The following is a 144,179-nucleotide window of genomic DNA, read 5'->3' on the forward strand; positions in this document are numbered from 1 at the left end:
CCATAATTTGAAAATCCATAAAATCTCAAATCCATGCAAGAATCAAGATCCTTAAAATTTGTGATTAGCATATATCCAAAAAATGATTACCATTAATCTAATTGCTAACCCACTCAAAACAAAATAAAAAAATATGAGAACTGTGTAAAAATACTAATCCGAAAATGAATACTAATCACTCTCTAATCTAAAACATCAAGATCTAAGTCAAGAGCTTTGATACCAAACGTAATGGAGTGAGACTAAAGTTGAGATATAAGAAATCAACATGAATTTATACAAGATTACAGAGATAATCTCATACAAAAGCCATGATGCCTAAGTGAGTTAACCTCTCACCAAGAGGATAGAAATAGCTTTATAATAGCAAAAGACTCAAAGAATAATCAAATGTCCAAAAGAGATAATGTCAAAAGATCATAAAAGGTACAAATGGCAGTCCATGAGCTCCTTATATACTTGAGTCCATGACCATGGTCCTACACCTAATTCAAAATCATCACAAAAACCCTTCACATGATCAAGGATACTCTTTGCTATTAAACCATTTCTTGGCGTCATTATAAAAATAAAGGAACTCAATTACAATCAAACAAAATAATAATCTAGCTAGTATTTACTTACAACTTAATACATCCATCATTCGAGTCAAGGTTCATGTCATGTGACATTTATACATGTCAAATGCTTCCATATTTGATTTGGTGCAAAAGAGGAAACATGAACACACTCCCATTTACAAGAGCAAGCTCGCTAGATATGATAAATGCAAACTTAGTAAACCAAGCCCTAGAAGAGACATTCAAGCTAAACGAAGATTAAATGACGAACGGATTCAAACTTTTTGAATCTTTCTCCCATGATAACAAAGAGCTGAATATTCAAGTATTCAAGATCAAATGAAGCGTATCTTAACACCCACGCAAGGCTAGACATCTTCCGATGTGTTGTTGAATGGTCAGGGGATCGCAATCCCAATGTAGAGCTTGTGGGTGTTCAATCTTGCTTATTGAAGTGGAGTGCGGCATGATGAATACGGACCTATGGGATCGACATACCCAGAATCTCTCTTTTAGTAAAAAGGCGGTTGACATCTAGAATTATCTCTCTGAGAAGAGTGCTAGGTTTTTCACAAAGTAGATAGTGGAGTGTGCTCAGCAGGCTTTAGAGGGCATCAAAGCCCTTCAAACCTTTTATAGAAGGCCTCTTTAAAAAAAGGGTTGCAAGAGAAGGCCACTATTTTGAAAATTTCTCTAAATTTAGGCACACACCTAGTTTATGGCCTTCAAATTGAAGGTTAAGATAGGGCAATTTTTCAAATTTCAGCCCTGGTTCTCTACTAAGAGTAGTTTCACAAAGTAGATAGTGGAGTGTTCTCACATGCTCAACGGAGTAAATTGGCCATTCCTACCTTAATTCAAGCCAAGTAATAATCAACATGGATTACTAGCCGCAACCGGTCTGAGCCCTGAAAATTTGTGATCGCTTGCTGACATAAAAACTAGGTTCCTAGGAAAGCCATTCTGGGTCTTGGCCCTCGACGCTCTTTCAAGAGCCATTTCTCTTATTCGTAGCTAGTAGCCCCGCCCCCACCCCCCCCCCCCCCCCCCCCCCCCCCCTACTTCGCTTCAGATCCGTGTTACACTTTGCATGCATAATAGAGAAAACAAGAAAGAAAGAAAAAATACAAAAAAATATAACACGCAGTTAGAGATTGGTTCTTCTCGCAAAGAAAGAACATTCCAAACTGTAAGCAAGTTTTGCAAGGACCCAGACGGACGGATTACATTGGAGTATGCGTATTTCATCTCATAATGCGTATTGGACAACGTAGCAGCTCTCCCCCCGTGCTGGGTGCTAGTAACACGTGTCATCTTTCTGTTGTTGTGCATCTGAAAAGAAACATGGACAAAGCCTACCTCTTTCACTAAGAGGCTTGATTTCTCTCTCATACATGGGCCTTTCAAAATTGCTGGGTTTGGTGAAATACAAATGAGTTCAAATGGTGGAATACAAATGAGTTCAAATGGTGGGTAAGGAATATCTCAGCCGAATCAGTATCAGACACACAGTCCCCTGATTCTGAAGGTTGAGGTGAGATCTTACACGAAGCACCATAAGTACCTCTTAATCGAATGTGTCTCAGTGGGCTATATGCTGCTTTCTTCCTTCAGGTTTTTTCACCCTCAATCTCCTGCAGATGGTGGTAAATTTAGGTCACACGCCACATATCCATCCATCTTCCTCAGCTGCTCCAACTGTTTCAGTAGATCAAGCCTTTCTGGAGCATATGCAGATGGAATCTGTAAACAAACAATATCTGTTTCGTAACTGCTCTTAAAAGGCTCTTAACATTTTCCAGCCCATTTACTCTAAAGCATTTTGAAAACTTTAGAATACCAACACTTGCTATCTTTATATTTATTTTAAAAAGGGGAAAAAAACAGCCAAATGCAGCCTAGCAATCCTGAGTTCTAGATAACTATCCCATCAGAGGCTAAACATTTGCCTCAAGAGAATCTTGTAAACCTCCACATGTGATAGGTCCTAGTGTCCAATACCACCATAATATAAACCATATATGTCTTACAAATCCATCACTCCTCAGTTTGCAATCTTCCGAAAGATTACCAAAGATTGCTAGCAATCTCTTCCGACATACAAACTGAATCTTGTTAGGAGCATAAATCCATTCGAGAAACCTAGTGATCTCAATATCAATAAAATCTGCTCTGAATCTGGATCTCAAAATATATGTGCACACGTGAAGATCCTCAGAACTCTCTCTGTGAAGCAAAGAAGCTTCACCTAGCATCTGGCAAAGCATAACCGCTTTACCCAAAATATAGACCCAATCATAGTTGCTAGTACCAAGCAACTACACAATACTCTCTCCGATCATCTGCAATCCACAATCTCATTCTTTCTTTTTTCCGTCAGTCCATACATCCAAATCAACTGTCGCTACCCGTCAATCCAGACATCCACCAAATAGGAATATAGATGTATCGAGAAACCTTGCATGTAGTAGATCCTCGTGTCCCATACCACCGGATGCACTCCATACAAGACCTCCTTTAGACATAAGATTAAGTTTGAGTGATCAATTCCTTCCCAATCCCACCTTGACACAACTAGCTTCCCACCACAAGAACATTGACTTTTAGGTTAGCACACCACATCAATCTGTCCTGTATAACATTCCTTGTTATTTCCTCCCATAATCTTGGGGCTAGAACATAGTGTATGGCAATCCTTCCTCAAGAAAATGTACGTCTGGTGCAACTCATTGGCACAAATGACACTTGTATAAAGCTGGCCAGATCCTGAGTATAGCTACCACAGCTGAATCCTATGAAGCTCAATCCAAATCAGGAGGATAGTCTTAGGAAATGCTACCTTAGAATCTCTCATCTCGAAATTTGAGATGAAACAAAGGTGCACCTAAAATGCGCCCTAAGAAAACCTGCTATAATCACAGCATGGAAAAAAAATTCTATAATAAATGCTATCTGTGATAAGCTGGGAAGACCCGGAATGATAATACAGACAAACACTTCAAATACCAAACAAAGCATGATAAGACAGCGGAAGAACCATATACAATAACACCACACTAAGCTGGACCGGCTGGCCCCCTTAGGAACTTCTTTATTAAGAGAGAAGCTTTTACAATAAACCAACGTGCGGGTGCATACAGCACCGGATTTTCCACAAAGCATCAGCACAAATCCCTTGCCCAGATCTCAATCTAGAGCCAACATAGCTCCATAAAGCCATCCGATAAACTGTCTCAAAACAGTCTCGTAATCAGATCGATCCATGCGTTTTTTTTTTGGGTTTCGCCTGCGATAAATGTTTCGCCGTTTTGTCCGTCTGTGCGGCGTGCCTGCGTCTTGTGTCTGCGTCTTGAGTCTGGACTTTGGAGGCCGTACGACCTCAACCTTCCGGTAAGAACCAGCCGCCATGCTCTCTCTCCTCTACAGTCGCACTCTCTCTCTTCGCTACTGTCGCCGCCGCCTTCTCCCTAGGTCGCCCCCTGCTCACCGCCGCCTCAGTTCGCCTCTGCCCTCACTGCCCCTGTTCGCTTCGTGCCTCTGTGCGTAGCCGCCCTCTCTGTTCGCCACTGGCGCCCAGTACGGCTGGCAATATGCTGGGCCGCCCCTCTTTCACCAGCCAACCTTGCTCAGGCCCCCAAGGCAGCAACATAAAACTCTCTCTCTCTCTCTCTCTCTCTCTCTCTCAGAGCCTTAGCCCACCATCTGTGGACCGTGCACTGAGCTCTCAGCCTCTCTCTCCTGCAAGTCTCTCTCTCAACATGACCCTTGAAGAGGAGCAAAGGAGGAAGACCCGGGCCTTACATGTACGAGTGTCCGGTCTAAAAGACCGTGATGATGCGGAAGGGGAAACCAAGGAGCTCTTCTCTATGATGGGCATTGAAGCCACGCACACAAAGGCATGGAGAGTGGGAAAGAAGAGAGAAGGTAGTGGCGAATCTTCTAAGGAGAGAGCACTTATCATTCGTTTCCCCTCCATGGAAGCGAAGAAGGACTTCTTGAAGAGACGTCCTACACTCAAGAAGACGGGAATATTTCTTGGAGATGACCTCACACTCTCGCAACTTGCCCACATGAAAGAAGTTATGCCCGAGATAAGGGCAGCCCGAGAGAAAGGGAAAGTGGCCTTCTATAGAGATGGTAGAGTGGTGATTATGGAGAGGCGCTCTTCATGACGGTGCGAGACCTATGGGACTACACTCAAAGTTGCTACTTGGAACTCTACGCCTTGATGTAGAGGCTTTTGAGGATAGTTTCACTGGGAGGGACATCATCTTCTACTGTGAGACGCATCAGGCTCCTGGACAGTCCATGCCACATGTTAGTGGATACCGATGGGAGACAGCTTGTAGACAGGAGACTCGTTCAGAGCATAGAGGACGGGGCTCAGGAGGAGTGGTAGTATTGTTTAGAGAGGAGCTACAGCCACTGATACATATAGTCAGCGGAGATGAGCAGGCTAGGTACATGTGGGTTAGACTGAGGGCAGAGACGGGCAGATATCTCTACATTGCTATATGCTATTTTGCTCCTAGTACATCAGTGTATGCATCACCTAGCGGGCAGTATCTCTTTTCTATTTTGGATGATGACATTTGGGAGTTCTCCAAGGATGGTGACATCATTCTCCTCGGGGACTTCAATGCCAGGACCGCCCATAACCAGACAGTATTTTATGATACCTCAGAGGAGATGTTGAGGGAGCTTGATGTTAGGGATATTGGCCTATCTAGACTCTCACAGGATGAGGAACATACAGTGTATGGGCGGTATTTGATAGACATGGGGGCTGCACATGGATTGGCCATCCTAAATGGCCTACAGAGATTCCCGACATCGGGCGGTTTCACTAGCTTTCCACATCGGCATGGTGCTAGTACAGTGGACTATGTTATGGCTCAGCCCAGTCTCATTCCCTCTTTTCAGGATTTTATGGTAGGCACTAGGCCGGTTGGAATAGCAGTGGATCATGCTATCTTGTCCTTCACTCTCACATTTCAGTTCAGCACCGCTCCATTGGGACAAGTCTCCACACACACTCGTTATACCTTTACGAGGGAGACTGACACCGTGTACACGGATGAGATATACAGACGCTTATGTGCCGAGGAGCCGGGACGGCCATTAGATGAGCTCACTCAGATATTGATAGAGACCCTTCATGCTGCAGCATCAGAGGCATATCCCCATAGTCAGCCTACACGGAGACGATCTGGGAACATGCCCCAGAACAGCTGGTATGATGAGGAGTGCAGAGAGATGAGGATTAGATTAGAGAGAGAGGTGTTCATGGGTGTTACCACTCACAGACAGTCACGGATTACCTTCCGGCACCTAGTGCGACGGAAGAAGAGGGCTTATCTTGCTCAGTTAGAGAGGGATTTGTATCAGTTATTTGTGAGTCAGGACTCAGGCGAGGCATGGAGACTATTCCATGAGCATTCACCATCACCAGCCATTACCTCCACAGAGATTTGGGGTGAGTATGCAGCATCCCTGTACACAGCAGCAGGACAGCCGCCCCTGCCAGACCCATCGGAGCCATGCCCAAAGACATGTGCTTTCTTTACTGCTGAGATGGTAAGGAAAGCTATTGACAGGATGAGGACTGGGAGAGCATATGATCATGATGGTTTGGTAGCAGAACACTTTATTCATGCCAGAGATATGCTTGCAGAGCTTATTGCTATGATGTTTAACCGAGCCATGTGTGAGGCATAGTCACAGGGGACGGCGGGGACGGTGCCTAGGAACGCGGGGACGCCGACACGGGACGGCGGGGACGGTGCCTAGGAACGCGGGGACGCCGACACGGGACGGCGCAGGGACGGGGACGGACGGGGACGGACGGACGTCCCCTGACTGGCGTTTCAAACCGGGGACGGAGCAGGGACGGGGGACGGCTGTCGGGGACGGCCTGTGCGGGGACGGCAGATAGCCGTTGCGCCTGCGTCGCCTGCGCCCGTTTCTGGCCGTTGCGCCCGTAATTGGCCATTGCGCCTGCCTGCCGCGTGCCTGCCACTGTAGCCGTTTATGGCTGTTGGGCTTGGGCTCTACTAGCCGTTTATGGCTGTTGGGCCTTGGCCCTTGGCCCTCTCTCTCTCTTGCCTATCTATATAAGAGCCCACCTCTACAAGGCTACAAGCAGCCACACACAAGTTCATTGCTCATTGCTCATTGCTCAAGCTTCTTGAATCTTCTCTCGAGTCTCTTCCAACTTCCAAGTTCCAAGCTCTAGGGCCTAGGCTCTCACCTCTCCCTCAAGCCTCTTGAGTCTTGACTCTTCCAACTTCCAAGCCTCTAGGCTCTCTCTCTCTCTCTCATTCCTCAAGGCTCTCATTCCTCTAGCCTCTCTCTCTCTCTCTATCTCTCTCTCTCTCTCTCACTCCTCAAGGCTCAAGAGTCAAGCGGCAAGCCATCTTCAACCATGGCATCCTCCTCACGTGCCGGGGCTTCTCGTAGAAGGACAACGGGATGGACATGGTGGGAGGAGGTAAACTACACCACATCCGTTCATGGAGGCGGTTCTCGGCCATGGGTATGCAAGCTTTGCCCGTACCGGCGAACGGGTGGCGCCGACAAAGTGCGAGCCCACCTCTTGCATGAGAGTGGGCATGAGGTGAGGTTTTGCACGAATGTCACGCCCGAGAAGAGACGGGAACTTCTTGACAAGCTTAGCATCTACGAAGCGGTCGAAGCGACAAGAAGGACACCACGAGTGGCCGTGGATCCCGCGACGATGGGGAGAGGAACTCAAGCCTCTACCATGGAGTCATGTGGTGGATCAGGATCATGCACACCATCACCTTCGCCATCAAGTCGGAATGTTACTCCATCCACGACACCGGCACCCTCCATCTCCACGGCCTCTCAATCATTACGTGGCCCACGGCGACAATCTACACTTGGGGAGAATTGGAACCCCAAGTTGAAGGAGGAGGTGGATATGGCGGTGGCCCGCTTCTTCTTCCACGACCACATTGCCTTTCAAGCGGCTAGGTAAGTGCAATCGATCATTGCCAATTCATCATTCATGTTTTCATCATCCTAGTCTCCTTCTCATTAGTAAATTACTTTCTTGAATAGGTCGGAATACTTCAAGGTAATGGTTAAGAAGATTGGGGAGTATGGCTCAACCTATACGCCCCCCTCATCCGAGAGCTTGCGCACTACATTGCTCGACAAGGAGAAGCGCATTGTAGAGCAAGCAGCCGACAACACAAAGCGGCAATGGGAGAGGAACGGAGTCTCCCTCATTGTGGATGGATGGAGTGACACCCGCAAGAGGAGTATTCACGGCATGGTTGCATATTCCCGTGGAGAGATGTACTTCATCTCATCTCATGATGCATCCGGCACTGGGAAGAGCGCGGATGTGCTTGCGGCGGAGTGGGCTACCACCATGGAGATCGTTGGCCCCGAGCATGTAGTGGGCTTTGTTGCGGATGGGGAGCCTTCCAATAGGGCGGCGGGAGCTATTCTCCAAGGTATGTATGGACATGTCACGGTGTCCTTTTGTATGGCTCATTGCCTAAACAACCTCCTCAAGGACATCGGGGCATTACCATGGATCAGCCCGCTCATTGAGGAGGCCAACACCATGGTCTCCTTTGTCCTCAACCACCAAAGACTTCGGCATGAATTCAACAAGAGGTCCTGTCTCTCTCTTCTCAAATATTCCGACACCCGGTTCGCCTACAACTTTCTCATGTTGGGCCGGTTGAAGGATTGTAGTGGTGCTTTGAGGGGGCTTTTCCTTAGCGACGAGTTTGTCGCCATGCAAGAGTCCCATACAAACACTGGCCAAGAGTGTAGGCTACGGGCGGATGACGCCTCTTGGTGGGAGCGTGTGAAGACCACAGATGCTATGGTGAGGCCCATAGTCCACCTGTTGAGGATTGTAGACGCTATGCAGCCATGCATAGGCAAGGTCTACGAGGCCATGGATCGCATGATAGAGAAGTTGAAAGACTTCGTGCCTGACGAAGACAGATACGAGGAGATCCATGCCTTGTGTCTAGGAAGGTGGAATTCCTACTACTCTCCATTGCATGCAGCAGCTTATGTGGTGGACCCAGAATTCCAAGGCAACAAGCAGGAGAGCGACCGGGAGGTGAGCGCTGGATGGAGAATCATCTTGGATCGTCTTGTGCCTGATGCATCGGTTAGGCGCAAGATCAGGGACCAGCTTTCGATGTACAGGTCGTTTCATGGCTCCTATGGCTGTCATGATGCACAGGTTGACCGCTCCAAAGTTGGTGCTGCTCTATGGTGGGAGGACTTTGGTTCAGATGGACCGGAGTTGCAGCAGCTTGCCATCCGCATACTTAGCCAGGCCGTCAGCTCCTCTTGCTTGGAGCAACTTTGGAGTACCTACAGCCACATTGCCTCTAGGAAGAGGAACCGACTCGGGGTAGAGCGTGCCAATGACCTTGTCTTCGTCAGCGCGAACTTGCGAATGCTTTGCAAGAGCATGACCAAGAAGGCAGATTCCTTCACTGAGTGGGAGATGAGTCAACAAGAAGAGCAACGGGAAGATGAGGTGCAGGAGCAGCATGCCAGTGAGGATGAGACTGAGGATGAGCTTGATGCTTCTTTGGCAGCCACACAAGCTACCCATGACCGTGAGGCGAGCACTTCACGTGGATGATCATTCATGGATCATGATTCATGGGCCTTACTACTTAGCTCTAGCCTCTAGCCTCTAGTCTTCAGCACTTTTTTGTCATTGACTCATTTGAGTCCGTCCTTGTATTTTGCCTCCTTAAGGCTCCTGAGTCCTGACTCTTGAGTCATGACTCATTTTGTATCTACTTAATTATTAATATGACTCAAAATCTTAGCATTTTAGTGTAAATTTGTGCTCATTTTGATGTGCTTCCAAAGTAGAATAAGTGCAGAGTAGAAAATTTTAAAAAAAAGTATTTTTTGAGTGCCGTTCCCTCCCCCGTCCCCGTCCCCTACTTATGGCCGTCCCCCGTCCCGTCCCCGTTCCCGTCCCCCGTCACCGTCCCCCGTCCCTTGTGACTATGGTGTGAGGGTTTCCTGAAAGCACATATAGACTATGGGGAGTAACTCCTAGCCCTTGGAGGAGCTCATGGATTAGCCATTTATAATGGCCTCGCTCAGTGGCCTGGCTCCAGCACCTTCACTTGCTACCCCTTCGGACACGGAGCTAGTACAGTGGACTAATTGGTGGGCTCTCTCTCCTTGATACCCCTCATCTCAGATTTTACCATTTCGCCCCACCCCATTGATGTTGGGGTTGATCATGCATACTTATCTATCTCCCTCACATGCCAATACACCATCCAGCCACTGGCCTTACCACACCACCACCACCCAAGATACCATTTCACCAGGGATACCTCTTCCGTCTACTCTGATCACATTTTCCGCACCCTCTCCGACCTTGACCCACACATCCCACTTGATAAGCCTACCACACAGCTTGCAAGCACCCTTTAGACATCCGTCGTAGCCGCTTTCCCTCACACCAGAGCCACACTCGGACCACCTAGAGGGACTGTTCCACAGAACACTTGGTATGATGAGGAGTGCCACGAGACCCGTGGCCGCCTACAGAGCAAGAGGTCGCTCTGGGCTCCACCACTCACCAGCAGCAGGCACAACAGATCATCCGTTGTCTCGTACAGAGGAAAAAGTGAGCCTACCTAGCTCACCTCGAGCAGCAGCTGTACCAGTTGTTTCTGGGACGTGACTGTAAAAAGGAGGCCTGGAGGCTCTTCCAGGATCGTCGCCCACCAACCCCAATCACCTCCACGGTCCACCTGACATATGGCATGCATACGCCACCTCCCTTTACCACGTCTCTGGACAAACCCCCCCCTCCCCCCAACTCCTCGTTCCACTTGTGCATGGTGAGAGATGCTATTGACGGGATGCAGAATGGGAGAGCATAGGATCATGATGGGCTGATTGCCGAGCACTTCACATGTGAGGGATGTATTGGCTCCACTTCTGGTTCATATGTTTAACAGGCCCTTATGCAAGGGTTTCCCCACCAATTCGTCTTCTAATATCATTGTGCCCATTCTGAAAGAAAGTGACTCATAGTCACAAGGGACGGGGGACAGGGACAGGGACGGCCATAAGTAGGAAACGGGGACGGGGGAGGGAACGGCGCTTTAGAAATACTTTTTTTAAAAGTTTTTCTACTCTACACTTATTCTACTTTGGAAATACATCAAAATGAGCACAAATTTACATTAAAATGGTAAGCTTTTGAGTCATATTAACAAAATACGCGGATCAAAGAGTGAAGGCATTGATTGTATTAAATAGATACAAAATGACTCAAGAGTCAAGACTAAGCCTTAAGGAGGCACAATACATGGAAAAACAAAAAAGGCTAAAGCATGGAAAGACTCAAAAGTGCTAAAGCCTAGAGCTAAGTAGTAAGGCCCATGAATCATGATCCATGAATGATCACCCATGTGAAGTGCTCGCCTCATGGTCATGGGTAGCTTGTGCCAAAGGAACATCAAGCTCATCCTCACTCTCATCCTCACTGGCATGCTACTGCTGCACCTCATCCTCTTGTTGCTCTTCTTGTTGACTCATCTCCACTTGGTGAAGGGGTTTGCCTTCTTGGTCACACTCTTGCAAATCATTCACAAGTTCGCGCTGACGAAGACAAGGTCATTGGCACGCTCTACTCCAAGTCGAAAAGAACAACACCAGTTATCCTCAGTGGGGGCACCAGAAAGCTGTCCGAAATTCCAGACACGGAATCACCTGCCTCTATAGCTGTCCACTCCAACAGCCTTGGAAAACACAAACACGAACGGGGGCACCACCAGCCACCGGCTGGAACACTTCTCTCACAATTCACCACACCACCCACACCATAAAGACAGCACAAAAAACAGGGGCACCATAGACAAGATAAACACCCAGCAATTATATTTCCAATCAACACTTCATACACAGAAGCCATACTCACACAACCATACAAACACCCAGGCCTGGATTTACTGCCAAGGGAATTGGACCACGGCCACACCACCTCGGAAATTACAACCTTGCGCCTGACGACCAAGCCATCCAGCCACAAACACACACGATCCACTGCATCTGCCCACAGTCAGCTTCTTCAATTGCCGCGAACCTCTCGCCTGCGTGCTATGCCAACCACATCAGAAAGAACCCGGCCACTTCTCTCTTCAGAGGGCGCCCCACCAGCAACCCTGGCTGTAGGTGCTCCAAAGTTGCTCCAAGCAAGAGGAGCTAACACCCTGGCTAAGTATGCGAATGGCCAGCTACTATAGCTCCCTACCATCCGAACCAAAGTCCTCCCACCATAGAGCGGCACCAACTTTAGAGCGATCGATCTGTGCATCATGACAACCATAGGAGCCATGAAATAACCTCTACATGGAAAGCTGGTCCCTAATCTTGCGCCTAACCGATGCATCAGGCATAAGACAGTCCAAGATGATCCTCCACCCAACGCTCACCTCCCTGTCTCTCTCCTGCTTGTTGCCTTGGAATTTTGGGTCCACCACATAAGCTGCTGCATCCAATAGAGTAGAAAGAATTCCACCTTCCTAGACACAAGGCATCAATCTCCTCGTATTTGTCTTCGCCAGGCATGAAGTCTTTCAACTTCTCTATCATGCGATCCATGGCCTCGTAAACCTTGCCTATGCATGGTTGCATAACGTCTACAATCCTCAATAGGTAGACTATGGGCCTCACCATAGCATCCGTGGTCTTCACACTCTCCCACCAAGAGGCGTCATCCGCCCATAACCTACACTCTCGGCCGGTGTTTGTACGAGACTCTTGCATGTCGACAAACTCATTGCTAAGGAAAAGGCCCCTCAAAGCACCACTACAATCCTTGAACCAGTCCAACATGAGAAAGTTGTAGGCAAACCGAGTGTCGGAATATTTGAGGAGAGAGAGAGGACCTCTTGTTGAACTCATGCCAAAGTCGTTGCTCGTTGAGGACAAAGGAGACCATGGTGTTGGCCTCCTCAATGAGTGGGCTGATCCATAGGATGCATCATGGGATGAGATGAAGTGCATCTCTCCGTGGGAATATGCAACCACACCATGAATACTGCTCTTTTGCAGGTGTCGCTCCATCCATCCACAATGAGGGAGACTCCATTCCTCTCCATTTGTTGCTTTGTGTTGTCGGCCGCTTGCTCTACAATGCACTTGTCCTTCTCAAGCAATGTAGTGTGCAAGCTCTCGGATGAGGGGGGCGTATAGGTTGAGCCATACTCCCCAATCTTCCTAACCATGGCCTTGACTTATTCTGACCTATTCAAGAAAGCAATTTACTAATGAGAAGGGGACTATTATGATGAAGACATGAATGATGAATTAGCGATCGCACTTACCTAGCTGCTTGAAAGGCAATGTGGTCATAGAAGAAGAAGCGGGCCACCGCCATATCCACCTCCTCCTTCAACTTGGGGTTCCAATTCTCCCCAAGTGTAGATTGTCGCCATGGGCCGCGCGAGGGTTGAGAGGCCATGGAGATCGAGGGTGTCGGTGTGATGGATGGAGCAACATTCTGACTCAATGGTGAAGGTGATGGCGTGCATGATGCTGATCGATCCAATCCACCACATGAGTCCATCGTAGAGGCTTGAGTTCCTTTGCCCATCGTCGCGGGATCCATGGCCACTCGTGGTGTTCTTCTTGACGCTTCAACCATCTCGTAGACGGCAAGCTTGTCAAGAAGTTCCCGTCTCTTTTCAGGCGTGACATTCGTGCAAAACGGCACCTCATGCCCACTCATGCAAGAGGTGGGCTCACACTTTGTCAGCGCCACCCGTTCGCCAGTACGGGCAAAGCTTGTATGCCCATGGCCAAGAACCGCCTCCATGAGCGGATGGGGTGTAGTTAACCTCCTCCCACCATGTCCATCCCGTCGTCCTTCTACTGGAAGTCCTGGCACGTGAGGAGGATGCCATGGTTGACGATGGCTTATCACTTGCAAGTTGATAGCTTGAGAGAGGGAGAGAGAGTGCGATGCTTGAAAGTTGAGGCTTGGAAGTTGGAAGAGGCTCGAGGGAGAGAGTGCTTGTGTGTGTGTGGCTTGAAGCTTGAGCAATCAGCAATGAGACTTGAACTTCCTTGACTCTAGAGGCTTGAAGGCTTGAAGGTGTGTGTGTGATGGAGAGTGTGGGTGTGTGCTTGTTCTTATATACATAGGCAAGAGGGAGAGGCAAGAGTCTTGAAGACTCGAAGAGGCAAGGCAAGAGGGAGAGGCCAGAGGCCCAAAAGGAGGGCCAAGAGGGCCACTTTGGCCGTTGTGGCTATGGGCCAAAGGCCTTGAACTATGGCCCAAAAAGGCCCCCAAGAGGACACCCCCCAACAGTCATAAAAGTGATCATTAAACTGCCCAACGGTCACTTGACCGCCCCCCTACGATCCATCCCCCACAGTCCCTGCCTAGATCTATCTCCGTCCCCATGTCCCTTGTGAGAGGCCTCTAGGGGGGACGTCTAACCGTCCTCGTTCCTACCACATCCCGACACGGCGTCCCCACATCCCATCCTCCCGTCCCCTACGTCCCATGTGACTATGAAGTGACCCCATGGATCCCAATACCTACAGGACTATTATGATTGGTCACACATTGGCCAAGATTTATGGATCGATCTTGGAGGATGAACTCAACATAGACTCCGAGCACCAGGGCAGGCAGGTTTCCAAAGAGGGCACTCCACACTGGACCACATCTTCACATTACAGGGTATCATTGACGAGGGGAGAGCACATGGGTACCGGATATACTGCTGCTTTGTGGATTTACGCAAGGCTTTTGACACAGTCCCACGGACCAGATTGATGAGGAGACTGCAGGACATGGGAGTAGCGACACAGATGCTTCGGGGGATCCTCACACTCTATGAGTCTGTCATTGGCAGAGTGCAGGCCCCAGGGGAGGAATCAGAGGACATACATAGCACTATCGGGGTGAAACAGGGCTGTCCCTTATCTCCCACTCTATTTGGGCTCTACATTGATGAGGTGTCTGACTACATAGACAGACACGGAGGTCCAGGAGAACTTCCGGCAGGAGTTTTGGTACCCATTCTATTGTATGCAGATGACATTGTCCTCATTTCTGACTCACCAAAGGGGCTGCAGAGACACTTGGATGCATCACAGGCCTTTTGCGAGGACCGGGATCTCACCATAAACCTTGGGAAGACCAAGGTTATGATCTTTAACACCTCCTTGCAGTGGATACGCAGATTTGCACAACAGTTTAAATATAGTGGGGAGCCAATGGAGCATGTGATCTCTTACGTATATACACCTTGGCATCACTCTTACCGGACCGTGTTTCTCTACATGGATGGCAGCCGAAACCCAATTGATGCGTGGCTATGCAGTCTTGGGCTCACTTGAGAGGCAGTGCTCGCTTATATAGTTTCAGGAGCCGAGGACGAAGCTCTGGCTATTTGACACTTTAGTCACACCCGCACTACTATATGGAACTCCCATCTGAGGTCTTAAGTTATACCACAAGAGAGATAGAGGGAGAAGCCAATTGAGACAGACATGGAGGATGTATATGATGGGTGGAAAATGATTGGAGAGGCCGCTAGTGATGACGATCTCACGCATGATTAGAAGCCAGCCATCAGTGCCACACGAGATTGTGCGGGTGGAGATAGGGGCTACAGCGATTTTGACAGAGGCTATTTTCCAGACATTGACATACTCGCACAAATTATGGGAGCTCCCACTAGACAAATACCCCAGGGTTGCCCTAGAGTCCTTGAGACAGCTGGCACTAGACGAAGACACGCAGTGCTGGTATGCCCAGGTGAGCACTTGGTTTGGTATGCATGGCATGCAGATGGAGGCACTCCCTCCGTTCCAGTATAGCATAGTGGCGCCCTCGTTTGCTCTCAGCCACACACAGTTGAATAGGATCATCAGGAAGGACATCATGAGACTAGATACTGAGAGGACTTGACAACCACTTGTCCAGCCCCTTGGAACGAAGATGGGCTTTTACAGGGACCATTTTCCTCACCTAAGAGAGGACGGTTTCATCACATGCCCGCACTACATGGACACACATCTGCCATTTGGGGTGCGATGTGCGATTGGATAGATCCGCACCTCATCCCATTGGAGACAGCCAGATATGGGCCGAAGGCTGCTGCACCAGAGGACAGGATATGTCAGCTTTGTCACACAGATGTTGAGATAGAGGCCCACTATGTATGCAGATGCCCAATATACTATGAGATTAGGGGGAGGTTCCACTGCCTCTTCCGAGATGGATTTGGACCACTTTCCATGTTCATGGATTTCCTAGACCAGAGATGCTAGGGACTTTTCCTCCTGGAGCTTCGCAGACATAGGGAGTCCCTGTTGCAGCCTAGACCGGTGGTACCCGTCAGAAGACCAATACAGAGAGCTCTCACCGACTTCTTCCAGACCAGAGTGACAAGGGAAGATTCACCCACTACACCCGTCCTTCGGGCTGATGCAGCTCGGCCGAGAGGAGTGACACTAGACAGAGCCATTGAGCTATGGAGATCCCGGCACCCTTGACCTCGTGGTCCCCGCCCACGCCCGCGTCACTACAGGAGGATCAGAGCCATCATCTCCCACCACCACAGGACTTTCTCGCGCCTTCTCAGCTTTACTACATTGGGTGCCATGTTGCAACGTCCTATGCAGGATATTTTATGGTAATTTGAGAGCTGGACACTTTTTTTTTTGGGATTAGATCTGACATTTCAGCTCTTATTACTTTCTTTGATTTTTATTTTTTGTAGCCATGATGATGTATTTCATGGACATGATGTAACCTTTTGGTCTCATAGGTCATTTTGGCCTTTTGTAGATGTTAATACTACTTTCTTTCTTTCTCTCTCTTTCACTCTCACCCTGTGATCCTGGCACCATGCTTTCCAACAGCAATGAGTAAGCTCAACTGTGTGGCCTCTCTTGACTATTGTTGGATCTTGGGGTTAGTATTGCACAAGTTCGGAAGTTCTCTTGAGAACTCACATTCTTAAAGAAGTGTGGATAACCCAAAGGGAATGATTCCATGGATTTGTCCCTGTACGATGAGCTTTTAAGGAGAGAACCATGTTGTATTCTTGATTGGCTGATCTAACATGGATTAGTACTTGGCAATTCAGGATTTACTCAATAATCCCATAAAAGCACCATCATTAATAGTGCCTAGGGACTATGTACGTGAGTGCTGTGCACATAACAAAGTGTTCAGGCAATGGTGTGGGCATGCAGCCTTTGGGGTGGATGGTGGGCTGCCGAACCCCTGACAATAATGGAGTTTCGTTCATGGAGAAGGTGGTCTATGGTGTCAAGGATGCATAACCAATCTCTCTCTCCTGTGCTCAGTGGTGGTCCAGAGCTCATATGTGTGTGTGTGTGTGTGTGTGTGTGTGGGCGTGCGCACATTTGCTTTGAATGCATGTTGATATATGTGATTGTAAAATATGCAAACATTGGTGTGAGATTTCCCAGCAGTTTGCGCGATTTTGACACCCGCTATAAGGTTTAGCCATGGACACACACCCTATTGAGGACAATGAGGCTTGCATTTTGGATTGAGAACCATCAAATATGACCAATAGAGATCCAAAACAAGTTGGTATGGAGTCGAGACCACAATCCCGAACATTCTCAGTTGGAGATAATTAGGTTTGATGTGTCAAATTTACACCATTCAGGATGCTCATAACTAACAAGCAGATATGATGAGGGTGATTTCCACCAATCTCCATACAGCCTCAGAAGATGTGCCAGCAGAACCAAGAAGACTCCATAGCAGCTCATAAGCACCAAAAAGAAATTCATATGACAATCGACCAGTTAATTATTCTTTCCCATATGCCATGCTGATGATGTATCCTACCTCCAGGACCACCAAACCAGCTTTGTGACTAAAACGTGTTAACCTTCCAATTAAAGCACCATGTGACAGACATTCATCTGCCATTTACAGAACCCTCTCCCTCTTACCATCGAATGGTGCGTCAAAAATATTATTATTTCCAACTCGTTATACATGAGCACCCTAAGACTCGAGCATCATCTTTTGACAATCTAGATGAGTATGGCACAATCATCCATCACTTAAAAGTTTCGTACTAGAATAATGGTGTTACCAGAGCAGGAACATATTTTTGTATTGCCGCAAGCATAGCTGCATGCCCTACAGCAGTAACCTACAAAAGAAATTACGCTCAGCTTCAGTTTGAGATTTAAATGCATTATAGATAATCAAAATTAGATTGAGTTTGCAAGATGCAAAATTGAAACTCTTTCTTCTTGAACACATTCAGAAATGCACATAACCCACCGGAAGAAGCATGAGAAAGCCAATCGGTATGACTGAGACTAAATCTGTGCAAGTCCTCCTCAAGATTTTCTTCTCCCTTTCTGTTAAATTGTGACCTGAGATGCTGCTTTTAAGTAGAGTGATTGCAACAGTAACATCTGTAACAAGAAGTTGTGTTCCCTTCAACGCATCCTGAAGAAAAAAAACTTCTCAAAATGCTTCTGGATGATCAGAATAATGATAATTTATAAAAATAACCATGGAGTTGAAAGAATCACTGCTCATATTACCAGACTGGCATTTTTGAACTTTTTTGTTGACTTGCTCAAAAAGTCCCACACTGCACCTTTCTCCACAACAGTTATATCAATATGAGATAAGGCTCTAACACCATCCTATTCATCAAAAAGCCCAATGTTAATTTGAGCTCACAATAGCCATAAACAACAACTCGTAAGTTGTATATGAACACTGGTGGACACCTTCTCCGTACAACCTCTTACATGTTCGCTAAATACTACCTCATGCACTCTTCTCCAAATATGCAGTGACATTATACATGATTGAAGACGAGAAAAACTAGCTGCACTTTTTCTGTGCTCTGCTCTCATAGCTTCCTTTTATTAGCAAAAAGAAATACTTTGATTGGTGTGCTTTCAAAGGATTCTGCAAAGTGTTTTCAGTTGAAGGCAAGATAACACTAGAAAGACTGTTTGCCACTGCTAAAATTGGTACTGTTTTGTACATAGGTACATCAGGCCTAAGGCAATAAACCCCTCAAAAAGGGCAAGGAAAAATTAGAGGAAGTCTTCCATGCATGGTCAACCTCTCTTAGACAGGAATTACATCTGCAAGGGGAGGACTTTATTTCAGAAAGAGAAGAAAAGGGGGACCACACTAGGGCCTAGTAATTCCATCCGAAGCTATATTGGTCTTCCTAGAATTATTCATGGGCTTTCCTCCAAAGACTGAGGAATGTTGTCCACTGCTTACAGGCTTGGCAAACATGCCATCTGGTGAGGAGGCCCCGGGGCTTGAGGCCCACGGGAACAAACCGCAAAGGGCAAAGTGGGCCTTTGAGGTGGTGAACCTGATATTCACTAGCCGAACAATACCCCTCATAGCCAATGGCAAGGCCCCGTCTCCATGGTCCATGATACCAAACCCCATGTGATAAAACTTGTACCTTCCTGGCCCTACGAAATCTGCGGAACTTGTTGCACTTCAGGACAATCCCACAAGTAGTGGCAGCTTTAATCCACACCCCTTACAAAAAGCTCTCCAACCCATGCTATTAAACTGACGTGCTCTCAGCCAAAGGAAAAAGGTCACTTTGCATGAGCTGCGACTAACCCATAAACAACCCAAGAACCTAACCTATCATATCGTGATCCATCTAGTGTGCCTGCTAGGAAGGCATGCAACCTCTGCCTTAGAGCTAAATTTCCCACCTCGAGTGCACCATGTAATGCACCTATATGATCTGGATGGCCAAAATCTCCCATTTTACACCCATTAAGAGGGGCCATGGTTGGCAAATGTAGGGCGCACCAGATGTCAGATAGTGTCCATGTGTTAGCTCCGCCAATGGCATCCAGCTACTCAAACAATTAGTGCCAACAAGAGTAAGGCCTCCTATCTGGTCTCCTAAAGGCTAAAACAGTGCATGTAGCTGCCCTTTCCCATGTGAAAACCAGCAGTAGAGGCAGCCCCACTCATACTCAAGAACCCGAAGGGCAGTTCTCACAAGACAAGATGACCACCCTAGTCTTCTCTTGTTTCATGATGGGTGAAACATTCTTTCTTCGACGTTTCATTTGTGCACGCTGTCCCCAAAGCATCAAAATATAAGTTGCTGATATGCAAAAACATAATGCAATGTGACGCCCAAAAAAAAGGACCTGGCGATGCTGATGTGGCACTGCCACGTGGCATAATAGTAGCGCAGTGCCACCTTACAAGCTTGGAATGATGCCACTAGCTTTTAAAAAGCAAAAGATTAAAAGCTTTCTAAATACTAAAAAGAGGAGAGCTTTTATTATTAAAAAGATGCTTTTTGGGAATTAAGTGAGTTTTAAAGTGCTTTTGGGCAAGATCTATAAATTCAGCTATTCTCTCATTGTTGAAACATGTAGAAAGATAAGAGAGCTAAATAGCTCTAAGAACTTGTATTCAAGACTCCTCCAAGCGGTTTTATCTAATATATCTTGGAGGAGGGGTAGGCCCAAGGCTATTCCGACCCCTAGTGTGGTGTCTACTCTCTCTACTCTCTATATTTTGTTTATTTTTAGATTTTCTAAAGGTTTTACGTGTGAAGTTGTTGTTTTCTTAAAGTTGAGTTACGTACTCGTGCTGCAACCCTTATGAAGGCCTTTTACAATGGTATCAGAACGAAGGTTATCTCTCTCTTCTACGAGGAATAATGATCCTTAGGCGGAGTGCTTATTGCTTTTTCTTCAAGCAATGGGAAGCACTCACCAAAGAAGAGGACCAAGTCACCAAAAGTGGAAAGTAAATCCAAAAAGACCCAAGAACCCACATGGTCAAAGAGACTATGACCATTTTGGACACTATTCTCCAAGATCTTGACTCGATGAGAACTTTTGGGCAGCTATCTAAGAAGATCAAGCAAATGAAGAATGGGGATGAGCAACCAACAAAGGTGGATGCAGCTGAAAATCAAAAGTGGAAGGAAGAGGAGCCATTCCAAATGAGCCCACTCTCATCGTGGGAAAAGCCGACATAGTCGAAAAAGGTCCAGAAGCCCCCCTTCTTCATCAAGCCTTTCATCATCTTCTTCTTCTTCTTCTTCTTCCCCTTCTAGGTCACCCTCTCCACGGCATGGAAAGAAGGGGAAGAAATGTAAGCGCAAAGCTAAGGAGTTCAAAGGAGGAGGAATGGTGCAGTTTACACCATATGATGGAGCTTATGGTTACACAGACAAAGCCCTTACTTTTATCTGCCAATTTGATATTGCTTTTGGTTCTGAAAACTATTTGGAGTCATCCAAGATTTGCGTGGCTAGTTCACATCTTACGGAGATAGCCAATGCATGGGGGAGTGCATTCATGGTTGAGGGAACATCTCCCAAGAAATGGAAAGACTTCAAGAAGCAATTTCATGATCAGTTTTTACCAAAGTTTGAAGATGATGTGCACCTTGCATGGTAAAGATTGCAGATGGAAACATGTGAGACAGTTGATCACTACAATAAGAAATTTTGGGATGTGTATCTCAAGATTACTGCTTTTAAAGAGATTTATGAGAAGTCTAAGTTAATAGAGTATTGGGCCGGTTTGCATGACAACATTCAAGATTTTGTGAATGTATGCCCGAATGATACCATTCAAGATTTGATGCATTCAACTTCAGTTGCTACCAAGGTCCAGTTCTACATGGTAGATGAACCAAAGAAACGGATGAGTATTGGAGATCAAAAGTCTTCAGTACTTGAGAAAAAACTCACTCTCAAGTATCTCTTCTAAGAAACTTGAGAATTAGCTAGAATGGAAATCCATAGCCAGAATGGAAATCCATGTACTTGAGAATTAGCCAGAATGGAAATCCATGTACATATCTCATGTACGGATTTTCCATTCTGGCTAATTCTCATGAGATACGCAGCTTTGCTGGGTCCATCCACACTCCCTTGGATGAATCTGACAAGTGGCCAATGTCGTCTACATAAAGTAGTATGGGGATCAATATGTCTGCCAATGTGGGACCAGCCCCGCATAATCCATCAATGAAGCTCGAGATCTCATCAATGTAAAGGCCAAAAAGAGTGAGTTCACATGTCTTGGTACTTTGTACCTGGATAAGGCTTGTTCTCCAACAGCAGAACCGACGAGAGCCCATCACCGTGGATACATGAGCCTAAACCACACTGCCCCCTCACAGCAGGCCCATGGGAGTCGCATCAAATCAAGCGCACACACTCTAGAGAGCTAGATGCCCTTGTCCCGTCGGACCCTGCCCAGCTTCACTTCATCAACCCCGGATTCAAGAGATCCTGGCCTGCCATCAAGCAGACTTTTCCTCACAGCACTAGCCTTCTTGTATCACGCATGATGGACATCCTGGATGGCCCTTGCCCAGCATACAAGGTTGATTGACTGTTTTTATTCAGCTCTCCTATATCCCATCACTTATTGTACCCTATACCTAGCAGAGTAGGATCTAGATTTTTCAACTTGTATAATCTCAAATTAAAAGATCTTAGCTTTCAGTTTTCAATTTTCAGTTTTAGTTTACTGTTGCTTTTTCTTATTTCATCCATGAGACGAGATTTCATGGACATCATTTAGTATACGCAACATTTTGGTCTCATAGACCCTTTGGGTTAATATAACTTTCTTTCTGTCCTCTCTCTCTCTCTCTCTCTCTCTCTCTCTCTCTCTCTCTCTCTCTCTCTCTGCATATCATGATTGTATACTCCATGCATATAGCTTTGCATTCTCCTAGTAGTAGAGCTCCATCCCCTCCCCCACTCATTGTACTTATTGCACACCCAGATTTAGCTTTTTAGTTCAGTACTTTTTCATTTTGTTGGGATGACAGAGGATACCCCACACAGGTACACTGATTTGTCTCATAGGCCGAGTTCGGTCTTTTGGAAGCGTTAATAAAATCTTTCTTTCTTTCTTTCTTTCTCTCTCTCCATGATGAGGATGACAATGATGATCCATACATATCTAAATTTACCTAGGGATTAGTGTTAGTTTTTTTGTTATGTTCTCTTTTTTTCCATGATGAGATTCCATGGACACATCGTAGACCTTTTTGTTTCATAGACCCATTGGGTCTTTTGCAAGACCTTAATATATATCTTCTTCTTCTTCTTCTTCTCTCTAGCTAGTACGACAAGGAATGTCGTGATACCCGAGCCCATCTACATCGGGAGATGGCACTAGGATCCACCACTCACCCGCAGGCGCGAGTGATCTTTCGACGTCTCACACGGAGAAAGAAGAGAGCCTACCTAGCCAAGCTTGAGCGGGAGCTATACCAGCTATTTCTTGGAAGGGCCTATAAGGAGGCCTAGAGAATCTTCCAGGATCATCGGCTTCCGAGTCCAGTTACTTCACCCAGCACCTAGCACACCTATGCCACCTCTCTCTACCATGCCCCCGAGCAGCCACCTCTCCCCCATCCACCCGAACCTTATCCCCTACACTTTTCCTTCTTTCACCTCAGCATGGTGAGAGATGCTATTGATAGGATAAAGATTGGGAGAGCACAAGATCATGATGGACTTCTCACCGAGCATTTCTCCCATGCTAGGCACACGCTAGCCCCTTTACTAGTTCACATGTTTAACAGGGCTTTATGTGAGGGCTTTCCCGTCAGCTGGTCATCGAATACTATTGTACCTATCTTGAAAGCAGGTGACCACATGGACCCCAACAACTACAGGACTATCATGATTGGGTCACACCTTGGCCAAGATTTATGGTTCGATTTTGGAGCATGAGCTTAGTAGATGGTCCGAGGATCAGAGACTTAGAGCATCGGGGCAGGCAAGCTTCGCGAGAGGGCACTCCACACTAAATCATATCTTTACACTACGGGGGATCATTGAGGAGGGGAGTGCTCATGGGCATCGAATATACTGCTATTTTGTGGATTTCCACAAAGCTTTTGCAACATTCCCACGGGCCAGACTAATGAGGAGACTGCAGGATATGGGAGTGCCAACAAAGATGCTTTGGGGGATTATTACACTCTATGAGTCAATCACAGGCAGAGTACGGGCTCCAGGAGGTGACTCAGAGATCATACACAGCACTATTGGGGTGAAGCAGGGCTGCCCCTTCTCTGCTACTCTATTTGGTCTATACATTGACGAGATCTCGGATTACATAGACAGACAAGGAGGACCAGGAGCACATTTGGCATGAGTCCTAATACCGATCCTCTTGTATGCAGATGATATTGTTCTTATTTTTGATTCACCAAAAGGGCTGCAGAGGCGTTTGGATGCATTACAGGCCTTTTGCAAGGACCGGGACCTCACTGTAAACCTTGGAGAGCCACGGTCATGATCTTTAACACCTCCTCACAGTGGATAAGTAGATATATAGTACAGTTTACATACAATGGAGAGCCTGTGGAGTATATTACCTCATATGTATACCTTGGGATCACATTTGCTAGACCTCATTTCTCGATGCGAAAGGAGGCCGAAGCTAGATTGATGAGGGGATATGCAGCCCTTGGCTCGCTAGAGAGGCAATGCTCACAGATATAGTTTCAAGAGCCGAGGACGAAGCTTTGGCTATTTGATACTCTAGTTACACCTGCACTACTATACGGTGCCCCCATCTGGGGTCCTAGCTTATACCACAGGAAGAGACAGAGGAGAGAGCCGACCGAAACAGATACAGAGGAGGTATATGATGGGTGGAAGCCGATGGAGAGGCCCCTAGTGGCGATGATCTCACGCATGATTAGGGTTCACTATATTCACACCCTATAAGGGTTTCTGTTTACCTTCCAGTTCCAGTTTCATTTTCTAGGTGCCAGTAGTATCATCTTTATTTTTCATTTTCTAGTTTTTTATCGACATTGTATCAGATCCACCATGACGTAACTTTTTGGTCTCATAGGTCATTATGGCCTTTTGAAGACGTTAATATAACATTTCATTTCATTTCTCTCTCTCTCTCTCTCTCTCTCTCTCTCTCTCTCTCTCTCTCTCCCCTGAGGGTATGCAGCGTCATCTGGATGCTTTACATGAGTTTGCACATGATAGTGGATTGTCTGTCAACCTTGGCAAAACCAAGGTTATGGTGTTTAACACCACGCCACAGTGATCAGCTCCCACATTTACATATGGGCAGGAGATTGTGGAGTATACAGATGCATATACATATCTTGGGGTAGTATTCAGTGGGCCACTGTTTTCGATGAGGAGAGTAGCAAAGACTAGATTGACTAGAGCACATGCAGCCCTGGGAGGTTTGGAGAGGATGTGTTCGTAGGTTCAGTTTCAGGAACCTCGAACGAAACTTCGGCTTTTTGACACTCTAGTGACATCAGCTATGCTTTATGGAGTGCAGATATGGGGACCTTAAGTGGGCCATCACAGCGCAGGCGGGTGGAGAGGTATGGAGAGGCCTTTGGTGTCTATGATTGCTAGGATTATTAGAGCCAAGGCCGTGGTACCTCATGAGATTATTCGAGCAGAGCTGGCGGCTGCCCCTCTGCTGATTGAGGCTCTTACGAGATCAGTCTCCTACATACATGGCTTGTGGGATCTCCCCTGAGATAGATATGCACGCCTCGCCCTTGAGTCCTCCCGACAGTTAGCTTTACAGGGAGACACGGCTTGTTGGTATGGACAGATGACATCTTGGTTCCAGGCACATGGTTTTAGCATGGACAGATTGCCTCCCTTCCAGTATTCTCTGGAGGCACCCTCTCTCACTCTCACACGGACAGAGATTACCAGACTCATCCGTCAAGATTTAGTTCAGCTGGACATTAGGAGGACATGGATACAGCCGACTGAGGAGCTGGGCACGAAGATGGCTTTCTACAGAGAGCATTTTCTTCAGCTCACAACAGATGGTTTTGTGATCAGACCCAGTTACATGGATGTACACTTGTCTCATGCAGTACGATGTGCTATTGGTCAGATTCGCACATCCTCACACCAGCTTGAGATTGAGATTGGCCGATATAGAGGTATACCAGCTGAGACCAGGATATGTCGAGTATGCCATGGGGAGCCAGAGACAGAGCTGCATTATATATGCCATTGTACTGCATGCTATGAGATACGTGGTCGTTTCCACTGTTTATTCAGAGAGGGTTTGTTTTGGACCACTTTCCAGAGTCATGGGGTACCAGGACCAGAGGTGTTTGGGATTGTTCTTGCTTGAGCTGCGGAGATATAGAGATAGCCTGCTTAGGCGCACAGAGAGCCAGACGCAGAGGCACATTACAGACTTCTTTAGTCCAGCCATCACTGCACCAGATGGACCACAGCAGCAGCAGGACATGGATACCGCCCACACCAGCGGTACACTGATTGATCGTGCGATTGAGCTTGGGTGGTCCAAACGCCCACGACTACGGAGGAGGGCATCCCAGCATAGACGGAGGTTGTAGCGGCGGATTCGGATTATTCTTGCGAGACATGCGGGACACCCAGTCAGGGTGCTGACCACAGAGGATATTGAGGAGATCCGCCAGCGTCCGATGCGGCACATATTGGAGGCACCTCCATAGTGTACCCCCCCGTCCCACATGATATTGTATCCCCTCACTGTACTCCACTCACCTACATAGCGTGCCCCCCCCTCACTATATTCACACCCTATAAGGGTTTATGTTTACCTTCCAGTTCCAGTTTCATTTTCTAGGTGCCAGTAGTATCATCTTTATTTTTCATTTTCTGGTTTTTTATCCAGACATTGTATCAGATCCATCATGATGTAACTTTTTGGTCTCATAGGTCATTATGGCCTTTTGAAGTCGTTAATATAACATTTCATTTCATTTCATTTCTCTCTCTCACACACACACACACATAGCTTTAGTCTTTGTTTCCCTATGTACCATCATCCATGATGAGATAACATGGACACTATTGAGGCACTTTTGGTCTCATAGACCCATTGGGTCTTTTGATGACGTTTAATATAACTTTCTCTCTTTCGGTCTCATAGACCCATTGGGTCTTTTGATGACATTTAATATAACTTTCTCTCTCTTTTGGTCTCATAGACCCAATGGGTTCTTTTAATATGACTTTCCATAGGTTATATGATGATGATGGTCCCACTTTGTATTGTATCATATGGCTCGGATTTGATATTCCCAACTCATAGCTCTAGTTTTTGTTTTCTTTTGTACCATGATGAGATTACATGGACACTATTGTATCACTTTTGGTCTCTTAGGCCCACTAGGTCTTTTGAAGACGTTTAATATAACACTCTCTCTCTCTCTCTCTCTCTCTCTCTCTCTCTCACTCTCACACGGACAGAGATTACCAGACTCATCCGTCAGGATTTAGTTCAGCTGGACATTAGGAGGACATGGATACAGCCGACTGAGGAGCTGGGCACGAAGATGGCTTTCTACAGAGAGCATTTTCTTCAGCTCACAGCAGATGGTTTTGTGATCAGACCCAGTTACATGGATGTACACTTGTCTCATGCAGTACGATGCGCTATTGGTCAGATTCGCACATCCTCACACCAGCTTGAGATTGAGATTGGCCGATATAGAGGTATACCAGCTGAGGCCAGGATATGCCGAGTATGCCATGGGGAGCCAGAGACAGAGCTGCATTATATATGCCATTGTACTGCATACTATGAGATACGTGGTCGTTTCCACTGTTTATTCAGAGAGGGTTTTGGACCACTTTCCAGAGTCATGGGGTACCAGGACCAGAGGTGTTTGGGATTGTTCTTGCTGGAGCTGCGGAGACATAGAGATAGCCTGCTTAGGCGCACAGAGAGCCAGACTCAGAGGCACATTACAGATTTCTTTAGTCCAGCCATCACTGCGCCAGATGGACCACAGCAGCAGCAGGACATGGATACCGCCCACACCAGGGGTACACTGATTGATCGTGCGACTGAGCTTGGGTGGTTCAGACGCCCACGACTACGGAGGAGGGCATCCCAGCATAGACGGAGGTTGCAGCGGCAGATTCGGATTATTCTTGCGAGGCATGCCGGACACCCAGTCAGGGTGTTGACCACAGAGGATATTGAGGAGATCCGCCAGTGTCCGATGCGGCACATATTATGAGATGGAGGCACCTCCATAGTGTACCCCTCCGTCCCACATGATATTGTATCCCCTCACTATATTCCACTCACCTCCATACCGTACCCTCCCCTCACTATATTCCAGTTCCAGTTTCATTTTCTAGGTGCCAGTAGTATCATCTTTATTTTTCATTTTCTGGGTTTTTTTTTTATCCAGACATTGTATCAGATCCACCATGATGTAACTTTTGGTCTCATAGGTCATTATGGCCTTTTGAAGACGTTAATATAACATTTCATTTCATTTCTCTAACATAGCTGAGGGAGACCTCTCGGCCATACTCATTAGGCCCATGCTTGATATTTTGGAGAGTGGTGTACTATCTATTGGGGACTGATGCTCCTCTCATGTTTCATGTTCAACGCCTGACTTCATGAATGGATAGTCAGGAACCTCAGAGTAACCAACCAATTTCCCCATCATGGACAGTGTATTCCACCTGCTGCAGTACCTATTTGAAATATCATTACTGTACTTAAAACCCTCAAATCATCTAGATTTGCTGCAGTGTAGGCCTAAAACATGTTTTCTTCTATAAATCGACTTGTCAAAACACATTGCAGAAGCTCTGAGAAATACATTTTTATTGGTTGTCTCCCCAACACACTCACGAATTCGGAAATCGAGCTGAAATAATTCACACTGTAGAGCCTCAAATTGAACGATTTCTTTTGGAACAGCAGCCTCATCTAATGATGCAGCAGCAACAGCAGCCACAACCTTACAAACAGTGCATAAATGCCAATATCACAAATTCAAAAAAGGTGATTATCTTGATAAAAAGAGAATCCAAGTGCATCCTTTATACGAAACTGAAGCAACAAAAGCTGGAATGACGAGCAAATTCTGTTAGAGAATGATTTCTTTAAGAAAATAAGACTTGTATGCCTTTATTGATTTTGTCAGCACATTAACTGCAAGCAAAAGAAGCACAAGCTTACATCTGCTGATTGAGATTCACTCCTCACCACCTCTTCAGCAGCAGAAAGGGTAAGAGTGAACTTTTTTGCCGAGTCCTGGGCAATGGTCTTTGCATCTTCAAAGGCAATCTGTATCCTGTGAAAAAGACAACTTTAAGGTGGAATGAATAGTAGCTAAAAACTGTATAATAGAGAGAGACAGAAAGAAAGAAAGTTATATTTAAGGTCTCCTAAAGACCCAATGGGTTTATGAGACCAAAGTGATACAATGCTATCCATGGTATGTCTCATCATGGAAAAGAAAAACAAAACAAGTACAAATAGCATAGCTCTCTGAAAGTAGAGGCTGATACAATGATCATCATGGGGAAGTACATGGGTTATAAGCACTAGTACAAGAGACTCATCACATGGAGTACATGAGAATATGAAGCATGTGGGGCACATCATCCTCTAGTAGAGGGTACACCTCTCTCAAGTATGTCGAGCATGGAGTTACTAAGTATCGACGAGAGGTCCCGTTCTATCACGGTACGTGGGAAGGTGGTGTGATGGCAGTGGAGCATGTCCTGGATCTGGAGCTGATGGGAGGATCGTTGTTGGTGTCCCATAAGCTGGGGACGTTGGGTACGTTGAAGCGTGCACGCCCATTCTGAAGTGGGTGGACCACCCAACTGGGTCCACTATGCCAGTATCCTCTCCCTAGGCCCGGAATAAACAGGTGATGGGTTAGCTGGGGTCCAGTATGCCGGTATCCTCTCCCTGGGCCCGGAAGAAACTGGTGATGGCCAGCTCCCAAGGAAGGAGGGGTGGTGGCTGTGGACAACACTCTCTTAGGAGTGTATCTCTGTGTCTGCGAAGATCTAGTAGGAAGAGTCCCATGCAGCGGTGTCCCGGGAAATCCATGATCATGGATAATGGGCCAAAACCCTCATGGAAGAGACAGTGCTACCTCCCTCCGATCTCATAGTGCATTGGGCAGTGACAGGTATAGTGCTCCTCTGTCTCGACCCCTGTGTGGCATAATCTGGAGATCCTCTCATCCCGAGATCTTCGAATGATCTCTCCATCTCTGAATATTCGCTCTGCGTGCCCCGTCTCTACCCCTAGGCAGTGGGAGGATACCCGTAGCTGTACAATCACGATCCGCATGGCATGTGGCATGTGAATACCCAGGTAAGCCTTGCTGCCAGATGAAGCCATCCTCTGTGAGCCTGAGGAAATGATCTCTGTAGAAGTGCATCTTGGGTGGGAGCTCCGAGGGTGCAATCCATGTGCTGTGTATGTTGAGGCTAAGGAGGTTGAACCGGATAGTCCAGTAGACATCCTTATGGGAGAGCTGGAGAAAAGGGGGAGTCCAAACTGTACTGAAGAGGTGGTCCATGTGGAGCCCGTACCATGCTCCAGTGTCACCCTCAAGTGCGAGCTGTGGTGAGGATTGCACTTGTGGTGAGGACTCTAGGGCAAGCCTGGAGTATCTGTGGGGGCTCATCGTGCTGATGAAGTGGAGGTAGGTGGCTGTCTGAAAAAGTGCATCTACCACCACAGGGCCACAGCAAACTCTGCCTGAATGATCGCATGCGGGACCAATGGTTTGTTGCGAACAATGCGAGAGAACATCATGACCTCGGGCCTCTCCACACGCTGCCAATACTGCTTTAATATATTTGGTCCCCAGTAAGGTGCTCCCTGCATCAAGGCTAGTGTGACAAGGGTGTCAAAGAGCCAAGTTCTAGTCCTGGCTCCTGAAAATGGGCCTGGAAGCAGTGTCACTCAAGTTGGGCCAAAGCTGCATATCACCGTGTCGCTCTACTGTGTGCTGCTGTGGCCATGGTAAAGCGGGGGCCACTACCAGGAGCTCCGAGACACATGATGGGACAGGGCTCCCCTATACCTGAAGCTCAATCTGGATGTGTAGGGGTGGGAGGTGTTGAAAACCATTACCTTGGTTTTATTAAGGTTAACAGTGAGATCTCCCTGTGTACAGAAAACTTGTAGAGCATCTAGGTGTCTCTGAAGCCCCTCGGATGAATCTGATATGAGCACAATGTCATCTGCATAGAGTAGGAGGGGAATAAGTATGCCTACAAGTGGAGCGCCTGGCCCACCTAATCTATCAAAGAAGCTCTAGATCTCATCAAGTTAAAGGCCAAAGAGAGACAAAGGGCAGCCCTGTTTCACCCCAAAAGTTCTAGAGATCTCCTCTGACATCCCTCCTGTGGGGCTCTCACCAGTAGTACCTGTGACAGACTCATAAAAAGCGATGACCTTCCAAATCATGTCAGACAGAGCCCCGATCTCCTATAGGCGCTGGAGTAGTCGGGTGTGGGAACACTATCAAAAGCTTTGCGGAAGTCCACACAGCAGCAATATGTCCTCTGATGACGTGCTCTGCTCTCCTCGATGATGGGTCGAAGGGTGAAGATGTGGTCAAGGGTAGAGTAGCTCCTCCAGAAGCCTACTTGTCCTAGGGCCCTACATCCCTGTCTCTCTGCAAAAGGAATGAAGCTCTATCTCTAGCACCGATCCATATAGCTTGGCCAATGTGTGGCCAAGCATGATTGTCTTGTAGTTATTGGGGTCAAGTGGATCTCCGGATGTGGGTGACGGTGTTAGTGGACCGCGAAGGTGGGAAACCCTCACACATGGCAATAGGTAATCCACGGTGTTGGAGCCCCCTCAGTGTGGAAAGCAGGTGCAGGCGCATGAGGAGGGCGAGCAGGGCATCCCGTTATAAATAACGAGACCTTGTGATGTCCAGCTCCTACAGTCTGATGGGGTCATCCAAATCAAGTAGAGGAACATGGCGCCTCCAGGCAGTGGCATTGAAATCTCCCAGTAGGAGGACTTCACCCAGGCAAGATCTCCATGATATCACTGTAGAGTAGTAGGAAAGCTGACTGGCCATGCTGCCCAACATAACGGGAGTGGCTCAGTGGGAAATAGCATACTGCATATGGATAGCTCTCTTCCCAGTCAACTGTAGCCGCACCCATAGGTGCCGTGCCTCTTCGTCCTTCCGGACGGTGCTAAGAATCTGGACCACAATGCCTCCCGAGCCTTGTACCCCTCCTGATGTGCAGGTCTCACCCCAGAAGGCTGACTCCCACTCGTAGCCCACTATGTATGGTAGTCCCCTCTCGGGCCTCTGGTGTGTCTCTGTGTAGAAGATGATGTCCCTACCTGTGAGGATCTTGCTCATCCCTCCTGTGTCAGACCACATATTGCCATTGCAGTTCCATACAGCTAGCCTCAACTGTGTGGTCTCATAGACCCCACGCCCCTATTTGGGGTCACGCTCGGTGATGATGATGCGGCCATCTCTGCTGTAGGCAGCCCACTTGCCCGCCTTGCGGGCCTCCTATACAATCACCATGCCTCTCAAACGTCTACCCAAGACCCAAAAAGTCTATATGACTAAGAATCAGTACATATGATCCATGAATAACTGGATGTTGTAAACATGAAAAAAGAACAAAGAAAAATGGGGCCGCATACTACCTGCACCCATGTATACAATGAAGAGAGTCAAAGCTCATCAGATGTCATCCTCCTCCCGAGTGGTGTACAGTGGAGGTGCAAAAAGAAGAGAAGGGGGGAGAGGGGGGGTTGGTTTTGGTGTTTGTTCATTGTGATTGAAAACAAGCTAGAACTTGTAAAACCAACCTACAAAATGAAAAAGACCAATTCAACCAAGCCATTCAGGCTGCCAAATAAGGTTACTTTTTGTGCAGTTTTGCTTTACTCAGCATATGGTACTTTCTAGCTATGGCTCTACAGACTGGCTCCATCAGAGCTTAGCTAAAAACATGATGATAAAAGAAGGAATGAAAATCCTTCAACAGATGGAAAAGAACAGCCACAAACCTGTTGATAGATTTGTCTGGGTTCTTCAAGACTGGCAAAACATAGTTTTCCGAAGTACCAGCATCATGGCTATGTATAACAATCAAAATGCGAAAATATATACAAAAGTGAACCTTGTCCTTTGCTGTGGGGAGTTCTCATCAGCATCCATTGTGCTATCTCCAAAGTTCTCTGCAGGATTGCAAAACTGACTTTCCTGCTCGTTGAACCTTTGTTGGAGATTTGACTGCTGTCAAAGCACAACACCCAAACAAAGCATTTATTTTCTATATTTTCTAAGGTCTAAATCGACTTGTCAGCCCTGAATAAAACCACAACATAATGAAACTTCTATATCTCATCCATGCACACAATAATATGGATTTTTAAACACGAAAGCAGAACCTTGTACACTTATTTGGCATTAGATGTCATCAAATGCAACTTCTCCCAACCAACACATATATCCAAATTGTCACATCAATACCATGTAGACTTCCACTGTAGCGGTGCTATACATCAGCAACACTCCAATGTAAAATTGCATTAATTATTACTTTCCTCAATTATTTGGAAACAAACTCTTCACAGGGTCATCTTGCATGATACAAATACCGTGCTTGAAGCAGAGATAAGTAATACTAAACATACTAAAATCTTCCAAACGATGCGTAACAGTCAAGAATTCATGTAGATACAAACTTCACAGAGAAAGTACATCAATAGCATACTATTGCCTCCAACGTTACTTGAAATGCAAACATCTTTAAAAATGGCTTTAAATAAATCACCCACCTGGCTTGACAGTTGTTCCTTGAGAGAGGCCTTATCCTTTAGAGCCACCTCAAGGGCCTGTGCTTCCTGTTTTAGACGTTGAATCTTTTGAAGATTTATCTTTATAGCTGTTAAATGTACGGTCCCATTCTGGAACCTTAACAGCTCAGACTCCTTCAACAGCCCTTCCAACTTACATAAAACTTCCTCTACAGTCTGCAAATCCTGTACCATATAAATACCACTTCAATTTACAAAAATGACAGCTCCTGTTCGTTCTTTCTGACAGATTATGCAAAACAGATTTGAGTCCTTCAAAACCATAATCTACATATCAATTGAATGACAAATAAACTTCCCAAAAAGTAAAAAAATATGAATAAATGATTGAATAAATGTCTGATAGTAAGAACTGGGGCCAAATTCGTTTCATACCAACACCACTAATGCAGGGATCAACACTTCAAAAGACCAAAATGGAAGGGACAGCAAGAGAAATGAAAAACTACTGTGAAAGGTTACCTGAACAAGAAATTCTTAAGAAATCCCCCCTCTGCAGGGGGCAGTTACATGGAAAAGAACCAGTTACAATTTCTGCATACTACCTACCTCTTCACGATTCAAGGATCCCATGACAAATTGACCAGTGGTAAAAGAACAACAATGCAAGCATGCATAAACACTGTGTTGCAAATCTCAAGTGCCAACAAGAAGAAGAAGAGATTGATAAGATTTACCTAAAACCCCCCAACACTTTAAAAAACCCATTCCAAGATAATAGGTGGTGAGAAATAGCACAGAAGTTCTAAAATCAGCCTTTGGGGAGTAGTGCTAGATTCTGCAAGGAAAACCTTTGCAAAGAAAGTGGCTTTCAAAATAATAGTGGAGACTACAAAGCAAGATCCTCAATGCTCATAGAAAAACTCATAGGAAAACCAAGTAAAGCATGTTGTACCAATCCAATGTTCTAGTTTTGCACAGTTTAGATTGGAAAAGTAAAAAATATGCAGTGCGAAGTCCAAACCAGGAGAGCTATGAGTCATATGAGCAATACAATTCATATGGATATCTAGAGAACATCCCCCATCCATTGACTCCTCCTTTGAAGCCTTGGTGCAACATAGAGCAAGACACTTCAACATGTCAAGCAGACACCTCTTCTCAATATTTCCATTGCTAGGGCCTACACCGTGTTGTTGAGTGTCCTCATAGAGCCGTCGCACCAAGTGCCCCAACTCCATCCTTGAATCCAAATACCAAACCCCAATGTCATTCCATACGGATGCACATGTTACAAGTGTGGATTCGACATGCCTTCAAGAATTGTCCCAACACTATGCCAATCGCCCCAATGGCACAAGAGCATCAGCCACTTTGATGAGCCTCAACTTGTTAAGCGTACAAGGAGGATTTTTTATTATTTTTTTTATCATTCCATTAGTTACCAAAATGCAGCTGAAACGGCTAAGTACATAACCCAATCTCAATCACGGGAGACAAGAACAGAGAGGGGCTCTTCCTTGTTGGCTGGCCGCTCTCGAAGGAAGGCCATCTCAATACAATGTTTTTTTTGGGGGGGAGGCGGGCGGAAAACAGCTGAACGGGTGGCCTGTAATGCCACATAACCTCGCTGTCTCTAACCCCGAGGAAAGGACTATTCCTCCAGATCCACAGAGAAGCCTCTCGGCGTTACACTCAAGGCCACCTTGCACCCACTAACCTTGGAGGGTGTGTATGGTGTCCATCCATATGCTCTAGATGGACTCTCCAGGTGGCGTGATAGTGCCCTCTATAGCCTCGTTACAGCGAGCACGCCAAATGTGCCATGCTGCATGCTACTAATGATCTCCCACCTCTGACAGGTGCCTGTGGTACTCCTCCCCTCTGTACTTGCTGAAAATGGGGCAGTCGCAATCCTGCGGTGAGAGAGGAGATAGGCGAGGCCCTATCCCATCTCCTCGTATGCTAGGGCCAGTGGTGACTCAGAGGCCTAGGCAACCGCCGCCCAAGACGGCTGACCTCCAGCTGCCAGCCAGGTGCCCATTGCCAAGCTCCTGTGAGCTATCTGCCAAGGAAAAGAGTAATCTTCCATGGACGGAAGCTCTTCCACAGCCGTTTCCAAAAATCTTAAAACAAACGCACGCGGATATCCTGGGTCTGCCAATGAATAGTTGCCGCTAGCGTACTGTCAACCTCTAGCATCTGAATCATGCAGCCAGATGGACTGGACTGCATACTAAAAAAAGGGATCGTCCCATTGCCACTCGCCCATGATCCCACTGCAGACTCCACCCAACCTTGCTCGGGCGCTTTTCTCACCCACCCTTGCTCAGGCCCCCAGGGCAGCAACATCTCTCTCTCTCTCTCTCTCTCTCTCTAACTCTCTCTCTCTCTCCCCCAATCAGGGTGCTGACCACAGAGGATATTGAGGAGATCCGCCAGCGTCCGATGCGGCACATATTATGAGATGGAGGCACCTCCATAGTGTACCCCCCCGTCCCACATGATATTGTATCCCCTCACTGTACTCCACTCACCTCCATACCGTACCCCCCCCCCCCCCCCCCTCACTATATTCACACCCTACAAGGGTTTCTGTTTACCTTCTAGTTCCAGTTTCATTTTCTAGGTGCCAGTAGTATCATCTTTATTTTTCATTTTCTGGTTTTTTATCCAGACATTGTATCAGATCCACCATGATGTAACTTTTTGGTCTCATAGGTCATTATGGCCTTTTGAAGACGTTAATATAACATTTCATTTCTCCAGCCTGCTGCCCTGCTACTGGCACATGGTAGGGTATGTGATGCAAGGGGATGAGGTCAGCACACATGGGGAACGAAGTGGCAAATTTAATGCAATACGGTGTAATGTTAACAAAGTGACCGATGCACATGTTAAAAACAGTCTGATTGCTATCAAAGATGTATGTAAAACTCAGGATGAGGAAATTGCAAATGTGCAGAAACAAATGGATGCATTGCTCAATGGGGACAAAATCTATGCAGACATGTACGCAAAAATGCAGACGATGGTCTATGATGAAATGCAAAAGAAATTTGAAGAATGGAAAGTCAGTATGCAGGAGGTATGGAAAATACAGATAGATGCATGCATCAAAGAATGTATTAAAGAGAAAGATGCTGTTATAGAGCAACTCCACAAAGAGGTGATGGAATACGGGGTACAAATTGAGTCGGTCACGAAAGAGGAAGGGGAAATCAAGGATATGCCAGAGCTCAAAAATGAGAAACGCTGAAAATACATGTAGAAACTGAGATGAGGGCCTGGAACGAGGCAGCCAAGAAACATGTAGCAAAGAATCCCAAATGGGTTGAGGTCGTTAAGGAGCAAAAAGATCCAACCCCACCCTCTGTTGTCATAAATGACAACACTCGAGGAGGAAAAACGCACGAAGATACTTGTACGGGCTACTGGGCTAAAAGAAACAGAGAACCCAGAGGATGATACTAAGGAACTATGTAAAATGATGGGCATTGACACACCACAGCACAAAGCTGCATGGAGAGTAGGGAAGAAGATGTCTGACAGACAGCCACCACAGGAAATAGGGCCCAGTGATCATAAAGGAAAGGAGAGGGCATTCATCTTGCGCTTTCCTGATCTTGAATCCTGCCAGGAATTTTTGGCTAAGAGACCGACACTTGGGGGGAAGGGGGTCTTCCTACGAGATGACCTCACTTTGAACCAATTGGCCCATATGCAGGAATGTATGCCCCAGATAAAAGAAGCGAGAGAAAAGGGGAAACTTGCCTTCTACAGAGGAGGACGGGTGGTCATAGAGGAGAGACACCCCCAATGACGGTGCGAGACCCATGAGACTACATTATAGTTCACAGTATGGAACTGCAATGGAGCACTGAGATTAGATGCAGGTATGTTTGAGGACACCTTCAAAGGAAGGGATATTATCTTTTATGCTGAGACGCACCAATGCCAGAACAGCATGCTCCCAGTGGTAACTGAATACAGATGGGAGTCGGTCTTCCGCGCATGCCCGCACACAGTTGGTGGCACCCAAGGATCTAGGGGAGTGGTAGTGCTCTTCAGAGAGGAGTTGAGCCCCATCATACAGGCAATGCGTAGGGACGAGGAGGCCCGATATATGTGGATCAGGGTAAGGATGGAGGGTCCCAAGAGATCTCTATATTGCCATCTGCTATTTTGCACCTTCCACTTCGAGATTTTAGACTCTTGGGCGGTCCCCCTATTAAGTATTATATACCTAGATGAATCCAGGAACATGCCCAAATTCAGCTTTTAGGAACGTGCATGTTATATACTCATGGTAGTCAACCCACAAGACTATATAACTATCAACTCCATTATGCATAGTATGGACTAGATACAATGACATCCCCACTAACGTCATCAGTGCCCAATAGTGGGTGTAGAACTCTGTATCAAGATATGCTCTCACACACGCACTCCACACACACACACACATAAGAGCATATATTCACACAAAGGCCTTGGTACTGAGTTTCTGTCAAACCTCTTGAGATGCAGGGCGGACTCAGCCATAATGAAGCCTAGCACTAAGGGAAGAAGCAAATAGAAACAATTAGTACAGCAAATAAGTATTACATGATGATATTCTGGAGTTCTTTGCCATAGGCGACGTCCTACTCATGGGACACATCAATGCCCGCACAGCCGGTAGACAGTCCCCTCTTTTCAATATGGCAGAGGATATGTTCACAGAGCTTGCCACAGAGGACCTTGGTATTGAGAGGACATCGCATGACACTGCAGCTTGCACAGAGTATGGGGAGATATCTATTACAGCTAGGCGGAGCACATGGTTTAGCCATACTCAATGGCATCACTAGATGGCCAGACTCGGGAGCCTTCACTTGCTACCCTCTTCGCCATGGCACCAGCGTGGTAGACTATGTTCTTGCACCTTTATCGCTCATACCCCCAATCCAGGGACTTCCTGTTTCACCTTGCCCGATTGGAGTAGCTGCAGATCATGCATACATCTCCTTCACTATGGATTGTCACCTCGGAGATTTTTCAGTCTCTAGCCACGGCAGACCCTCATGCATCACTAGAGGCAGACCCTCATGCATCACTAGAGGAGCTCACTAGGCAGCTTGCAGACTCACTCCACTTTTCTGCAACCGCTGCTTTTCTGCACTCATTGGGGAGTCTGCCCCAAAATAGCTGGTATGATGACGAGTGCCGTGAGGCGAGAGCTAGACTACAGAGGGAGGTTGTTTTGGGATCCACCACTCAGCGACACGAACCGATCTTCTTCCGCAGTCGTACGAGGCGCAAGAATTGAGCTTTCCTTTCCCACCTAGCACGAGAGCTATACCAGCTTTTTTTAGAACGGGATTCAGGGAGGCTTGGAGACTTTTTCGAGAGCATAGCCCGCCCATGCCCATCACCTCAACGGCCACCTAGAGTCGGGTAGCTACCACCTCTACCAGATCCCAGAGCAGCCTGCTCTTCCAAATCCCCCCGAGCCCCGTCCACAGATTTCCACCTTCTTCAGGTTGAGCATGATTCATGATGCTATTGACATACTGCATGCATGGAAGGCCCCTGATCATGATGGCCTTGTTGCAAGAATTTGCATTTGTCTTAAGCTAGAGATATGTTGGCTCCCTTATTCATGCATATGTTTAACAGAGCTGTGTGTGAGAGCTTCCCTATGAGTTGAACCACTAACACTATTGTGCCCGTACTGAAATCGGGTGACCCCATGATTCCCACTAATTATCGTACTATCATGATTGGCCACACTTTTTTTTTCCTTTTTCAAAAAGAAGACTTCTATTAAGTATGAAAAAACTTCACAAAATGGAGATTTCACACCAAGCAAGGTGGAGATCTCAACCAATCAGGAACCTGTGCTGCCAATAGGGTCCCGAATGAGAGGATGTGAAAAAGATACCAATGTCCCACTCTCTCATAAACTGGCCGCGCTTCCTCTCCACAGCCCTTGACGGTCCCTAGATTCTAGCCCAAGTAGCCATAATGGTGTGAATAATATAACTCCAAATCCTGCAAAGACAATGAGAAACAAGAACAGGAGTACCCTCAATGGCCTCAGTGCATCTAGCCTTCCAGATATTCCAGGATGACATGCTAGCAATAATCTCCCAAGAGCTGTCTAACCTCTGTGCCAGAGGGACAAAGTGTGAAAGTGGCAAATCCTGAAGATAATACTACCGAGCAACTCGTTGCCTAACCATAATGGCTAAGCTCCTGTCAGTCCCCTCGAATCTCAACTGAGGCCCAGACTGTGTCAACCAAATGCTAGAGCCAAAAGAAATGATAGCATCCCTCTTCATCCTACCAAAGAGGTGTGCAATCGCAGACCAAACCCTTTGTGCTTCCCTGCATTCCCATAAACAATGGTAAACTGACTCCGAAACTCCTACACATCTAGGGCATGCTAGGCAAGCACCAGTAACAGACCTCCACTGATTGGTGGCCAGACCACCATGAAGAGAAACCCAGATAAAGGAGGAAATCTGTGGCTTCCTATAAGAATGCCACAATCTCTGCCAAAATACCCTCTGAATGTCAGTCGAAATGCCGTAAGATTCCCAATGGGGTCTAAGACTAGGGACACTCTGAATGTGTCCCAAGATAAGATGTCCGGCATTCCGCACCGTATAACTGAAAAAAGGCATGCTTTTCAAAGGGTTACAAGCATCCTTCCACTTCCACTCACCGGGTTCCCAATGCAAATGTCTGATAGGGCAGCCACCATCATACAGCCAAAGGCTAACACTCTCTGTGATCATCCCTCGCGGGGGGGGGGGGGGGGGGGGGGGGGGGGGGCAGGGGGGGGAGGGTCATTAAAGACGTGCTTCCCTAACCTGCCAACAACTCTAACTAGACGAATCTGGGGGCCCTCAATAAGGTCCTGCACGTCACATCTCTCTAACTGCCATCCTGTACAGAAAAAAAGACCGGTACATCATCCTCCCTAGGCAAGGGGAGACCCATAACCTGAAGAGGAACACCTGTAAGAGAAAAAACCCCAAACCAAGAATGATGATGGCCTTCCAAGAAAGATCTAGTAATCCAGTGGTTGGTAATCGCTGCATCAATCTGTGCAATCCTCTGGCTAGAGCCTCTCAAATGCTGCGTGACATCCAAACTCTGCACCTCGATGAGGCTCTGAAGCCTCTTCCAAGCCAGCACTGTGGGGCATAGGGCCTCCCAACCAGCCCAAAGAACATGCATAGCTGTCCCAAGAGGCCTACCCTGCACATCTAAGATCAAATCATTCCACAGAATGGGTTGCCGGTTAGCTTCCTCCACTGAACACGGGGGGATGTGTACAAAAAACTCCTCAGGCCGTCCCAGGCCCGTATGAGGGACCTAACCAGGGGGGGTGAAGGGGAGCGGTGAACTGCATCCGAACAAAAAGCGTGAGCTGAGAGTCCAGTCACCTCCGCGAACAGGGACACTTCGTGATCTACTGCATGAGAAAGTCCTTCCACGGCTCAGTGCTTGGAAGAAAGCCCCTAACAACAAGCTTACAAAGCAAAACCTTACATTGCACCTCAGGGTCAATGATATTCAATCCCCCTTCCTGCTTAGGCCTAATAATGGTTTCCCAAGCAACTCTAGCCCTAGTGTGTGCATTTCCATCAAGCCCTCACCAAAGAAAGTTCCGAATAAGGCGACGAAGCTGGCCAATGCAGCCCTTGTGAAAAATCCAGCACGAAGCAATAAAGCAAGCCGTTGGTAGCAAAACTTGGTTAACCACCAAAGCTCTAGAGGCCAAGTCCAGCTTCCTCCTACTCCAGTGATGAAGTTTGCTTTTAATGCTTAAGAGCACTGGAGCAAACTGTTGTGCAGGGGAGAACTCTTTGTTGCATCTGCCACCCATCTGAGTCCAAAAAGCCTCGTTCGCATGAAACGCGAACTCAGCCCTCCTGTCCATGGCCAACTGCAGCTCTGCTCTAACTGTGGTCAAGAGCTCTGTAATCCAAGACGCATGTGGATGCTTTCATGTTCCCTGCAGCAATCCTACACCTAATAGCTCTCTCCTTGTCGAGAGCCTCCTTCTTCTTGGACAAGGCAGCGCTATGATAATGATGGCTGGTCCTCTCAAGAGCCAGCGCAATACTATGACGAGGATCAGGACCGACACAAGATCTCCATATCTCTCTGATCTCAACGGAGATGTCAGCATCTAGATAAAGAGAAATGAAATGATGTATTAACGTCTCTAAGAGGCCATAGTGGCCTATGAGACCAAAACTGAGAGTACATCTGAAGTTGGTGTCTCATCAAAGAGAACAACTACATGAGACTAAAAAGTATAATAAACTGATTGTCCTACAGTTATAGGAACAGTACTGTAACACTCCGAGATGATACTGAGTAGAAAATACTCGAAAATACTGAAACAGGTAGATCCATGTATGCTGATCAGTTGAAGTGTTGCCCTCTCCTTAGATCAAGTATCTCCGCCATGGGGCTGTCTAGAATGGCGAGGTCGTAGAAGCGAGGTAGGCGCCTCCGATGCCGAGCAATAATGGCTCTGATCTGGCGATGGTGAGGATGCCGTGGTCAGGATCCTGGTGGGCGTGGCCGACGAGCACGACATAAGATAACTGCTCTATCAGTGGTGGTGACTCCCTGGGAGCGTGGTCGGTGCCTTGATGGCCCAATGGAGGAGGTATCAGGAGGTGTGTGGGCTGGGTTGCTGGTGCTGGTGCTGAAGAAATCTGTCAGGGTCCTCCGTCTAGGTACATCATGGCTCGGCCTCCTGTCTGCCAAGAGGGTCTCTCTCTGTCCTGAGCTCAAGTAGAAACAATCCCAGGCATCTCTGATCCTCAAACTCCATGACCCTGCGTAACGGCCCAAAACCCTCTCGGAAAAGGCAGTGATATCTCCCTCGGATCTCATAATAGACTGTACATCGGCAAATGTAGTGTTCCTCTGTTTCTACCTCCTGGTAGCATAGCTGACAAATGCGGTCATCCACGATCTGATGCACATATCGCCCTGTCTCAATCCGCAGCTGGTGTGATGAGGTCCGGATCTGTACAATGGCACAACGTATCCCATGTGATAGGTGTACATCCATGTACGCCGGGCGGGTGATAAAATCATCCAGTGAGAGGTGTAGAAAATGGCTCTTGTAATGAGCCATTTTCGTGCCCAAGGGCTCAAGGGGGCTAGTCCATGTCCTCTCTGTGTCCACTCTGATGATATCCATCCTGATCATGCGGTTTTGCTCTCAGCGGGTGAGATCCAAAAATGGACAATCCATACTGTACTGAAAGGGTGGTAGTGCCTCTATTCGCAAACCATGTAGGTCAAACCATGATCTCATCTGAGCGTACCAACAATGAGTATCTCCATCCTCTACCAACTGTATGGATGAGGTCAATGCCAATCGGACACGGACACGGACACGGGGATGGCCGAGCGAGCCCTAGGCTCCCTGAGAGACAAACAACGGGGCAATGATCGGATTTGGTGGTGCCAGGCATAATAGCAATGGTGCCTCCTGTGTCCAAGGACCAATCATCCACATAAAACCTGTCCAGACGTGCAAAGATGCTCTCATCCCCACTCCAGCGGCTATGCCAAGAGAAAGATAAGGAGTTTGGCCTTCTCTGGAAGTCATCCTCAGTCCAGCAATCCCTGCCAAAAAAAAAGAAAGCGTGAACCTCTCCCATGAGGTTCGCTCCAAAGGGTGTAAACCCCCTTCGCGTCCACCCTTCTTGTCAGAAGGTTGTTCAACCATATTAAAATCTCCTCCCACTATCCAATGATCAACCTGGGGAATGACATTTGTAATGTTGTCCCAAAAGGCCACCCTTTCACCTCTCACATTAGGAGCATAGATATTCAAGATTCCCAATTTCTGACCCTCATGCATGATCAAGATCCACTGCGCTCTAGCAAGGATGATAACACCGTGCCCAATAACATGAGGCATAACAGATGCTGCCACTGAAATGCAAACACCCCCTCTAGTCCGAACTGCCGAGGACCAGAAGGTGTGGCCAAAAAGCATCTTACGAGTTTTGCCACACTGAGATCTATCCAATTTGTGTTCCTGCAACAAAAGTACATCTATAGACCCTCCTGTAACAGCAAGGTGAAGCTGGTCCTTCAGAAGGCGCTTCCTACCACGGGTGGTAAGTCCTCCAAGGCCCTGAACATTCCATGAGACGATTCTCATGGAAGAGAAGAGGGTTTGACCCCCGATCTAAAAAGACGGTGGGCAGCCTGAGGACACCTCTCATAATGCTGGAGGACGGGATAATCCACGGGGCAAAGTCCACTGACATGCCCTTGTCCGAGGCCCTGCACAGTACCTGCATATGTATGAGAACCTTGTGCGCCCTGCGGGGCATCAAGGGCAATGGCATCATGCTGAAAATCTTGCAATACATGATCCCCACTGCACTGAACATCCTGCATATCGCCCCCTCCAAGTAGAGAGGACTCAACAAAACCATCCTGATCTGAGATATCATCCCTCTGCAAAGATGCATCAGCTGACACACCCTCTGACCAGAAACATCATCTATCAGTTGATGATCCAAGGAAGCCTTCCCATCAATCGCACCAGGGGGGCGGGCGTGAAAGATAGCTCGCCACACCTGGCAAACTAAAGGACAGGAAGGAACCAAGGGAGGTGGCGCCTGAGCAGCACGCTTGCGAGGCCTCCTGCGACCCCGAGCCCGAGGGCAGTCTCCAGCAAAGTGATCCTGTTGGTGACAAACCCGACACTGATGGGGTTTACCTGCAATCTCCATACGTTGCTTCAAAGGGCCACAAGGGCCCGGAAGCAAAACATAGTCCTCAAAGAGCTCAATGTCACGGGCAAGAACCATGATCCTGGGGACAGCATCCACCGAGGCAGTGACCACCTGGGCAGAAGATGTCGACTAGGTGCGGAGGGGGGGCACTTGAGGAACCAGCCCAAAGGCGGACCCGATGGCCTCTAACATAGGCCAATATGCGCGAGGAAGACCTGGGAATCTTAGAGTAATCGGGAAACGGTTCCGATCTTCCTCAACAGGGTCAAAATAGCTGGAGTAGGGACAAAAGAATATCTTCCTCGGGCCCAATGGCAAAGGGCTGCCCTTTAAAAACCTCTGAGGCTGCGTCCTCAGAATCAAAATCCACTTGGAAGAAACCTCTTCCAAGCAACCTGACATCTCGAAAGTGTGAGGCGAGGTTGGAGGGCAGAGCCGCCAGGACCCAATCCCAAGCCTGGAGACGGGAAGGGTGAGATCGAAAGATTCTGGCAATGAGGGTCATTTTGGAGTCTTTCTCGATTTCGGCGTACAGGACCGCAAGCTCGGCTTCGGAGAAAACAATGATTCGCCCAGCCGAGGGAGATTGATTAGCCATGATGCTAATAGAAGAAAAAGGCCGACTTGAACCCGGATGAGGAGCAATCCGAACCAAGGGGAAGGGGCAGGCAAGGAGGCGGAGGAAAGGAAGGGAGGGTGGAAAAGGGGCAAAAACGGAGGGAAGCAAGGGGAAGGGAAGAGGGTTGGACACACAGGCGAAGAAGGGCGGGAGAAGGGCAGCGCAGCAAAGGCTGCGCGGAATGGAGGAGGGGAGGCGAACAAGGAGAGCAGGAGGGGAAGGGGCGCAGACTGGAGACAGCAGCGGAAGGAAGAGGGGCGGGCAGAAGCAGGGGCGAACAGCGGGGGAGGAAGGAGGGGGGGCGGAGGAAGAATGGGGGGTGACAAAGTTGACAGAGGCGGGGGTTCGGGAGCTCGCAGGTCGCCGTCTGATTGGCCACACTTTGGCTAAGCTTTATGCCTCTATCCTTGAGCATGAGCTTAGTAGTTGGGCAAAGGAGCAAGCACTTAGAGCAACTGGGCAGGCAGGTTCCCGTAGAGGCTTCTCGACACTGGATCACATTTTCACCCTCAGGGCCATCATTGAGGAGGGGAGAGCACAGGGGAGCAGGATTTATTGTTGCTTTGTGGATTTCCGAAGGCTTTTGACACAGTGCCACGGGCCAGATTGTTGAGGAGATTGTGGCATAGGAGTTCCACACAAGCTCACTTGGGAGATTTTTGCATTATATGAGTCAGTGATGTGTAGAGTACGGACACCAGAGGGAAAGAGTCTGAGCTTATTCACTCTACCATTGGAGTGAAACAAGGTTTTCCACTCTCGCCGACTTTATTTGGTCTATACATTGATGAGATTTCCGAGTACATTGATAGAGAGGGCGACAAAGGATCACCACTAGCAGGCACCTCGATACCACTTCTTATATATGCAGATGACATTGTACGTATAGCCGACTCACCAGAGGAGATGCAGAGACATTTAGATGCTTTACAAGCATTTGCAAAGGATAGGGACCTCACAGTGAACCTTGGGAAAACCAAGGTTATGATCTTTAATACCCTTGCACAGTGGGTGAGTAGATCAGCTCCACAGTTCTCTTACAGAGGTCAGGTGTTGGAGTATGTTTCCTCCTATGTATACTTGGTGATTTTGTTTACTGGCCCAGCTTTCTCTATGAGGGCAGCTCCACAGTTCTCTTACAGAGGTGAGGTGTTGGAGTATGTTTCCTCCTATGTATACTTGGTGATTTTGTTTACTGGCCCAGCTTTCTCTATGAGGGCAGCCACTAAGGCGAGATTGACACGAGGATATGCGGCTCTGGAAGCTTTAGAGAGGATGTGTTCACAGGTGTAGTTTCAGGAGTCTCAACCGAAGCTATGGCTTTTCAAGACTCTTGTAGTTTCAGGAGCCTCAACGGAAGCTATGGCTTTTCAAGACTCTTGTTCACAGGTGTAGTTTCAGGAGCCTCAACCGAAGCTATGGCTTTTCAAGACTCTTGTATCCCCAACAGTCTTATATGGTGTGCAGATTTGGGGCCTAGTCTTGACCACCACAAATGGTCAGGCAAGTCTCATGATGGCTGGAGACCACTAGAGAGATTGCTTGTGATGATGATTGCTAGGATGACTCGTAGTAAGGCATCTGTCCCACACAAGATTATCCGGGCGGAGATGGGTGCGGCACCTATAGTGGTAGAGGCACTTTCCAGATCACTATCATATATACATGGACTATGGGAGCTTCCACGACATAGGTATGCTCGGTTGGCACTTGAGTCCTTCAGACAGCTGGCTGCAGAGTGGGATAGATCTTGCTGGTATGCACAGATGTCTACACGGTTTAAGCTACATGGATTTTCTATGGACAGATTATCCCCTTTCCAGTATTCTTTGGATGCACCATCTCTCCCCCTGACACAGGGAGATTAGCAAGGTCATCAGACAAGGTCTCACCAGGTTGGACACTGAGAGGACGTGGCTTACACCGACGCAAGAGTTAGGGACGAAGATGGCTTTCTATAGAGATCATCTTCTCCATACCACTCAGGATGGGTTCATCATTCGCCCGACATACATGGAAACACACCTCTCACATGGCATTAGATGTACTATTGGACAGATCCGCACTTCTTCCCCCGACCCCCCCCCCACTCCCCCCCCCCCCCGATGCTATCACTCATCTGATTGTACCCCTCTTTATATTATCTTTCTTGTTCCACAAACAGCTTGTATGGAACCTTTGATTGTAACTTTTGTCTCATAGGTTATTTTGGCCCTTTGAAGACGTTAATATGACATTTCATTTCATTTCATTTTATTTTGAGCAGGAGTTGAGTAGATGGGCAGAGAGAGAGGGCATACGTGCATCAGGGCAGGCAGGGTTCAGGAGAGGTTTCTCCACTCTTGACCATATCTTGACACTCAGAGCTATTATTGAGGAGGGCAGATTATATGGCAGGAGGATTTATTGTTGCTTTGTGGATTTCCGCAAAGCTTTTGACACAGTACGGAGAGCCAGACTGATGCGCAGACTACAGGAGATGGGAGTGCCCACAGAGCTGATTTGGGGAATCATGGCTTTATACAGGACAGTTGTGGGGCAGGTACGTACTACTCAGGGTATATCTGAGATGGTTCACTCCACTATTGGGGTGAAACAGGGCTGCCCCCTTTCTCCCACCTTATTTGGGATGTACGTGGATGAGGTTTCAGACTATGTAGAGCGGAGGGTGACAGAGGAGCACAGCTAGCAGGGACATGGATTCCGCTGTTATTGTATGCTGATGATATTGTGCTGATCTCACATTCTCCAGAGGGGATGCAGCGTCATTTGGATGCATTGCACACCTTTGCACAGGACAGTGGATTGTCTGTTAACCTTGGTAAAACCAAGGTGATGGTGTTTAACACCACAGCACAGTGGGTTAGGAGGTCAGTACCCACCTTTACATATGGTCAGGAGACAGTGGAGTATACAGATGCATATACTTACCTTGGTGTGGTTTTCAGTGGCCCACTACCACAGCCGAGCTGGTAGCACTGATGGATGGAGACATATGGAGAGGCCCTTGGTTTCTATGATTTCCCGGATGATTACGGCCAAGGCCTCCGTACCACATGATATTATCCGTGCAGAGATGGCTGCCCCCCCATTGGTAGTAGAGGCACTCACTCGATCAGTCTCCTTTATACATAGCACTTGGGCTCTCCCTAGAGACAGATATGCTCGCTTAGCCCTGGAGTCTTCACGACAGTTGGCATTACAGGGAGACAGGTCATGTTGGTATGCACAGATGACAGCTTGGTTCCAATTGCATGGCTTTAGTATGGAAAGGCTACCTCCATTTCAGTACTCCCTGGATGCACCCTCCCTCTCTCTCACACGGGCACAGATTACCAGAATTATCAGGCAGGACTTGATTCAGCTGGACACTAGGAGGACATGGATACAGCCGACACAGGAGCTTGGTACGAAGATGGCTTTCTATAGAGATCATCTTCTCCAGCTCATGCAGGATGGGTTTGTGATTAGACCCAGCTACATGGATACTCATCTTTCTCATGGGGTACGGTGTGCTATTGGTCAGATGCGCACATCCTCACACCAGCTAGAGATTGAGACTGGCAGATTCAGAGGAGTACCAGCTGAGGCCAGGATTTGTCAGCTATGCCAGATGGAGCCAGAGACAGAGTTACATTACATATGTCACTGTCCAGTATATTATGAGATACGAGGCTTCATAGACATAGAGAGGGTCTCTTGAGAGGGAGGGGATCAGAGAGGGAGAGACACCTACAGAGGCAGATTACAGACTTCTTTCGACCAGAGATTGAGCAGTCAGGCCAGCAGGCATTGCAGCTAGCCCCAGAGTATAGCCGCACTAGAGGTACACTGATTGATCGGGCTATAGAGCTGGGGCGGTCCAGGCGCCCCAAGATGAGAGGCCCATCTCGACACCGGCGGAGACTACAACAGAGGATCAGGACCATACTAGCACGGCATGGGAGACGTCCAATCAGAGTACTCACCATGGAGGACATTGAGGATATCCCCCATCGACCGATGAGAGACTTCTTTGGATAGTGATGTGTATGATGCTTACCTTTGTTGCTGGAGTTTTCCTCCCAGATGTTATCCATTAGGAGCTCCTAGTACCGTACTTTTCCTCATAGTTATTTCAGTTTCAGTTAGTTGTTTCTAGCTTTTCTTACACAGACATTGTATCAGATCCACCAATTGTTGTAACCTTTTTGGTCTCATAGGTCATTTTGGCCTTTTGAAGACGTTAATATATCATTTCATTTCATTTCTCTCTCTCTCTCTCTCTCTCTCTCTCTCTCTCTCTCTCTCTCTCTTATATGTAGGTCTATTTGGTGGGGAGCTACCCAGCACCAAATTAATGCGGTGATCCTCAGGTCTCTCAAGAGGTAACTCTCCTAGCAATACATCTGTAAAACACTCTTTGAATGCATCTAACAATTTCAGCCCATCACTCCTAAGAGTGTGTACCTGTACATCATCATTTTTAACATTTTCATATACAAAAACCAAGTACGTAGAAACACTCTGTTTCATTGCTATATTTATTTGAACATGAGATACAACTCTCTCTTTGTCTTCATTTCTTGTATTCCCTTGCACATCAAGAATGGCATGCATATTTGCCTTTTGTTGCATCTCATTGCCCTTACCCTTACGCTTAGGACACTCACGAAACATGTGATCTTTACCACCACATGAGAAGTATTGACTCTCCTTGGCATATTGCTCCCTTTGTATCACGTGCATTCTGCACTTGGATGCCACGTGGACATATATGTACATACAGCAAGTGCAAGAATGACATGCTTATTTTCCTTTTGTTGCTTCTCATTGTCCTTACCCTTATGCTTAGGAACTCACGAAACATGTGATCTTTACTACCACATGAGAGGCATTTACTCTCCTTGGCATATTGCTCCCTTTGTGTCACGTGCATTCCGCACTTGGATGCCACCTGGACATATCTGTACATACAGCAGGTGCAAGACCTACAGTGGAAACTGGTCCCAATGACCCCCAATCCAAGACGCGTCAGCCAGGGTTCCACTCTAAACGTCCAAGGTCAGGTGTACAAGTCTCATACATGGTCTTGGTTAGGTGTGCAAGTCCCGCACATGAAGCAATGCCAGTCTGTGCTCTGAGTCACCCTATGGAATGATGACAGGTGTTCCGGGTGTTCGGCTTGTAGCCAAATACTAGGCATCTAAGTAGTTGCATGTAGCAGAACAGAGGTAGCCTTGAGGGCCACCCCAAAACAGGGTGTGATACCCTTGCCTAAGAACGGGGCAGGCCTTAGGCCACCCTAAGGGTCCAAGAGGCCCATGGCCATTGACCAACAGCCCAAGAAAGGGGCTAGGCTTTGGTCGGCCAGTCGTTGGGGACCTGGGCAGCCTGTTGGCCAGCCCATATGGGCTTGGCTAGCCAATCGGCCAGCCCTATGGACTGGGCAGCTAGTCTACCAACCCATAGGCAGCCAGATTGGTAAGCGGCCAAGGCACAGTGGCTATCACCATTTGGCCACCCAATTGGTCCACCCGTGCTTTCTTATCACGTACATTGGACTGGTGTCAATGGCACTTGTATATGCCGGGGATTGATGCCACTCATGTGATACTGTGGACTTGGCTTTCCGTTGGGACTTGTGCCTCCGTATACATGCCCAAAAATGCGTGGTGGATTGGTGTTCCATTGGGTCTGGTACCTCGTGTACTTGCCTGGAGCACGTCTATTCGGTATAGTCTCATGAACGGGGATTGTCCATACCAATGCTGCATTGCATAGCATCTTTATGTGCTTGCTTGCAATTGAAATTGCATGTTGTTTTCATGCTTGCTTGACCAATGTGTAGTCCCGGGTAAGGGGACGCCTGCCCGCCAACCGTGCGTGTGAAACTGTCTGCTGACATGGTTATGTGGCATGTGACAGGTGGTAAGTATTGGTCATAAACCTAGCCTTAGGAGTTAGCACTAATTTATAAGTAAGTGTGTACACACTTCATTAAGTTTTGGGCGACCAAAACTCACTTATAAATTATGACCAACCCGATGTTCACACACACTGATGTCCCAAGGTGGACATAACCCAATGTCCACCGCCCAGACCTTATCCCCTTTGTACAAAGGGTGTAACCAGCCATGTGTCCACTCTAGCTTGCTCTACAAAGCGGGTTATGTCCACCGCCCAGACCTTATCCCCTTTGTACAAAGGGAGTAACCAACTATGCGTCCACTCTAGCTTGCTCCACAAAGCACCTGCCTGCCACCTACACTGGACAACTCACCACCTCACTCCTCCTCCTCTCTCTAGAGATGGGCGCCTCCATCATGAGGGCTGTTGGGCTGCATTTTTTCCTTCCCAACTCCATTTCCAAGCTTGCTAAGGTGTTTCTCAAGCTTCCAAGAGTGTTTCTGGATGCTAATCACTCTCCCACACACTCCCAATGACTAAAATTCAGAAAAACAGTTCTCTTTATTGCTGTAATTTCTGGTCTTTTTGCTGAAAACCCTAATTTCAGCCCTCCTTTCTCAAGTTGAACCATAGGGGAAGGTTTCCCAAGGTTCCCTTCATCCTCTTGAAGACTTTTGTGATGAAGAAATGCGACAAATTGAAGATCTCATCACTCCAAGGACTTCCATCGCGAAGACTTCCACTGTCATCGACTCTACTTGCAATTGGTAAGCTTTAATGCTTTAATATGGAAGCAAGTAGCAAGAGGGAGGAACCGGATTACAAGATCACATACCCTGTGTAGTGTTCTCTTGTCCTACATGCTCTCTCTTGCAGATTGTTGCTACCATGTGTTGGTGGAACAATAGAGAGCAGATGGTAGGGAACATGGGCACTTGAGAGGGTAGTGTGGATTGCAAGTCTACATCGACAACCACTTGTTTGCAATACTATATTCAATGCATTGGTATGGAAATCTGGTCAGAAATGCCCATGACACTATGTATCTTGATTCTCCCAAGATCAATATACTTTATTTGAGGGAGGGGTCGGCCATTCCGGCTCATTGTGTGTCTCTTGTCAATTCAGCAATTTACTTCTTGTATTTGAGCAAGTAACCATCAAATCTTAGTGTATTTAAGTGTATTGATTAGCATTGTGTTCAACCAAGTTACAGTGGCTACCCAGCAGCCAGCCCAGTAGGAAAAGGCGTCCAGTTGCCAGGTGTGATATAAACAGGCCGACCCCTGCATCTACCCACTGAACAGCATAAAAAGAACTATATAAGCATTGTCTAGGATTCATTTGATTTGAGTTGTTGCATGCGCAGAAGCCTTTGATGTACTAATCAACCTTGTATATTGATTAATCCCATTGCTATATTCTATTGTCCCTGATTTAAATAGCTAGCACGTATGGTGTTCTATTAGTAACGGTGCGGCTTCAGTAATGTGTGGCTGAGCGACAATACATTGAGACGGCTCATTGTCGATGTCGTTTGCCCCTTCATGAAAGCCTAACATTGCAGGAGGCTATTATCAAGAGTGCTCGACGAGGTCGTTCCCTTCGCCTATGGTTTTGGGATGACAAAGATTGCTTGCTTTTTGCAAGCAATCCCAAGACTCAGTCGACGACGATCCCCCATATGGCGAAACCTCTATCCTTCACCCATTGCTCGTGGCCCCAGTTGAACCTCCAGCTGTTGTTCGTGTGGCCCTACCTCTAGCCATTGATCCAGCTGAACCTCCAACGCTTCATAGTTTCTCCCACGCAGATTCTGAGGCACTTGCCACACCTGAGGATCAGGGCGTTAATCCCATGTAGAAAGAAAGTGGCATGTTGTACAATGTTAAATTCTATGGAAAGTTAAAAAACTATCTACTTTTCTTCCTACTATGTCCACTCGCTTCTGTGGTTTCTTTTTTCTTTCTTCTATGTGGCATCATGTGCTTCATGGCAATGACGCACGTTAGTCGCTTCTTCTTTGCAGCCTTTTCACCCATGGCACAAATGGATCAAGGTGACTCCATCTCAAATTGGTCCTAGTGGGATGAGGTACTGGTGTAGGGTGGTTACAAAACAAGAGGCACAAAAAGGTGAACATGCAAATATTGCTAGCTTGCAAAGACAAGTAGTGCAACCCAGATCCGAGCACGCTTACTTACCAGCACGGGCATGACATAGCCTTCTGTTCCAACATCAATAGTCAAAGACGGGAGGAGCTTCGTCGAAAAGATGAAGCGGCATGACCATCATCATCAGCTAGAAGAGCAAGGCTGGAAGTGGGAGTAGATCCTTCCACTTATGTCGGTGCTTCAGCACAGACCTCTGGAGCCAGTAGGGCTTCACTCCATGGCTTGCCTTCTTTCTTTGGACCTAGTGCACTACCAGTTGGAGCACCACCACCACCAGTGGGAGCGCGGGGGAGCGTTCGCTCGAGGCAGAGCACACTTCCAAGTAGATGGGACCCAAAGAAGGAGGAGGTGGATACTAGTGTTGGCCGATTCTTCTACCACGATGCCATTTCGTTCCAATATGCCCACACTTACTACTTCAAAGACATGGTTCGGAAGATTGCAGAGTATGGACCCACCTACACTCCTCCATCATCGGAGACATTGAAGACCACCTTACTAGCGAAGGAGAAAGACAATTGTTGTAGCTACAGAGGTTGTCAGGTCTTATTCGGACAGGAATGGCATCACACTTCTTGCAGATGGGTGGAGCGACACTCGGTCAAGAAGCATTCATGGTGTCATTGCTTATTCCAAAGGGCAAGCATACTTTGTATCATCGCACGATGCATCAGAGACAAGGAAAAGTGCAGATGCCCTTTTCCAAGAGTGATCTACAACAGTACATGTAGCGGGTGAAGAGAAGGTGGTCTAGTTTGTAGCAAATGGAGAGAACGCAAATAAGGCGGCTGGCAAATTGCTGAACGAGAGGTATCCACATATCACGTTCTCATTCTGCATGGCACACTACCTAAACAATCTTTTAAAGGACATTAGGAAGTTGCCATGGGATTTCTCCCATCATAGAGCAAGCCACCCAGATCGTGACCTTCATTTATAGGCACACGTTCTTGCTAGCTGAGTTCAAAAAGAAGTCTTCCAAAGAATTGCGGAAGTATTCTAACACTTGCTTTGGATACGACTTCATCACTCATGATGGAGTCCCTTATCGAGTGTTCCAGTGCCCTCAAACAATTGATGGTAAGTGACAAGTATGAGAGACATGCTTTGTCGGGAACATCCATAGGAAAGACACGTGCCTCGCATATCAAGGACCCTCTTTGGTGGGAGCAAGTCTGATGCGTCACAGCTTTAGGGATGCCCATCATCCATTTGTTGAGAATGACTGATTCACTTCAGCCATGCGTTGGGAAGATTTATGAGGGGATAGACAAGATGGTGGAGAAGCTGCCACACATCGAGCCAGATGCACACAAATATCAAGTTTTAAGGAATCTATGCAAGGATAGATGGGACAAGTACGATTCACCAATGCATGCAGCAGGTTTCATGGTTGACCCTCAATTTCAAATGGACAACTAATACACAAATTCGGAGGCGGCTGATGGACGGGACATGATTTTGGAGAGGCTTGAGCATGATACCGCAAAGCACATAACTATCAAGGATCAACTCGCAGATTACACGGCTTACAGAAGGAAGTTCGTGCAAGCCAACGCTATGGCGGATCGATTAACCACTGATCCATGTGTTTGGTGGGAGGACTATGGGGCAAACACTCCAAAGTTGCAGCAATTGGCCATCAAGATTTTGAGCCAAGCGATCAGCTCCTCTTGTTTGGAGCAACTATGGAGCTCATTTAGCTATATTGCTTCGACAAAGCGAAACCAACTTGGCACTCAAAAGACCAATGATCTAGTTTTTGTGAGCGTCAATTTGCATCTTCTTGAACGTTTTGAGAACCCACAATCTTGGAAGCATTGGTCAAAGGAGGATGGCAATGACTTAGAGGCAAAGGAGCAATCCACTTTACCCCATGACACTTTTGCTAGCTCCAATGGAGCAGGGGATTGTAGCTCCAACAACTTCTTCTTAGATTATGATGATCTAGGCTTAGATGTGCATCTCTCTCAAGTTTAAGTCACGTCATGGGTTTCATGACATGTGGCATACATTGTGCTCTAAATTTAAGAAGCAATTGAATTGATTATGAGGTCTCCTTTCTTTTAATGTGTGCTCATTCTTGCATATTTAAACAAGTCTCGTTGAGTTCATCTTTTCTTGTTGCGGTTCAGTAATTCAAGTAGCATAGACTATATGCCATTTCCTACCGGGTTCCGATTCTTGTAACTCTACCAGTCTCTGATTCCGGGGGTGGCCGGTTTCGTTCCCGTTTCCCGTTTCTGGTGACTATGGAGGGGGGAGAGAGGTGGAGGGAAGGGAGGGGGGGAGGGGGAGGGGGAGGGGGAGGGGGAGGGGGGAGGCTCAATCTGCCCTATGGCCCGATAGAAAAGGTCATGAGGGAACATCATTGGCGAGGACATTTGAAGTGCGTTGGAGTTGTTAGCCCCCCCGACCTGTACCACAGCCGTGGGCAAGCCCACAGTCTTGGCTGTCCCCACCGAGCCACGAGCTGAGCTAACTAGGTTGACGTACCGACCAATCTCCTCCTCGCAACGTCCCATACCGCCATGAAGCTGCCCTCGCGGGCCTCGAGATCGCTGCCGGCCTCGGCTGCGTAAAGCAGGTGCACGTCTGCACTAGATCCAGGCTCCAAGACCATAGAGCTCTCACAAACTCGCGAGACTCTCTATATCTCAATAACTAACCTTGGCCACCCTTTTATAGGCTCTTGGCCGGTCATCAGGCGTCCACACTTGGGCGCTCGCCCGTCCATACTTGGGTGCCCGCCCGTTAGTCTATCCCTAACTCAGCTCGCCAATCTGCCTGCCTAGCTCCAAGCTTCCCCAAACCTCGAAGCTAGTCTTGTGTGCGTGTAGCACACGGTAGATACACACTGTGCACATGACATACTCCCCTTCCTCTAAGAGCTCACTCCTGAGCTCACTAAAAAGCCAGGGTAATCTCTCTGAGGAGTAGTTAATGTCTCCCATGTAGCGTCCTCCTCAACACGATCCTTCCACTTGATTTTGTATTACGTGATAAGCGTATTACGCAATCTTCTTTCACGAAATCCAAGAATCTTTTCAGGTTCGTGCGGAACAAATGTCATGTCCTCGACATCTATAATTTCTCGAGGAGTAACTAACTGGTCTGTTCCACCCAGTACTTCCTTAAGTCTACTGACATGAAATACACGATGAACTTTCACATGAGATGGCAAATCCAATTCATATGCAACTGAACCAATCCGTCGTGTAATACGAAATGGTCCACAGTATCTAGGGGATAATTTCGGAGATCGACCTGTCCGTAAAGTCTCGGAATCTTTCGGAACTCGCAAATACACCATCGTTCCTTCAGAGAACTCTCTCGGTGAACGATGTCTATTAGAATAAAATCTCTCGGTCTTGAGCACTTCTAATAGATTCCTTCGCAACTTGTAACATTTCCTGCATATCTTGCAAAAAATTACGTGCTGCATCATGCTGAAGTCCTAAGAATCCTACTGTAACAGGTGATCTAGGTTGAAAACCATACATAAGCATGAAAGGACTAAAACCTGTACTCGTATACTTAGTACTGTTATATGCAAATTCTAACATAGGAAGATAATCCTCCCATGAACTTTGTCTTTTGGATATCGGTAAAAGTCTAGCCATTTTTGTCAAGCGATCTACCACAACCCAAATAGAATCGTAGCCTTGATGTGTTCTTAGCAATCCGGTAATAAAATCCATGGAAATACTTTCCCATTTATTACCTGGGATTTGCAAAGGATGCAACAACCCAGCCTGTCTAAAGCGTTCAGCTTTATTTGCCTACACTTGAGAACATAATCTTCTACATACCCTTTCATCTTTGGCCAATAAAAAATGTGTTTCACTAACGATAGCGTCCTGTGTACCCCAGGGTGTCCAACAGAAGGGGCGTCATGACACTCCTTAAGAATCTTGGACCTAATGTCCGAGATCTGTGGTGCACAAATTTTGTCATTATGGAATAGTAAACCATTCCGAATCATCCACTGACCTCCTGCAGCCTGAATGGTAGACTGCTCAGTCATTGAGTCTTGGTCAATCAATGAGCTCCCGTCCTGGATCTTCTGCCAAAATGGACCAAAATAACTATCAGTCCTGCAAAGCCCTCTCAATGACTGAAATAAGTCAGTAGAAATCTCGATGAACGACAAAGTATTCACCTCTCGAATTCGACTAAGCGCATCTGTAACACTATTCATGGACCCTTTCCGATAATGGATCTCAAAATCAAAATCTTGCATTAACTCAGCCCAACCAGCTTTCCTTCCTCTCAAATCATCCGCATCACACACATACTTGATTGACCGATGATTAGTCTCAATACCACAAACTTGGAGCCATATAAATAATGTCTCCAAACCTTGAGAGCATGAATCACAGCATAAAGCTCTTTCTCAAGGGTTAGCCAACAAGATTGAGTGTCGTCTAGCTTTTTACTTTCAAAAGCAACCGGTCTACCATCTTGAAATAAAGCAGGCCCGATAGCATAGTCACTGGCATCAGTTTCAAGAACATAAGGCCGACTAGGATCAGGTAATGCTAAGATAGGTGCCTCCTTGACTTTATCTTTCAAAAGTCTGAAGGCCATATCCAAATCGTTATTCCAAGTGATAGGCTGGTTTGACTTACGTCCACGACCTTTCAATAAGTCGGTCATCGGTAGTGTGAGCTGAGAGCACTCCCGCACAGATTTCCAAAGAAAAACAACAAAACCGAGAAAAGAACGAAGTTGTTTCACTATTCGCGGTATAGGCCAGTCCAGAACCTTCTGAACTCGGTCATAGTCAATGCTCAATCCATCTCGAGTGATCTTGTGTCCCAAGTAAATGATGTCGATCATAAAGAACTCACATTTACTTAATTTAGCTTATAGTCGATTCTGTCTTAAAATAGATAAGACAATCATGAGGTGTCTACCATGATCCTCAAGAGTACGACTATATATCAAAATATCGTCCAAGAACACCACCACAAATTTCCCCAAATGTTCACGAAAAAGATCGTTCATCATTTGCTGGAAAGTGGCTGGAGCATTGGTTAACCCAAAAGGTAATACGAGAAACTCGTAATGGCCATACCTAGTCCGAAAGGCGGTTCTTTCCACATGCCTTTCATGAATACGGATCTAGTGATAGCCAGTACGTAAATCTATCTTCGTGAAATATTTCGCTCCTGCTAACCGGTCAATCACGTCATCTGATCTAGGGAGAGGATAACGGTTCTTAATGGTCAGCTTGTTCAATCTCTTGTAATCTATACACATTCTCCAGGTGTTGTCCTTCTTTCTCCTAAGCAACACAGGTGCACCCCAAGGTGATTTACTTGGACGGATCTGGCCCATCCTTAAATAATCTTCGAGTTGTTTAGGCAACTCGTCTTCCTCAGCTTGGCTCATCCTGTAAGGTGGAATACTGACAGGATGAGCACCAGGGATCAAGTCAATACGATGATCTACTGCCCGTTCAGGTGGTAAACCCGATGGCAATTCCTTAGGAAATACGTCTTGAAACGAATCAAGTATCTTCTGTAATTCTTTGCTTTCAAACACACTTAATTCATTGACATCCATGGAAGGTATGAGAAATGAAGAAAGTGGAATCAATACACAATGGAAAGCGGTATACAAAGAAGAATCCATTATATTTCCAAAATCAATTGTATTTACAAGAGGTCCCTGAGAGAGATGAATACAATCACCTAAAATACTATACTGGGTGTCCTTATGCTGAAAAGAAAAAATATGACTAGACCAATCTATCTGGACTTGAAGAGTCTTAAACCACTCAATCCCTAATAACTAGTCTACATTTTCTAGGTGCATAACATAGCATTCCAAAGTATCTTTGTAGTCCTGAATCTGGATTGGAAGCATCTCCACCTTTCGATCCCATACTTGCCTTCCCGCAGATAGGCGTACCTCATAGGTATGATCGCTGGGCGTCGTATCGAGACTCAATTTCTGCACAAGTTTGTAGTTCACAAAGTTGTGTGAGCTGCCAGGGTCTATCTAGAAGAATGTGAATCTTATGGCCATTCACTTCTCCATAAACGCGGAGAAGATCATGCAAGCCAAATACTTTAGAGTTGAACAGACAATCAGAACAAGTACTAGGGCGAGAAAGTACAGTAACTGGCGTACCTGTCAACGACAACTGGTTAGCTGCCTTTGGTTTGGGTCCTGGGTTTGTCTTTGCACCCTTTTTGTCATGACCCTGTGAAAATGGAACAGCACAAGTGTGGGCATGGTGGTTGGTGAGCAAGACAAATATTAAATGATTCATATTTGGGGTGCCCGGACAAATGTTATGATGTGTGGACATCTTCAAGTGTGAAGGAGGACCAAGAACATTAATATTTTTAATGTTCTAACCATGGGTGGCCCCTAGGCATAAGTGGCCCTTAGAAACTTTAATAAACATTAAAGAAAGGGGCCTAGGATATTTTTGGAGAAAGAGGCAACTCCACTTTTGGTACACGCCTCTCTCATCTCTCTCTTTTGCTTTTGGGGAAGCGTGCAAGCAACCTGCCTGGAGGAGAAGAGAATTCCTGGTCGACTGGCTGCATAGGAGGGGCTGCTGGTTTCCGTACAGAACAAGCCGTACAGACCCTGGCCGTACAGTCCACGTGGAGGCAGGCCGTACAGCATTGGTGGAGGCTGCCCGTACAGTCAGCTGCTGCAGGTACAGTCGGCTGCTGCAGGTTCAGGCGACGGCGCAAGCAGGTACGGACGACAAGTACAGTCCGTACTGTTGGCGGCTGTACGTAATTGGTTGCAGGCGCTGCTGTACGACAGCAGGTATAGACTGCTGGGCATCATCTGGTTCAGGCGGCGCAGGCGACCAGGGTACAAACAGCAGGCGGGCAGGTTCAAGTGATTGCAGGTACAGTCTGTACAGTCCTGTACGGACAGGTACAATCAGGTACTGCTGACCTGTACGGACAGGTACAAGCAGGTACAGTCCTGTTCAGTCCTGAACAGTATTGTTGTACTTAGTTTTACATCTCATTGAATTTGAATAAAGAAATATCGAAAGGGCGCCAAGCTTTGGGGCCAACAGGTGTCGATTTCATTTCAGTTTTGGGGCATTCTAGCTCCAGTTAATTTCGTTATTTATTTGGACTACAAGTGGAAGGGTGACTGCTAGCCTACCGCACTTTGGTTTCTACCAGAGGCCAGTTCCAAGGTTTCGTTGCCGGGACCCATCATCAACTTTCTTAAGGGGGTGAGCTCGTGGTTGACTCGAGGAAAGTCATTGCTGAAAAATTCAGCAACATGTCAGACACAGAAGATGAATATTTTTATAATGAAGAGGAAGAGCAAGAGACCTCTCTTGAGAGAAATGAATCTGAGGACATTCTTGCAGGAGAACATGCTACAGATGATGAACAATATGAGGATGTAACACAGCCAGAAGATATGCCTAGTAAAGAGGAAGATGATGTTTAGTTTAAAAATCGTTTGGCAGGTGTAATGGATGTGTTTATGCAGCTCACACAAAGTGAGAAGTTTGCTGAATTTATGAGATCCCGTTCTGAGCCTGAAAAGAAGAAGAAGAAGATGCGTTCTAAGAACCTACCTCAGGGTCATAGTGGTGCCTTCCCACAGGATCCATCTTTTGGACAGTTTCCTAACATGCAACATACTTTTGGTGCCAACTCACAGAGTTCCTTTTTCGGACAGCCATCTATTCCTCAGCAGTCTATGCATCCAAGTTATTTTGGTGGTGGCTCTGTGTTCCAATCCATGACTGGGGGTTATCCTCAGGGAGGCATGGGTATGCCAGGGACTTTTGGAGCTAATTTTCAACCTGGTATGCAAGGGAATATGTATGGTGGTATGCAATCCGGAATGCAAGGAAACATGTTTGGGGGCATGCAACCTGGAATGCAAGGAAATATGTATGGGGGCATGCAGCCCGGTATGCATAATGGTATGTTTGGAAACATGGCTGGAATGTATGGCATGCCAGGTGTGGGAATTGGTAATGTTGACCCTATGATGGGCATGAATGCAGGGGGTAGCAATCTTGTGAAGCCACTTCCTTACGATAATCTAACGCCTATGGGTAAGGCAAAGGATTATAAGGAAGGGGGAGCTGCTGTGAAATTTGATACATTCAGTGGGGCCAAAGATAAACTAAAGGCACTTACCTTTTTACAGCAGTTTGATGCTGCTTTTTCTGGTGGTAATTACACGGAGTCCTCTAAGGTGAGAAAAGCTACGACTTTTCTCAAAGGCAATGCATTGCAGTGGTGGTCCACTCTTCTTTTGCAGGGCATAGCACCATCTACTTGGGTACAGTTTAAACAGGTGTTCTCTTCCGTATGGCTCACATCTACTTTTGAGGTGGATGTAATGACAGCATGGCACAAGTTGGATGCATCAAAGTGTGAAAATCTTGAAGATTATAATAAGAAGTTTTGGGAAGCCTTACTCCCAGTTACTTCTTATCGTGCACTGCCTTTGTCTGAGCAGGTGGAGAAGTATTGTTGTGGGCTGCCCAAGGAAGTGCGTGACTATTGTATAAAGACTCGAGTAACAAATATGTCACAGATGATAGAGAATGCTATGACAGCAAATGTGTTACTCACTGGAGTCTCATCTAGATTCAAAGGAAGTAAAAGCTCAAGCAAGAAATCTGAAAAGTCAGGGCATGCTTCGCGTGATGCAAAAGGGTCTACAGAGAAGCGGTATAAGAAGTTGCCAATGCCCAAGAGAACTCCTGAGGAGAGACAGGCTTTGATGGATGCTCGAAAATGTTTTTACTGTACAGAGGAGGGACATATGTCTTTTAATTGTCCCAAGCGAAAGTCCCAAAAGGACTTTGATACCAAAGGAGAGCCCAAGTCAAAGAAACCAAAACCTTCTGCAGGGTTAGTTCCTGATCTTGTTGGGGAACAGCCAGGTGGTGAAGAGACTGAGTTGTGCAGGGCATGGGGCAAAGTGAGAGATCAAAATGCCTTGATATTCTTTGACACAGGTGCTAGAGCCAACTTTATTTCACCAGATTTGGCTGGCCGATTAGGGATTCGTGCAGAGGAGATGGGGCCTTTATATGAGGCCAACATGGCTTGTCCTGGGTATGCAGAACCCGTCACTCCTATTATCGGGAAGCTCAGGCTTCATTTGCAGGGTTATGTGGACAGCGAGCAGTTTTTCATCATGCCACTTGATGGATGTGATGTTTTGTTGGGAATGCCATGGTGCCACAGAGTACATGCGGTGGTGGATACATACAATAGGAAGATTACTTTGACTCATAGAGGAAAAGAACATGTTTTGGATGTAAAGCTAAAAGGGGAATCTGTTCCTATTGTATCAGCTTCGGCAATTTCATCAGTAATGAAAAAGCATCTTTCCGCGTACTTGATTTATGTAAAGGATGCAAAAGATGATGAGTCTAAGTCTAATTTGTCTACGTTAGATAAGGACAGGACTGATTTCTTATGTGGGTTCCAAGATTGTTTTTTCGAGTCATTGCCAGGAGAACTTCCTCCGGAGAGGCTAGAAGATCATGCCATTGATCTAATTCCGGGTAGTACTCCACCAAATAGACTGCCGTACCGTGTTAGTGCAACCCAACAAGAAGAAATTATGAGTCAGGTACAGGAGCTCTTGAATAAAGGGTTGATACAACCTAGCTCATCACCCTTTTGCTCACCTGTACTCTTAGTGCAAAAGAAAGATGGTTCTTGGCGCATGTGTATTGATTACAGGGCGCAAGAATACCATTAAGAATCGATTCCCCATTCCGAGGATCGATGACATTTTGGACCGCTTACAGAGCTCCACAATCTTTAGTCGGACTGACTTGAAAAGCGGGTATCATCAGATACGTATTAGACCCGAGGATGTGCATAAGACAGCATTGCGAACCACGTTTGGATTATATGAGTTCTTGGTTATGCCCTTTGGTTTGACAAATGCACCTGCCACATTTAACAGAATGGGACAGGATTTTCCGGCCTCATAGAGCGTTTGTGGACACATTCTTTGATGATATAATTGTGCATTCACAAACTGAGAAGGAGCATAGGAGGCATTTGGCCATTGTGTTTGAAGAACTCCGGAACCATAGGCTGGTTATTAATGGCAAGAAGAGTGAGTTCTTCTTGCAAGAGATACACTTCTTGGGGCATATTGTGTCTAAGCATGGAGTCCGTATGGATCCATCAAAGGTGGAAGCAATTCTTAATTGGCCAGATTTGAGGACCGTGCATGATGTACGCAGCTTTTTGGGATTGTGTTCCTATTACAGGCAGTACATACGGTATTTTGCTGAAATTGCTTCGCCACTTCATGCCTTAACACAGAAGGCAACTCCGTTTAGATGGACTGATCAGGAAATTACAGCCTTTAAAAAGCTTAAAGAAAAGCTTACTTCGGATCCAGTATTGATATTATCGGACCTCCGAAAGGCTTTTGTTGTCCAGTGTGATGCATGTGGAAACAACATTGGGACAGTTCTCATGCAGGAAGGACATGTGATAGCCTATGAGAGTCGAATATTGCAGGATGCCGAGAAGCATTTACAGGTTTATGAGAAAGAGATGTTGGCTGTAATTCATGCTCTTTCTACATGGAAACACTATTTGCTTGGGGCTGATTTCACTGTGCAGACAGATCATCAAACCTTGCGTTATTTCCTCACGCAAACTAAGCTTTCTGAGAAGCATATGCGATGGGCCAACTTTTTATCTATGTTCCACTTCCAGATTGTGCATGTGGAAGGCAAAAAGAATGTTGTGGCAGATGCTTTGTCACGCAAGCCACAGGTCTCAGCAGTTTCACTTGCTTATCATCATGAGCTTGATGAAATGAAAGAGCAGTATGCCCATGATGAGGACTTTGAAAGGTTGTATGATCAGATGTCTGAGGGTCAGCAGCATGATCATTATACTCTCAGAGATGGGTTTTTGTTGATGCATGGTAAATTGTGTGTTACCAGGCAATTGCGACTCAAGGTTATGATTGAAAGTCATGCCCCACCGTATGCAGGTCATAGAGGTATTGACGCCACAGTAAAAGCAGTGGAGACTTTCTTTTATTGGCCAACCTTGAGAAGAGATGTTGATGCTTTTGTTAGGCAATGCATCGTATGTCAGAAGGTAAAGTTTGACCATCAAAAGACACCAGGGTTACTACAGCCTTTACCTATTCCAGATAGACCATGGGAGAGCATTGCTATGGATTTTATATTTGATCTTCCACGTACACAAACGGGGAATGATGGCATTTGGACTATCATATGCAGGTTCAGTAAGCAGGCTCATTTCATTCCCATGCGTAAGACGATCAAAGTTGATCATATGGTGAAATTGTTCATGGCGAACATCTTCAAGTATCATGGCTTGCCTACGTCTATCATTAGTGACCGTGATCCACGGATGACAAGTTTATTCTGGAGAGGGTTGTTTGACAACATGGGTACAACTCTCAAGTTTTCATCTTCATTTCATCCACAAACAGATGGTCAATCAGAAGAGGCTAATTCTACAGTGTTAGATCTTCTTAAGTGTTATGTGTCAGAGCACAAGCAACAATGGGAAAAGTATCTTCCTTTGGTGGAGTTTGCATATAACAACACTGTCCATACCTCGACGGGCAAGGCGCCTTTTGAGATTGTGGGAGGGAAGAAGGTACCACCCATTTTGCACACAAAGGATAAGATCTTTGAGGCTGATCAGTATGTGGAGAATATGGATGAAGCTTATCGGAGAGTTAAGTTGGCACTCCAGAAAACTCAGCAAAAGCAAAAGAAAGCAGCAGACCGTCACAGACGTGCATTAGAGTTTGCATTGGGTGATTGGGTTCTTTTGCAATTTGAAAAGGCTAGGCTCAAGAAGATGAAGGGTAAAGAGCGCTTATTCCCTAAGTTGGACCTTTTCAGGTATTGGAAAAGATTGGTGAGGTGGCCTATTGCTTGAAGCTACCAGATCACTGGAGGATTCACAATGCATTTCATGTGAGTCTCCTTAGACCTTTCCGTGGGGATGTGCCTGAGGATGTATCAGATGAGGCTCAGCCGGAAGTTGAGGAACTTGATGAGGTTCTTATTCCAGAGCAGATACTGGCACATAAGGAAAGAAAGGTACGAGGTAAAGTTTCCCGTCGCTATCTTGTGAAGTTCAAGAACTATTCACCGATGGATGCGAAGTGGATGGAGGAAGGTGACTTAACAAATTCACCTCAGGTTTTGCAGCTTTATCTCGATGCAAATGAGTTGGAGCCGACTCTTGTTACGGCTCATTCAGGTTCAGCAGAGCATGGGTCTGGAGCATTGCCTGATGCTCAAGAGGGGGGTAGCACCTCCACTCCCTTGATACAGACAGGCTCAGATGACATCTAGAGGTCGCTTGGTGCAGTTTTTGTCTCACCCGAAGGTACTGATGGCTGACCAGTGACAGTACATCTGTTTATGGGACTTCTATGATATATGTGTACTAGTCACATTAGATGTTGTGGTTATGTATGGTTCACAGTGGTATACAACTTGGACTACTACTACACAATTGGTTTGCAGTGAATGTTGTTACATATGCATGGCTTAGAGAGATTGGGACGTTGATCTTGCCATATTGTACATTTTCCTTTGGATATTTTGCTGTGGCAGGCCGTATAGCACTGGTGGAGGCTGCCCGTACAGTCCGCTGCTGCAGGTACAGTCAGATGTTGCAGGTTCAGGCGGCGCAGGCAGGTACGGACAGCAAGTACAGTCCGTACTGTTGGCGGCTGTACGTAATTGGTTGCAGGCGCTGCTGTACGACAGCATGTACAGACTACTGGGCATCATCTGGTTCAGGCGGCGTAGGCGACCAGGGTACAGACAGCAGGCGGGCAGGTTCAGGCGACTGCAGGTACAGTCCGTACAGTCCTGTACGGATAGGTACAGTCTGGTACTGCTGACCTGTACGGACAGGTACAGGCAGGTACAGGAATCCTCTATGCTAAGAGGTCTTGAGGGCTGCCAGATTGGACATACAGGTTTATTCTCCTAGCTGGCTTTGTTGTGCTCAGTTTTACATCTCATTGAATTTGAATAAAGAAATACCGAAAGGGGCGCCAAGCTTTGGGGCCAACATGTGTCGATTTCATTTCAGTTTTGGGGCATTCTAGCTCCAGTTAATTTCGTTATTTATTTGGACTACAAGTGGAAGGGTGACTGCTAGTCTACCGCACTTTGGTTTCTACCAGAGGCCGGTTCCACTTTTGCTTTGGGCACTCGTTACGCATGTGTCCTTTTTCTTCGCAGATAAAACAACGGCCTTCCTTCTTGAGCTTTAAAGCCCCAAGGAGTCGTTTCTTCTTCGCTAGTGTCGAACTTGAATTCTTCGAAGGTTGGTCCGAAGACTTTCCTTCAGTCGTGTTAGCCATAGGTGCAGAGAACTTTCGTTTATGCTTGTTCCCCTGCTCGGTAACGGGTTTCGACTTGGAAGAGACCATTGTATCATCATAGATACGAGCTGAATGAATTGCTTCGTCCAATGTTTTGCATTTGTTATTTTTAACCTTTAAACGGTATGAGTCTTGTAAACCAGCTACGAAGAACCCCAAAAGAGTAGCGGGATCCATCTTTGTAGCTTTCATCTGCAAGTCCCTAAACTTCTGGAGGTAGACCTCATAAGTGAGATGCTGCGAGGTCATGGTCAAAGCTGAAAACCGGGCAACAACATCATAATCATCCTCTTTCTTGAGGAATTCTTTCTTGAAGACGTCTTCGAATTTGTGCCCAAGTTGTTGGCTTGGGGTTGAGTTCCTTCCACCAAAGCAAAGCTTTGCCGGAGAGGAAACCTGCTGCTAACTGGATCTTTTTCCCATCATCATATGGATGAAACTGAAAGTGAACTTGCCACTTATGTAGCCAAGTGTCCACGATCTCCTTGGTACGCTGCTTTTGCTCGCCCCCGAACGGTTCCGGAGTAATGTTGGGGCCTAAAGCAGAGGCCAAGGTATCCATACCCGATAGAGTAGAGAGGGTAGTGGTCAAAAGAGTGATGGAGTTTTGCAAAGCTTGCATCTGGGCTGCGATTTGTGCCTAACGTTCCGACGAAGAAGCTTTGAGAGCTACTTTGAACTCTTGGAAATCTGATTTTGACACATAATCGTCAAAAAGACTGGCATCGGTATCTTCCGTAGCCGGCAAGCCTTCGCGTTCGACAAGGGGCTCCAACTCCGATTCTTGGGTTGACATCTTGAAGAGAGCAAGTGGGGAGAAAATTGGATCTTTGCACAAGAAAAGTGCAAGGGAACTTGAGAGCTTGAGAGCTTGAAAACTTGAGAGATGTGTGGCAAGAAGCCCACTTAAGGGGTTTATATAACTAGCCCCAAAAGCTACTTGAGCTTTTGCTTTTGTGTTTTTTTTTTAAAGATATATATATATATATATATATATATTATATATATGCTGTTTTCTTTATTTTAAAAAAAACACCTTGAAACCTTGGAGGGGACCTTTAAACTTTTTGTTTTTTCCTTTTTTTTTTTTAAGTTTTAATAAAACCCAAAAAAACAAAAGCGCCGAATCGACGGATGCTTTCGCTGCTTGTTTTTTGTTTTTTTTGGCCCCTCGAAAATAGCGCCGCCGCCGTCTGAGCGTGTCGCCAGCCTTGTTGTGTGCAGGTGTACCTAGCTGTACGCAGGAGCCTACGCCAACCCTGCCTAGGCTTGGCCACAAGGCGGCGTAGGCCTAGGCGCCTGCCTGGCCCGGCCTGGGCGCCTGCCTGGCCCGGCCTGGGAGCCTGGCTGCGTAGGCCAAGGCGCCTGGCCGCCTGGCTTCGTAGGCCAAGGCGCCTGGCTACGCAGGCCTGGCCGCCTGGCTACGCAGGCCTGGCCGCCTGGCTACGCAGGCCTGGCCGCCTGGCTACGCAGCCCTAGGCGCCCGCTTTCGAATGCCTGGCCACCTTCGAACACCTGGCCGGCTACCAGCCTGCTGCCCACTTGTCTGCCCACCTGCAACACGTCACAACCAGCAGCTACACAACAATCGCATCTCTCTTCTCTCAGTCTCTCTCGTGTTCAACAAAAAAACAAATATGCTTTTTTTTTCCCGTTTTCCCTCAACGGTTCATGCAACTGCACAAACGAATCTTCACCTACCTCTCGCAAAGCAAATCGACCCTTCTTAGACCACCATCTCCATCATCATGGGTTTCTTTAATGAAAAAAACACATACTGAATCTGAAAACAGCAGTATGCACAGAAAAACAGTAAGCTTTTTGAACACATACCTTTCTTCAACCTCATCTTCTCTACCTACCGACTTGCTCGTTCACGAGGCATGCTCTGATACCACTGTCAAATCCCCACCGAACCTACTCGTGATCGTTCCTGGTACGAGACTCTAAACCTGCAAACAAACGAACAAACAACAAGGGGGTGCAAGCCTGACTCACCTCCCAACCATGACAGCCGTGGGCAAGCCCACAGTCTTGGCTGTCCCCACCGAGCCACGAGCTGAGCTAACTAGGTTGACGTACCGACCAATCTCCTCCTCGCAACGTCCCATACCGCCACGAAGCTGCCCTCGCGGGCCTCGAGATTGCTGCCGGCCTCGGCTGCGTAAAGCAGGTGCACGTCTGCACTAGATCCAGGCTCCAAGACCATAGAGCTCTCACAAACTCGCGAGACTCTCTATATCTCAATAACTAACCTTGGCCACCCTTTTATAGGCTCTTGGCCGGTCATCGCGCGTCCACACTTGGACGCCCGCCCGTCCATACTTGGGTGCCCGCCCTAACTCAGCTCGCCAATCTGCCTGCCTAGCTCCAAGCTTCCCCAAACCTCGAAGCTAGTCTTGTGTGCGTGTAGCACACGGTAGATACACACTGTGCACATGACAGAGGGTGGCGGCCTCAGTCAGGGATGACGGAGAGGCTGCCGTGGAATCCTACTGGAGGAGTGAAGATCAAAGGAAGCCGATACTTGCCGAAATGCAACAGTCTAACCCTAAAAACTTGCTAGGAAAAGGCTCGAGGGAGGGAGCAGGGCGGAGGCTCGAAGAGGAGGCAAGCCAAAAAAAGGGGGTCACAAGGGGGGAGAGGGAGTTTGTCACTAGCCTAGACATTTCCCAGTATGAAAGGGGTTTGGTGGACCACAAGACGTCTAAATATTTGGAAAGTACAAGCTTTTGGAATGGCGGATTATCCAATACAAAAGATCTAGCACCTGAAGCTTGGTCTAGGTGCTCGAGATGGTATCCTGGACACAGAAATGGGCATTGGAGCTCAAGTAACAGTGGAAAGCATGAATAGTGAGCTTTTGGAAAGTAGAGACTTTTGGAATGGTGGATTATCCAATACAAAAGATCTAGCGCCTGAAGCCTTAGTCTAGGCGCTCGAGATGGTATCTTGGACACAGAAATGGGCATGCGAGCTCAAGTACCAGTGGAAAGCATGTATAGTGAGCTCTTGAGGATTTAGGAGAGATCTGGTATTGAAACATGGTGCTCACATACATTTCTAATAAGATGGAATACAAAGGATCACACTCCTAAAATCTAGGAGGGACTTTTTGGGACAACCCAATGCAAATTCAGTTCGTGTCATTACATCCGTAAGCTAGGCAAATAGGGGGACTTGCTAAAGCACCTTGGACAGAATGTCTATGAGTTGAGATATTTTTAGAGATGAAGTTTATGGAAGGAACCGTCGCATAAATTGGAACATGTGGCATGACAGTGAATCCAAGTGAGACAAGTGGCCTCATTGCTCACACTTGTCACCTCACCTCTCCACTTATCATTCTGGCTTTTACTTGCCATTCTAGCTCATGAGAGCCCCAAATCTATAAATTGGAGCCCTCTCTCTTGATTTGAGCAGGCTCTATTGGTGCAAACTAGCCTCTACTATGTTGGGTGCTCCATGGTTAAGGATCTTTACCACATCTATAGGTGCCCTAATGCTGGCTGCTCTCTTTCTCTCTCTTGAAGGCTGCCCATGAAGTATACCGGCTGTTGGGGACTATTTTGAAGGCTTCCGTCTCGCGAAGAAATCTTGAAGGCAACGGCATTTGATCATTATATTATGATTTTCAGCCATTGGGCATTTGTCTTTTTAATCGGTTATATACGGACAGCCATTCGGCACCTTCTACAGCCATTGGGCACTTGCAACAGTAGGCATGTATTTGAGCCATTGGGCACTTGCTATTGCCATGGGGTATTGTATCTCAGCCATATTGCCTTATAGACAGCTTTATGGGCCTATGATTCAGGCATATGGGTTCATGGAGAGGTTTATGAGCTTATGATTCAACCATATGGGTTTCTGCACAGCTATGTGGATTATTGGATAAGTTATGTTGGCTGGTATCCACACGGAATATACTTATTCTTGGCATTTTCATGGGGATTTTTGATGACAGCCCGTATGTATGAATTATTCATGGTTGTATGTGGATAAATCTAGAGCGTGTGCTCCCCCAAAGCTTGTACATGATATTTTTCTCCTTGGGTAATAAAATACTTCAAGGGGGTCAGCTCATTCCAGCCTCTATGTGGTGTCACAAGTGCACATCTCTGTTTTACAGTTTTGTGGAATTAAGTGGCATATGCATGTTTAAGATTGTGGCGAATTTAAGTGTTCATTTGCATTAATGGTCAAGTGTTTTGAGAAACCCCAGCCGGCCTACTCGGAGCTACAAAGGCCACAATGAGACAGGAGAAGGCGGAGAAAAGGAGCAAAGGGTGGCGAAGGAGGCAGCGGCACAAAAAGAGGCTGGGGTGCACAAGACCAAGGGCAGCAGGTGGGAATGGGCAAGGCAGCAGGCAGAGAGCAGGAGGACGGTGAAAAGAGGAGGGAGGCAGGCTCAGAGGACAGCAGGTGGCAGAAGATAGGGTGGCAGAGGGGCGTAGGGCAGAGATGGGGGGCTGTCACAAAAACGTGCGAGGGGGGGGGGGGGGGGGGGGGCGACGGAAGATAGGGTGGCAGCGCACAATCAGGCTGGACAGAGGCGGAGGCAGGGGGTGCAGTGGGGGGCAGAGGGGCGTAGGGCAGAGATGGGGGGCTGACACAAAAATGTGCGAAGGGGGGGGGGGGCGGGGACCAGCGTGTGCAAGGGAGCTCCAGTCCCGTTTTTTGCATACAAGGAGGATTTTTTCATACAGTCCCCCTTGGCTCCAAACCAAGACAAGGACACTAGCCAAGGAAACATTCAAGGCTACGAAGAAGCATAAAGCCCAAGCTTCAACCTCGAAGCCAACAGCTAAAAGAGCCTGAGGTGCAAGCCACAAAGGCTACAGTAGCCCCTAACAATCTTGCTTTCAAAAATATTTTGGGTCATAACAACCAGGTTTATTCCTAGGCTAGCCTTAGTGTGGGTACGCATTGGTTATAAGTGTAGATGAACTCAAAGCCTAACTACAAAACGAGGATAAATGATGGATTGTATTCCTCCTTCAATGTTGGGAAAATATCCCTTTTTCAATCCCTTTGTTTTATGGGATAACTCACACACACCACCTCCTTTCACATGTGGATACACGGACAAGATACCCCTCCACAGGTGCCCCGGGTGTTAAGATTTCACTGTCCCGGTGAACAAGCATAAAAAACAACTACATAGCTTCCATTCATGTGCACACCCATCAAACTACCACATAGCCAAGTACAAAAGATGGCCATCATCAATTACATGAGCATGAGAAGGTGGAATCAGGATTGAGAATCATGTTACCAAGCCATCTTCTCCCTAATGCCCCAAGGGCGGGTCTAACCCTCCGCCCCCTTGGCTCCTAAGCTAAGGCACCAAGAACGGGTCGCCCAGCTCCGCCCTCCTGGCTCCTACTAGCTTCTCATACAAACATATTTGACTTTGGAATTGAACCCAACCTTGCAAGCAGCAAACCATGTACACATGATGAAAAGCTACAAATATGAGGATGAAAACCACACCCAGGTCATCCCAAAAAACTGTCCATGATCTGCTCACACTGAAATTTAGATATAGCTTGAACCCAACATGACACAATAAAGTTCCTTCTAACATTAACAAATGACTTGTTGCTGTGTTGCAGAGTGATCACCACACAAAGGTTAATAATGCAAAAGCTTGAACACAACAAATACTTCTGTGTTGCATAGTGATCACCATACAAAGGTTAATAATGACTTGCTGCTGTGTTGCAGAGTGATCACCACACAAAGGTTAATAATGCAAAAGCTTGAACACAACGAATACTTCTCTGTTTTGCAGGTGGCCAGACAATCAGCTTTGTCTATTACCTCTCTGTCTAGTAATGGATATCCATGAGCTGTTCCACAGTAAATGGCTAGCATGCTGAAAAAAGTTGTGGCCCCATCACCCTACTGCCCCCAACTCCACCTCATCGATGCTCTGCAGTCTTCAGTACCTTTTGTTGCATGTTCACTGGGCATGCCCATTTAACCTGTTGTTGCTTGTCTGTAACTTGATCTTGAGGTGAGAGGAGTCGAGTCGAGGCAGTACTGGGCGGGGGTCGAGTAGAGGGGTGTAAGGACGCGAAGATGGTGGAGAGGGTAGGATAGGCAAGTTAAGAGGTAAACTAATACAGGTACCCATGCGAATCACAGAGGCCATAACAAATCACAAGCAGACCAAGGCGCGAATAGCCCTGTAAGATCCCTGTTCCCACCGAGCAATGGATTCGGGTACTGGCAGCGGAAGTAGCACTTCTCGCGCGGGACAGGGGTCCCACACTCGGGGCCTCGCCCACGGATATCCGGATAAGAGACTAATCCGTCGGTTGTTCCAAAACCGAACCCGAAAAAACTTCCTTTACCGGAAAGCACGGGCGATTCCACCAGGATAACTTTTTACTCTAACGTAGTCAAGATCATTTCTGATCGAGATGATCCGATTACATCTATAAGATACTTAGTCAGTTCAAGGAAGAAACTTGCACTTGGATCATTGGGATCAACGCTTTTTTCCCCATTCAAGAGGCACAGCCGTTGATTCCTATCCATAGAACAGTTTCTGTCCGGGATTTATTTTTATTTTTTTTCTATCGTAAAAACAAAAGTTTGAGTCTCGATTTACGGATCCATCAGTCCAGCCTAACCCCATCCAATCCCATGGGTTAGCCAACCGCCCAATCACTGTAGTGATGGGATCCAATTAAAAATTTGGTTAGGTTTTGTCCCGGGTACCAAGGAAAAGAGTTCCAAGGCCCCCTAGCCGGATGTTCATGCAAAATAAAACTAGTCACACCACTCACACACCCAATATGAAATTGCCTTTTTCCAACCAGATTCAACCAGTTTAAAACAATCCTTTAATAAAACCATAGTATCCTTGATCACCATCTTCCAATTTATCCAATTGATTCTTAATTTCCCATCATTCCTTCATCAGAGTATCTATGGCATCATTGGCAACTAGAACGCTCAGGAGCCGTTTCGATAGTTCCTAGCCCATAATACTTGGCAATATAATCACTTAACAAGATGGACTCTCGTTGAAGATCAGCAAGATCAACCAACAGATCCATATAAGGAGCCATGGACTCATCCATTGAAGACCAGCAAGGTCAATCAACCAGATCCATGCTCGATTTCAGAAAACAACTCCAACTCTGTTCCAATATCTTCCTCGACGCACGCGTGGGTATCCTAGGCAACCCAGAGCCCGAGCACCGTATGGTCAGCACCCTCTAGGATCCTTCGCAGGTAACCTAGCGCTTCACGCATAGGCCGCTTCCTTGGCCCCTCATCCACCGTACCGGAAGCTCACCATTTTAATCGCACCGAGGCTGGTCAAGACCTCGGCCGACCTTGCTACGCGAGACGTCCTTCATTGACTCCCCGTCAGCAGTTGCAACTTTCTCATCACGACCTTAATCACAAGACGGTCAAAATGCTCCCCCCAGCATTCTTGACATAAAACAATCATTTACAGACAGCATTTACAAACAGCATTTACAAACAGTTTACAATACAATTTCTATTTTAACTTTCATTTTGCCACATTATCCCTCCTCAATCTACATTACTTATTCCATATTCCATTTATATGTATACTCATCCCATCACATCATTTCCATCTCATCACTTCAGATTCCCTCACATCGCATATCGTATATTCACATCCATACATCCACATCTATATGTGTACATTCACATCTACATGCATACATCTACATCTCTATGCATACATCCACATCCACATTCACATTCACCTCCATACATCTACATCTACATGCATACATCCACATCTCCATTCACATCTACATCTATACATCTACATCTACATGCATCCATCCACCTCCACATCCACATCTACATCAATACATCTACATCTACATGCATACATCCACATCTCCATTCCCATCTACATCTATACATCTACATCTACATGCATCCATCTACCTCCACATCCACATCTACATCTATACATCTACATCTACATGTATACATCCACCTCCACATCCACATCCGTATCTATACATCTACATCTACATGTATACATCCACATCCACATCTATACATCTACATCTACATGCATACATCCTCATCTCCATTCACATCTACATCTATACATCTACATCTACATGTATACATCCACATCCACATCTATACATCTACATCTACATGCATACATCCACCTCCACATCCACATCTACATCAATACATCTACATCTACATGCATACATCCACATCTCCATTCCCATCTACATCTATACATCTACATCTACATGCATCCATCTACCTCCACATCCACATCTACATCTATACATCTACATCTACATGCATCCATCCACCTCCATATCCACATCTATATCTATACATCTACATCTACATGCAAACATCCACATCTCCATGCATAATAAAATTCTTTTAATTAATCTAGGATGATAGTTCCTAGAATATGGTAGGGAGTCCTCTTTTTATGCTTTGAATGAATTTATTTTATGCGTAATTTCTATAAAAATTTTGCCATAGCTCCGCTACTATGACTGATAAATCTCAATTTTTTTCTAAGGGATAAAGCTCATTATTAAAGAAATAATTAGAATGTTCTCTAATTGGATCATCAATCCATAATGGTCTCTAATTGGATCATTAAGAAAACAATTAGAATGGTCTCTAATTGGATCATCAATCCATAATGGTCTCTAATTGGATCATTAAGAAAACAATTAGAATGGTCTCTAATTGGGTCATCAATCCATAATGAATTGAATCATCAATGTGCATAAACTAAAAGCATAGCAAAAGCCATTAATTTGGCCTCAAGCATAGCTTAATCTTGGATTAAGGAAAAGCTTTATGAAAAGCTTCATTTGGATTGAGAATGGGTCATGAGTATGACCATTTCTTGAGTGAGAGAGAGAAATTATAAAAACCATTAGAATTTAAATATAGGTGGAAATTAACTTCTATAGCATTTATTAAATTATGTAACTCTTCACTACTATTCACCAATTAACTTCAATAGCATTTAAAAAAAACCATACCAATTAAACTTCTCAAGCTTGAGAGGGGTTGAGAAGAGAGAATCATTGAGAAATCATAGAAAAGATCAAAATTCAATATACTTACCTTATGATTTGCTTGATTCTTTATTCACGGTAGAGGCCCCCAACCAATCAATTGGTTTAGTATGTTGATGGAGCCACCAATGGGGATTGAAGAAAGAGGGAAGTATCAAAAACTAGTGAAATATTAAAGAATTCACAGTTCTTGGCTTAGGTAGAGTAGAGTAACAAGGCATAAGACACTATATATTTTAGCTTAGGTGGAGTAGAGTAACAAAGCATAAGACTCTATCTAATTTGGCTTAGGTGGAGTAGAGTAACAAGCATAAGAGACTATATATTTTGGCTTAGGTGGAGTAGAGTAACAAAGCATAAGAGACTATATTTTGGCTTAGGTGGAGTAGAGTAACAATGCATAAGACATTATATTTTTTTCAACAAGGGGAGGCTTCTATTTATAGGAAAATTTGAGCTCCTAACCAAACAAACTGATTCTAGAATTTTCCAAGTCAGTTTGGTTGAATTTGGACTAGATTTGGACCTAGTTTGGTTACTTTTTGATTCGGTTTGGTTCCATTTTGATTTGGTTTGGTTCAAGAGAGATGAGAGACAAAAATATCACATTATTTTTGAGTTTAAAACTCATTCAAGCATGTGAAATATGCACCTCCTTTAAAGAATTCCCCTTCCTTACATATGTGTCAAAATTTTATTGCTCATAGTTTTTTACTAATAAACCTTGTACATTTTCAACTCTTCATCTTATGTGAAATATGCACCTCCTTTAAAGAACTCCTCTTCCTTACATATGTGTCATAGTTTTTTTTACTAATAAACCTTGTACATTTTCAACTCTTCATCTTATGTGAAATATGCACCTCCTTTAAAGAACTCCCCTTCCTTACATATGTGTTTATTTACTAATAAACCTTGTACATTTTCAACTCTTCATCTTATGTGAAATATGCACCTCCTTTAAAGAACTCCCCTTCCTTACATATGTGTTTATTTACTAATAAACCTTGTACATTTTCAACTCTTCATCTTATGTGAGCATTTACTCATTTTTGGGTATCTTCTTTTACAAATTGGATTTATCTCCTCCCTACACATGGATTGATGCTATTGGCCCATAGGAACCTTAATTGGACCATAGTCTAAAGATTTATGAAAATCTAGACCCTTAGGCTAAGGTTCTTTATACCAATTTCCAATTAATTCCAATTGCACATTGGAAAATTCTTTTTAAATTTCTGTTTCAGGGGAACTCATCTGAATTATAAGAGATATTTTTCTATCCAAAAATATTCAAAATCTGAATATTCTCTCTCTAGAATATTTTCTCTCTCTAGGTTAAAACAGCCACAAACAAGATCTCTTATATTTTAGAAAAGGAATTGATTACAGGGGAATATACTAGACATCAAAAAGGGGTTGGGGGAGGAATCTTACAAGCCCCAAGTCGATGGTAACCCACCAGTGAAAGCACTTGCTGCAGCCCAACCCAACCCTGAAAGCACCCCAGTAACACAACACTAATGATGAAACCCTAGAAACTAAAGAGCCCTAGGCAAGACCCTAAAGGGAAGACACAAAATGGAGATGGGGAAGGGGAAGGGGGGAGATGGAATCCCCCCTTCCCCAGCAGGATTGCCAAAAATCTACTCTATCTGTAGATGAACTCAAAGCCTAACTACAAAACGAGGATAAATGATGGATTGTATTCCTCCTTCAATGTTGGGAAAATATCCCTTTTTATACAAAAGCACCAAGGCCTTACAATCCCTTTGTTTTATGGGATAACTCACACACGCCACCTCCTTTCACATGTGGATACACGGACAAGACACCCCTCTACAATAAGTGACCTATACGCACTTGTGGGGGTGGGATACTGTGAAAGCCAATAGTTATTAATAAGTGAGCTTTTACTCTATCATGATCCCCTTTCATAAGTGACTTGACAGCTCATAAGTGATTATCCCTCAGAGGGGGATCAAGACCCAAGTGAGGCCTAGACCTTGAATCTAGCCAGACACCTCGGAGGGGTGGGCTGCGATGGTATGGAATGCCATACTCTTGGTATAGAGAGCATGGTTGCAGTGTTGGCCTAGCCTCATGGCTCGGCAGTGCTACAACCAACAAAACATTTCATTTAGCCTAATCTTAGGTGAATTGCACAAGAAGATGCCAAGAAAGTTCTTCATGAGAAAATTCCAAACTTTTTGAGATGTCGACGAGCACATAACGCAGTCCCAGAGAGGAAAACACACCAGGTTGTTTTGATCAAGAAACCAGAGAAGCCAAAGCAGCTACTGGCTACACTAACATCTGGCCTTTAGGAAGAAGAAAATCTTTCACAAATCTTTACCTTATCAAAGGCCTTCAATTGTTCTTCTAATGGCACTGGATCAATGTCCTCTACAATGTCCCCTACATTTCGTGGCTCCTCTCGAATCCCTCTCCACTTCCAGGTTTGGTAGAATTTCTTGCCTTTCTCCCCGATGTCTTTGTATGTCAGGTCCTCATACACCAAGCGTTTCAGAGTCTGTTCCACTTCCATTGCAGCTCTCGTCACCAAAATCCTGTAGTGAGTTAAAAATAGCATGTGATATGATAAGGGACAGTGGATCAATCTGAACATGATGAGCCAGACAAAACAAATGCCAGAAAGCTAAGCATATGGTCACACAAACAAAGATCAAAATCAGAAAACAAAATTATGTCATCATAGATGTCTTACTTATTGGAGCCACTTTGTTGGTATCTACAGCAGGTCGCCACAATACAATCACAAAGACGAGACTGGCTGCCTCATACATACCACGCATTCCCATACCACCAGCCGCAAAAAAAAAAAGCACATGGAGCAAATATGGCTGTCAAATGTTTACTTCTCACAGAAAAAGAACTTAACCAGAAAATATCCAATGCTCACATGTTTGATAAGAATTTGGTCGCCGCAGCACTTTGAGCCTGTTGAACCCAAAAGCTGTACTGCATGAAATCATCAACCCAGCATGAACAAACATTTAAAACAGCAGCTACAGCCTCTCCTTCTTCTTCATTACGAAGCAGTTGCTCCACATCACCCTTCTCACTCCTCAACTTCTCAATTGTTACAAAACACCTAGAATCTTCTTCAAAGAAGGGTATCCAGACTAACTCCTCACTAGCCACCTGAAGAAAACCGAAAAACAATGGCATTATACACAACTTACTTGACCAGTCAATGCCTAATGTTGCATGTGCACCTTACGACAAATTAGCTAGTGTGTAGAAAATCCCACCACATAAAAATGCTTATTTCAAAGAACATGACAGTTCACCTCCACAAAGAGCTGGTAGGTGGTCAAAGTCGCTAGCTGTGGGTAAAAAATTACACACCCACCCTCTAAATACCTGCATTTAGATAAACTGGTCAATAAACTGTCCTTAATTTTTTTGAAAATAGCACAAGGATTACATGAGCATGAAAAAGGCATATAAATAAACCTGAACAAGCTCAAAATAGAGTCATCCAAAACTATTCTTTTTGAAGCCAATAAAGAACGAGCCTTCCTTCCGAGAGCAGAAAAAAATCCAAAAACTGCAAGATTGTTATCAAGAACCTGCATGAACAGCATAGCAATACCCACCAAAATGAAGTAAAGCAGAACATATGCAAAGCGATCTTCAAAGTAACAGACTTGACGACCCCTTTTCTTAAACAGGTATTTCTTCATGTAATATATTACAGGAAGAGAAGAAAAGACACAGAGGAGAGGAGAGAAGAAAGGAAGAAGGAGAGGAGGCAAAAGGAAATAGAAGAGAACACTGGAAGGAAAGGAGGAGTAAATAACCAAAGAACAATTGGAGAGAAAGGACAGACACACACACACGCACATAGAGAGAGAAAGAAGAGAGGGAGAGAGAGGGGGGGGGGAGTGGGAGTGGGAGGGGCTATATCACCAGAGTGTAAGAAGTAAGAGAGTCATTGCAAGCGTAAACCCTGGTAGCACAATGCAACTATTAGCTCCATTTGGACTAAACCCTCTACTTTAAAATATTCCAAACCAGTTACACATTAGCTAATTCTACAAGACTCCCTCAAGTAAACCGTGTTCATGATTTTAATGGAACTCTAAGAGAATCCCTTCAGTATTCAAACTTTTTCAAATTCTACGGGAAACCCTTCCAATCAAACATCTCTTCCAAAGGGCTTAACGTTTACAGAAGATGGTTAGTATATGTGCTAGCCTCTAGGTTGCTCTTCCCTCCAAAAAGAATCGTTGGCCAAACGGTTTGGACAGCACAATTAGGATCACTCCTCCTCGGCAGAAGCTTGACTATATCTTTGAGCACGGTAGAATGAAGATGTGTAGAAGTCAAGGACTCTCGGATTATTGCACGTAAATCTGTCCACAAACCTATGTAAACGGGGTTAAATATCCAGAGTACAAATGTTCATTGAGATCTGCAATGTAAGTATTTGACATGGTTTTACAAAGAGCCACATGGTTCCTCTTGAAGTACTTGATGAGATCCAAACATCAAGATATATGCACATTAGGTTGGAGGGCAAGTATGCATTGTCCCCCTCATAGTTGCTCTCGTACAACACTCATACGGTACAGTACGATATCGTGCAGTACCGTACGGACCGCTTTTTTATTCCCCCCCCCCTTTTGTTTTTTATCGTTGCTGTTTTGACCCTTTTTTTTATTTTTTTAAAAAAAATTGGCCATTTATGGTCGTTTTTGGTTGTTTTCGACTGTTATGGGGCTTGCTTGCTTTTGGTGTCGTTTTAGGCTCAACAGCCAAGGATCTATGGATGTTTTGAATTTTGGTGTGGATGCAAAGGATCTGTTCTCTCTATCCTTGTGATCACTACTCCGTATTCGGAGGGTTGAGGTGAGGCACCTTCCTTAGTTAGGGCAACAAGAAGCAAAGGTTCTTGCTCAACTACCTCCCTCTCTCTCTCTCTCTTCGACTACCCTATTCCAACAGTTGGGCCTTGGCCCTTGGCCTTGGGTGGGTGCCGTAGACTCTTTGGCCTCCCTTTAAAAAGCTTTCCTCCAACCTTCTCTCCATCACAAGTTTCAAGCTCTCAAGCTCAAGTTGTCATAGCTCTAGCCTCTCAAGATCAAGCTCTCATTGCTCTCAAGCTCTCCTCTCTTGGGCCCTGGCACTTGCAAGGCAACCTCCTTAGCGATGGCGACTTTGGCCAGGACTCGGAGGTTCCCTCTTCTCCTACAGATGATCTTAGCAAGAGCTCCGATAATGATGCCTTCTCCATCTAGGTCTTAGGATTTAGATTCTAGCCTACACCCTCTTATCCATTTTTTTGTACTCACTTTTTTGTACTTGCACCTACCACGCATTGCACCGATCTTACGGTCTATTACTTTTGTTTGTAACTTGTTTTTAGCTTGTAACAACCTCTAAGCTCTCTATCCTTTCAAATTGATAATCTATAAATTTATAAGTGTTTTTTTTTAACCATACTTCACCGTATCGTATTCCAAAATTTCATACGGTACAGTGAATTCCTATACGATATCATATTTTGATTACAGCTTTCATGAACCGATTGTAACCGTCTGGCACAAACAAACAACCAGACTAGAAGAGAAACACTTCAAATACAAACAGTGTAACAGCAGAGCACCACAGAATATTTATATAGACAGCACACTAAACTGGAATGGCAAGCCCCTGTAGGTACTACTTTATTACATAGAAGCTTTTTACAAAGATCCAAGGTGAGGGTGCAATCTGCACCGGATTTTCCACGCTTGTCCTCAGAAGCTTTCTCCAAAAAGCTCATATGAACCTCTAACCAAGCTCTCTTTAAAACCAAGCCAACTCAGTCCTGCAAAAACCGTTCAAACAATCCCTGAATCTGACCCAAGGCAGTCCTGTGTTTACAGCCTGTTCCGTGCGAGGGAGTCCCAGGAACAACTCACTACTATACGGCCAATGTTGTACGACCAGCTGGGAGAGCACTCTGCAGAGAGAAGACTCACAGCTGTACGGCTAGCTCTACAGTCAACAGCTCGAGGACATCCAGCAGAAAAGAAAGTAGCGCTGCTGCTGTACGGCCTGTCTTTTTGCAGCAACCAGTCGAGAAAGGGAGAGAGAGAAAAGCACACTGTCTCTGTACGGCCAGCGCGTTGCTCGAAAGCAGGAGAAGTCAGTACTAGCTACTGTAAGGTCTATGCACTTGTGCGCATATCCCAAAAAATAACAGCCCCCTTCATGCTTTTAATGATTCAGCCCATGCCCTTTTTAGATGCAATTGGCCAGCTTTATATAGTCTATGCTTTTCCCTTTTCTCCAAAAGTGGCCTTGGCTGCTTAAAATATCCCCTTTTTATCTTTGTTTAGCCAACCTCTCTATAAATGACAAAACTTGGCCATCTTTAGTGTCCCTGCTATTAAAAATATCCCTCAAAGGTGGGCACCTAACTTTTACTGACCTTGTAGGCCCACAAACTGGCCCACATGTCCATGCAGGGTGCCCATAAAGCTTTTTATGATATCCGAAGCCCATAAAAGCTCTTGTCAAATGCCCATGCTTCAATGCTTTTATTCTTGAGCTTAACCCTTCCTCTGTGGAGAGTCCCCGTTCTCACCTTCGTTCCGTTGTGTGTGTGGGCTCTCCCCCAAAACACTGATCAAAGCTAGTAAAAGGCCAGAATGGTGACATCAACTGCTTCATGTGTTGGTCTACATAAGAATGTGGTGCATGTGGCAGTTGAATAGGAGCCATTCGATGTTGAATGTGATGCATGTGGCAGTTGCATAGGAGCTGTCCTAAATCAAGGACATGCCGTTGCATATGAGTGCAGAAAGTTGCATGATGCCGAGCTGTCACTTGGTACCTATGAGAAGAGTTGTTGGTTGTAATTCCTGCTCTTATAGTATGGAAACACTACTTATTCAGAGCTGAATGTATAGTCAAGACCGATCACCAAAGTTTGTGGTATTTTCTGCACAAACCAAGCTTTCAGAGAAGCATATGAGGATGGCCCATTTCCTCTCCATGTTTCATTTTCAGAGTTTGCACACCCCTAGCAAGAAGAATGTAGTTGCAGATGCTCTATCAAGAAAGCCATGTGTGGCTGCAACAACCTTGGTACCTCACAATACAAGGTTAGCACACGTAACAACTGAAGAAATGCTCACCCCTTGTAAAACCCACAAGACACTTATGAGTGCATAGATTGAACCATAAATGTTAGATCACGCCTGTTCTTTTTTCGGGCATCCCCAAAGGGCATGGACACTTCGCATGCATTAATTCCAAGAAATGTCTTAAGTCCAAAAACAGTTCGCACGCACAAGTTTATTTCCCATGCAATAGGCACTTACAACATGCACCACGTAAGGACGAGTTATGAAGAGAATATAAACTCCACAACCGATTAGCAAAGTAACTAAGGGATCCAAAAGGGCATAGCATCAAGTTTTTCCATTGAAACCGAGACGGACCGCTTAGCTCCCCGAACCTTGGCCTGTGCCCCTCCGCCTCTGTGCCTGTTTCGCCCCCATCCTTCCTCCGCCTCCCATCCTTCCTCCACCACTGTTCGCCCCCGCCTCTGCCCGCCCTTCTTCCTCCCGCTGTTGTCTCTTGTTTGCGCTGATTCACCTCCCCTCCTTCCTCCGCCTCATCCCTCTGCGCAGCCCTTGTTGTGCTGCCCTTCCCCCGCCCAATTTCGCCTGTGTGTCCAGCCATCTTCCCCTCCCCCTTGCTTCCCTTTCCTTTTTTCTTTTCCCTTTTCCACCCTCCCTTCCTTTCCTCCGCCTCCTTACCGGCCTCTTCCCCTTGGTTCGGATTGCTCCTCATCCGGGTTCAAGTCGCCCTTTTTCTTCGATTAGCATCATGGCTAATCATTCTCCCTCGGTCGGGCGAACCATTGTTTTTTCCGAAGCCGAGCTCACGGTCCTCTTCTCCGAAATCAAGAAAGACTCCAAACGACCCTCATTGCCAAAATCTTTGGATCTCACCCTTCCCGTCTCCAGGCTCGGGATTGGGTCCTGGTAGCTCTTCCTTCCGACCTCGCTCCACACTTTCGAGATGTCAGGTTGCTTGGAAGAGGTTTCTTCCAAGTGGATTTTGATTCTGAGGACGCAGCCTCAAAGGTTTTGAAGGGCAGCCCTTTGCCATTGGGCCCGAGGAAGGTTTTTTTTCTTCCCTACTCCAGCTATCTTGACCCTGTTGAGGAAGACCGAAACCGTTTCCCGATTACTCTCAGATTCCCAGGTCTTCCTCGCACATATTGGCCTATGCTATAGGTCATCGGGTCCGCCTTTGGGTTGGTTCTTCAAGTGCCCCCCCTCCACACCTTGCCAACATCTTCTGCCCAAGTGGTCACTGCCTCAGCGGATGCTCTCCCTAGGGTCATGGTTCTTGCCCGTGACAGTGAGCTCTTTGAGGACTATGTTTTGCTTCTAGGCCCTAGTGGTCCTTTGAAGCAACGTATGGAGATTGCAGGTAAACCGATCAGTGCCGGGTCTGTCACCAATAGGGTCACTTTCCTCAACATTGCCCTCGGGCTTGGGGTCGCAAGAGGCCTCGCAAGCGTGCTTCTCAGGCGCCACCTTCCCGTCCTCCAGTACGCCAGGTGTGGCAAGTGTCTCTCACGCCCGCCCCCTTGGTGCGATTGATGGGAAGACCTCCTCGGATCTTGTACCTCAAATAGATGATGTTTCTAGGCAGAGGGATGTATCAGCTCATGCGTCTTTGCAGGGAGATGATATATCAGATCAAGATGATTTTGTTGAGTCCTCTCTACTTGGAGGGGGCGATATGCAGGATGTTCAGCGCAGTGGGGATCATGTATTGCAGGATTTTCACCATGATGCCATTGCCCTTGATGCCCCGCATGATGGCGCACAGGTTTCTCGTACATATGCAGGTACTGTGCGGGGCCTCGGACAAGGGCATGTCAGTGAACTTTGCCCCGTGGATTATCCCCTCCTCCAACATTATGAGAGGCGTCCTCAGGCTGCCCATCGTCTTCTTAGATCGGGGTCAAACCCTCTTCTCTTCCATGAGAATCGTCTCATGGAATGTTCAGGGCCTTGGAGGGCTTCCCACCCGTGGTAGGAAGCGCCTTCTGAAGGACCAACTTCACCTTGCTGTTACAGGAGGATCGATAGATATACTTTTGTTGCAGGAACAAAAATTGGATAGATCTCAGTGTGGCAAAACCGGTAAGATGCTTTCTGGCCACACCTTCTGGTCCTCGGCTGTTGGGACTAGAGGGGGTGTTTGCATTTCAGTGGGGGCAGCATCTGTTATGCCTCATGTTATTGGGCACGCTGCTATCATCCCTACTAGAGTGCAGTGGATCTTGATCATGCATGAGGGTCAGAAATTGGGAATCATGAATATCTATGCACCTAACGTGAGAGGTGAAAGGGTACCTTCGGACAAGAAGGGTGGACACGAAGGGGGTTTACACCCTTTGGAGCGAACCTCATGGGAGAGGTTCATGGTTTCTTTTTTTGGCAGGGATTGCTGGACTGAGGATGACTTCCAAAGAAGGCCAAACTCCTTTTCTTTCTCTTGGCATAACCGCAGGAGCAGGGATAAGAGCATCTTTGCACGTCTGGACAGATTTTATGTGGATGATTGGTCCCTGGACAGAGGAGGCACCATTGCTATTATGCTTGGCACCACCAAATCCGATCATTGCCCCGTCGTTTTGTGTCTCAGCGAGCCTAGGGCTCGCTCGGCCTCTCCCCATGTCCGTATCCCTGACTCTCTTTATCTAGATGCTGACATCTCTCTTGAGATCAGAGAGATATGGAGATCTTGTGACGGTCCTGATCCTCATCATAATATTGCGCTGGCTCTTGAGAGGACCAGCCATCATTATCATAGCGCTGCCTTGTCCAAGAAGGAGGCTCTGGACAAGGAGAGAGCTATTAGGCATAGGATTGTTGCTCTTTAGACGGAACATGAAAAGCATCCACATGCGTCTTGGACTACAGACCTCTTGACCACAGTTAGGGCAGAGCTGCAGTTGGCCATGGACAGGAGGGCTGAGTTCGCGTTTCATGCGAACAAGGCTTTTTGGACTCAGATGGGTGGCAGATGCAACAAAGAGTTTTTTTCAGCAGACAGGCCTTCCCGTAGCAAGGATTCTCTGAGGTACTTGCAAGATTCAGAGGGTGAGGTTCAGATTGAGCCTGATAAGGTAAGGGGTATTGCTTCAAATTTTTATCGGTCTTTGTTGGCTGCAGAGGTGCCCTCTCCTCCGAGAGATGTGGCACGGCAGAAAGTTTGGGACTGCATGCCCAGGCTCATTACAGATGCTGTTTGTTCTTCCCTGGATGCCCCTTTCTCAAAGGATAAATTCCTTCACGCACTGCATGCTCTTTCGAGTGGTTCATGCCCAGGGGATGATGGTCTTTCTCCCGCCTTTTTATTCTTTTTTGGGATCATATTGGAGAGGCTATCATTGTTGCCCTTCAGGAAATGTGGCTGTCGGGTATGATGCCGCCATACCTCACGGAGGGGCTGATTCACCTTATCCCCAAGAGTGGGGACAAGACTGACATCAAGCAATGGAGGCCCATCACTCTCCTTGGATCTGCATATAAGATCTCAGCTAAAGCCTTGAGTATAAGGTTGCAGCCGATTCTCCAAAGGACGACCCATGATACACAGAATGGGTTCCTCCAAGGAAGGAGTATATTTGATAACATCTTTTCTTTCTGGGAAGCTTTCGAGTGGGCAAAGTCTAGTCAGCAGCCTCTTGTCATTCTTTTGCTTGATTTTGAAAGAGCTTATGACAAAGTGGACTGGGATTTTTTGGAGGGCACTATGGCACACATGGGGTTTTCCTAAAACTGGATCAGAGGGGTGTCTTGCCTATACAGGGAGGCTCATAGCACTGTTTTAGCTTGTGGGGGGTGCGGCGAGCGTTTTTAGATTTCCCGTTCGGTGAGGCGGGGCTGTCCCCTCGCCCTTTTACTGTACCTCATTGTAGCTAAGGCTATGAGCAGTTTTCTTCGGGCTGCCCCTGGTGTTGTGGGCCTTTATGCACGGAGGAAGAGTTTTGGGACTTTGAGTTAGCAGATGATACGGCGTTGTTCCTTGAGGCTTCACATGCTTGTTTATGTGCTTTCCGGACAGCCTTGGAGGCCTTTTGTTTGGCAGCAGGAGCTACTATCAATTGGCATAAATCAGTTGGTTTTTGGATCAGTGATTCTCCTCTTGTAGATTGGGGTACAGATGTTGGTTTTACTTGGATTGAGAGAGGATGCTCTGCCAGATGCCTTGGTTGTCAGGTGGGTGTTGACATCTCCCCTACACAACAGTTTGCTCCAGTGCTCTTAAGCATTAAAAGCAAACTTCATCACTGGAGTAGGAGGAAGCTCGACTTGGCCTCTAGAGCTTTGGTGGTTAACCAAGTTTTGCTAGCCACGGCTTGGTTTATAGCTTCGTGCTGGATTTTTCATAAGGGCTGCATTGGCCAGATTCGTCGCCTTATTCGGAACTTTCTTTGGTCGGGGCTTGATGGAAATGCACACACCAGGGCCAGAGTTGCTTGGGAAACCATTATCAGGCCTAAGCAGGAAGGGGGATTGAATATCATTGACCCTGAGGTGCAATGTAAGGCTTTGCTCTGTAAGCTTGTTGTTAGGGACTTTCTTCCAGGCACTGAGCCGTGGAAGGACTTTCTCATGCAGCAGATCACGAAGTGTCCCCGTGTTCGCGGAGGTGACTGGACTCTCAGCTCACGCTTTATTTTTTCGGATGCAGTTCACCGCTCCCCTTCGTCCCCCTTGGTTAGGTCCCTCCTACGGGCTTGGGACTGCCTGAGGAGTTTTTTGGTACACATCCCCCCACGTTCAACGGAGGAAGCTAACCGACAGCCCATTCTGTGGAATGATTTGATCTTAGATGTGCATGGTAGGCCTCTTGGGGCATGGTAGGCCTCTTGGGGCAGCTATGCATATTCTTTGGGCTGGTTGGGAGACCCTATGCCCCACAGTGCTGGCTGGGAAGAGGCTTCAGAGCGTCACCGAGGTGCAGAGATTGGATTTCACGCAGCATTTGAGAGGCTCTAGACGGAGGATTGCACAAATTGATGCAGCCATTCCCAACCATTGGATTACTGGATCTTTTTTGGAAGGTCGTCATCATTCTTGGTTTGGGGTTTTTTCTGGGACAGGTGTTTCTCTTCAGGTTATGGGTCTCTCCTTGCCTAGGGAGGATGATGTACCAGTTTTTTTTTCTATACAGGATGGATGGCAGCTGGAGAGATGTGATGTGCAGGACCTTATTGAGGGCCCCCAGATTTGTCCAGTCAGACTTGTTGGCAGGTTAGGGAAGCACGTCTTTGTTGACCCCCCCCCGGATGATCCCAGAGAGTGTTAGCCTTTGGTTGTATGGTGGCTGCCCTATCAGACATTTGCATTGGGACCCCGGTGAGTGGCAGTGGAAGGATGCTTGTAACCCTTTGAAAAGCATGCCTTTTTTCAATTATACGGTGTGGAATGCCAGACATCTTATCTTGGGACACATTCAGAGTGTCCCTACTCTTAGACCCCATTGGGAGTCTTACGGCATTTCGATTGACATTCAGAGGGTATTTTGGCGGAGATTGTGGCATCCTTATAGGAAGCCACAGATTTCCTCCTTTATCTAGGTTTCCCTTCATGGTGGTCTAGCCACCAATCAGTGGAGGTCTGTTACTGGTGCTTGCCCAACATGCCCTAGATGTGCAGGAGTTTCGGAGTCAGTTTACCATTGTTTATGGGAATGTAGGAAAGCACAGAGGGTTCGGTCTACGATTGCACACCTCTTTGGTAGGATTAAGAGGGATGCTATCATTTCTTTTGGTTCTATCATTTGGTTGACACAGTCTGGGCCTCAGTTGAGATTCGAGGGGACTGACAGGAGCTTGGCCATTATGGTTAGGCAAGGAGTTGCTCAGCAGTGTTGTCTTCAGGATTTGCCACTTTCACACTTTGTCACTCCGGCACAGATGTTAGACAATTCTTGGGAGATTATTGCTAGCATCTCAGCCTGGAATATCTGGGAGGCTAGATGCACTGAGGCCATTAAGGGTACTCCCGTTCTTGTTTCTCAGTGTCTTTGCAGGATTTGGAGTGATATTATTCACACCATTATGGCTACCTGGGCCAGAATCCAGGGATCTTCGAGGGCTGCGGAGAGGAAGCGCGGCCAGTTTATTAGAGAGTGGGACATTGGTATCTTTTTCACATCCTCTCATTCGGGACCCTATTGGCAGCACAGGGTTCCTGATTGGTTGAGATCTCCACCTTGCTTGGTGTGAAATCTCCATTTTGAAAAAAAAAATCTTACTTAATAGAAGTCTCCTTTCACGAAAAAAAAAAGAAAAAAAGGGCATAGCATCTCAACAGCCAGTATCCCAATCGAAACACATAGTGTCTCTATAGTGATTGTCCTTGTTCAAGTCTCTATATCCAACTGGCATAGTGGACCAAATATCTGGAAACTCTACAAGCAACTCTGCATAGCAAATGGCCAGCATTTGACGGTTCTACGGGTAACTCCCAGACCAAATGTGCAGCTCCATGGATAGGGTAATTCCCATAGTCTAGGTCCAACTCCACAGATAACTCCCATGGTGAATGTCCAGATTTTGACATCCAGTCGTGGCCTCACCCTTTGTTGCACCTATGCAATTTTCCCCTCTTTAAAAGCATTCTCAAGCAAGGGGCTCCTCCCTGTGCCTGCAGGTTTGTCTTTAGGGCTACAAGCTGACCCTATTGGCTCCTCTTCCCTGCTACTTCCTAGCTTGATCATGATCAAGGGCCGAGACTTGTGATCAGCACCCCGGCCTTTTTGGTGTTCTTGGATGCAGAAGTTATGTCCTTGAGCCACAAGCTTGAGGGGACACCCTCATCTTGAGTGTAAATGGCTGCAAGCCATGTGGAAAGAGATAAGTCCTCTTGGCAAGGCCTTCCAACTTGTCTTCTTTACATTACAGCCAATACGGACATGGCTCTGAATGGCAGCATGTTATTTTCAGCATAGTTGGGATGCAGATCTCCTCTTGGGTTCCCCACTTCAATCCAGTCAAGCTACCTCCCTTTCTGCAGCCAATGATAGTCCGTATCAACTATCGACACTGGACACAGGATTTCTTGGAGAAGCTTGGAGCTCCGTCAGAGTTTTCAAAATGGGTGACAACATCAGGGACGCATCCTATGACCCCGACCAATTGTCGTGAGTGGCTAAACTATGCAGGCCCACAACTTCATAGCTTCTACATCCGCACTAACTTGTCTTCTTGAATGCGCACACATCCAGTTCATGTGGTCGGGTCCTCCCACCACTGCTTGATGGTTTGATCTTGGCACTTCCATCACGAATCTCCTCCCATGCAGGTTTTCAAGTGCAACTCTCAGCTTCATGGACCCGTCCTATGACCCAGACCACTTCGTTAGACTCTGTAGGCCCACAACTTGATCACTTCTACATCCCCACTAACATGCGCACACATCCGATTCAACTAGTTGAGTCTTCCCACCACTGCTTGATGGTTTGGATCATGGCACGCCCATTAAGGATCTCCTCCCTTGCAGATTTTCAAGTGCAACTCTCAGCTTCTCCAGTTGGACTCTTTTCTCCTTAGCTTAACTCAATGCTAGCAATAGCTTTTCTTAAACCAGCCTCAGGAGTTGTGGAGATTACTCATGGGATGAGTGAGTGACTCTTGGACTTGGACTTGATCATTGGATTGGAACTAGAACTTGGACTTGATCAATGGATCGGAACTAGAGCTTGGACTTGATCATTGGATTGGACTAGAACTTGGATTGGAACTAGAACTTGGACTTGGACTTGGACTTGGACTTGGATATGAACTTGGACTTGGACATTGGATTGGAACTTGGACTTCGATTCATTGGATTTGGATTTGGATTTGGATATTAGATCTAGTACTAACCCGGTGAGAGATACTTGTGGGTCATCCCCGTTGTATGCTCGGCATCAGAGATCTTGTGCCTCGACATCAACATCAACTTGGATATCCTACATCGGCATATCTGTTTGTTTTGTATTCATTGATTGTATTGACCCTAGCCAACGTGCCCCTAGATTGTTCCTGAATACATTCCTGAAAGGGGCCGGGCATGTTCCCCGCTCAGTGTGGTGTACTGTGCAAGATCCCTATTCCCTTCTCTCTCTCCCCCCTCTCTCTATATCATTATCTCTTGGACACGTGGTTGAGTCTGTCAGTGCACGCCCCACTGGGCTTACAGTGGTATCAAAGCAGGATTTCTCTTGAAGAAACTTTCTTGGAGTGACAGAGCCATGTCAAGAGCAGAGGGAGACCAAGGGCCTAATGAAAGGAAAAACTATGAGGCCAATATAGGACTTCGAGATGGGAACCAAGGTCATCAAAAGAGTATCATGACTTCTAGCAGTTCAGACGACCTCTCAGAGACGACGAAGTCCCTGCTTGGAGAACCAAGAGAGAACAGGACCAAAGAAGGGCTCGAATGTTTGAAGATTTCATCAAGGATCAAGCCACCAAAGCCAAAGGAGTTGAAGTTGCTAAAGCTTATCTTCGTGCCAAAGAAGTCACCTCTACAGAAGGATCTACAGCAACCCGTTCCATTTCTCGTGAAGGAAACAAGGAGGCCATTCCTAGGCCCGCTATCTCAAATGCAGCTTCCTCGAGACAAGTAAAGGAAAGGAAGGCAAAGAAGCCAGAGAGATCGGAAGATCATCAGATGGACATCATGCCAGGAAGTTCAACAAGTGGTTTGCAGTGGTGTTTAGCCCATTGCATGTTTCAACAAAGAAAGACGTGGAATCTTTGTGGACGAAAGCTGAAACAAAACCCTTTTGAAGCATTGAGACTTTATGCTAGCAAAGGACCGGTGTTGGTTATTCTAGACCTTTTTGTGGTTGAACATGATGAGATTACATTGGAGCACTCTTGAACCAAGAAGGCCATGCTGTGGCCTATGACCGTCAAAGACAACAAGGTAGCAGATGCTATATCTCAAAGACCCCTGAGCCATGCAGTTTCTATGGGTTACCATATGGATTTCACTTTGATGAAGGATCCTTATGATACCAAAGAGGATGTTTTAGAACAGGTTACAGATTTGGTGACTTTATATGTCATCAAGCAGGGCTTTCTTATGATGCAAACCCAGGTTATGTGTGACACAAGGAATTGAGGCCAAGTTAATGGAAGAGTGCCATGCTCCTTCCCACATGGGGGTTTGCCAGAAGGTCATGTTTGATCAACAAAAGCTAGCAGGATTAATGCACCCATTGAATGTTCTATGGGAGAGTATTGCTATGGATTTTATCTTTGGATTGCAAAAGTCGGGGAATGATGATATATAGACCTTTCAAATTAACAAGCAGATCAACCATGTATGTCATTGGTTGGACCTTGCAGATCATTGGACGATATATAATGCCTTCCATGACAGTTTATGGAAACCATGTATAGGAGGAGCCTGTATTGAAGGATCCACCAGGGAAGGAAGACCCAAAACAAATTGAGTTTCATTATGTGAGAAAAAGTGGAAAGACAATGATCAGAAAGCTCCTCTGGAATTCGAGAATTATTAGCTATTAAATGCCAGAGAAGTACTTCAAGGACTATCCAGATATACTTCGAGTTTATGAGGAAGTGGTTGGTTCATATATATTTGAAGTACAAGTATATCGTCGCCTTGCGATCAAGACAGATTCAAGAGGGAGGGATTGTACCTCTAGCCCTCTTCATTGTATATATATTGGACTGGAATTGATCATTATTCTGCTTATATAATGATTATTTGGACATGCTCTAGTTTGGGTGGCAACAATGCCCGATAGCCCAAGGAGCGAGATTTGTATATGGGAGGCAATGATGCCAGATGACCCATTGAACGGCAACGATGCCAATACGAAATTTGTATATGGGAGGCAACCATGCCAAATGACCTATTGGACGGCAACAATGCCAGATATATTGGACTTCACAGTCAGGCAGTCATTGCAACCAGATGGCCCATATGACTGTATTGGATTTCACAGTCGTGCATTCATTGCGACCAGATGGCCCAGATGACTGTATTGAATTTCACAATCAGGCGGTCATTGCAATCAGATGGCCCAAATGATTGTATTGGATCTCATAGTCGGGTGGTCAATGCAACAAGAAGGCCCAGATGGCTATGGAAGAATGCTCGGGCAGTCCTAGTGACCAAATGGCCCTTGAGGATAGTCTGAGTGGTCCTAGTGGCCAGATGGCTCAACATGGTTTCAATGAAACCAAACAGAACAATCCATGAACAGGAGGATCATTACTTGTGCACTGCATACTGATGTATATTTGAATTTCTTTGACTTTGTGTGGTGTTTTTGATGTGTGGACAATGCTTGGATTTATGGCATGTGACAGTCCACTGGGCTCCAGACTACCTGGCCAGTACCTGGAATACCCAGTAGACGCAAATGATGCATACTTATTTGTTGACTAGCTTGTGTCTAGTTTTTGCAAAAGGTGAGTATGCATTCATATCTAATACATGTGACAAGCCATGAAGATGTACCATCAAGAACAAGGACATAGGTCAAAGAAAAGGCATAGAGATGTTGCCACATGAGCAGAAGGCACCACATATATGGAAAAGACCAGATACATAAGCTCACCAGATGAGGCTAGTACCTTGAAAACATATGAAAGTACTTGATGTACTTGGAACACATGAATATACATGGAACATATCGATGTGCTTGGAACACTTGCAGTCCGCAGTTGAGGACAATTGCGATATAAAAGGGAGGGAATGTAACTATTTGGCCCTCCTAGCTCTATTTTACATGATGAAACCAATGCCCAAACACCAAACAGGTGGAAGAAGATATGGGGACAAAGTCCATACGGTTTGATTAAGAAAAAGCACCATTCTTGGTCAAAAAGCAAGAAAAAGCAAAAAGTCAAACAGGGTTGACCACGAGCCAAGGGCACCATTGGAAAGAGGAGACTGAGACAGAACAAAAAGCTAAAAGCCGCTTTTTCAAAAAGCAGCTCTAGGGCCAAAAAGCAAGGCCCTAAAGCTAGAAAAGCAAAACAAGAACTTTTGACTAAAGTTAAGTAATATTTTACTACTAAAAAGACCAAAAGCAAAGTAAAAAGACAAAAGCAAAGCAAAAGCATCACTTTTTGGCAAAAAGCAAGGCTTCCCAGGAGTATGAAAGAAGCATGAGCCTCTCTTGAGCACCAGGTTGAAGAAGAACCTCTTCATCGCGTTGCCATCTTCGTTGAAGCGTGGAGATCATCTTCTCTATCATCATCTACTTATCATGCACCAAATCATGGAATTTTTTTATTTTATTTTTTTCAGAAAGAGACTTCTATTAAGTATGAAAAAAACATACAACAATCACAGCTATAATCCGGAAAAGAATAGAATCACCCCAATATGTAAGGTGATTTCAACCACTGAGGAGCATCATGATGCCATGTAAGATGGTACTAGAGGAAAAGAAGATGCCATGGTCCCACTCCCGCATAAATATCACGCACTTCGCCTGCGCAGAACGAGAGGGCCTCTGCATGCGAGTCCAAGTAGCCATAAGAGTATGGATGATATCGCTCCATATAGTACTAATGCACTGAGACCTAAAAATCTGGACACCCTAAATAGCCTCCGTGCATCTAGCTCAAGTAGCCATAAGAGTATGGATGATATCGCTCCATATAGTACTAATGTACTGAGACCCAAAAATCTGGACACCCTAAATAGCCTCCGTGTATCTAGCTCTCCAGATCTACCATGCTATAATACTGGCAACAATCTCCCAACTGGTGTCAATCCTCTGTCTTGGGGGTGTATAATCAGAGTGAGGAACATCCTGCAATAAACCATACTGGCAATACCTCTACGAATGAAAATAGCAGAATCTGTACCACTGCCCTCATAAAAAAGCTGCGGACCGGACTAGGAGAGCCAAGCAACTGCCCCCCATGTCACATGCATGGCTCGGCCACCCAATTTGCCCATAAGTTGGGCTACAGAACCCCAAATCTGTTGTGCAATGCTGCATTCCCATAAACAATGTTGTACAGTCTCAGAATCGGCCGCACACCTAGGACAAGAAGGTGCTACACCGAAAACGGATCTCCATTGATTAGTGGGGAGACCACCATGTAAGAATAACCAAAAGAAATGAGAGATCTAGCTCCTTATGTACCGAGTGCCAAAGTCTATGCCAATATTTGCGATGTATCACTGGAGAAATATCATAACTCTCCCAATGAGGCTTGAAAGTAGGGATGAGAAGCCTGGCATTCCGGATGGTGAAACTGAAAAAGGAAGGCTTTTCAAAGGATCGAAGGCTGAGATCCACTCCCACTCTCCTGGATCCCATTGAAGATATCTGATAGGACTACCACCATATAACCACAAACACCAAGAGCCATGAGTCACTATCTGAGGAGAAGGGTCAATGAACCAATGCTTCCCCGAACGACCAACAATCCTCACTGGACTAAGCCTAGTAACTGGGATGATCTCTTCCATACTACATCTCCTCAATCTCCCTCCATGCATGATAGAGTAAATGATGCAATCTGTAGCCTCCTGGCCCGGGAGAGCAATGACCTGCAGCGGTATGCCTATCCTCGAAAAAACTCCCAGCCAACTCGGATGATAGTCTCCGTGAAAGGTCCCAGAAAGCCACTCATGCGGAAGAGCAATGTCCTGTAGAGGTATGCCTATCCTTGAAAAAACTCCAAGCCAACTCGGATGATAGTCTCCGTGAAAGGTCCTAGAAAGCCACATCATGGAATTTTTCATGATTACCCACCGCTGAATCAAAGAGCCTCCATCAACTACTGTGCCACGTCATCACTTGTCCGTACGACTGTACGGATCCGTACAACCGTATGCATTGAAAATTCCAAAAACCCTAAAAACTTCTTTTTGGAGGTTTTTATCACCCGAAAATCATTAAAACAGGTTTTATATCAGTTTTCTTGCCAAAAAGAGCTTTTCCATGGTTTTCTTCATCGACAAGACTTCAGGAGTTGTGGAGATTACTCATGGGATGAGCAAGTGACTCTTGGACTTGGATCTGGACTTTGACTTGGACTTGATCATTGGATTGGAACTAGAACTTGGACTTGATCATTGGATTGGAACTAGAACTTGGACTTGATCAATGGATTGGAACTAGAGCTTGGATTTGATCATTGGATTGGACTAGAACTTGGATTGGAACTAGAACTTGGACTTGGACATTGGATTAAACTTGGACTTAGGTTCATTGGATTTGGATTTGGATATTAGATCTAGTACTAGCCCGGTGAGAGATACTTGTGGGTCATCCCCATGGTGTGCTCCGCATCAGAGATCTTGTGTCTCGACATCGACATCGACATCGGCATATCTGTTTGTTTTGTATTCATTGATTGTATTGATCTTGGCCAACGTGCCCATGGATTGTTTTTGAATAAATTCCTAAAAGGGGACGGGGCCTGTTCCCCGCTCAATATGTACTGTGCAAGATCCCTATTCCCTTCTCTCTCTCTTCCCTCTCTATATCTTTATCTCTTGGACACATGGTTGAGTCTGTCACCGCACGCCCCACTAGGCTTACAACTTTCCACCAAGAAAATGCCTTGTCATGCAACATGATTTAATATATACCTTTATAAGGTCAGAAAAATCTGAACTTACGAATTGAGAGATTTGAGAAAGAAATAATAGTGAAGAAGGACAAAGACAAAAACAAAGCATTTGAAAGATCAAAAATAAATAAACTAACAAACCTAGCTACTAAGGAGAGGAAATCAAAAGATAATATCAAACGAAGACTTTTAATTAAGACATTAACAAAATAATAATAATAAACAAAAAACAAAAAACAAAAACAAACAGAAAACAAAAACAAACAAAAATAAAAACTAAAAACCAAAAAAAATCTCAAAACTAACAACAAGAAAACAAAACAAAACAATTACATAAATGAAAGAAACTTAAAAAAACTTAAAAATTTTAAAAACACACACACATACACACACACAAAAGCATACACACACTTCTTCTTAATAAGAACTTAAACCTTTTTTATTTAAATCTGTCAGATACATTGCTCATCGGAATTGATAAAAATATAAGAAGGCACAACACTTGCCTACCTAACTATCAATGTAGACCTCGTCAACTCTTTCCTCTCACCGGAAAAGGACTCCCAACAGAAAGATACTCATGGGGAGTCTACTTTCCCACGTTGGCACACTATTGGGACTTATACTCCGCAGCTGCTTCTTAGATCAAGGACAATTGAATACAACTGTTGCACAAAAGCTACAGAAACCAGTAATCATGAGTACAAGGCTTAGGTGATGGCGTACCGAAAGGAAGTACTGGTTGTGCAAAGCTCATATACTGTTGAAATGGGGTTGTGAATGGGTGAAAAGCAGACGGAAAGATGAATTGCATAGATGGCTGCTCCGCTTCAAAAATAGTGAACACACTAGCCTCTGTGTGAAAACATGCCATTTTATCAAAAGGATATTTTTTGGTATTTTTGGTATTTATTTTGTCTTTGCTGCTGGCCGCCAAGTCTACCCCAACCGACCCACACTCCTTCAAGCATATAAAAGAAACCCAACATTATTCACTTCCAACACATCACAATCTGGAGTCTTGCTGCAGCTGGTGCTCCTTCATCTTCAGGCAGTATATCATTTACCTGCTGCTGCTGCTAGAGTTGTCGCATCTTCTACCTGCGCGTGCTGGTGACCGCGTCAAGTTCGTATGTGCCTTTGAATACTTATGTTCCTAATTCTACTTGGGTGTCTTCTTCTGAAGCACAGGTTCAACATATGGTACCATCAACTACCCTCAATCCCTGGAATTATGTGAACCCAAATAGAGGAGGGTCTAGGAGTACAATTCACTCCCAAACTTCTGGTGTTCAAGGAGTTAACACTATTTTCTCTTCTGGTTCACCTTCTGTTCCTACTCCTAATGTGTTTTGGAATACTGCTCAACCTCAAGAACAAAATCCTCCTCACCTTTCACACTCAGGATATGGGTACCAGCCATCCTGGACTCCCCCACCTCCTTCCTATCACGTCTCTATGTCCAAAAATGCTTTCACAGAAAAGACTCGTTTCAATGGGTCTAATTACACCACTTGGGCTAATCTTATGGAACAAGTTTTCACTTCCCAAGGTTCCTGGAACCTAGTGAAGAGAATTGAACCAAAACCCCACCCCTCACTAGCACCTCCTGACGTCATCCGCTATTGGGAGGCTAGGAATGCCACTGCCATAGTGGAGCTTATGCAAGGCCTTCTGCCGGAGTTTCATTCACAACTCCAGCAATTCCCCTATGTCTCTAACAGATGGGCACACCTTGTAAAGAGATGTGCAGTGCGTCACATAGATCTCGAACATCAAATCCAACTTTTCTTTATAAAAGAGAGTGATGACCTGACCGTGAAGGTTGCTGAATACCGACGCCTTAACGTGGAGTACGCCACCACTGGCTCTGCCAAATCTCAAGAAGACCAGGTAATCACTTTACTAAAGAAGTTGCCTCCTAGTTTCTTTAGTTTTGTCACAGAGACCATTAGTCTAGAACCTATGCCTAACCTATATGAGTGTGAGTGCCAACTCTTGCGCTTCGTTCAATTGCATGCCCAGTTTCATCCCAAGAAATCTCGACCTGACATTTCCTATTGCACATTCATTTTAAGTCAATATTTCAATGCTCCTAAGGAGCCACATTGGAGTTCAGCAGCAACGAGGGTTGTTCGCTATCTAGCAGATACCCATATGTTTATATACCTAGATGAATCCAGGAACATGCCCAAATTCACCTTTTAAGAACGTGCATGTTATATACTCATGGTAGTCAACCCACAAGACTATATAACTATCAACTCCATTAAGCATAGTATGGACTAGATACTACGACATCCCCACTAACGTCATCACTGCCCAATAGTGGGTGTAGAACTCTGTATCAAGATATGCTCTCACTGTGATATGCAGCGGAAGTCTTTGTATTGGAAGATCCTGTCACACAAATGCTCACACCGTCTTCTGTATCCTAAGTTTCGTGAGTTTAGCAATCCATTTCAATACTTCAAACTTTAAAGAGATGAGAGAGAGAGAGATATGAGAACTGTACACCAGATTGGGTCCCGAATTACCCACTGAAGGGCCCCCTATCCCGATAACGAGATAGTATTTGCTTTATTTCTTTAGAGAGAATGACTGTGGACTATAGATAAGCCAAACGCAAGATCTCGGAGGATCGGAGAGTGGCTGATCTGTACACTGCTGTAGAAACACCTTGATGACCTAATCTCAAGCCTATGCACTCTTCCCAAGGGCATGAGGAAGGGCTGCACACCTGAGGCTGAGAGAAGAAGAAGGTGGACTGTTCTACACTATGTTAGAATGCTGAAAACACTTATGAATGCTGTGTTACCTTCACCAGATGACTTTTGCATGTATGGATGATGCACAGAAGGCTGGATACTGATGCAAACTACAGATTCAGGGCTGGAAACTGCTGTAGACTGTTGATTATGGGCTGGAAACTGCTGTGGACAGAAACGCAGGCCTGTAGGGGTGCTGATGGACTGAAACGCAGAGGTTCTGGGACTGCTGGACAAAAAACGCAGAGGTATTCTGCTGCTGGACTGAAACGCATGACGGTACTGCTGCAGAACAGAAAACGCAGGCTGGCTGATTGCTGGCGTTGAACTGAGGCCTGACAGTATGCTGAGTTAGAGACTGTAGTGGACTGAATCAGGGCTGCTTTGGTGCTGAAAACAGGCTGATTGGAGGCTGATAGCAGGCGCCTAGGGCTGACTGAAGCAAGGGTTCTCAAGGCTGGAGAAGCAAGCTTATGAGCTCCAAGGGCTGGATTAGTCTAGGGCTGAAGGCAAGAATGCTCCTAGGGCTGAGGAGAAGAGCTCTTAGCACAATGAAGACTGAATGAGAAAACAAGCTCTATGCAAGCCTATTTATACTAACTGGAGGTTGGTCATTTAATAAAGTTTATATTTATAAATGCCCAATAATGCAAATAATGCTAAATAAATACTATTAAATATGGAAAAAATACCAGATAAATCCTAGTAAATTCCCTAAGGCTTCTAGGATGTTCTAAATGATGCACAGGCATATGCATGCATATTATGCAGGATGCAGAGTGCTTTCTGATGCAAACCCTAAGGCTTCTACTGACTCTACATGCATGAATGATTCTCTCCATGTGGGTTAAGGGACTTGACTGACTGACTGACCCGCTAAGGCTGAGGAATGACCTACGTAGCTCGTGCCTGCTGACTTATCCTGGACTGAGGATGTACAATGCGGTCACGGCGTACGACAATTATCATCCTATTGGGTTCTAAAACTGTACAACTGCTGCACTTCTGATGATGAGCCATCTTGTCACCATGTACTGAGTGCAGAGTGCATGTGACATTCCCTCCTGATTAGCTTGGCAGCAGGTTCATGGCTTCCAAGTAGTCCGCCAATAACTGGAGGTACTCTTGGAAGAACTCCTCGTCGAGCCATACAGCTTCGTGGGTGCCTCGATCTCGGAATTTCGTATAGAACTGACGAATCCGTCGACCGGAACCATGCTTCCATCGATGAAGAAGGATCTGCTCAGGCTCAATCACTTCTGCCTCGTCTACCACGTCTGGCTGCTGTTCATCTGAAACATCAAACACTTCTGGACCAACATATGGTTTTAGCCAAGAAACATGGAAAACATCATGCATTGTCCAACTGGCAGGCAATTTTAACTTCATGGAGACATCACTTAACTTTTTGACTATTGGAAAAGGGCCAAAACTATGGAATGAAAGCTTGGGACAATGTTTGCCCACTTGTTTCAATCTTTGTTTCATGATGCACTGAGAGACCCAATCCCCTTCCTTGAAGTGGATATCTCGTCTAAACTTACATGCCTGTCTGTGAACTGAATAATGGCCAGGCTCAAAATTGAGGGCCAACCTGGGTTGAGTACCAAACTCTGCGGAATCGACATACTGCTGGGTTATGTTTACCAGGGATGTACTTGATCATTCCTCCAACCTGGTGGAAGAGCTGACCCTGTCGAGTGTGCTGAGCACTCCACTGGGCACTTGGCATCGTCGGGAGCCACTTAAGTGCTTGGTGGTCTGTGGTGACTGTGAAAATGTGTCCATAAGGAACATGTTTCAAATGTTTGAGAACTGACTGCTATTCTAGCTTGCCCTTGAAAGTCTTGGAAAGACAAGAGGGAAACTTGCTAGGAGGTTCTGCTAACTGTGGGATACTGGGTAGGAGATCATCCTTAAAAATGCCTGAATGAGAAAGGAGATCATCCTTAAAAATGCCTGAATGAGAAAGGAGATCTGCTAACTGAGGGACTGAAGATAATGAGACAGCAGTTATTGATGAGATCGAAGCTGTCTGAGCATAAATTAATGCTCCTTCTGCTCCCTTGCATATAGCTCGTCGGGCCTGGAGATGGGAAATCATAGGAACGCCAAGAATGCTCCTATCCCCCCGAATCATGACAGGCTCAGGAAAACCTTTAGAGATAATAAAGGTGTCCTGCCCCCAATTGGGAATAGGTTCATACTGACGAAACCACTGGATTCCTAAGATCATGTCACATCCCAAAAGAGGAGAGACAATGAAATCTCGCTGGAATGAGGCCTTTTGAACTTGAAAAGAAAACTGTTGTGCCTTCTGAGAGATGTGGGTGCGGAGACTAGGTGTAAACCCTAGGGCACTAAGGTACAGCTCATGTTGGTAGCCAACTGGGGAGAGATGGCGTCCTCAGAACTGCCCATGTCAAAAAGGATTATGAACTGTCGGCCCTTGGCAGAGCCATAAGCTCGGATCAGGCTTTTCTGTGTGGTTGTTGCCTCACCCTCTTGCTTAGCATCAAGTACCACGGATGGCATGGAATGCATAGAAGGTAAGATCTGAACCGCATTGGTGGTAGTAGGCACGTCTGGAGGAGCGGGGGATACTGCGGCAACTGTGGCAGAAGGCTCTTTGGAGGCTTGCTCCGCTTGTCTTTTTGGACAATCCTTCTTACCATGCCCAATGGTATGACAGAAAAAACATATGTTTTCTGACTGATACTGTCTTTGCTCCTCTGGAGGAAGATAGCCTCCAGTGATGCCTGCTTGAGCCTTTTCCTCAGGGGTCTTCTTAGGCTTGGATTCCTTACCCCCTGAACTAGAGCTAGGACTGTTGTCTGTCTTAGTGTCTTTAGAAGACGAATTACCCTTCCCCTGTTGGGGCTTGGTACTGGACTGAGATGACTGCTTGGGCTTGCCTCCGTTCATCTTCATTTCTTCATTTTGAGCGAGAGTCAGAGCCCGGTCATATGTACTTGGTTCAAAGTTACGAACTGTGAACCGAATGTTAGAGTCCAATCCACGAATGAATTGCTCCATCTTAGCCTGCTCAGATAACCCTAACTGATGTGCTAAAGTAATAACCTTACCGAAAAACTGAAGCACTGGGGATCCGTTCTGTCTGAGTCCATAGAACTCGTCTTTCAGACCGGTCATGTACTGGGGCGGGAGAAATCTGGTCTTCAGGTCATGGACAAAGATTTCCCAGTCAAAGGCTGTGACACTTGAGGCCTGGTCAGGTATGAATACTAGACCAATGCTGCCACCAAGTGACTGCCTCACCAGTGACATGGGGAGCCGCTAAGTGGACTTTGTCTTGTGGGTCTGTGATGCTAGCTAATGGAAAATGAGCATTAAACTGATGAACAAATTGATTAACTGATGAATGATCACACTTACCATCATACTTACTGAAGTTTGGTTGACTGCGAATGATGGTGGTTGATGCTGTTGCGGGCTGCTGGCTGGTGACACCTATGACTGGGGAGACTGAGGAGAGCTGCTGATACCTCAAGTGTATGGCCTCCTTTTCCCGTTGGTGTTCGAGTAACATACATTCTCGATCAAGCTCACGTTGGTGTTCCCAAGCGGCGAGTTCAGCCTGACGCCGGTCTTCGTCGATCCTGCGTTGGGCTTCCTCATAGTCCCGTCTTTCTTCTTTTTCTCTTTTTCTTCGGGCCTCATCCTCTCTCCTTTGTTGTTCCATCTGAAAGGAGAGGGAGATGTAGTCTGGTGCTGCTGGAGGTGTAGAAGGACGTGCTGCTGCTGCCTCCAAGAGTTGGAGACGCTCCATGAGTAGCTGGTTCTGAGCTCTAAGAAGAGCTATGGTGTCTGCTGTAGGCGGAAGAACAAGGTCTCCTTCGGGGGAGACGTCTTCCGGCTGATGAGTACTCTCTCCTGTAGACATGATGCTGAAGTCGGTGGTCGTGCCGGAACGCAATCTAACCATCCAAGGATGCCCCCACGCTAGGATACGGTGTGTGTGGACAATCTGAATCTGATACCAATGTGATATGCAGCGGAAGTCTTTGTATTGGAAGATCCTGTCACACAAATGCTCACACCGTCTTCTGTATCCTGAGTTTCGTGAGTTTAGCAATCCATTTCAATACTTCAAACTTTAAAGAGATGAGAGAGAGAGAGATATGAGAACTGTACACCAGATTGGGTCCCGAATTACCCACTGAAGGGCCCCCTATCCCGATAACGAGATAGTATTTGCTTTATTTCTTTAGAGAGAACGACTTTGGACTATAGATAAGCCAAACGCAAGATCTCGGAGGATCGGAGAGTGGCTGATCTGTACACTGCTGTAGAAACACCTTGATGACCTGATCTCGAGCCTATGCACTCTTCCCAAGGGCATGAGGAAGGGCTGCACACCTGAGGCTGAGAGAAGAAGAAGGTGGACTGTTCTACACTATGTTAGAATGCTGAAAACACTTATGAATGCTGTGTTACCTTCACCAGATGACTTTTGCATGTATGGATGATGCACAGAAGGCTGGATACTGATGCAAACTACAGATTCACGGCTGGAAACTGCTGTAGACTGTTGATTATGGGCTGGAAACTGCTATGGACAGAAACGCAGGCCTGTAGGGGTGCCGATGGACTGAAACGCAGAGGTTCTGGGACTGCTGGACAAAAAACGCAGAGGTATTCTGCTGCTGGACTGAAACGCATGACGGTACTGCTGCAGAACAGAAAACGCAAGCTGGCTGATTGCTGGCGTTGAACTGAGGCCTGACAGTATGCTGAGTTAGAGACTGTAGTGGACTGAATCAGGGCTGCTTTGGTGCTGAAAACAGGCTGATTGGAGGCTGATAGCAGGCGCCTAGGGCTGACTGAAGCAAGGGTTCTCAAGGCTGGAGAAGCAAGCTTATGAGCTCCAAGGGCTGGATTAGTCTAGGGCTGAAGGCAAGAATGCTCCTAGGGCTGAGGAGAAGAGCTCTTAGCACAATGAAGACTGAATGAGAAAACAAGCTCTATGCAAGCCTATTTATACTAACTGGAGGTTGGCCATTTAATAAAGTTTATATTTATGCCCAATAATGCAAATAATGCTAAATAAATACTATTAAATATGGAAAAAATACCAGATAAATCCTAGTAAATTCCCTAAGGCTTCTGGGATGTTCTAAATGATGCACAGGCATATGCATGCATATTATGCAGGATGCAGAGTGCTTTCTGATGCAAACCCTAAGGCTTCTACTGACTCTACATGCATGAATGATTCTCTCCATGTGGGTTAAGGGACTTGACTGACTGACTGACCCGCTAAGGCTGAGGAATGACCTACGTAGCTCGTGCCTGCTGACTTATCCTGGACTAAGGATGTACAATGCGGTCACGGCGTACGACAATTATCATCCTATTGGGTTCTAAAACTGTACAACTGCTGCACTTCTGATGATGAGCCATCTTGTCACTATGCACTGAGTGCAGAGTGCATGTGACACTCGGACTTCACTACGATCGTCGGATCACCTTGCATGGTTACACGGACTCCGACTGGGCCGGTGATTTCGATTCCCGGCATTCTCATGGTGGTTATTTTTACTCCCTCAGATCTACCCCTTTCTCTTCGACTAGCAAGAAGCAGGATACCATTGCAAGTTGTTCCACACTGAAGCCGAATACCGGGCCCTCTATGATGCCACCACTAAGGCTATGTATCTTCGTCAGCTTCTACCATCTTCGTCGACAGTCAGAGTGCGATTACCCTTGTTGGCAATCCTATTTTTTCTAACCATACCAAGCATGTGGGTGTCCATTTTCATTTTACCAGGGAACAGGTTGAGCTTGGTACCATCAGACTCCAGTACATTCCTACGGCGGACAACCATGCAGACATCCTTACAAAGTCCGTCAACTGACCCATCCTCAAGCGTCTTCGCAAACGGATCGGCATTGGTCCTCCACCATCACCCACAGATTGAGAGGGGGATCTTCCTCTCCTTTTAGTTTTTTCATCATTGTTGTATCGGGAACATGAGTTAGTGAAAACCCCATGAGGGCATGGCTCATGTGAAAACCCATTGCATTGCATTTACCATCTTGCATTCCGTGTGCATAGCGTTTTGTTTTTTGTGTTTGGGACGCATGTGTGGATGAAAACCCAAAAATGGGCATTCATGCATGTGAAACCCTCTTGCATTGTGGCATTGATCCAGTACCGCCCAAACTCAAACGGTTCTACACCATCGACAAACCAACGCCCCATTCCTCTTCATGATCCTCTTTAAACTGTTTTTTTCATCTTCTCTCATGGTCCCCTTTTGGCCTGAGAGGGGGTGTGTCATCTTCAGGCAGTGCATCGTTTACCTGCTGCTGCTGCCGGAGTTGTCGCATCTTCTGGATGCGCATCCTCTCCTTCAGCGTTTTACATCAGCACATTATCACTGCTTACATCAGCGTTTACATCAGCAGATCAGCAGTACTTACATTCAGTGTTTTACATCAGCACATCATCACTGCTTGCATCAGCGTTTACATCAGCAGATCAGCAGTGCTTACATTAGCATATCAGCATTTTCTCCACAGCTCATGGGACAGCAGCCCCTCTCTGCTCCTTGACCTCGACATCGGGACAGGAAACCTCTCTGCTCATTTCTTCAGGACAACAGCCTACCATCTGCCTTGGATTGTGGCCTTCTCCACCCTCTGCATTATCACGGGACAGCAGCCCTCTCTGCTCCTTCGGAGTCTCACACTGAGCTCTTGTGCTGAATTTTATCACATATACACTCACTCATTGCATGCTGTGTTGATTTGCTCTGATCTCTCGTATATTTGGTCCTTTCGTCCTTTTGCCCTCACAGCCTCAACACCTGTCGCCTCTACGTATGTGGGTTGTCGAAGAGATCAGGGCTGAAACGGGAACCATTGACTGCAGTTGCTGAGATTCCTAAAGAATATCTTGTTCTTGTGGCTGTACTTGCTGATTTGCCTATGGAAATATGGCATTCCGCCTTCGAATGAACTCAAAAACAAGCTCTCAGAAGCCACAAACAATTGCCTGGCAGGTGGGAATCAGATTCACATAAGGTGCTAAGAAAGCGAGTGAAGGAAAAGCAGGTTTTAGAAATGGGAGAAGGAACCCGGCCAGTGCTGAAATTGGAAGGCTGCAATGGGCTTCAAAGACCATTTTACCCTTCAAAAGAAACCCACCTTTGAATATAGGGTTTCAAAGAAGTCTATCCAAGTAAATTTTGTTGAGTAATGGATTTTACATGAAACCAACGTACCTTGTAAGCCTGTCCAAGGTAAGGGTTGCAAATTTCAGCCATGAGAAGGGCTCATGGATGGAAGCAAAACGAAAAGCATGCACAACTGATACTTGCCTAGTTGCCCAAACCCTACAAATGTGGCTGCCCCATCCACAAATGATGGCTGCCCATGACTTCCCACAGCTGGCCTCTGTACGACCATCTCGCTAAACTTGTATAGCCATCTGTACAAGCTTCCGTGCAATGTAAAGCCATCCGTACAACTGTACAAACTGTACCAATGGTGCTTTGACGACCTGCTGCTTGTAGCTTCATGTTGTACCACCAAGGGTCCGCTTTTTAAAAAACAAATCGACCAACTATTTTTCCTCGTCACAATCTTCTCTCTGCCACCTGAATCTGGCTTCATGCAAATTAAATTCCTATAGGAGTTCCTGGAGATAATCTTGCAACGCGGGTAGAAAAACGACTGAGAAAACATTCTCCATGGCATCAAACGTTCCTCGAAATCTCTCTATCGAGAGGTCTGAGATCTAATACCTGTGCGAAATCCCCAACCTACAAGATCACCCTAGGGTCAGCTTTCTTACTAAGGAATGCTGGCATCTACCTTACCGCACCCTCAGCTCCACCCCCAAGCTTGAAGTCTAGACGCGTCTAGACATCACAAATGCAGTAAGCACTCACATCCCATAACAACAAGATATGCTCCTCAGGTGTCATTGCATAAAGTTTCTGCTAAGGCATAAGTCCACAACTAGATGCGCTCCCCCTTGAATTGAGCCTGATAATTGAGTTATATAGATCTCCTATAAACATGAAGCTATACTTAGCCATTGCCTCTAATAATCACCAGACCTCCATCCGAGCCTATGATGGTCTTTGTTTTAAAAAAACTAGAAAACTAAATGGTGTATAAAAATTAACACTGTTTTGTTTTGTATTTTTCACAAAAAAAGCCCATTTTGGGACATATGTGTTATTATGATTACTCAAATTGTACACTATTTAAAAAAGCAACAATTTCCATCTTATTTTTTAAAGAATCTTTGAAAATCTCCTTAGGGAAACTTCGAAGTTACCCAATACAATCATAAGCGTGTTTATCTATTTATAATAATATTTATAAGCCATCTTCTCCTTAAATATTATGGGAGAGATTTCTAGGGGTGATTGTTGCACATTTTGACAATTAGCATGGGTCCATTGAGTGGAATCCGATCTTTGGTGGGCATTACTACATCTAGAGGAAATGCTCTGTGCATTGGGACGAACATTGGTCGAATGTCCTAGAATGCCTCAACCTGACACACAGCATTTGAAGCTTCAAGGGAACACTCTACTCCTTGAAGAGAGAACTTTTGACATGATTAAACAATTCAATTTATTATGTGCAATCACTACAAGGTTACAGGGGCCCTAGCGAGCTGAAGCGGCTCCCCTATAAAGTGTCTGTAGGAATGTTGTATCCGATATGTTGCATAGCGACTTTCCTAGCAACACTTTTTTTGTCACTTAGCAACATTATTTAAGTGAATCCTTTATAATATAATATCTTTTAGTTAGTCACTTAGTGACTCAACTGTATCCGATATGTTGCATAGCGACTTTCTTAGCAACACTTTTTTTGTCACTTAGCAACATTATTTAAGTGAATCCTTTATAATATAATATCTTTTAGTTAGTCACTTAGTGACTCAACTTGTGTCGCTAAAGTGACTAACTAGATTCAATCATAAGTTATTTTCTTGCCGTGCCATGATGTAGCCCACGTTTCTCTCTCTCTCTCTTTCTCTCTCTCTCTCTCTCTCTCTCTCTATATATATATATATCTTACACTTAGACAATATATCCTCTCTCTCTCTCTCTCTCTCTCTCTCTCTCTCTCTCACACATAATCATCTCATTCTCTCATCACACTATCATCGGTCGTGTGCACGATATGACGTATGTATATGTCTATATTCATTGTGTGTAGTCAAGCGGCTCTCATAAAACGATTCCTCTTCATGGAGGTTGGCTTATCATTCTTATTAATTTCATGTATTTAATTGATTATAAGATCAATTTTTTTGTTAAAGTACATGTAAATCTTTACTTGATATATATGGGGGTGTGTTGGTGATAAATGATTGTGACAAGTTAACCACTGGACCTCCCCTTCACATGCCCCATCCGTGGCTACTCTTGCTTGCAGGAGGTTCAACTAATGGATCTATGACCTCCATACGGGTGGCATTCTTACTTCCCTTTTTGAAGGTAGTGGCATAGTGCAATCCTCCATGTGATGCTCTGCACAATTGCACTTGAAGCATAGGTTGCCAAGTCAGGCTTCAGTAACTGCCTTGGAAGATTCCGATTACACTTCTTAGGCATAGATGCCAGAGAGTCAACCTTGGCATCTGTACTTCTTTGTAGATAAAACCAATACAGACAAACAGCGTCACTGACATCTCAATTACACAAGACTTGAAAATTGGAAAACAAAATCAAAGAAAAGAAAGACAAACCCATCATAAAGGCACTGGTCCCAGAAGCCCCAAGCAACAAAGATGAACTTGGATGTAGCAGATATTTCACCTCAAGATGTGCAAAAGATGACAACTTTGAGCAGACTCCTTCCCTTGTCAAAGCTCCTTTAAGTGTTTTCTGAACCAGTTCAATCCAAAACACCCTTTCTCTTTCATCGAAATTCAAATCACCTTTGTGTAATGCTGCTCGTGAACCAAAGTGTTTCAAAAACTCACTCTTTAGACCAATGCTCAAGGTAAAGTGATATACTTGATCAATGGATGAGCACTCAGCAAGCGCATCCATCAAGTGACCTGTTTCCTCTACCAGATGTATCAAGAAGGCAGAACATGAGAGATTCCCAGGTCCCAGCTTCATGACTGATGCACAGATACTTAAAGCCAGCATAAATAATGTGACATCAAAATCTTGGGATGCTTCCCACGAGTCTCTGTTCATAGTTCAAACCAACCACAACACATTCAATGATTAACAGAACATGTTGTTCTATTCATTAGTACTCGACTTATTATAAGCAGCAATCTGTCTGTAAAGCAGTATTCTGAAAGCTCAAACAAGATAGCTAAAGCAATAAAACGCCCCGTACAAGATTGCTACAGCAGTAAAACGGGGATCTTTTTCCAGGCTGCTCATTAAATTGGTCACTGCAACTGGATGATGTTGATACCAAAGCCATGCTTCAGCAGCTGGATCTCTAGACAATAAATGCTGCCGTATAGATTGTTCCAATGGATTGCACAAACGCAACAAACTGCAAAAGCAAAATGTCCAAGTGGCATTCAAAACTTAACAGGGCTTGAGTGGCATTCAAAACTTAAAAGATAGGCCCTGCAGGGCCCCATAAATTTGAGTGTGCTTGCTAGTCCTTCTTTATTAATCGAACATTCTTGCCTCCTTTGTGATAAATATGCAGCAAACTGCAAAAGTTAAATGTCCGAATGGCATTCAAAACTTAACAGGGCCTTGAGTTGCATTCAAAACTTAAAAGATAGGCCCTGCAGGGCCCCATAAATTTGAGTGTGCTTGATAGTCTTTATTAATCTCTTTGATGTCCAAGGCCCATAAAGCTAACATCAAACTTTAGAGCTCTTAAACATTCTTGCCTCCTTTGTGATAAATATGCAGCCAACTGTCTAAAGAACTGTTTAGAGTGTTGAGCCAAAAATAGTAAACCTTTGTTGCATGACAGAGCTTGCAACTAAGTTTTTGCCTTCTCTTCTTCTAGAAATATCCAGGGCTGCCTGAATGAGAGCATGCACAGCAGCCTGCTGACCAAAAACCAGCCTTGTGAGCTATCATCAACATAAGAATAAAAACTTTAATGGCTTCCTGTCAAAGTACATAACTGAGGAAAGTAAAATCATACTATCCCGTCGAGTGGAAAGGAAAAAGGACTGGATGGCACCTGATAAGCTATTGATTTGATCCATGCATTGTGATCAATACCCAGCCATGCTTTTGTGAACCATGGTCCCTTCGTCAGAGATCTCTGTTTTTCTATAGCCACCTGAAACATTCTTGCTGTTTCATACAAGGCTTGCACCATGTCTCTGTCTGTTGTCATAGAATCAAAGGATGCATCCAGCATCTTTCTAGCTTTGTCCCATACATCTGTGTTTGTGTTTGTACTGGGCGTGCCATGGTATGTAACTCCTTCCTCAGAAGGAGCCGAGGATGCCAAAGCTTGCACTTGTTTGATTCTCCTTCTTGATGGCCACACTGTCTGTGAAATCGGTTGTAATGCATTTTGATGGTACTTCTTCAGCATCTTCCTCAATTGGAGACCCGAAAAATAGCAACCTAAAAGCGTTGAAGTTGATGCATCTACATCTCCTCCTCTTGCATGACTGGGCGAGATGCTGCATTCGAAGAGATCTGTCAACTGTATGAACGCTACATGTGGCTAATAGCAAGCATACGGCTTTCATAGAAGCCCGTGCACATGCATTATGATCCAATTGCATATGTTTCAGTAGCAAATTCGAATTTGGAGTTACGTTTTGTGCATATTCTTATGAGACGTCGCATGAATGAACTCACAACAGCCCACCCTGACCTTAAAACACAAGAGCTTTGAGACTTCATTATATCAAAAATAAGACTATACTATTGTTTTCAAATGCTGTGGCTGTCTAAAAGAAAATAAGCATGCCATCCTCAGTTCTGAAAGAGATGTCCATTCAAACATACCAGGAAGATCTCACACCACTGTTACTCGACACGGGGCTGGACAAACCAAAGGCACGCGCCGAACCAGCTGATGCCATCTTTGTATCCGTGAGAGTGACCACTCTGTATGATCATGACAAAATCCAAAACCTATACAAAATAATGAGTTTTCGGCATACGTTCAGGACCGAAAATGAATGCTATCCATATGTTTGGAGGCTGCCTGCTGCCATAAGCTTTGGGCTGTGGAATTTGGCGCAACCCAAATATATATTGTACGTACAAGACAAACGTAATCCCGAAGCTCCACAGCGCGCGCGCGCACAGACACAGAGAGAGACAGAGAGAGAGAGAGCGCAGAAAGAGAAGGGCAGCATCGGTTTTCTCTCCCTTCACCGGCTGTTGGCGGTGGCACCGCATGCTCCTCCCACGACATCGAATGCCACGAGTCGGTCTTCATCCCGGCTCTATCGGTATGATCGGTCACTGATGATCGGCCAAGTCGGACAACTCCAACTCCCCCTCCACCTGGACAAAAAGTAACTGTGGCCTTTTCACATAAAGCTCGTGCGGTCAAGGACATGACATAGAGAAGGTTGCATGGGGTGTTGTGCTAGCACTCCCCCTAGTAATGAACTTGTGGTTCCTTTCTACTTTAGGGAGGAGGTAAAAGAGGATAACGTGGGAGGAATAGATAAAGATAAAAATTTATGGGAAAACGAGAAGAAAGAGGAGAAAGGAAAAGAAGTAGTGAAGGAGGGTGGGAAAGATATGGTGGACGGGGGATGGGTTAAAGTAAAAGGAAAACCCAACCGTGAAATTGAGAGTAAAAGTTCTAGGTCTACTGGGAATCTAAGTCCTATTTATTATTCGAATCCGTTCAATCCACTGAATGATAGAGATAGCCATCCCTCGTCAAAGCAAAGTTTTAATCTATTAGCGAGAGAAACTAGGAAAGGATTTCAAATTGATTAGAGTGGTTTGAGGAATGATGAGGAAGTTGAGATGGTTCCGGAAACTGCTTTATCATGAAAAACTCTCTAGATTTTACGGGTTGCACGTGGAGCATTAAGGGCATCAAGGACAAAAAGAAGAATGCCTTATTTTGGGTATTAGTTAAATCTTGGGGCTTATCGGTTTTTGTTGTCGAGGAGCACAATCTTTTTGGGAGAACTCCTAGATTAGATAGATTTAGCGAATGGGAAACATTTTATGGCGGAGTTAATTTTGGGTTTAGTGGAGTTATGACTCTAGTAATAAGGAGAGACCTTAATCCCAACGTTATTGCCAATCACCTAGGGAAGGATCTTAGTGGTTGAGATCTTAGTAAATGGGGAGAGAATATGGGTTATTAATGTATATGGGGCCCACAATCATAAAGTTAGGAGCAATATGTGGAATTGGATTGCCAACTTAAATGCACAAGTTCCTTGTATTGTTCTTGGGGATTTCAACATGGTTGAAAAGGTGGGAGATGTGGTGGTAGCAATGTACTTATAGGGAAGGAAAAAGGGAAATGGGAAGAGCTTAGAAGGGGGGGGGGGGGGGGGTCTCAAGGATAGTTGGTATCTAGGTGACTGGAGAGACAAGTTGGGGCATACCTATTTTAGTCTCCAATATCTCTCTTCCTCCTCTAGAATTGATAGAGTCTTCTTTAGTAGCTAGCAGGCCTCGTGGGTGCCCTACACTCTGAGAGTCTTGGTTGATTGTAGTTCCACACTCTCTGATCACCTTCCTTTGAAGTGGAGCTGGACTATTAATAATGGGGCTGACATAGAACTTTCTCATTACCCAACAAGGAAACTGAGAGTGAATAACTTGCTCCTAAAGGACCCACTCTTTGTGGAGTATACAGAAGAAGCAACTAGAAAACTTAAAAGGAAAAAGGGGACAGATGGTTCCTAGAGGCTGTTTGCCAATGAAATGCAGGGGATTATCAGAGTTGTGGGTAAATTGAGGGCTAAGGAAAGGAGAGGAGAGAGAAGGAAGTGAGCTACCTTGTTAGAGGAACTTCTGATGAAGAGACAGACCTTAGGTTTGGATGTTACTGCTGATACAGCTTTGCATTTTAAGTGCTAGGCTAGAATTAAGGAGGAGGAGGATAGATGTTATAGAGAACATGAGAATTGGGCTAAATGGAATCTGTTCAATAACCAAAGAAAACCAAATAATAAGCTATTTAAACTCCCAAAGAAGAAGAGAGATAGTGAGATTATGGGAAGCATTCTGGATGAAGATGGGACCCCTTTGAATGGTATGACCACTCTTGCTATGAAATGGGTTAAATTTTTGGGGTCTACTCTTATTCGAAAGGAGGATTATTCTTTGAGGAGTTGCAACCGGACCTTTAATTTTCTTGAAGAGAATAATCAAAAGACTCATAAATTAAATCAAATATCAAAACAACTACTTGAATTAAATTGAAAATTAAAACATATAACAAAACATAAGACAAGAGAAAGAAATACATCACCATCAACACAAGGCAACACAAGACTGGGTGCATCTTCCCCCCCCAACGTGAGTGGCTTCTTCTTGCATGGGTATTTTTATATATTCCAAAAAGTAGGCTTTCAGCCAAAAGTAAAGTATACATCCATATTTGGACTTTGCCATTTAATTAGCCTTTGTCCTCAATTAACCTTTGTCCTCAAACCTTCTAAGGTTTGCACTATTTTTCTAATACAATAATCTAACTTGTGCACATATGCACATTACAAAATAAATCAACTAGTGCTCGTACGCACACTTTACAATAAATTGACGCGTGCACACACACACATCACACTGATGTCAAAATAATATCAAATGCCATAATACAGCTACAAAATATTGTGAGATCGGTCCACACGCCATGACTCAATCCACCATCCGTGTGACACCTAAATCGGTACCCTCGCACTGTGCAACACCTAAATCGGTACCCTTGCACACCTCATCACCTAAACTCATAAACATAAACCACGTCAGTAGTAACAATCAATTGACATCACATCAATCAATCCTAACGTGTTCATGATGAGAAATAGGCATCATAAAAAAAAATATACAAATTTAAATGACCATGATTATTATTCAAATAACATGGGTCATAACAGTCCCCCCTGTTGGGAATCAACTGTCCTCAGTTTTGCGCAATCAATGAGTGGATGGCTTCATGGCACAAGTGGAGGACAAGATCATCACATCAAACAATTTCTGAAAATAAAACCAAACAAATGAACGCATGTAAAAGGGATCTAAGTGTCCCATATCATAGAGGTACCTTCCACATACAAACACTCGCTGGTGAAAGATAGAAGACATAGATACGTCTGGGGTAGGTATGTAAAACCAATCTAATGTCCCATACCATAGATTAATTCCACACGACACTACCTTAAGAATAGAAGTTTGAGACGGAGTAGCTAATTCCCTCTGAAACTTTCATTCTGACATAACTTTTCTCTATCCTCAAAATTAGACTACAAGTCTTATTCCAAAAATGAATTAGGTCGAAATGGAAATTCTTATCAACTTAAGATTGAAAAATAATCACTTACATTACTGTCAATAACTTGATGAATTCTAGGGATTTGTTCTTGATCTTCATCCTGTAATTGTCTAACTAAATTCTCGGGATTTGTTTTTGATCTTAATCTTGATGAATTCTCGAGATTTGTTTTTTGATCTTAATCTTAATCTTGTAATTGTCTGACTAAATTTTAAAAATTATAATCTTTGAATAGGTTTATAATTCTTGAATTTTGTGAATCTTACTTGTAAACAATGAAATCTAAAGAGGATCTTGATCTTAAGCTTAATCTTAAACTTGAAATCAGAACTTGAATAATGATAGACATCTTGCACCTTAGTTGATAGCAAGAACTTGATATACTAGTAATGAATCTTGGCTTAGATTAAAAATACTTGAATAGACGAAAATTGAGAGATTAGTCTTTAATTAATCATAATTACAATTCTTGAATAAATCTTGTTCTTAAGGGGTTTAAATCTTGTGGTTGAATATATCTTTGACTTAGAGCAATTCTTGGTCTAGAAAGAATCTTATACTTGGATAAATCTTAAACTAGAACACTTGAAAATTTAGACAAAATCTTGTACTTGGATAGATCTTAAACTAGAACACTTGAAAATTTAGATAAAACTTTACTTGAATTGGTATAAACTTCGTAATTGTGATTGGTATACAACTTAAACTTGGTTTCTAGTCACTTGAAAGCTATTTCTTTACTTTTCTCATCATCACTAAATTCGATGGTGAAGCAATTGATAACTTGAATCAAAGACTGGAGAAACTTGATTGGTTCTTGAATCTTCAAATTGGTCTTAATCTTCTATGAAATGTCTAGCAATCATTTTTACTTGAATTGGGGCAACTAGATCTTGAAGATAACTTTTGCTAATCTTATCTTGATCTCTCTAGTTAGGTCACGGTATCTAAAATTCTTTTTAGGAGCTAAAGTTTTCTAACTAGGTCTAGAAACAAAGAATATTCAGAAAACAGATACAAAAGCAAACAAGAAATTGTATACAATAAATAAATTTTTTTACACATACCTCCACCTTTGGTTAATATGTCGAGTGCGTTAACCTCTTTCGGTGTCAAGCTGTTCCTGAATAGTACGATGGTGCGGACATTCACCCATTTCTTGACAATTAAAAGAATAAGAAAAATTTAAAACAAGAGAAAAGATAGGGTTTCTTATCTCATATGGAATGTCGAACTAGATGTGAATCCTGCCAAGTTAGCTCAATACACAAATGCATAATTTTTCAAGAAATAATCCATGTACTCTTTAAAATTAAAGCTTTATTAATTAGAGCTCAAAGAGTTTCTTAATTAAGCTTACTAATAAAAGCTTTGCTTAACATGATTTTTTTTCTACTAATTTAAATCCAACGCATAGTTAAACCCAAGCTTAATAAAGGCTCAAATGAAATGATTCAATCATCTTGAAATTCATGAAGTTCAGCGCACATTTGTTTAAAAAAAAAGAAGCTTTGGAGATAATTATAATTAGTGCATAATGATTTCAATATTTGCAACTTATATATATATATAAAGCTTTTATTTTTATGCTGGTTAATAAGCTTAATAAAGCTTTTATAAGATGTACAATTTCTTTTTCTCCCACAGCTATTCCGACAGCACAGCGCTTAAGAATAAAAAGAGAGATTTTTTTAAAATATAAATTAGTGCCTCCTGGATTTAGCCTAACCCGCCAAGATTAAAGGAAAGCTCATAAAGCTTTTAGTTAATTTAAGCTTTGTAATAATCAAAGCTTTAAGCGCAATTACCTAAATAGAAAATTCCTACGTCCCCCTGAATTCAGCGCAATCCTGAAAAATTTCTCCCCCTCGTGCGTTTGGCGTCGCCGGCCGAATGGAAGGAAAAAATTCAGCGCAAGAGAAAAAAAGTCTCAGCCTCCTGGATTTCAGACAGCCGGATGGAAATAAAAGCGCGAAGCGCGCTGCCGCCCTGATTTGATGGAGGGAGAGAGAGAGAAGGATTATATATATATATGTATATATTACTCCAGCGCAGCGTAGAGGAGGAGAAAGAAAATAAAAAAAATCAAAAGTAATTCTTGAACTCTTGAATAATTCTCAACCCTCTATTATAGAAACTGAGCAAAGAGAAGGTTTAGCAATTCCGATTATGGCTCTCCATGCTCCTCTGCTTGCTCTTTCAATCCGTACAGGCAGATTAGGAAGAGGATTAGTGAAGAGGAAGGTGGTTTCATGGTTTTGGGAAACCCACTAATGGTTTTCCACCTAGTTTTACCCTTTGGGCAATAGATTGATGGAGATTGATTACCCAATGGTCAAAAACATTAGTGGGTTTTGGGAAACCCACTAATGGTTTTCCACCTAGTTTTACCCTTTGGGCAATAGATTAATGGAGATTGATTACCCAATGGTCGAAAACAAATGTATACTTTATTTTTGGCTGAAAGCCTACTTTTTGGAATATATAAAAATACCCACGCGAGAAAAAGCCACTCACGCTGGGGGGGAAGATTGCACCCAGTCTTGTGTTGCCTTGTGTTGATGGTGACGTATTTCTTTCTCTTGTCTTATGTTTTGTTATATGTTTTAATTTTCAATTTAATTCAAGTAGTTGTTTTGATATTTGATTTAATTTATGAGTCTTTTGATTATTCTCTTCAAGAAAATTAAAGGTTCGGTTGTTGCAGTGGCATCAGAGCTTTGGTGTAATTTAATTTTTTTGAAGGCGGTCAAAAGAGGTGAAAGAGACAAAAACAGAGGTAATTTTGGTAATTTTCTTGAATTTTAATTGAAGAAGAACACGTTTAGGGATTTTTGTTTATGTATGGATGAAATTAAGACACTGGAAGAAACTATAATCCACAGGCTGCCCCAAGATGGGGGGCCCGCCTAGGGACTCAGGTGGGAGAGCCCTCACCCGTAAGGCCGCAATGAACATCTCCACCGGCTCTGAGAAACGATGAATCAGGCGACGAACAGTACTCGCTATCTATCTCCTCTCCGAGTCAGGGACTGCAGGGGGGCGATGGGAATTTTCTGGAGAGGCGGAGGGGGGAGGGATCGAAGGCACGGAGAAAGAGGAAGGGGCAAATGGAGTGCTTGCCATCGGTACCCTCGCACTGTGCAACACCTAAATCGGTACCCTTGCACACCTCATCACCTAAACTCATAAACATAAACCACGTCAGTAGTAACAATCAATTGACATCACATCAATCAATCCTAACATGTTCATGATGAGAAATAGGCATCATAAAAAATATATATACAAATTTAAATGACCATGATTATTATTCAAATAACATGGGTCATAACAGGAGGTTTCAAGCTAAAGATAGGTTGTTGGGTCTACTGAGACAAATGGTGGACTGAGATAAAGCTAGATGGTTAGAAAGGGACATTGAGGTGGATGAATGTTGGTGTGCCCTGCTTAAGCTGGGGAGGAAGAAAGCCCCGAGTTGGGATGGCTTATCCACATAGTTCTTCATAGCCTTTTGGCCTTCCTTGAAAGAGGTTCTGGGTGATATTTGTAAGAAAGCCGTCAACTTATGGCTTTGGGATAAGGATTTTAAATAAGGGCTTGTAAAGCTCATCCCAAAACAAACTGCTTGCAATAGGTTTGGTCACTGGAGGCCCATTACCTTACTAACAGTGATGTACAAAATTCTAGCTAAAGTGATTGCTCTTAGAATCACTCCAGTGCTGCAAGATATTGTTTCCAAAAAATAACATGGTTTTATCAAAGGAAGGTCAATATATGATAACATTTTTGTTCTTTGTTGTTGGGAAGAGATGTGGCTATTAAAACTCAGCAGAAATGCATCATGTTGCAATTGGATTTAGAGAAAGCATATGATAGGATTCATTGGTCATTTGTAACAACAGTGATGGAAAATTTGGGTTTTGGGACAAAAATGGCAACATGCATTTACACTCTATCTTGGGGTGGATATTCTGAAGTGTTGCTAAATGGAAGAGTGGTAGGGGGGTTTGAGATAAACATATCAGTCAAACAAGGTTGTCCATTAGCACCCTTGATATTTGTCATTGCCTCTCATCCTCTAATAATCTCTCTTGAATCAACATGCATTGAAGGGAGTATTACTGGGCTAAAGCTCAAGTATAGTGAACAACTAGTTATACAATGCTTTGCTGATGATTCTTTGACGTTTCTAAGAGCTGAGAACAATAATGTGAGATTGGCTTTAAAGATAGTGCAAGAGTTTGCCAATGCTTCTGGCTCTAAATGCAACATTCTGAAAAGCCCATGATTTCATGTAAAAAACAACAGAATGTATGCTCACAATGTATGCTCACAGGACATGTTTGATTCACTCCTACCTTTGTTTAATGGAGGGCAGCCATATGTAGAGCAATTGAATGCTTAGCCAAGTTCTTAAATTCAGCCTTTTGTAGGTGCAAAGTCAGCTTGCAAATCAGCCTTTTGATGAGGTAATTATTGAGGATGTAGTGGATGAGGAGAGAGCAACCATAGAAGAATCTAGGCGTATGCCAAAATGGCTTGTGTAGACATTGAGGGATAGCAAGTTGACAGCTCCTATACCTAGCAAAACTCGTGCAGGTTCTCATCATGCAGATTATTCTTATGTGGATCATGTTCTCATTTCTACTTTATGTAATGAGGAGGAACCTGTTTCCTTTGAGGAAGGATAGGATGATGATCATCGGATGCATGCTATAAAGGATGAGTATAACTCTATACTCAAGAATGACACCTGGTATTTGACAAATCTACCTCATGGCAAGAAGGCCATCGGTACTAAGTGGGTTTACAAGTTAAAACGCAAAGCAGATGATATCATTGATTCCTACAAAGCTAGACTTGTTGCAAAGGGGTATGCCCAGCAAAAGGGCATTAATTATGATGAGACCTTTGCACCCATATCTCGTATGACTACCATTAGGTGTCTCATTGCTTTAGCAGCACATCATGGGTGGAATGTATATCAGTTGGACATTAAGACTACACTCTTGAATGGTGATTTACATGAGGAGGTGTATGTATCGCAGCCTCCTGGTTTTGCTGTGAAAGGAGAAGAGTCTAAAGTATGCAGGTTAAAAAAGGATCTTTATGGCAGGCTTCTAGAGCATGGTATGAGAAGATTCATGCATTTTTGGCTGCAAATGATTTTTGCAATAGTCCAACAGAGAGTACCCTCTATGTGAAGAGAATTAAGGACACATTTTTGGTCATCGTTCTATACGTTGATAACATGCTACCACGGGACCGAATATAGATTAGATTTCAGCCTTTAAGGTTGATTTGTAGTCATCGTTTGAGATGTCGAATTTGGGGCCCTTGCATTACTAATTGGGGATTCAGTTTATGCAGTGCAATGATAGCATTGTTATGCTACAATCTAAATATATACAGAAGCTATTGAAGAGGTTTAATCTCGAAGACTGTAAACTTGTGGCTACACCTATGGAGACAGGTACTCAATTTAGTCTTCAAGATGTAGGAGACTCTTTTTATGCTAGTTTGCATCAACAGGCTATTAGATCCCTTCTTTATGTATGCAACACGAGGCTAAATATAGTATGCGGTCTCACAGTTGAGCAGATTTATGCATAGCCCAGGTACGAAGCATTGGAAGGCTGTTAAGTGGGTTTTTCGCTATTTACAAGGCACTCAGTATTTTGGATTATTTTATCCAAAGAGGGGTGAGTCACAGCTGCATGCTTTCAGTGATTTAGATTGTTGGGCTGGATGTTATGACACACGAGTGTCCACTAGTGCGTTTTGCTTTCGCCTTGGTGATTCATGTATATCATGGCTCAGCAAGAAGCAACCTACAGTGGCCACTTCTAGCTGTGAAGCTGAGCACAAGGTAGCTTTTATAGCTACAGTTGAGTGTGTGTAGCTCAGACGTCTTATGGCTGATTTGGGTGTTGGCTAGCACTAAGATTTTCACTGACAGCCAGAGAGTGTATTAGCAGTTTGCGAGGAACCCATTGTTTCATGCTCAAACTAAGCACATTGAGGTGCATTACCACTATGTTAGGGAAAGACTCTCTGCAAGAGAGATCGGCTTGGTCTATGTGCCTACACGTGACAACATGGCAGATTTATTCACGAAGGCTCTTCCTCGTGAAAAGTTCGAACCCTTTCGTAAAGCTTGGGGCTTACTGCCTTTCCAGGATTGATCGGCCATACCCTGTACATGTTCACATCATCACTCCAGGGGGATTTATAGCATTATATGATAGTGATGTGTGTGAATACACTTAGGACTGCCAGGGTACTTTTTCCCTTACTAGGAAGTTTTTTCCCCCGTGCATATATATGTACACCCTCTTATCTACTCATTGTGGGGTGTGTGCTTATGTTTTATATTTGGCACACATTTATTCATTCTAATCTAGTGAGTTTGTGTACTCTCAAGCTTCTCAACCTTGTGTGTGTGTGCATTGTTGCAACCCTAACCCTAATTCCAACATCTTCTAGATGCCATTTGCAGTAACTCTTTGTAGTAGACAACATTAGCTATGTAGACTTCATTTGTACCTTTCATTGTTGCTTTCATGGTCCACGGTATCTTTTACACACACTTTCACTGCATCTTATGATCTAACACGTGACATAGCAACATACAACTGTCCATGCATATTCACTTGTGTGGCTAAATAAAGTCCTAACACACTCAATGTTTGACCTTAGGACTTATTTATTGACATACCAAAAGCTAGCCTCACAGGAAATTGTCTCCTTCTCATGTCAAAAGGCAACTGAAACATTGATGGAATGAATGTTATCATTTCAAGCTAGCCTCACAGGAAATTGTCTCCTTCTCATGTCAAAAGGCAACTGAAACATTGATGGAATGAATGTTATCCTTGAAATGAAGACCCCCTGTCTCCAATGTTTATACTTGTAATAATTTCTACTTCTATCACCTTTGAGTGAAATTGCTTACATATCAGTCTAGTACCATTACAAAGTCTATGCGCCGAGGATCCAAATCACAAAGGAGCATGATAGGAGCATTCATCTTGAAAAGCAAGCAGTGAGGAGAGTAGCCACCACCCATGTTCAAACTATTCAAGTACTCAACTGTATACAATATTATGTCACTCTCAGAAGAAACAACCGAACCTGCACTGAGGTATTCTCTTTCAAGACCAGGTAATGCAGTCAAGGCTAGTTCATTAATCTCATCCACCTCTTGATTTCGTGGTGCAAGAATAACGCGGTCTGTAAAGAAGCATGCATAATCCTCCACTCTTTGAAGATCTCTATACATCCATTCTACCAAACTCAGCAAGGAGTTCCCATGGATCAACATTCATAGTGGAATTACCACTCTACCTTCATTGTTTGGATGGTCTATAAAGCCATCCCCAATTTGTAAAGTCCAATTGACAAATTCTAGTTATGTACAATCATAATCACTCTAAATGACCCCCATGTTTTGGGTAAGCTTTAAAACATTCACATGTCTCTAAATATATGACCGGCACAATGCTGCATCAACAATATCCTCACGTGATCTCAACAACATGTAAGATTTGCCCAAAGTCACCACCAAAGAGCATAATTTTGTCTTAAAACACTATATCACTTTGCATGATATCTTTTAATGTCCCGTCCAATGCTTCATATGCATACATATGCATCATTGGAGCCTTATCCCAAATGATTAATCTTGCAAGCTTCAACATCTCGGCCAATGGGCTATTAGCTTCAATATTACATGTGCTAGAAGCATTCAAAACCAATGGGACTTTGAAACGTGAGTGTGCAGTGTCCATTTGAAAGTAACAATGTAGCTATTCCTGAAGATGCACATGCCAAAGCAACTTGATTATCTCCACGTAATCAAGATAGCAATGCATTATATAGATATGTTTTGCTTGATCCGCCTGGTCCATTGAGGAAAAAAACACCACCATTGTTCACATTAACGGCATCAAGGATGGTATGGAATGCTCTAGAGATTGACAACTATTAAGATTCCTTTCCATGGAAAGAGCCAAATCAGCCTGTTGAATAGCATCAAACATCGTCTCGTCTATCAACAACCCATTGTTGATTAGCAACAGTTGATCTATGAGGAAGAGGCAACCCTTCAAAATCATGTAGACGTTTTCCATATTGTTGTACGAGGTCTTGCATGTGTAATAGAGCTTGATTCTTAGCTATAGATTAACAAACACCAACGTTAACACACCTTATTTGCAAGCCATGGAAAAAATCATCTAAAAGCTCGGCACAAAATTTGACCCAAAGCTATCTGGGAGAAATAGGCTCACAAAAAACCAAAATGATGACAAAAAGCTGATGTAGCTGGAATCATGTTTTCTGAAATGCAGCTTCTTCAAGACATGTATCACTCATCATCACTCTCCAACATTTCTCTCACTTCACATACAACCTTAAAACATGGATACAACTGCCCATTCATTATTTGCACTTCCTCAAAAGATTTGCAGTCTTTACATACTGTAGTATTGCTCACCTGCACTCGGGCTAACATTATATATACGTCTAATCACATTTTCATTTTTCTTTTAGTCCATGACCGAAGAGCTGAAGTCCACACCCACTTGCAAGGGAAATCGTGGATGTATGCATAGAGATGTAGATGTATGCATGTAGATGTGAATGTACGCATATAGATGTGGATGTATGGATGTGAATATACGATATGTGATGTGAGGGAATCTGAGTGATGAGATGGAAATGATGTGATGGGATGAGTATACATATAAATGGAATATGGAATAAGTAATGTAGATTGATGAGGGATAATGTGGAAAAATGAAAGTTAAAATAGAAATTGTATTGTAAACTGTTTGTAAATGCTGTTTGTAAAAGATTGTTTTATGTCAAGAATGCTGGGGGGAGCATTTTGACCGTCTTGTGATTAAGGTCGTAATGGTAAAGTTGCAACTGCTGACGGGGAGTCAATGAAGGACGTCTCGCGTAGCAAGGTCGGCCGAGGTCTTGACCAGCCTCGGTACGATTAAAATGGTGAGCTTCCGGTACGGTGGATGAGGGGCCAAGGAAGCGGCCTATGCGTGAAGCGCTAGGTCACCTGCGAAGGATCCTAGAGGGTGCTGACCATACGGTGCTCGGGCTCTGGGTCGCCTAGGATACCCACGCGTGCGTCGAGGAAGATATTGGAACAGAGTTGGAGTTGTTTTCTGAAATCGAGCATGGATCTGGTTGATTGACCTTGCTGGTCTTCAATGGATGAGTCCATGGCTCCTTATATGGATCCGTTGGTTGATCTTGCTGATCTTCAACGAGAGTCCATCTTGATAAGTGATTATATTGCCGAGTATTAAGGGCTAGGAACTAAGAAACGGCCCCTGTGTGGACAGGTGGTGAACGTCCTAGTTGCCAATGATGCCATAGATACTCTGATGAAGGAATGATGAGAAATTAAGAATCAACTGGATAAATTGGAAGATGGTGATCAATGATACTATGGTTTTATTAAAGGATTGTTTTAAACTGGTTGAATCTGGTTGAAAAGGGCAATTTCATATTGGGTGTGTGAGTGGTGTGACTAGTTTTATTTTGCATGAACATCCGGCTAGGGGGCCTTGGAACTCTTTTCCTTGGTACCCGGGACAAAACCTAACCAAATTCTTAATTGGATCCTATCACTACAGTGGTTGGGCGGTTGGCTAACCCATGGGATTGGATGGGGTTAGGCTGGACTGATGGATCCGTAAATCGAGACTCAAACTTTTGTTTTTACGATAGAAAAAAAAAAATCCCGGACAGTAACTGTTCTATGGATAGGAATCAACGGCTGTGCCTCTTGAATGGGGAAAAAAGCGTTGATCCCAATGATCCAAGTGCAAGTTTCTTCCTTGAACTGACTAAGTATTTTATAGATGTAATTGGATCATCTCGATCAGAAATGATCTTGACTACGTTAGAGTAAAAAGTTATCCTGGTGGAATCGCCCGTGCTTTCGGTTAAGAAAGTTTTTCCGGGTTCGGTTTTGGAACAACCAACGGATTAGTCTCTTATCCGGATATCCGTGGGCGAGGCCCCGAGTGTGGGACCCCTGTCCCGCGCGAGAAGCGCTACTTCCGCTGCCAGTACCCCGAATCCGTTGCTCGGTGGGAACAGGGATCTTACAGTTGGTATCAGAGCATTTGGTTAATAAAGATCAACTGAGAAGATAAATATGTCAAAAATTTATCAAGAAACACAAAAAGGTTATAATTGTGTGATATAACTCATACAATTTGATATTCAAACTGAAATTCATAATTTGGTAATTGGTTCTTCAGATGGAAGTACCGCAATTATATAGAAACCCTGACTTGCTTGAGGCCTAGACATGATAGTATTTACCTTATAATTCCAAGGGCCGTGACTACCCGTATATACCGAGAGTATACTGCAGCTCTTTACTGACAGTATATACGAGTAAATCTAAGACTTGAAATTATAAGCGTTAATGCTATCTAGATGATGATTTCGAATGTGATTGATATGATTTTTAATTCTGTTTGAGAATTGATGAATTGATTTGGATTCTGATTGAAAATGCTGATTGAAAAATGTTGATTTTTAAAAATTAGTTGAAATATAATGAAACCACAATGAGGGGGAATGGGACGAATCCCTGTGATGATATTCATAACTAGAATGATGATAATGAATTCAGCAAATCACTATGAGGTTAGTGGGTTGTGCTGTTAGATTGCTATTGTTAATATTTGACCAGTAGATCAAGTTAAGGGATGTCAAATTGAGAACTTGCTTGACTAAAATTTCCGTGGAGGAATGTTCCGAAGGAAACTTTTCGGTCTAATGGACCATTATCGTGTTAAAGATATGAATGACATGATCTGAATGAATTGTTATTTAATGATGAGTTCTATAAAAGGGATATTTATCCCAGTGTTCTGTTGGGTTGACCAGAATATAAGGAACCCCAGAATAAAATTGGATCTTAAGAAAAAGAGTTGTCCTCTACCTTGCGAGATGAGGACATCTCGCTCTTTTTAAGTGGGGTAGGATGTAAGATTCCTCCCCAGCCTTCGAGGTATATAGGAGTAAGAATCTCCCTTTCGGATCTTATAATTATTCCCTCTCTAAAATAAAAGAAAGTTTCTGTTTAAAAAAGGAATACCCTTTTCCTAAAATACTTCTCAGGAGTCACGCCTATTTTAAGGATTTAGAACAATGAGTTTAGAAGTGAGAATCGGTGTTTTGGATACCAAGGTTTTGGTTTTCATTCGAGTATGGCCCAAAAGAAGTTCTTTATCTCTTGGGGAGTATAAGAAGTTATCCCCCAGATATTGTGATCCTTATATCTGAATTCAATGAAAGTAGGTGACTTAGCCTACAAGTTTCTTTTATCTCCTCATCTCAAAATTCTTATTGCCTGCTATAGAAAAATGTGTCAAACACAAATCATGGAAAGACGGTAAAACTTCAGTGGCAAGTTAGCGTTGGCTTCTAGGTTACGCTAGCTCCTTTCTTTATATAAGTCGTAACTTTTACTTGTCGCTCACAGTAATCTTACTCCCATCAATCTCCTTTCTTTCTTAATCTCCTTCATGGCTTGGCAACAGGAATTAGTTTTATCCCTGATGATTTCTCACCTTCAAGACGCAAGAGAGTCTGTGAAGAAAGACTTTATAGAACAGTATGAGCGCTCACTTTTTCCTCACCTAGGAACTTCTGTAGCGCAGACCAAATGGCGGACCTATCAAAACATAACTAGGGTAACACCCTGGGGTCAGCAACACTTTCGTAACAATGTCCGCTTGGCCATGGTTATTGAAGCTTTGGGTTTGGGTCCCCGATACTACTGTGTCATGAGATCAAGGCATCTTGGGTTTTCTGAGCGGGTCTTCTTACTGGCATGTTTTCTTCCTCATGAGAAGATATGCCTTTACCCCGTTTTTGGCTTGCCTCTCAGAGGTCCTTTTGTTAGATCACCTCATACCACTGAGATAGGTGCGGCAATAACCAGCAGAATCATTCCCATAGATGAGTTACCCTATACTTGTGCAGCTTGTGAGGACTGCTTTTGTGACCATATGATGGACGGGCTTATGGAAGTGTAAAGAGTTCCTCTATCTTTACTGTATAAGTTCCGAGAATGAATAAAGTTTAAATCTTGTTCTTATTTTGAATCTTGCTCTCTTTAAGACTTTTCTTGGTGGTAAATCTTGATTAAAATTTTTCTCTAAGTCTCATATTCGTGCATCTTACGAAATTATCCCAAGTTGCGAGATGAGGACATCTCGCGTTTTTTAAGTGGGGTAGAATGTAAGATTCCTCCCCCAACCCCCTTTTTGATGTCTAGTATCTTTCCCTGTAATCAATCCCTCTTCAGAAATATAAAGACCTTGTTTCTAACTGTTTTAACTTAGAGAGAGAAAATATTCTAGAGAGAGAATATTCAGATTATGAATATTTTTGGATAGAAAAATAACTCATCTTATTAAAATAAGTTCCCCTGAAACAGAAATTCAAAAAGAATTTTTCAATGTGCAATTGGAATTAATTGGAAATAGGTATAAAGAACCTTAGTCTAAGGGTCTAGATTTTCAGAAATCTTTAGACTATGGTCCAATTAAGGTTCCTATGGGCCAATAGCATCAATACATGTGTAGGGAGGAGATAAATCCAATTTGTAAAGAGAAGATATCCAAAAATGAGTAAATGCTCACATAAGGTGAAGAGTTAAAAATGTACAAGGTTTATTAGTAAAAAACTATGAGCAATATTAAAAATATGAGATATTTTGGGTATCCAAAAATGAGTAAATGCTCACATAAGATGAAGAGTTGAAAATGTACAAGGTTTATTAGTAAAAAAACACATATGTAAGGAAGGGGAGTTCTTTAAAGGAGGTGCATATTTCACATAAGATGAAGAGTTGAAAATGTACAAGGTTTATTAGTAAAAAAAAAAAACTATGACACATATGTAAGGAAGAGGAGTTCTTTAAAGGAGGTGCATATTTCACATAAGATGAAGAGTTGAAAATGTACAAGGTTTATTAGTAAAAAACTATGAGCAATATTAAAAATATGAGATATTTTGGGTATCCAAAAATGAGTAAATGCTCACATAAGATGAAGAGTTGAAAATGTACAAGGTTTATTAGTAAAAAAACACATATGTAAGGAAGGGGAGTTCTTTAAAGGAGGTGCATATTTCACATAAGATGAAGAGTTGAAAATGTACAAGGTTTATTAATAAAAAAAAACTATGACACATATGTAAGGAAGGAGAGTTCTTTAAAGGAGGTGCATATTTTACATGCTTGAATGAGTTTTAAACTCATAAAAATTGAGATATTTTATCTCTCCTCTCTCCTCATTCAAGTCTAGTTCCAAAAAGTTAGCTTAACTGACCTAAAAATGGTCAAAAAGTGACCAAACTGACTTGGAAAATTCTAGAATCGGTTTGTTTGGTTAGGAGCTCAAATTTTCCTATAAATAGAAGCCTCCCCTTGTTGAAAAAGACATAGAGTCTTATGCTTTGTTACTCTACTCCACCTAAGCCAAATTAGATAGAGTCTTATGCTTTGTTACTCTACTCCACCTAAGCCAAATTAGATAGAGTCTTATGCTTTGTTACTCTACTCCACCTAAGCCAAATTAGATAGTGTCTTATGCTTTGTTACTCTACTCCACCTAAGCCAAATTAGATAGAGTCTTATGCTTTGTTACTCTACTCCACCTAAGCCAAATTAGATAGAGTCTTATGCCTTGTTACTCTACTCCACCTAAGCCAAAATATAGAGTGTCTTATGCATTGTTACTCTACTCTACCTAAGCCAAGAGTTATGAATTCTTTAATAATTCACTAGTTTTTGATACTTCTCTCTTTCTTCAATCCCCATTGGTGGCTCCATCAACATACTAAACCAATGGATTGGTTGGGGGCCTCTACCGTGAATAAAGAATCAAGCAAATCATAAGGTAAGTATATTGAATTTTGATCTTTTCTATAATTTTTCAATGATTCTCTCTTCTCAACCCCTCTCAAGCTTGAGAAGCTTAATTGGTATGGTTTTTTAAATGCTATTGAAGTTAATTGGTGAATAGTAGGGAAGAGTTACATAATTTAATAAATGCTATAGAAGTTAATTTCCATTTATGTTTAAATTCAAATGGTTTTTATGTAATTTCTCTCTCTCTCTCAAGAAATGGTCATACTCATGACCCATTCTCAATCCAAATGAAGCTTTTCATAAAGCTTTTCCTTAATCCAAGATTAAGCTATGCTTGAGGCCAAATTAATGGCTTTTTGCTATGCTTTTAGTTTATGCACATTGATGATTCAATCCATTATGGATTGATGACCCAATTAGAGACCATTCTAATTATATCCTTAATGATAAGCTTTATCCCTTAGAAAAAAAAATTGAGATTTATCAGTCATAGTAGCGGAGCTATGGCAAAATTTTTATAGAAATTACGCATAAAATAAATTCATTCAAAGCATAAAAAGAGGACTTCCTACCATATTCTAGGAACTATCTTCCTAGATTAATTAAAAGAATTTTATTATGCATGGAGATGTGGATGTTGCATGTAGATGTAGATGTATGGATGTGAGTGTGAATGTGGAGGTGAATGTATGCATGGAGATGTGGATGTATGCATGTAGAAGTAGATGTATAGATGAGGATGTAAATAGAGATGTGGATGGATGCATGTAGATGTAGATGTATAGATGTGGATGTGAATGGAGATGTAGATGTATGCATGTAGATGTAGATGTATAGATGTGAATGTGGATGTATGCATGTAGATGTGGATGTGGATGTGGAGGTGGAGGTGGATGTATGCATGTAGATGTAGATGTATAGATGTAGATGTGGATGTGGAGGTGGATGGATGCATGTAGATGTAGATGTATAGATATAGATGGGAATGGAGATATGGATGTATGCATGTAGATGTAGATGTATAGATGTAGATGTGGATGTGGAGGTGGATGGATGCATGTAGATGTAGATGTATAGATGTAGATGGGGATAGAGATATGGAAGGATGCATGTAGATGTAGATGTAGAGATGTAGATGTGGATGTGGAGGTGGATGGATGCATGTAGATGTAGATGTATAGATGTAGATGTGAATGGAGATGTGGATGTATGCATGTAGATGTAGGTGTATAGATGTAGATGTGGATGTGGAAGTGGATGTATGCATGTAGATGTAGATGTATAGATGTGGATGTGAATGTGGAGGTGGATGTATGCATAAAGATGTAGATGTATGGAGGTGAATGTGAATGTGGATGTGGATGTATGCATAGAGATGTAGATGTATGCATGTAGATGTGAATGTACGCATATAGATGTGGATGTATGGATGTGAATATACGATATGTGATGTGAGGGAATCTGAGTGATGAGATGGAAATGATGTGATGGGATGAGTATACATATAAATGGAATATGGAATAAGTAATGTAGATTGATGAGGGATAATGTGGAAAAATGAAAGTTAAAATAGAAATTGTATTGTAAACTGTTTGTAAATGCTGTTTGTAAATGCTGTTTGTAAAAGATTGTTTTATGTCAAGAATGCTGGGGGGAGCATTTTGACCGTCTTGTGATTAAGGTCGTAATGGTAAAGTTGCAACTGCTGACGGGGAGTCAATGAAGGACGTCTCGCGTAGCAAGGTCGGCCGAGGTCTTGACCAGCCTCGGTACGATTAAAATGGTGAGCTTCCGGTACGGTGGATGAGGGGCCAAGGAAGCGGCCTATGCGTGAAGCGCTAGGTCACCTGCGAAGGATCCTAGAGGGTGCTGACCATACGGTGCTCGGGCTCTGGGTCGCCTAGGATACCCACGCGTGCGTCGAGGAAGATATTGGAACAGAGTTGGAGTTGTTTTCTGAAATCGAGCATGGATCTGGTTGATTGACCTTGCTGGTCTTCAATGGATGAGTCCATGGCTCCTTATATGGATCCGTTGGTTGATCTTGCTGATCTTCAACGAGAGTCCATCTTGATAAGTGATTATATTGCCGAGTATTAAGGGCTAGGAACTAAGAAACGGCCCCTGTGTGGACAGGTGGTGAACGTCCTAGTTGCCAATGATGCCATAGATACTCTGATGAAGGAATGATGAGAAATTAAGAATCAACTGGATAAATTGGAAGATGGTGATCAATGATACTATGGTTTTATTAAAGGATTGTTTTAAACTGGTTGAATCTGGTTGAAAAGGGCAATTTCATATTGGGTGTGTGAGTGGTGTGACTAGTTTTATTTTGCATGAACATCCGGCTAGGGGGCCTTGGAACTCTTTTCCTTGGTACCCGGGACAAAACCTAACCAAATTCTTAATTGGATCCCATCACTACAGTGGTTGGGCGGTTGGCTAACCCATGGGATTGGATGGGGTTAGGCTGGACTGATGGATCCGTAAATCGAGACTCAAACTTTTGTTTTTACGATAGAAAAAAAAAAATCCCGGACAGTAACTGTTCTATGGATAGGAATCAACGGCTGTGCCTCTTGAATGGGGAAAAAAGCGTTGATCCCAATGATCCAAGTGCAAGTTTCTTCCTTGAACTGACTAAGTATTTTATAGATGTAATTGGATCATCTCGATCAGAAATGATCTTGACTACGTTAGAGTAAAAAGTTATCCTGGTGGAATCGCCCGTGCTTCCGGTTAAGAAAGTTTTTCCGGGTTCGGTTTTGGAACAACCAACGGATTAGTCTCTTATCCGGATATCCGTGGGCGAGGCCCCGAGTGTGGGACCCCTGTCCCGCGCGAGAAGCGCTACTTTCGCTGCCAGTACCCCGAATCCGTTGCTCGGTGGGAACAGGGATCTTACAGTTGGTATCAGAGCATTTGGTTAATAAAGATCAACTGAGAAGATAAATATGTCAAAAATTTATCAAGAAACACAAAAAGGTTATAATTGTGTGATATAACTCATACAATTTGATATTCAAACTGAAATTCATAATTTGGTAATTGGTTCTTCAGATGGAAGTACCGCAATTATATAGAAACCCTGACTTGCTTGAGGCCTAGACATGATAGTATTTACCTTATAATTCCAAGGGCCGTGACTACCCGTATATACCGAGAGTATACTGCAGCTCTTTACTGACAGTATATACGAGTAAATCTAAGACTTGAAATTATAAGCGTTAATGCTATCTAGATGATGATTTCGAATGTGATTGATATGATTTTTAATTCTGTTTGAGAATTGATGAATTGATTTGGATTCTGATTGAAAATGCTGATTGAAAAATGTTGATTTTTAAAAATTAGTTGAAATATAATGAAACCACAATGAGGGGGAATGGGACGAATCCCTGTGATGATATTCATAACTAGAATGATGATAATGAATTCAGCAAATCACTATGAGGTTAGTGGGTTGTGCTGTTAGATTGCTATTGTTAATATTTGACCGGTAGATCAAGTTAAGGGATGTCAAATTGAGAACTTGCTTGACTAAAATTTCCGTGGAGGAATGTTCCGAAGGAAACTTTTCGGTCTAATGGACCATTATCGTGTTAAAGATATGAATGACATGATCTGAATGAATTGTTATTTAATGATGAGTTCTATATAAGGGATATTTATCCCAGTGTTTTGTTGGGTTGACCAGAATATAAGGAACCCCAGAATAAAATTGGATCTTAAGAAAAAGAGTTGTCCTCTACCTTGCGAGATGAGGACATCTCGCTCTTTTTAAGTGGGGTAGGATGTAAGATTCCTCCCCAGCCTTCGAGGTATATAGGAGTAAGAATCTTCCTTTCGGATCTTATAATTATTCCCTCTCTAAAATAAAAGAAAGTTTCTGTTTAAAAAAGGAATACCCTTTTCCTAAAATACTTCTCAGGAGTCACGCCTATTTTAAGGATTTAGAACAATGAGTTTAGAAGTGAGAATCGGTGTTTTGGATACCAAGGTTTTGGTTTTCATTCGAGTATGGCCCAAAAGAAGTTCTTTATCTCTTGGGGAGTATAAGAAGTTATCCCCCAGATATTGTGATCCTTATATCTGAATTCAATGAAAGTAGGTGACTTAGCCTACAAGTTTCTTTTATCTCCTCATCTCAAAATTCTTATTGCCTTCTATAGAAAAATGTGTCAAACACAAATCATGGAAAGACGGTAAAACTTCAGTGGCAAGTTACCGTTGGCTTCTAGGTTACGCTAGCTCCTTCCTTTATATAAGTCGTAACTTTTACTTGTCGCTCACAGTAATCTTACTCCCATCAATCTCCTTTCTTTCTTAATCTCCTTCATGGCTTGGCAACAGGAATTAGTTTTATCCCTGATGATTTCTCACCTTCAAGACGCAAGAGAGTCTGTGAAGAAAGACTTTATAGAACAGTATGAGCGCTCACTTTTTCCTCACCTAGGAACTTCTGTAGCGCAGACCAAATGGCGAACCTATCAAAACATAACTAGGGTAACACCCTGGGGTCAGCAACACTTTCGTAACAATGTCCGCTTGGCCATGGTTATTGAAGCTTTGGGTTTGGGTCCCCGATACTACTGTGTCATGAGATCAAGGCATCTTGGGTTTTCTGAGCGGGTCTTCTTACTGGCATGTTTTCTTCCTCATGAGAAGATATGCCTTTACCCCGTTTTTGGCTTGCCTCTCAGAGGTCCTTTTGTTAGATCACCTCATACCACTGAGATAGGTGCGGCAATAACCAGCAGAATCATTCCCATAGATGAGTTACCCTATACTTGTGCAGCTTGTGAGGACTGCTTTTGTGACCATATGATGGACGGGCTTATGGAAGTGTAAAGAGTTCCTCTATCTTTACTGTATAAGTTCCGAGAATGAATAAAGTTTAAATCTTGTTCTTATTTTGAATCTTGCTCTCTTTAAGACTTTTCTTGGTGGTAAATCTTGATTAAAATTTTTCTCTAAGTCTCATATTCGTGCATCTTACGAAATTATCCCAAGTTGCGAGATGAGGACATCTCGCGTTTTTTAAGTGGGGTAGAATGTAAGATTCCTCCCCCAACCCCCTTTTTGATGTCTAGTATCTTTCCCTGTAATCAATCCCTCTTCAGAAATATAAAGACCTTGTTTCTAACTGTTTTAACTTAGAGAGAGAAAATATTCTAGAGAGAGAATATTCAGATTATGAATATTTTTGGATAGAAAAATAACTCATCTTATTAAAATAAGTTCCCCTGAAACAGAAATTCAAAAAGAATTTTCCAATGTGCAATTGGAATTAATTGGAAATAGGTATAAAGAACCTTAGTCTAAGGGTCTAGATTTTCAGAAATCTTTAGACTATGGTCCAATTAAGGTTCCTATGGGCCAATAGCATCAATACATGTGTAGGGAGGAGATAAATCCAATTTGTAAAGAGAAGATATCCAAAAATGAGTAAATGCTCACATAAGGTGAAGAGTTAAAAATGTACAAGGTTTATTAGTAAAAAACTATGAGCAATATTAAAAATATGAGATATTTTGGGTATCCAAAAATGAGTAAATGCTCACATAAGATGAAGAGTTGAAAATGTACAAGGTTTATTAGTAAAAAAACACATATGTAAGGAAGGGGAGTTCTTTAAAGGAGGTGCATATTTCACATAAGATGAAGAGTTGAAAATGTACAAGGTTTATTAGTAAAAAAAAAAAACTATGACACATATGTAAGGAAGAGGAGTTCTTTAAAGGAGGTGCATATTTCACATAAGATGAAGAGTTGAAAATGTACAAGGTTTATTAGTAAAAAACTATGAGCAATATTAAAAATATGAGATATTTTGGGTATCCAAAAATGAGTAAATGCTCACATAAGATGAAGAGTTGAAAATGTACAAGGTTTATTAGTAAAAAAACACATATGTAAGGAAGGGGAGTTCTTTAAAGGAGGTGCATATTTCACATAAGATGAAGAGTTGAAAATGTACAAGGTTTATTAATAAAAAAAAACTATGACACATATGTAAGGAAGGAGAGTTCTTTAAAGGAGGTGCATATTTCACATGCTTGAATGAGTTTTAAACTCATAAAAATTGAGATATTTTATCTCTCCTCTCTCCTCATTCAAGTCTAGTTCCAAAAAGTTAGCTTAACTGACCTAAAAATGGTCAAAAAGTGACCAAACTGACTTGGAAAATTCTAGAATCGGTTTGTTTGGTTAGGAGCTCAAATTTTCCTATAAATAGAAGCCTCCCCTTGTTGAAAAAGACATAGAGTCTTATGCTTTGTTACTCTACTCCACCTAAGCCAAATTAGATAGAGTCTTATGCTTTGTTACTCTACTCCACCTAAGCCAAATTAGATAGAGTCTTATGCTTTGTTACTCTACTCCACCTAAGCCAAATTAGATAGTGTCTTATGCTTTGTTACTCTACTCCACCTAAGCCAAATTAGATAGAGTCTTATGCTTTGTTACTCTACTCCACCTAAGCCAAATTAGATAGAGTCTTATGCCTTGTTACTCTACTCCACCTAAGCCAAAATATAGAGTGTCTTATGCATTGTTACTCTACTCTACCTAAGCCAAGAGTTATGAATTCTTTAATAATTCACTAGTTTTTGATACTTCTCTCTTTCTTCAATCCCCATTGGTGGCTCCATCAACATACTAAACCAATGGATTGGTTGGGGGCCTCTACCGTGAATAAAGAATCAAGCAAATCATAAGGTAAGTATATTGAATTTTGATCTTTTCTATAATTTTTCAATGATTCTCTCTTCTCAACCCCTCTCAAGCTTGAGAAGCTTAATTGGTATGGTTTTTTAAATGCTATTGAAGTTAATTGGTGAATAGTAGGGAAGAGTTACATAATTTAATAAATGCTATAGAAGTTAATTTCCATTTATGTTTAAATTCAAATGGTTTTTATGTAATTTCTCTCTCTCTCTCAAGAAATGGTCATACTCATGACCCATTCTCAATCCAAATGAAGCTTTTCATAAAGCTTTTCCTTAATCCAAGATTAAGCTATGCTTGAGGCCAAATTAATGGCTTTTTGCTATGCTTTTAGTTTATGCACATTGATGATTCAATCCATTATGGATTGATGACCCAATTAGAGACCATTCTAATTATATCCTTAATGATAAGCTTTATCCCTTAGAAAAAAAAATTGAGATTTATCAGTCATAGTAGCGGAGCTATGGCAAAATTTTTATAGAAATTACGCATAAAATAAATTCATTCAAAGCATAAAAAGAGGACTTCCTACCATATTCTAGGAACTATCTTCCTAGATTAATTAAAAGAATTTTATTATGCATGGAGATGTGGATGTTGCATGTAGATGTAGATGTATGGATGTGAGTGTGAATGTGGAGGTGAATGTATGCATGGAGATGTGGATGTATGCATGTAGAAGTAGATGTATAGATGAGGATGTAAATAGAGATGTGGATGGATGCATGTAGATGTAGATGTATAGATGTGGATGTGAATGGAGATGTAGATGTATGCATGTAGATGTAGATGTATAGATGTGAATGTGGATGTATGCATGTAGATGTGGATGTGGATGTGGAGGTGGAGGTGGATGTATGCATGTAGATGTAGATGTATAGATGTAGATGTGGATGTGGAGGTGGATGGATGCATGTAGATGTAGATGTATAGATATAGATGGGAATGGAGATATGGATGTATGCATGTAGATGTAGATGTATAGATGTAGATGTGGATGTGGAGGTGGATGGATGCATGTAGATGTAGATGTATAGATGTAGATGGGGATAGAGATATGGAAGGATGCATGTAGATGTAGATGTAGAGATGTAGATGTGGATGTGGAGGTGGATGGATGCATGTAGATGTAGATGTATAGATGTAGATGTGAATGGAGATGTGGATGTATGCATGTAGATGTAGGTGTATAGATGTAGATGTGGATGTGGAAGTGGATGTATGCATGTAGATGTAGATGTATAGATGTGGATGTGAATGTGGAGGTGGATGTATGCATAAAGATGTAGATGTATGGAGGTGAATGTGAATGTGGATGTGGATGTATGCATAGAGATGTAGATGTATGCATGTAGATGTGAATGTACGCATATAGATGTGGATGTATGGATGTGAATATACGATATGTGATGTGAGGAAATCTGAGTGATGAGATGGAAATGATGTGATGGGATGAGTATACATATAAATGGAATATGGAATAAGTAATGTAGATTGATGAGGGATAATGTGGAAAAATGAAAGTTAAAATAGAAATTGTATTGTAAACTGTTTGTAAATGCTGTTTGTAAATGCTGTTTGTAAAAGATTGTTTTATGTCAAGAATGCTGGGGGGAGCATTTTGACCGTCTTGTGATTAAGGTCGTAATGGTAAAGTTGCAACTGCTGACGGGGAGTCAATGAAGGACGTCTCGCGTAGCAAGGTCGGCTGAGGTCTTGACCAGCCTCGGTACGATTAAAATGGTGAGCTTCCGGTACGGTGGATGAGGGGCCAAGGAAGCGGCCTATGCGTGAAGCGCTAGGTCACCTGCGAAGGATCCTAGAGGGTGCTGACCATACGGTGCTCGGGCTCTGGGTCGCCTAGGATACCCACGCGTGCGTCGAGGAAGATATTGGAACAGAGTTGGAGTTGTTTTCTGAAATCGAGCATGGATCTGGTTGATTGACCTTGCTGGTCCTTAATGGATGAGTCCATGGCTCCTTATATGGATCCGTTGGTTGATCTTGCTGATCTTCAACGAGAGTCCATCTTGATAAGTGATTATATTGCCGAGTATTAAGGGCTAGGAACTAAGAAACGGCCCCTGTGTGGACAGGTGGTGAACGTCCTAGTTGCCAATGATGCCATAGATACTCTGATGAAGGAATGATGAGAAATTAAGAATCAACTGGATAAATTGGAAGATGGTGATCAATGATACTATGGTTTTATTAAAGGATTGTTTTAAACTGGTTGAATCTGGTTGAAAAGGGCAATTTCATATTGGGTGTGTGAGTGGTGTGACTAGTTTTATTTTGCATGAACATCCGGCTAGGGGGCCTTGGAACTCTTTTCCTTGGTACCCGGGACAAAACCTAACCAAATTCTTAATTGGATCCCATCACTACAGTGGTTGGGCGGTTGGCTAACCCATGGGATTGGATGGGGTTAGGCTGGACTGATGGATCCGTAAATCGAGACTCAAACTTTTGTTTTTACGATAGAAAAAAAAAATCCCGGACAGTAACTGTTCTATGGATAGGAATCAACGGCTGTGCCTCTTGAATGGGAAAAAAAGCGTTGATCCCAATGATCCAAGTGCAAGTTTCTTCCTTGAACTGACTAAGTATTTTATAGATGTAATTGGATCATCTCGATCAGAAATGATCTTGACTACGTTAGAGTAAAAAGTTATCCTGGTGGAATCGCCCATGCTTCCGGTTAAGAAAGTTTTTCCGGGTTCGGTTTTGGAACAACCAACGGATTAGTCTCTTATCCGGATATCCGTGGGCGAGGCCCCGAGTGTGGGACCCCTGTCCCGCGCGAGAAGCGCTACTTCCGCTGCCAGTACCCCGAATCCGTTGCTCGGTGGGAACAGGGATCTTACAGTTGGTATCAGAGCATTTGGTTAATAAAGATCAACTGAGAAGATAAATATGTCAAAAATTTATCAAGAAACACAAAAAGGTTATAATTGTGTGATATAACTCATACAATTTGATATTCAAACTGAAATTCATAATTTGGTAATTGGTTCTTCAGATGGAAGTACCGCAATTATATAGAAACCCTGACTTGCTTGAGGCCTAGACATGATAGTATTTACCTTATAATTCCAAGGGCCGTGACTACCCGTATATACCGAGAGTATACTGCAGCTCTTTACTGACAGTATATACGAGTAAATCTAAGACTTGAAATTATAAGCGTTAATGCTATCTAGATGATGATTTCGAATGTGATTGATATGATTTTTAATTCTGTTTGAGAATTGATGAATTGATTTGGATTCTGATTGAAAATGCTGATTGAAAAATGTTGATTTTTAAAAATTAGTTGAAATATAATGAAACCACAATGAGGGGGAATGGGACGAATCCCTGTGATGATATTCATAACTAGAATGATGATAATGAATTCAGCAAATCACTATGAGGTTAGTGGGTTGTGCTGTTAGATTGCTATTGTTAATATTTGACCAGTAGATCAAGTTAAGGGATGTCAAATTGAGAACTTGCTTGACTAAAATTTCCGTGGAGGAATGTTCCGAAGGAAACTTTTCGGTCTAATGGACCATTATCGTGTTAAAGATATGAATGACATGATCTGAATGAATTGTTATTTAATGATGAGTTCTATAAAAGGGATATTTATCCCAGTGTTCTGTTGGGTTGACCAGAATATAAGGAACCCCAGAATAAAATTGGATCTTAAGAAAAAGAGTTGTCCTCTACCTTGCGAGATGAGGACATCTCGCTCTTTTTAAGTGGGGTAGGATGTAAGATTCCTCCCCAGCCTTCGAGGTATATAGGAGTAAGAATCTCCCTTTCAGATCTTATAATTATTCCCTCTCTAAAATAAAAGAAAGTTTCTGTTTAAAAAAGGAATACCCTTTTCCTAAAATACTTCTCAGGAGTCACGCCTATTTTAAGGATTTAGAACAATGAGTTTAGAAGTGAGAATCGGTGTTTTGGATACCAAGGTTTTGGTTTTCATTCGAGTATGGCCCAAAAGAAGTTCTTTATCTCTTGGGGAGTATAAGAAGTTATCCCCCAGATATTGTGATCCTTATATCTGAATTCAATGAAAGTAGGTGACTTAGCCTACAAGTTTCTTTTATCTCCTCATCTCAAAATTCTTATTGCCTTCTATAGAAAAATGTGTCAAACACAAATCATGGAAAGACGGTAAAACTTCAGTGGCAAGTTACCGTTGGCTTCTAGGTTACGCTAGCTCCTTTCTTTATATAAGTCGTAACTTTTACTTGTCGCTCACAGTAATCTTACTCCCATCAATCTCCTTTCTTTCTTAATCTCCTTCATGGCTTGGCAACAGGAATTAGTTTTATCCCTGATGATTTCTCACCTTCAAGACGCAAGAGAGTCTGTGAAGAAAGACTTTATAGAACAGTATGAGCGCTCACTTTTTCCTCACCTAGGAACTTCTGTAGCGCAGACCAAATGGCGGACCTATCAAAACATAACTAGGGTAACACCCTGGGGTCAGCAACACTTTCGTAACAATGTCCGCTTGGCCATGGTTATTGAAGCTTTGGGTTTGGGTCCCCGATACTACTGTGTCATGAGATCAAGGCATCTTGGGTTTTCTGAGCGGGTCTTCTTACTGGCATGTTTTCTTCCTCATGAGAAGATATGCCTTTACCCCGTTTTTGGCTTGCCTCTCAGAGGTCCTTTTGTTAGATCACCTCATACCACTGAGATAGGTGCGGCAATAACCAGCAGAATCATTCCCATAGATGAGTTACCCTATACTTGTGCAGCTTGTGAGGACTGCTTTTGTGACCATATGATGGACGGGCTTATGGAAGTGTAAAGAGTTCCTCTATCTTTACTGTATAAGTTCCGAGAATGAATAAAGTTTAAATCTTGTTCTTATTTTGAATCTTGCTCTCTTTAAGACTTTTCTTGGTGGTAAATCTTGATTAAAATTTTTCTCTAAGTCTCATATTCGTGCATCTTACGAAATTATCCCAAGTTGCGAGATGAGGACATCTCGCGTTTTTTAAGTGGGGTAGAATGTAAGATTCCTCCCCCAACCCCCTTTTTGATGTCTAGTATCTTTCCCTGTAATCAATCCCTCTTCAGAAATATAAAGACCTTGTTTCTAACTGTTTTAACTTAGAGAGAGAAAATATTCTAGAGAGAGAATATTCAGATTATGAATATTTTTGGATAGAAAAATAACTCATCTTATTAAAATAAGTTCCCCTGAAACAGAAATTCAAAAAGAATTTTCCAATGTGCAATTGGAATTAATTGGAAATAGGTATAAAGAACCTTAGTCTAAGGGTCTAGATTTTCAGAAATCTTTAGACTATGGTCCAATTAAGGTTCCTATGGGCCAATAGCATCAATACATGTGTAGGGAGGAGATAAATCCAATTTGTAAAGAGAAGATATCCAAAAATGAGTAAATGCTCACATAAGGTGAAGAGTTAAAAATGTACAAGGTTTATTAGTAAAAAACTATGAGCAATATTAAAAATATGAGATATTTTGGGTATCCAAAAATGAGTAAATGCTCACATAAGATGAAGAGTTGAAAATGTACAAGGTTTATTAGTAAAAAAACACATATGTAAGGAAGGGGAGTTCTTTAAAGGAGGTGCATATTTCACATAAGATGAAGAGTTGAAAATGTACAAGGTTTATTAGTAAAAAAAAAAAACTATGACACATATGTAAGGAAGAGGAGTTCTTTAAAGGAGGTGCATATTTCACATAAGATGAAGAGTTGAAAATGTACAAGGTTTATTAGTAAAAAACTATGAGCAATATTAAAAATATGAGATATTTTGGGTATCCAAAAATGAGTAAATGCTCACATAAGATGAAGAGTTGAAAATGTACAAGGTTTATTAGTAAAAAAACACATATGTAAGGAAGGGGAGTTCTTTAAAGGAGGTGCATATTTCACATAAGATGAAGAGTTGAAAATGTACAAGGTTTATTAATAAAAAAAAACTATGACACATATGTAAGGAAGGAGAGTTCTTTAAAGGAGGTGCATATTTCACATGCTTGAATGAGTTTTAAACTCATAAAAATTGAGATATTTTATCTCTCCTCTCTCCTCATTCAAGTCTAGTTCCAAAAAGTTAGCTTAACTGACCTAAAAATGGTCAAAAAGTGACCAAACTGACTTGGAAAATTCTAGAATCGGTTTGTTTGGTTAGGAGCTCAAATTTTCCTATAAATAGAAGCCTCCCCTTGTTGAAAAAGACATAGAGTCTTATGCTTTGTTACTCTACTCCACCTAAGCCAAATTAGATAGAGTCTTATGCTTTGTTACTCTACTCCACCTAAGCCAAATTAGATAGAGTCTTATGCTTTGTTACTCTACTCCACCTAAGCCAAATTAGATAGAGTCTTATGCCTTGTTACTCTACTCCACCTAAGCCAAAATATAGAGTGTCTTATGCATTGTTACTCTACTCTACCTAAGCCAAGAGTTATGAATTCTTTAATAATTCACTAGTTTTTGATACTTCTCTCTTTCTTCAATCCCCATTGGTGGCTCCATCAACATACTAAACCAATGGATTGGTTGGGGGCCTCTACCGTGAATAAAGAATCAAGCAAATCATAAGGTAAGTATATTGAATTTTGATCTTTTCTATAATTTTTCAATGATTCTCTCTTCTCAACCCCTCTCAAGCTTGAGAAGCTTAATTGGTATGGTTTTTTAAATGCTATTGAAGTTAATTGGTGAATAGTAGGGAAGAGTTACATAATTTAATAAATGCTATAGAAGTTAATTTCCATTTATGTTTAAATTCAAATGGTTTTTATGTAATTTCTCTCTCTCTCTCAAGAAATGGTCATACTCATGACCCATTCTCAATCTAAATGAAGCTTTTCATAAAGCTTTTTCTTAATCCAAGATTAAGCTATGCTTGAGGCCAAATTAATGGCTTTTTGCTATGCTTTTAGTTTATGCACATTGATGATTCAATCCATTATGGATTGATGACCCAATTAGAGACCATTCTAATTATATCCTTAATGATAAGCTTTATCCCTTAGAAAAAAAATTTGAGATTTATCAGTCATAGTAGGGGAGCTATGGCAAAATTTTTATAGAAATTACGCATAAAATAAATTCATTCAAAGCATAAAAAGAGGACTTCCTACCATATTCTAGGAACTATCTTCCTAGATTAATTAAAAGAATTTTATTATGCATGGAGATGTGGATGTTGCATGTAGATGTAGATGTATGGATGTGAGTGTGAATGTGGAGGTGAATGTATGCATGGAGATGTGGATGTATGCATGTAGAAGTAGATGTATAGATGAGGATGTAAATAGAGATGTGGATGGATGCATGTAGATGTAGATGTATAGATGTGGATGTGAATGGAGATGTAGATGTATGCATGTAGATGTAGATGTATAGATGTGAATGTGGATGTATGCATGTAGATGTGGATGTGGATGTGGAGGTGGAGGTGGATGTATGCATGTAGATGTAGATGTATAGATGTAGATGTGGATGGGGAGGTGGATGGATGCATGTAGATGTAGATGTATAGATATAGATGGGAATGGAGATATGGATGTATGCATGTAGATGTAGATGTATAGATGTAGATGTGGATGTGGAGGTGGATGGATGCATGTAGATGTAGATGTATAGATGTAGATGGGGATAGAGATATGGAAGGATGCATGTAGATGTAGATGTAGAGATGTAGATGTGGATGTGGAGGTGGATGGATGCATGTAGATGTAGATGTATAGATGTAGATGTGAATGGAGATGTGGATGTATGCATGTAGATGTAGGTGTATAGATGTAGATGTGGATGTGGAAGTGGATGTATGCATGTAGATGTAGATGTATAGATGTGGATGTGAATGTGGAGGTGGATGTATGCATAAAGATGTAGATGTATGGAGGTGAATGTGAATGTGGATGTATGCATAGAGATGTAGATGTATGCATGTAGATGTGAATGTACGCATATAGATGTGGATGTATGGATGTGAATATACGATATGTGATGTGAGGGAATCTGAGTGATGAGATGGAAATGATGTGATGGGATGAGTATACATATAAATGGAATATGGAATAAGTAATGTAGATTGATGAGGGATAATGTGGAAAAATGAAAGTTAAAATAGAAATTGTATTGTAAACTGTTTGTAAATGCTGTTTGTAAATGCTGTTTGTAAAAGATTGTTTTATGTCAAGAATGCTGGGGGGAGCATTTTGACCGTCTTGTGATTAAGGTCGTAATGGTAAAGTTGCAACTGCTGACGGGGAGTCAATGAAGGACGTCTCGCGTAGCAAGGTCGGCCGAGGTCTTGACCAGCCTCGGTACGATTAAAATGGTGAGCTTCCGGTACGGTGGATGAGGGGCCAAGGAAGCGGCCTATGCGTGAAGCGCTAGGTCACCTGCGAAGGATCCTAGAGGGTGCTGACCATACGGTGCTCGGGCTCTGGGTCGCCTAGGATACCCACGCGTGCGTCGAGGAAGATATTGGAACAGAGTTGGAGTTGTTTTCTGAAATCGAGCATGGATCTGGTTGATTGACCTTGCTGGTCTTCAATGGATGAGTCCATGGCTCCTTATATGGATCCGTTGGTTGATCTTGCTGATCTTCAACGAGAGTCCATCTTGATAAGTGATTATATTGCCGAGTATTAAGGGCTAGGAACTAAGAAACGGCCCCTGTGTGGACAGGTGGTGAACGTCCTAGTTGCCAATGATGCCATAGATACTCTGATGAAGGAATGATGAGAAATTAAGAATCAACTGGATAAATTGGAAGATGGTGATCAATGATACTATGGTTTTATTAAAGGATTGTTTTAAACTGGTTGAATCTGGTTGAAAAGGGCAATTTCATATTGGGTGTGTGAGTGGTGTGACTAGTTTTATTTTGCATGAACATCCGGCTAGGGGGCCTTGGAACTCTTTTCCTTGGTACCCGGGACAAAACCTAACCAAATTCTTAATTGGATCCCATCACTACAGTGGTTGGGCGGTTGGCTAACCCATGGGATTGGATGGGGTTAGGCTGGACTGATGGATCCGTAAATCGAGACTCAAACTTTTGTTTTTACGATAGAAAAAAAAAAAATCCCGGACAGTAACTGTTCTATGGATAGGAATCAACGGCTGTGCCTCTTGAATGGGGAAAAAAGCGTTGATCCCAATGATCCAAGTGCAAGTTTCTTCCTTGAACTGACTAAGTATTTTATAGATGTAATTGGATCATCTCGATCAGAAATGATCTTGACTACGTTAGAGTAAAAAGTTATCCTGGTGGAATCGCCCGTGCTTCCGGTTAAGAAAGTTTTTCCGGGTTCGGTTTTGGAACAACCAACGGATTAGTCTCTTATCCGGATATCCGTGGGCGAGGCCCCGAGTGTGGGACCCCTGTCCCGCGCGAGAAGCGCTACTTCCGCTGCCAGTACCCCGAATCCGTTGCTCGGTGGGAACAGGGATCTTACAGTTGGTATCAGAGCATTTGGTTAATAAAGATCAACTGAGAAGATAAATATGTCAAAAATTTATCAAGAAACACAAAAAGGTTATAAT

General features: G+C 44.1%; 1 protein-coding gene across 8 annotated transcripts; it reads right to left on the minus strand.

Annotated features, from left to right (window-relative positions):
* Positions 1-305: 305 nt before the first annotated feature.
* LOC147618736 (uncharacterized) lies at positions 306-110,840 on the minus strand. Of its 8 annotated transcripts, XM_086773778.1 has the most exons (19): positions 110,493-110,837; positions 109,708-110,161; positions 109,476-109,567; positions 108,889-109,053; positions 108,552-108,732; positions 108,351-108,419; positions 78,625-78,740; positions 78,459-78,531; positions 78,068-78,309; positions 77,873-77,938; positions 77,501-77,714; positions 33,234-33,437; positions 32,573-32,688; positions 28,614-28,728; positions 28,252-28,392; positions 18,171-18,275; positions 17,902-18,072; positions 17,708-17,767; positions 1,716-2,303 (listed from the first exon to the last, which is right to left on the minus strand). In XM_086773778.1, exons 1-19 carry the CDS (start codon positions 110,567-110,569, stop codon positions 2,187-2,189), a joined length of 2,778 nt encoding a protein of 925 aa, XP_086629904.1. In that variant the 5' UTR covers positions 110,570-110,837; the 3' UTR covers positions 1,716-2,186. The 8 variants fall into 8 exon arrangements, 6 of the variants coding, with proteins under 6 accessions (XP_086629903.1, XP_086629904.1, XP_086629902.1 ...); XM_086773777.1 differs by lacking the exon at positions 1,716-2,303 and adding an exon at positions 306-485 and having other exon boundaries at positions 108,351-108,732; XM_086773776.1 differs by having other exon boundaries at positions 32,573-32,685; positions 108,351-108,732.
* Between the last annotated feature and the right edge of the window lie 33,339 nt (positions 110,841-144,179).

Source organism: Cibotium barometz, chromosome 34 (genome assembly GCF_041138505.1).
Source record: "Cibotium barometz isolate CiBa-2024 chromosome 34, ASM4113850v1, whole genome shotgun sequence".
Classification (NCBI taxonomy): domain Eukaryota; kingdom Viridiplantae; phylum Streptophyta; class Polypodiopsida; order Cyatheales; family Cibotiaceae; genus Cibotium; species Cibotium barometz.

What these genes read in the sequence shown, in the direction of transcription:
- LOC147618736 (XM_086773775.1), bottom strand. Translation starts at nt 110,569, where the DNA reads ATGGCATCAGCTGGTTCGGCGCGTGCCTTTGGTTTGTCCAGCCCCGTG. An exon ending in CCTACCAGCTCTTTGTGGAG is followed by an intron (nt 78,310 to 78,458) that starts GTGAACTGTCAT and finishes GGTTTTCTTCAG; the next exon opens with GTGGCTAGTGAGGAGTTAGT. An exon ending in TCCCCACAGCAAAGGACAAG is followed by an intron (nt 28,729 to 32,572) that starts GTTCACTTTTGT and finishes TCTTTTTCACAG; the next exon opens with GATACAGATTGCCTTTGAAG.